The sequence below is a fragment of the Brachyistius frenatus genome, unplaced genomic scaffold (genome assembly GCF_029030835.1).
Source record: "Brachyistius frenatus isolate BFR_SWC_R1_liver_20210118 unplaced genomic scaffold, ASM2903083v1 Contig_313, whole genome shotgun sequence".
Taxonomy (NCBI): domain Eukaryota; kingdom Metazoa; phylum Chordata; class Actinopteri; family Embiotocidae; genus Brachyistius; species Brachyistius frenatus.
The window spans coordinates 18,035-162,213 of record NW_027210912.1 but is presented as its reverse complement, the minus strand read 5'-3'; the positions used below and the strand labels follow the sequence as shown (position 1 = coordinate 162,213).

The 144,179-nt window shown below is 42.5% G+C and overlaps 4 protein-coding genes and 1 long non-coding RNA gene across 8 annotated transcripts in view; 3 read left to right on the top strand and 2 right to left on the bottom strand.

Moving 5' to 3' along the window:
* The window catches only part of atp6v1ba (ATPase, H+ transporting, lysosomal, V1 subunit B, member a), a 42,715-nt gene extending 35,704 nt beyond the window's left edge, over positions 1 to 7,011 (top strand). The window contains exons 9-14 of the mRNA XM_069723012.1: positions 135 to 258; positions 3,761 to 3,911; positions 4,459 to 4,541; positions 5,110 to 5,214; positions 5,339 to 5,468; positions 6,093 to 7,011. Coding sequence (XP_069579113.1) covers positions 135 to 258; positions 3,761 to 3,911; positions 4,459 to 4,541; positions 5,110 to 5,214; positions 5,339 to 5,468; positions 6,093 to 6,235 — 736 coding nt within the window. The 3' untranslated portion in view covers positions 6,236 to 7,011. The remainder of the gene's footprint in view (positions 1 to 134; positions 259 to 3,760; positions 3,912 to 4,458; positions 4,542 to 5,109; positions 5,215 to 5,338; positions 5,469 to 6,092) is intronic.
* Positions 7,012 to 11,008: 3,997 nt separating this feature from the next.
* On the top strand, positions 11,009 to 52,290 carry shtn1 (shootin 1). The gene is made up of 15 exons (XM_069723013.1): positions 11,009 to 11,015; positions 11,461 to 11,521; positions 18,908 to 19,002; positions 24,542 to 24,710; positions 33,784 to 33,881; positions 34,950 to 35,031; positions 35,194 to 35,288; positions 35,412 to 35,558; positions 38,876 to 39,029; positions 39,282 to 39,408; positions 39,810 to 39,892; positions 43,447 to 43,550; positions 45,379 to 45,429; positions 48,963 to 49,083; positions 52,115 to 52,290. Exons 1-15 carry the CDS (start codon positions 11,010 to 11,012, stop codon positions 52,144 to 52,146), a joined length of 1,425 nt encoding a protein of 474 aa, XP_069579114.1. The 5' UTR covers position 11,009; the 3' UTR covers positions 52,147 to 52,290.
* Positions 52,291 to 61,924: 9,634 nt separating this feature from the next.
* On the bottom strand, positions 61,925 to 76,719 carry eno4 (enolase 4). Its single transcript, XM_069723021.1, has 13 exons — positions 76,552 to 76,719; positions 75,353 to 75,481; positions 74,723 to 74,907; positions 73,384 to 73,517; positions 69,482 to 69,651; positions 69,267 to 69,395; positions 68,965 to 69,033; positions 68,290 to 68,454; positions 68,045 to 68,170; positions 67,077 to 67,251; positions 64,075 to 64,136; positions 62,780 to 62,897; positions 61,925 to 62,255 (listed from the first exon to the last, which is right to left on the bottom strand). Exons 1-13 carry the CDS (start codon positions 76,717 to 76,719, stop codon positions 62,164 to 62,166), a joined length of 1,722 nt encoding a protein of 573 aa, XP_069579122.1. The 3' UTR covers positions 61,925 to 62,163.
* Positions 76,720 to 86,241: 9,522 nt separating this feature from the next.
* LOC138635513 (uncharacterized) lies at positions 86,242 to 94,386 on the bottom strand. 2 transcript variants are annotated; one of them, XR_011312144.1, is made up of 4 exons: positions 94,301 to 94,383; positions 90,758 to 90,872; positions 90,188 to 90,223; positions 86,242 to 88,026 (listed from the first exon to the last, which is right to left on the bottom strand). It is a non-coding gene; the product is annotated as an uncharacterized lncRNA (long non-coding RNA). The 2 variants fall into 2 exon arrangements; XR_011312143.1 differs by lacking the exon at positions 90,758 to 90,872 and having other exon boundaries at positions 94,301 to 94,386.
* On the top strand, positions 94,358 to 143,300 carry hspa12a (heat shock protein 12A). Of its 3 annotated transcripts, none has more exons than XM_069723017.1 (12): positions 94,359 to 94,728; positions 115,530 to 115,606; positions 116,743 to 116,867; positions 123,305 to 123,491; positions 124,839 to 124,943; positions 127,002 to 127,118; positions 130,347 to 130,518; positions 137,625 to 137,711; positions 139,127 to 139,231; positions 139,311 to 139,569; positions 140,321 to 140,424; positions 141,547 to 143,300. In XM_069723017.1, exons 1-12 carry the CDS (start codon positions 94,686 to 94,688, stop codon positions 142,176 to 142,178), a joined length of 2,013 nt encoding a protein of 670 aa, XP_069579118.1. In that variant the 5' UTR covers positions 94,359 to 94,685; the 3' UTR covers positions 142,179 to 143,300. The 3 variants fall into 3 exon arrangements, with proteins under 3 accessions (XP_069579119.1, XP_069579118.1, XP_069579117.1); XM_069723016.1 differs by having other exon boundaries at positions 116,740 to 116,867; XM_069723018.1 differs by lacking the exon at positions 137,625 to 137,711 and having other exon boundaries at positions 94,358 to 94,728; positions 116,740 to 116,867.
* The last annotated feature ends 879 nt before the right edge of the window (positions 143,301 to 144,179 follow it).

Here is a 144,179-nt window from a genome sequence, read left to right as displayed (position 1 = left end):
TGTTGACTGATGATTATTTTCTTTGATAACAATATGTAAACTAGTAAACAGGTGGAACTATTCGTGAGTTCAATTTAGACCTCAGGTTTATGTGAACAGTAGAATAACCTAATTTTCTCTCTGTGACCAATCAGCATCGAGCGCATCATCACCCCTCGCCTGGCGCTGACGACAGCGGAGTACCTGGCCTACCAGTGTGAGAAACACGTCCTGGTCATCCTCACCGACATGAGCTCCTACGCTGAGGCGCTGAGAGAGGTAAACTACCATCTCATCTGTCTCACACGTTGGTTTCAGTGTTTCCAAATGAACCATCTGAAATCTCTGTCGATGGTTCTGGCTGGAAAAGGTTTTATTTATATGCAGTGAAGAAATAATTTCAGTTCTCAGTGCAGTTTGGTGCTTGTTACCACGCTCTGAAACCACAGACTGGATATAAAACCACAGACTGTCTGTTTGATTGACAGGCCTGTGGTGCAGTCAGGTTACAGCTATCGGTGGGTGGGACGTAGTATCGTCAGGTTTCCAATCAGATCGGTCAGATCCACCGCTGGCTCCTCCCCCAGCTCGTCCAAATATGGTCACTTCCTGCTCCAAACTGCTCCGAACTAACAAGATGGTGACGGACAGAATCTGAACTGGAGGATTCATAACGTTCACAAACCAATGATGACATCACTGATGGTTGATGACATCACTGATGGATGATGGTTGTGTCAAACCGATAAAAGGAGAGGCAGCAGTTTTTTATTAAATGAGGTGCAGCAGTATTTGTAACAGGTGAATAATGGTTGTAAGTTGATTTACTTGAAGAAGCCTCTGATGAGTCGATGAAATCCGTCTGAGTGTCTTCTGAAGTCCAGCTTCAATGGAGCGATACAAGTCAAGGCAATCTGACCTTTTATAGAAAGGAGTTAACATTCTATTTCTGACCTAGAAATGGAGCAGAATCTGAAATATACAGTCTTTATTTTACACGTCAAAACTCATTGTGTTTAGAAATGTTTCTAAATCCTCGGACTTTCGGATTATTTCCAAGTTTACACAAAAGTACGTCAGACTCTTAGACTTCTGAACGCCACTATATTACCGATATTAGCTTTATTTTGAAATACTTTACGATTACCTCATGTTTTGGGGAAGGTGTAGTACACACTGTGTCCCCTCTGGAGACTCCAGCAGCAGAACATGTGGTGACACGTCAACACAACTCACCGATGTAAAATGTCAGCGTTAGCACCAAGACGATCCACTCACCAAAGTCTTGAGCTCCTCGCTGAAAGGTGGGATAATGTGTCCTTCATTCTTCTAGGAAATACCTTAAGTTCATTATTGTCTGCTTGGCTTTAAAAGAAAATGCCCAACCCCCGCCCACACCCCCGCCTTCCCACCCACCCACTGCCCTTCTTTCTCCTCATGGCGAGGAGTCGGGCCCTCTCAACTCTCTCCTTTGTGTTTCTGTAATAATCCTTTTATGTTGCACAGTTTGCTGTCTCAATATGTTGGCAGCACAATGCAGGTTTTAAATGGTGCACGTGTACATGCGTCTCCCCTTGTTGCATTTGCTGTCCATAACCTTGGCACCTACGTCTGCACCAATAGTCAGCTAAGACTCCGGCAACTTGAAGGGTAATTCAGCACGTACAAAGAGCCAGGACATTAACATTTAACTTCTGTTCCCATTCACGTGTGTGAAGGTTGAGTTTTGCATTGAATCTGCTGTTCACAAGTGTGCTGCCTGCCCATCAACCTTTGAATCCAAGCATGAATGGGATGCTTTTTTTTCCCCCCTCTTGCTCTGAATTCACTTGACTTTCGGAACAAGGATTTGCTTTTGGTCATTTTTTTAGCGGGTCTGAAAACAGAATGGTAACATTTACAACCAGCTGTTTGCCTCTTCTGAGGCATAATGAAGGCGTTAGCATCACTTGACTCTCCAAAAGTAAAGGCTTGTAGTAGAATCTGTTCTTTGTTTATGAGGTAGTGTACGGCAAAAAGGCACCGTGAGATTAAGGCTGTTTGAATGATCCTCCTTCACTCTACGGTCTACTGTAGTGCGTCAGCCGTTTTGTAGTGCTGTTCAAAATCTCAACTGTAAATTTAATTCACTGTATTTTTCGCTACAAAATCTCTGCATGGTACACCGAACCGTCACACAGAAGATGTACATCCGTCCACCATCATGCGCCGTGGCCTGTTTCAGAAAGGAGCCGTCACTAATGATGCTAAGATTAGCTGCTGGCTAACATGATTGTTACCTTTAAGAATAACTAGTGAGCATAAAACTCCTCAGACTCCTTGGAACTGATTTCAGAGACTAGAAATATAATGTCTGCCTGAAACATATTGAGGAAGTTTAGCTGCTCAGTCCAAACTGTAGCTCATCTCCAGAATGTCTGATGTGAGCTATAACAACAATAGCAGGGCTACATCTGCTTTAGAAACACAGGGTATTTTATTCTATTTAATTGCATTGCATGCGTAACATTAATTCACAATTATATTAAAGATGAGTTTAATAGGGGTTATTTGGGTAACTTCTACGCAACTAAAGACCTCTCTCAAACCAGCGGATGTTGACGTTTGTGAGTCCAAAATCAGGAGAATTGAACAACAATGATGTACATGGCAGGGTTACAAGGAGAGAACCTCTTCTCTCCAAAAAGAAAATGGCTGCCCATCTGCAGTTTGGGAAAGAGCACGTGGACAAAATAGAAGGCTGTTAGAAATAAATTTTGAGGACATATGAATCAAAAATATACCTTTTTGGTTTAAATGAGAAGTGTTATGTTTGGAGAAAGAAAAACACTGGATTCCAGATAAGAACTTTATCTGTTCTGTGAAACATGGTGGTGGTGGCACCATCGTTATCTGTTAACATGGTGGTGGTAGTATCATGGTTATCTAACATGGTGGTGGTAGTATCATGGTTATCTGTTAACATGGTGGTGGTAGTATCATGGTTATCTGTTAACATGGTGGTGGTAGTATCGTGGTTATATGTTAACATGGTGGTGGTAGTATCGTGGCTATCTGTTAACATGGTGGTGGTAGTATCGTGGTTATCTGTTAACATGGTGGTGGTAGTATCATGGTTATCTGTTAACATGGTGGTGGTAGTATCGTGGTTATATGTTAACATGGTGGTAGTATCTGGCTATCTGTTAACATGGTGGTGGTAGTATCGTGGTTATATGTTAACATGGTGGTGGTAGTATCATGGTTATATGTTAACATGGTGGTGGTAGTATCGTGGTTATATGTTAACATGGTGGTGGTAGTATCGTGGTTATCTGTTAACATGGTGGTGGTAGTATCGTGGTTATCTGTTAACATGGTGGTGGTAGTATCGTGGTTATATGTTAACATGGTGGTGGTAGTATCATGGTTATATGTTAACATGGTGGTGGTAGTATCATGGTTATATATTAACATGGTGGTAGTAGTATCATGGTTATATGTTAACATGGTGGTGGTAGTATCATGGTTATATGTTAACATGGTGGTGGTAGTATCATGGTCAGATACTGAAAGGTTCATATACATTCACTGATTTGTAATATCGATTCATTTTCCTCAATCTATTCATGACTGGAAATAAAATGTTGGTCTTATTTAGTTTAACTCATCATGTATTCTTTGGACAAAAATCAGATGCTTTTCTGTCATATTTATGCAAAAAAATCATTGTAAAGGGTTCACCAAACTTTGAAGCAGCACTGTGTACAGTTTTAAATGAAAACCTCCCCCTCACCTTTAGGTCTCCGCTGCCCGAGAGGAAGTGCCCGGCCGTCGAGGCTTCCCCGGCTACATGTACACCGATCTGGCCACAATCTACGAGCGCGCTGGCCGAGTGGAGGGCAGAAACGGCTCCATCACCCAGATCCCCATCCTCACCATGCCCAACGACGGTGAGCACAGTTGCACGACAGCCAACAGCTTTACGTTGGACTAACCGTCCATTCTCACCGCGCTCAGCCTCGTAGGCGACGCATGAATCCTGATCTATCTGTTGGATAGAAGTGTACTTGGACTGATGATACGTTTTCTATTTCCTCACTTTAAATATCTCGATAAGTCGATTCACCGTCGTAGGAATCTGAAATGGAATGAGGAGACATTTTTGATGCCCGCAGTTACCATAGCAACTTGTATGAAGAGCCTACTCCTGTTTGGTTGAACAGGAGTCCCCCATTACAGCATCACCGGGAGGTGATTGTGTCAGCTTTTACCTAAACACTGCTGGTGTTCCTAAGAGCTCTCAGAGGAAAGCTCTTTAAACCGGGAGCTCTCTGCTCGTTTCCTACATGTGACATCGTTTAATGCCTGAAAACCAGAGATTTCACATTTATTTTACTGAATGTAACCTCAACTGATGATTGGACTGCTGTATGTACATGTAACCAGTACAGTTATTTGTTGGACATGTTTGATTAAATACCTTCATGTGTCTCTCAGACATCACCCACCCCATCCCGGATCTGACCGGGTACATCACAGAGGGCCAGGTCTACGTGGACAGACAGCTGCACAACAGACAGGTATTCAGCCGTCTGCTTTCAAACAGCGTTTAACACTGAAGACTTCTCATTCATATTTCATTCACATGTTTTATCCCATGTTTTCAGCTTGCATTTCAAGTTTTCTTTGACATGGTCAGAAATACAGAATAGAATTCTTCTTTGTGTATTATTGAGGTTTTCGAGGTTGGTGGTTTACTGACCTACTTTATAATAAAGTGTTCCTAATATATTGTTCACCATATATTCATACATGAGGGGGTCATTAGGAGGAGAGTCAGGGTTGTCTTTCACTCCGCCATATTGCGTATGAAAAACCACGTTGTGTTCCCATTGGTCCGTTAGAGACATTAAACAAATCCGTTTACCACAAAGTTTGTTAGCGAAGTCGTCCTCTTGAAAAACAACAAAATAAAAAACAATCGTTCATCTCATCAGTCCACAGATGTATGACCATCAGTATGTGACTGTAAGTAGGCCTCTTCATTTAGGTTTGCACAGAAAAAAACTTGATTTCATGATGTTTTTTCAAGTCAAATTTCTTATTAAAATTATGTGTAATCTCACAACCTCCTGCTGTGTCTTTCAGATCTACCCGCCCATCAACGTGTTGCCTTCACTGTCCCGTCTGATGAAGTCTGCCATCGGTGAGGGGATGACCAGGAAGGACCACGCTGATGTGTCCAACCAGCTGGTAAGAAGTGTCATTCATTTTACAAAAATGATCAAATATTTATGTCATATTTCCCTCTGAATAATATGTGAACGAAGGTAAACGGAGATCATCAGTGATATGAATGGTGTCTTCCTGTTTGCAGTACGCCTGTTACGCCATTGGTAAGGACGTCCAGGCCATGAAGGCTGTCGTGGGAGAAGAAGCCCTCACCTCCGATGATCTGCTCTACCTGGAGTTCCTGCAGAAGTTTGAGAAGAACTTCATCGCTCAAGGTAAGAAGAAGCTAAAGGAACAATTCACTGATTGTTTTCATTTGTTGGTTATGGAGATACAGAAAGAGAAGAACAGTCACACTGTCAACTCAACAAATACCATCAAACTCCCAAAACCGCTGGAGGTGGTGGTCCTGAGGTGGTGGTCCTGAGGTGGTGTGGTCCTGAGGTGGTGGTCCTGAGGTGGTGGTGGTGTGGTCCTGAGGTGGTGGTCCTGAGGTGGTGTGGTCCTGAGGTGGTGGTGGTGTGGTCCTGAGGTGGTGGTCCTGAGGTGGTGGTCCTGAGGTGGTGGTGGTGTGGTCCTGAGGTGGTGGTCCTGAGGTGGTGGTGGTGTGGTCCTGAGGTGGTGGTCCTGAGGTGGTGGTGGTGTGGTCCTGAGGTGGTGTGGTCCTGAAGTGGTGGTGTTTTTGTTATTGTGACCACCTGTGCACTAATCATCCTGTCAGGTGGAGGTTTATGTTGTTATGTTTATGTGAAGAATCACAAACAGATTTTGAATCGTTTGGGAAGAGAATCAATCTTTGTAGATATACTGTGTTACATGCTTTTATCCCTCTGTGTGTGTGTGTGTGTGTGTGTGGTGTGTGTGTGTGTGTGTGTGTGTGTGTGTGTGTGTGTGTGTAGGTCCGTATGACAACAGGACGGTGTATGAGACTCTGGACATCGGCTGGCAGCTGCTACGAATCTTCCCCAAGGAGATGCTGAAGAGGATTCCTCAGAGCACGCTGGCTGAGTTTTACCCGAGAGAGTCTGCTGCCCGTCACTGAGGCGCTCCTGGTGATGCTCTTACCTGGTGCCCCCCCCCCCCCGACCAGAGAACAGGGCAATAGTCTCCCTCTGTAGATGTACTGTAGCGTATTTGTGTCCAGAAGTCGTTATGGAACGTGTCTGTGGTTGTAATATCTACCTTTGATTGCAAAAAGTGAATATATGGTTCAGATTTAAATCAGTCCTTATTTATTGGGGTGTCACTGCTTGATCTGTCTTTTTTTATTTTATTAAATGCTATGTAATATCCCCCAGCTGAAACAAGAGGAAGACAGATGTGTGTTTATGGGAGGATGTCAAAAATCATAAATACCATAAACAGCAGAAGCCCTGCAGTCAGAGTGATTCATTAAACTCAATAAGTTTCAGTTTTATTAAGATTGTCAGATGTTGACTTAACCTGATTGTCTTTTTCCAAACGAAGACACAAACCGACAGCCTCACACGTGTCAGCATATCAATATTATCTGAGGGGGATTTCCCTGTCAAGTGTTCGGTATTTTCTTCCACTTCTTCTGTTATGTTTAATAACCAGCAAACTGCTGTTTATCTCAGTGGCTTCGTGTTTCAGATCTGCCGTATGTTTCCCTCCTTCTTTGTCTCTTCAGCGGATGTTTACATTATGTGTGTTTTGTTGTTTGATTTGTGTTGCGTACAGACCAGAAAATCAGATTTATGAAACATTCCCATCTGTCTGCAGAAACTAATTATTTCTTGTGCAACAATGATGGTTTTGTGAGTTTGTGTCCATAAATAAATTAAATTATATGAGAAAGTTGTCTGTTCTGCTCTTGATTCTGACTGAATGGACTCATCCTGACAGGCTGGAACATTTGACATGTTTATTTGTTTCATTATTGATGTGTAAATTAAAAGTGTGATGGTTATATGTCCTGTTCTCTATTGCACAGATGTTATTGCTGACCCGGGCTTTAAGGGCTGCGTACCTTAAAATAGTTGAATGAAGAGTTTACTCATTTTTAATTTTTGTTTTTTTATTATTTGCAACACAAAAAGAGAACCCAATAACACAAGGACAACAAGAGCATTCAATACAGGCAAGTTGTGAGCTGAAACCGATCCGGTCTAATCCAACAGTGCTGCAATAAATCCGGCTTCCATGATGGTTCGATTATTTAAATCCACTCTGGTCATTATGGAGGCTGGAGGTGGAGGTGCTGTTAAACTGCTGCATTATTATGGACGGTCCTCTGATAATAAATGTGTCTTCATCTTCACTTAAAAGATTCCTTATTTATTTATTTATTTTAATGTTTAATTATAATGTCAACTTGTACTTGAATATTTGTGACAGTTAAGAAGCCGTCGTGGACTGTTGTATCCGTGGAGCTGTGGGAGGAAGTGCAGCTCGACAGGTGTGTCAGTCTGACAGCACTTCCTCCTTGTTGAACTTTGGACTTTGTATTTTCTCAGGATGTCTGCGGAGGAGCTGCACAGAATCCACATCATTACAGATCTATCAAACCAAGGTAAGTTTCTGCTTTTTAAATCAGGTGTTGTGTCTGTTTCCTTCCCCTCGAAATGATGTTTCCTGGAGTGTCACTTCTGTGATCAGGATTTAAGTCAGAGATATGACCGGCTCACTGTTAGTAAACCATTTCACCAAATGAGTTCCTGCACTAGTTAGAACTAAGTTTAGGTGGTAAAACCTGTTTCTAACCATGTTTTAAAAGTGATTTCATTGTCAGGTAGTCTAATAAAAGGAGCAGGTTTTATGATTGTAAAGGATTTGCTGTCTTCGTCTGTTTGAACAGTAACTTTGATGTCTGTTGGACTTCATAAAAACTGTTCCAAGATAAATGTCCTTCCTGAGGAGAAGCTCCGCCCCTCTGACCACAGGCTGCTGTGATGTCGTTAACCCACGTTTGGTGTTTCACAGCTGTTGTTAACCAACTTCAAGGTGTTTTTCATTAAACTGGTTGTGCCACGAATACCCCCCTACCCCCCAATACTGTGGCAGTATATAAACTACATATAAACTCAGCTTGTGTCTAAGAATTAATTAAAACGTGCAAACAAATGAATTAAAACATGGAAACGAAATGCTATTTTGTGGGCACGATTTAGTAATTCGTTCATTCATTGTTAGTTGATAAGGTAGTGGTGTGAAACTGGCAGGTGTGTCTTAATCCTGCCATCTGCACAAGACACGTACTGAATGAAGTTTAAAAAAACAAAAACAAGAGAGGGTGAAAGATGTTACTCCATCTATCCCTACTTTTAGTTATTTATACTTCATACCGGATGGACAAAGAGGAAATAGTTATCAATCTTCTCATCTGTTATGGTAACAAGCATACTGTATGTCTGAAAATGTCAGACTGTTCCTTTACAGAGCTCCTGATGAAGAGCTTACCGCTCCAAAGAAAGGGCATCCTTATTCATCTTCCTGAATGTCACGGGAAGCAACGAGAGGCTCAATCTGGTTACTGATTATCACGTTGTTCTGGAGGAGAAAATAGCTCCTTCTGTAGAGAAGTCTGCTCTGACTGCGTTGTACCCATTTGAAATCTGCTGTGTTTCAGCAGTGTGAGTTTGTGCTGGAGGGTTCTTCCAGTCAGTCTGCGTTAAGTACTGAGCTGGGTCCGTGGTTTAGTATTAGTAACAGTACCACGAAAAACTTAAGTAACATTGATAGAACCCTTAATTTAGGAGAACATTATTTGTAGAGCAAGTCTTCCTTATATCTCTGTAAGGTACACTTACATGAAATGAATGCACGAATACTTTATGAAAAAGATCAATTTATTACATCTGAGACACACACCCTACATTCCAGTATCCATACTACCGTTATATTTAGTATACCAGAAAATATTAACCCTTCGTTAAAGTATCCATACTACCGTTATATTTAGTATACCAGAAAATATTAACCCTTCGTTAAAGTATCCATACTACCGTTATATTTAGTATGCCAGAAAATATTAACCCTTCGTTAAAGTATCCATACTACCGTTATATTTAGTATGCCAGAAAATATTAACCCTTCGTTAAAGTATCCATACTACCGTTATATTTAGTATACCAGAAAATATTAACCCTTCGTTAAAGTATCCATACTACCATTATATTTAGTATACCAGAAAATATTAACCCTTCGTTAAAGTATCCATACTACCGTTATATTTAGTATGCCAGAAAATATTAACCCTTCGTTAAAGTATCCATACTACCGTTATATTTAGTATACCAGAAAATATTAACCCTTCGTTAAAGTATCCATACTACCGTTATATTTAGTATGCCAGAAAATATTAACCCTTCGTTAAAGTATCCATACTACCGTTATATTTAGTATACCAGAAAATATTAACCCTTCGTTAAAGTATCCATACTACCATTATATTTAGTATGCCAGAAAATATTAACCCTTCGTTAAAGTATCCATACTACCATTATATTTAGTATACCAGAAAATATTAACCCTTCGTTAAAGTATCCATACTACCATATTTAGTACACCAAAAAATATTAACCCTTCGTTAAAGTATCCATACTACCATTATATTTAGTATACCAGAAAATATTAACCCTTTGTTAAAGTATCCATACTACCATATTTAGTACACCAAAAAATATTAACCCTTCGTTAAAGTATCCATATTAACATACTATTTAGCATGCCAAAAAATATTAACCCTTTGTTAAAGTATCCATACTACCATAGTATTTAGTATGCAAAAAAATATTAACCTTTCGTTAAAGTATCCATACTACCATTATATTTAGTGTACCAGAAAATATTAACCTTGTTAAAGTATCCATACTACCATTATATTTAGTGTACCAGAAAATATTAACATTGTTAAAGTATCCATACTACCATTATATTTAGTATACCAGAAAATATTAACCCTTCATTAAAGTATCCATACTACCATTATATTTAGTGTACCAGAAAATATTAACCCCTTGTTAAAGTATCCATACTACCATACTAGTTAGTATGCCAAAAAAAGATTTACCTGCGTAATATGTCCCAATACTTAGTGCTCACCAGGATGTTCTACTACGTCCGGTCCTATTTTGCATTCTGCAGGTCGGCATGATACTCGAGCTGTTCTGACCCACAATCCTTTGCGCAGTGGAAGATACATCAAATCTACTGAGCCTCCAAGAAGGTTGGTGGTGCTAATGCTGCACCCACAAAAAAAAAGTAGAAGAAGAAGAGGCATTAAAAGAATGTGTAATCGTTCCACTCATTTTCCTTTTTACTTGGAATGTTGCGCTACAGATCTCGACGAGTCAAGGTGCAGTTCTAGGAAGTAGTACGTCCCAGTTCTATACATACGACATGCAACAGTACATACGTAGTGAGGGTAGCTGCAGTACGCACTAAAAGAAAAATAAATAGTAACGATTTGGAACGCAGGGTTTGTATATATTGTAATATATATCAATATATTTATATACATATATGAAGTTTTGTGGTTTTGGCTCTTAATTCTAAACCTGTCAGATTATCTGTTAACACAGAAGTTAAATCCTCTTCTGACTGTACTTGGACTCAAACATTGAGACCAACCTGCCGTTCTATATCAGTCCTGTGACATGAGACACAGCGTCACTGAATGAGAAGTCATCACATGTTGGACAACTTTCCACTTGACTTCTTATGAACAGGGACATGTTCATCACTGACATTTACTTCACTGTGATTTACTGATGAAGATGGCTTACTGGCATCCTTTACATCCCACAGCCCTGCAGGAGTATGAGGGTCTTCAGAGGAAGCACGAGACAGCCGCCATGGAGGTAAGTGTGAACATCCGTTGAATGCTGACAGGATGTAGAGGTGATGCGGTTCTGACCGCCTCATCGAGGACCAGTGAGCAGTTACAGTAGCAGGAGCAGAAATAAAAAGCAGAAATAGTTGTTACAGTAGAAGCAGCTTGCTGACAACTTTAAACAGTCACTAGAGAAATAATATTATCAACATAATGGTCAAACTCCAAAGATATCTGTACGCTAACCTGACGAGGACCTCCAGCAGGTCCAATAGTCTGTTTTATTTAACCCTGATCACGATCAACTTGTGTTGGTACAGTATGTAATTCATAATTCAACACCTTTCAGCATATTTTCTTTGTATTAAATAAACCTTCTTTTCAAAGGAGTTGTTGTTGTGCAGGCGGCTGGTGAATGTTTGATGAAGACAGCGCTGGTTGTGTGTTGAAGCTGGTCTGTGTGTCGCTCTCAGTGCAGGAGGCTGGAGGAGGAGAGGGACGAGGCCGTGAAGAAGCTCAAACACTTCCAGGAAGGTACGGTTATTCCTCCGAGGTCGAAGGAACAGAATATTTGAATTGTAACAAGACTGTCTGATAGAAAATATGCTGCAACTCATTTTATGTTTTCTAGATCATCAGAAAACGTTTATTGAGAGTTGAATTATCTTCATTTGTTGGATTACTTTTGTCTATTTGGACTTAATTTGGGACCAACATGATGATGACTGATTGATTACCAGTTCCAGTTAGTTTAAAAGGTGGAAAGATAGATTAGAAACGTATAGATTATGTGTTGGTTTATGTTTCAGCCTCCTCCTGTTTCAATCTGCCTGTTTTACTGAGTTTTAGATTTATGTTGCTTCAACTTTTAGGAACCTGCTGAAGGTTGACTTGATTCTATCAACATTTATTTATTGAGGAAACATGTATGAAACCTTATTCAGAATCCAACACGCACACACGCTTTATTAAGTATCATATGATACTACGTGTTATTTTTTTCAAAAAAATCGGATCGAATGTCAAGAACACACAAACAGCAAATTAAATATAAATTCAGCAAAGTGAGGCAGCTGGTCTAGATTTTTTTTTATTTTTTACGGACTATCCTTAAATATAATTATAGTAGAATAATTAACATATGCTGTTTTTAAGCATACATCCTGAATTTCAATATAAAGTGAATCAGAATTTAATGTTAGTATTTTGCAGCAGCACCAGAATGTTTAGGAGCAGACAGTTGTTAAGAAGGTGTATCAGGTTCAACACATCTGTCTACCCGTACTATGTAATCTCATTTATGACAACATATGCATGATGACAGATGAGTGTTGTGATAAATATATGTTGCTGTGAAGTGATGCAGGCTCTATAGAAGTGAGTACAGACTCAGATATCGGCGTTGGACCAGCCGTGCTGTTGATCCTGCTTTTATCTTGAATCTGTTTCTCCGTGCTGTAAATGCGTTTCAAATGTTTTGGCCCACCATTCAATTTTCCAAAATGATTTTCCTCACAGGTTGAATGCTCTGCTACGACCACTTAAGTGAAGACAGAATGTGAAATGGGGCACCGCATGTCAAAGATGGACCAAATAGTTAGTCTTTGTGATGGTGACAGTTGTGTGGATTTTCATGGGAATAAATCTGGCCTGTGCTCGTGTATTCAGTGAATCTCCAGCCAAAACACATATTGTGTTTGACTTACACGTTAATAGAGGCTGCCTCACTGTGCCAAGCAGCTGCATATTAGGGCCTATTACGTGATTTCATAGCTCTTAGAAAATTGCTCCTATTCACAACGAAACGGCTGGGGGTGGGGCAGCGGGGTTGGTGGTGGTGGTGGTGATGGTGGTGGTGGTGGTGCGGGGTGGCGGGGGGGGGGGGGGAGGGGAGGACGGGAGAAGAAGCCCCCAACACACAATCATGCCTTTTCAATTGGCGATGGCAAGGTTGGTGACAACATGACCATTGTGTTATAATGATAACACCACAAAGGCATCTGCCCCCCTCATCAAGGCTTCACAGCGGCTGCAGATACAATTTAATTCACTGCTCCGTTGGCGGCGCTGATACCATTATGCAGCACGTCGGCACAGGGGTAATCACTGTCTTTTCTGAGAGGAGGATGAAAAAAGACAAGCACAAAAAAAGAGGGGAGAGAAAGATGGAGCGATGATGATGGGGAGGCCCAAACTTACAATTAAGACTGCCAGTTGTGATGTGTCGGAGCCCCCTGTAGACCGGCGCTCATACACTTTCAACACTTCCAGCACTGTTTATTTACCATGGCTACCAGTAATTATAATTAACATGTCATTTAGTTCAAGGCGTCCTTCCGTAGGTTGCCGAGTGTGGCCGCGGCATTATTGAGATGGGCAGACAGGAAGAGAGAGGAGGCTGAGGACGGAAACTGGCAGCTAAGTGCTGCTGAATGACTGATGTGGAGGGCGCCAGAGGAGCGTGAATATTGCCCGGCACTGGTGTTCATCAGTTTCCTAATTAGGTGTCACTGGGGGTAAGGAACTGCCCACAGCAGTGGCACTAATGCTTAATTTCTCTCTCGCTCAACACAATGTTTAATTAGTTAAGTGGCAGGACATTCTTCAGGGCTGGTCTTTTCTCCTCGGCTGTGATTGCAGCTTTAAACAACACTGTCCGTGATTTGGAGTTTTACCTGATTTTATAGGTTTTGTTAAAGCACAGCTAATCAATATTTTTCATATCAACAATGGATCAAATTACTGCGCGTAATGTGAAATAAGTTCACGGAGAATTATCACCAACTATTCAGCCAACTCCAGAAGCTTTTTAACCTTTGCATTTTCACAGCTTTACTCTCATCAACCAGCAGCAGATGAATGTTTTCAGCTTTAATAAAGCTATTGTAGACTTTCTGCTGCAGCAGACAGACAGGTGGAGGCTAACCGGTGAACATGGTGGAGGATTTAGCAGCTAAAGAACCAGATACTTGTATCAGGAGATGGTGGATAAAACCTACACCTGCTAACGAGTCTGCTCCATGTAAACAGGAAGCTATCTGCTAACGGCTCTGATATACGTTTAATTCTGGGTTTCTCTTATAGACGCAGCACATCAGCCATAACAACTCTTTAGGAAAATTAATTTAAATATACTTTGAAGCTTGAAGTTCATTTTTTGACCTTGAAACAGATGGCAAAGAAATTTCAACCTAAAGTCGACTCACTCAGTGGTTTTGGAGCTTTTCACTATAGTTCACATTTTCTTAGTCGTCATTAAACTGGAGATGTTCAAACATTTCATGAGAGTTACTTTTAAAATGCCATCTTTTAGTGACGATTGTCTGATACACTCAAAAAAATCCAGAGCAAACAAGTAAGTTGGACCTCAACTGAGGCTGTTTTGTCAAAATATGTTTCCAGCTTCTTCTTCCCCCTTAAAATCCAAAGAGAGACAGATATCTTTACCTTAGCTTAGCCTCGAGGTATTACCCCTACCCTTCCATGAATCATTCATTATTTATCACTTTTAAGTGTTTTCCCAGATAAAAATTCTCTGTACTGCAAACTATTCCCTTCTTTTCTAGTGCAGCCCGTTCATTGTGCCCGTGACTGTCGTAGACCAAAAAAACGAATATTTCTTTTCAACCAGGGTTAAGTGCATCATACGTGTGAAAAAAGTCCTCATCCACTCCATACATACTCAGTATATACTCAACTTTTGTCCATTGTTGTGCGTGTGCTCTGCATGTATTCAGTTTATACTCGACGCACATTGGCCCTGGCTGATAAATAAAAAGGTAGGGAAATTATCTGAATAAAAGATACATCGGGAAAAACATTTAGTTCACCTCCTTTTAAATTCAAATCCTAATGGTACATGTAGGTCATTCACCATTGAGGCTACTCAGATGGCAGACACAATAGCAAACAGAAATATACTTCAGTGTCAAGTGTTAAGGCACTCTTATCTCAATAATCTGCGTAATAAAATGAAAAGTTACAGGTATGCGCCCGCTCATTTAGAAATCCTAATCATGTTCTTTGTTTCCTCGATGGCATTTTGGCTGAATGGTCATGCGTTGACTTTTTAAGTTCATATTGACGTGAATGCAGGCATTCAGTTGGATTTTACATGCTTCTTTTCATATTTCACTAACATTGTCACATGAATGAAGGCTGAGTGTGTGTGTGTGTGTGTGTGTGTGTGTGTGTGTGTGTGTGTGTGTGTGTGTGTGTGTGTGTGTGTGGGAAGGGGGGGCTTCTTTACTGAAGAATATTAATTGTAAGATGAACATGCATTGCTTTCTTTCTATATTCACTTCTACCTTGTTTTTTCTTGAATAGTATGTATGAACATTTGTCCTTATAACCAAGACAGTATGAGACAGTCAGGAAAAATATATTTGTTCAAGTGCTGTACAGTCTTGAGGTATTTGTACATTACTTGAGTATTTCAGTTTTATTCGGCATAAATGTTTTGCGATTTTTCCACCACTACATCTACTTTGCAGATGTAGTTCTAGTTGATGCATTTTTAATTACATATAAAATATGATAAGCATTTAAGATGGTGCATTTTTAAAGATGAACTTGCCCAACAGATTACAAAGAAGTGAAATTAGTTTTACCCCATCCAACTATCAACAGTATAATGCTACTTATAAACTAGTACAAACAAAATATTTTATCATTCTTCTGACAATACTTTAGTTTACAGAGGAGATCCCAGTAATCTAACAGTTCGTCCATGAGCGGCAGCTGGAAGGAAAAACTCCCCTTTAACAGGAGGAGAACCTCTGACAGAACGAGACTCACACTGGGAGGCCATCAGTGGAGAGCAGAGAGAGAAAAGAACAGCATAGCTATACAAGAGACAATAAAGAGGGTAGCTGGGTAGCTTGGTTGGTGGGACCTGAACGGGTCCTTTCTCCCATTCAGTTTTTTTGGAAACTTAAGGATTCACAAGTAGACCTCTGACAGCAAAGTAGTCTTTTTTTAGATGATGTGGTTCTTATGGATCTCTGATGAAAGATGGAGCTTGGCCATAAAGCACTTTGTAAGTTAGGAGAATAATTAGGAGTGGGAGGGGGGGGGGGGGGAGTGAGGCATGCAACAAAAACAAAACACAATTAGATAGCTGATCACCACATTCTTATACAGAGCGGGCTTGGAGAATGTGAATCAACTGTTGCGATGAACCCGTAATTTAAGTAGGACTCTTGGTGTTTTCTTTTAAATGCAGCTTTCTTTTTGTTGGTGGTGTTGGAGTTCTCTGTTGTTTCATCATTCGGTCTTTCCCCCTTTTCAAGGAACCTCTCCAGAGACGTTTGTTTTTTGCTCATTTTTGTGAGGGTTAACTTGTGGGCTTATCGGTGCATGAAAAAAACTGAGACTGAGACAACTGCGAGAAAGAGGCGTGGACGGAAGTGGTCATTTTTCAAAATAAAATACCATGCAGGTTAATGTAAACAAGATAAAAACAAATAAATAAAAGTTTTTCATTCTTTCTGTATGGCCCAGTACCAAATCATCCACGGCCCGGTACTGGTCCACGGCCCGGTGGTTGGGGACCCCTGATTTAAATCAATCAGTGTAGTTCCTTTAATCCCAACAACATGTTCCAGTTTCCGTAAGAAAATGTTGTGATCAGTGGAGTCAAATGCAGCCCTGAGATCCAGCGGGACAAGTATAGAGATGAGTCCATTATCGCCATTAAGGGATCATTAGTAACTTTCAGTTTCAGTACTGTGATTCACTCTGAATCCACACTGAATATCTTTTAACACCATTCTTGTTCATCTGAAGAATAAACATGAAGGTTTATTAGATTAGTGGGAGGACACGTACTTTTCATTTTTTGCGATGTCTGCTTTAAAGAGTTCATTTGTGAATTGTACTGAAGGATTAACCTCCTTTGACTCATTACTTTCTTATTCAGAGGGACAACTGTATCGTACACAGAGAGGCTGCAGCACTATCAACAGAAGGATCCGCTAGTGTGGGAGTAAAGTCGAGGTAGCTGCCTTCTATTGTATTAACTCATGGCATTGAAGTAGATAATAATGAAATTAATTCCTTATATTTAGTTACAGCATCATCAGATAGACGTCTACTACAATGGATTTTTTTTTCTTCCCACAAATGCTGTGAAATTCATTATTGTAAATTCAAATGTTATTTAAAAATGGTCAGATAAACATTTTTAAGAAATACTATTAAATAATCAGCATCAATGCCATATGTCAGAACAAGAGCAAGGATGTGACTATAACAGTGAGTGCGTTTATTAACGTTGAGAAAAACATTGGAGAATAAAATGGAATTAAATGCATTTAATGTCATTGTCCACATCAACATGAATGTTTAAGTCACACATTATCATCACTTTATCTGTACTGAGTGATGACAGCTCTAAAGAAACTGCAAAGAAGCCTGTACGACTGCAACTCTGTCATGTTTTAGAGTTTCTAATCAACTCTGTCATGTTTTAGAGTTTCTAATCAACTCTGTCATGTTTTAGAGTTTCTAATCAACTCTGTCATGTTTTAGAGTTTCTAATCAACTCTGTCATGTTTTAGAGTTTCTAATAAACTCTGTCATGTTTCTAGATGTGAGCGCCGCACCATCCAAAGCAGGATGGATGCTGTCTGTCCTAACCAGACCAGAAGGAGGACTTCAGTCAATCTTTAATATAGAACTTCAATGTGGAGTGAAATATTCTCCATATAACTTTACTCATTTCATGTCCTACTTTAAAGGATGAGTTTAAAACAATTTGAATTCCCGGTGAGTTGAGCGACGTTGAGCGGCTTAGACGAGACGTTACCGAAGGTTCAGAAAGAAAAGAGAAGTGAAGACTCCATTGAAGCTTTAGCTGTGGTGTTTACGGTTTGTTCTGTTTCCAATGACAGAATATGAGTGTTGGGTTTCTCAAGTAGACTGATTGGTTCATATATTAGGAAGTGGTTGGGGGTTCCCCATGAACTATTCTACCAGAGGAATTTAAGCATGCTAAGGTCGGAGTGGAGTGACAGCTGGCAGGAAGTAAAGATGAGGGAGTGAGGAAGTGGTCACCAGCGCTCCTCCAAACCGTCTTTATATTTCCTATTCAATGTGTTTGTACTACTATATGAATACAGGATCATACCAGTCAGTGTATTTGTTTCGTTGCACGTCCTGTTCAGTTTTTGGACTCTAACAGAAGTCATGTTGCGAGAATGTGATCCTGAATTTCTTTGATGAGTGGATGTGAGATTTAGGATGACCGTTTTGGAGTGACGTCCAAAGGTAACACTACAGTGAATATAAACTACACCAGTGTTTCTCAACTGGTGGGTTGCGACCCATTAGTGGGTCACTGGGCCATTCTGACTAGGCTTCGAATGTGTGCGCAAAAAGTTAAAAGCCTAAAGGGAAAAAGTTGAAGTCTACAGAATTTTTACTGCTGTACTTTTATTTTGAAAGTTCCCATGTGGCAGCACTCATGCAGTAGAGTTGTCATGTAATGCCCAAATCAGTAGTTTGGTCTCATTTAAGCACTGGGCGAGGTTAGGATTAAATAAATCTACCTTTTTATTTAACTCGGGATAAGTCCTCTTTTTAATTTCGTATTTTAATTTAGATTCTTGAAACTTGATGAGCCAGTTTAAACTTGTTTGAAAAGCATATATGCCTGTAACAAAAGGTGAGGTTTTTTTTCACTGAGTTTTCAGCCATAGTTGCACACCTGTTGCAGGTAGGCGTTGTGTTTTACTGCAGTATTAATAATTCATAATTCATAATAAATGAATAATCAAGAAAACGTGGTTCCTGAAGCGAGACCAATTAAGAACTACTTATTTACACAAAATATGTGGGAGCTTATGACACTCAGTGCTGCACACCCTGTTATCAAATGGTGTAACATGTTCTTTGTCTTTTCCTCTCTGTTTCTGTTAGTGTCTCATATGGTCATTGAAGAGGTGAACGCCATTCAGGAGAACCTGGAGGTCGAGAGGATGTGTAGAGAAAGCGCTGAAGCTCTGGCCTCCAAGGTACCGTTTATTCTGCTCTCACTGTTCAAACACAATGGTCTGTTGTAACATCTGTTTCGAAATAAGCTGAGATTCAAGTTGTGATTTAAATCCAATAAAACATGCTTACGACTAAGAAAACCGCATTGTTAAATTAAAAGAAAGACTGGAATAAATACTAGATCCTTAAACGAGCCATAGAAGATGACCGTGTGCACCATATTCCTGTAACCGTCACCTCGACACAGTTTTTTATGTTGCAATCAAAAGCACTCTGTAGTCCTTCAACACTGCTGCTTAGTGTCTAAAATTGCATTGGATTCCTCTGATTCCCACTTTTTTAGAGTCCTTGCTAAAATGTGAGTTGTGGCTGAGAGTGGGGGAGCCTGGCACGTAGTGATTTTGCAGCCCACTGGTGCTGAGCTTATCACTGTAATCATTTCTCATTCAATTTCTGGACAAAAGCCCTCAGAGTCCACCTGGACGGACCAGATTCTGGGCAGTGGGAGAACGAGGGAGAATTATAACGAAGGTCGACTTTTAGGCCTTTTTTCTAACAGTTCCTCGGCCTTCAGTTGTTCCTTTTTCTCTTTGTTCGTTGTTTCATTCTTTCATCGTCCGGAGGTGACGAGTTAGATTTGTTTTTTACTGGCCTGAACACGAGATATTAAGGTTATATAGTTAAACAATATAGGAGATGCTCACTTTAACATTATCTGTTACTCATTGATGTGATTCATTTTACATTCAGGGATGATTAAAACGATTTTTTTTTTTTTTAACCTTTAAATGGGAAAAGCAGCATCCAGCAGAGAAAGTTCACCAAGACCAATAAAAAGTTTGAGCTGGCTGACACTAAAACGTGAGCAGAGATAACAGATCCATTTGAGCAACAGGTGATGATGAGGACGGTGGCAATGAGGCAGAAAGAAAGCATGTACTTTCTCATTCTTACATGCTGTGAACTAAATCAAACTCGTTAAATGATCCCTCATCAGGGCCCGAGCACATTATTGTAATCTAAGGAAGATCTTTGTCTTCTTTTTTTTTATATAAAGGTTGCATTTATCAGATGCCTAACCTAAAACTGTCAAGATGATGTGCATAAATTTGATGTGCCAGTGGACATTAAACCGTCATATTTACTCTTTAATTACCTGTTGGGAATGAATGAAGTTGCAGCTTTGAATTAAATTTGCTTTATAAATTACACTTTCACATGTGTGATCTAGAGTTTCAGGAACTTCATCTTCATTTGGGATTCTTCAAAAATGCAGAAGAGGCACATTAACACATTCAGTCTGCAGTAAAATGTCTGTATGAGTACATGAGGGTAACAGCATAGCTAACTTTAAGTAAAGTGTAAAGTACAACATTAAATTAAAACCACCAGTCAGACGTTTTGGACTATTTTTCAAACATTGAGTGAATTCTCTCGTCGACAGCTCGTCACTCCCAGTAAAGATGCAGCACAGATGTAAATCTGTCTGGCTGAACAATGTGCTTTTTTGACCATTTTCCCAAAATTATTTGGAGATTTCCAGAACCGACCAGATATATATTGTGTTGTAGTACTTTGTCATTGCACTCGATGGTTGAAAATGTATCAGTTCAGAAATGTCAGGGTTTCTCCAAAGTGAATACTTATCAAGCGAATCAGATGTGATGAATTGTCATCGCCTCTTCCGACGGACGGAGATTCCTTCTTTTCCTGCTGACCGTGTGCAAGAATTGTTTTCAGAGAAGACGTAATGCATCAGGCTATGTCCCATAATGAGACGTGTAAAGAGGCAGTGATGAACTGGCCCGTGTCTCGGCTGACAGCTGGCGCAAATTCATTTGTCCTCGGCTAAAAGCTTGCTTCATGGCCGTCTGAGTGACTCCTCTCTTTCACAGCTTTATTTGATGTCTCTGGTCTCTGGTCACTGCCTCTTTCCTCGTCCTCTTCTTTGATACACACCAGTGTTTAGAGCTGGACACTCCCGTTGCCTGCCTGCAGGCTGTATGAGCATCGCTGTGTGGGGCGGATGGTGCTCGATTAGCCATATCGGAGTCGTGTGAATAGAATCTGGTTGGAGCAGGAGACCTTCTTCTTCTTTGGTGTTTACCGTCAGCAGCATCTCACTGTAACATCCTGCATGCTGGAGACGTTACCAGCAGTTTATTACTCATTTACATTTAAATCAAATCCAGGGAGGCGTTTCCAGAGGACGACAAACAAATTAAACTCCGTATTAATTTCTTTGTACCCAATGATGGAAATTTTGCACACCAAATATTCCCAAGGCCGCTCTGGAGGAAGTTCAGAGCAATTCCTTAACTTTTCAACATTTTGAACAAAAAAAGCAACTGGAGTGGGTTAGCAATTTAAAACCAGTCAGATGCAAATGTGTGTGTGGTGTGTAATGTTTTTGTGTTGATGTGTGATCAAGGTAAGATGAAGGGCTGTGACCCTCCACAGTGATGTTATGTCAGCCTTGATCCATCTGAGTATGTAATTTCATTCGTACATCTCTGGTCAATTGTAGATTATTATCAAAAGAATTTGATTCCATGTTATGTATTGTTGATTGCATTTTTTTTTTTTTTTTTAAGAAAAAGATGCAGTCTGAAGGGTGTCATCAAAAGTTGGAATTGCTGCAATCTGCTCCCACCAGGATGCCATTAATAAATGTTTCCTTTATGGCTCGCCTTTCTATTTCCTTTTCTTTCTGCTCCTCTTCAGGCACTTTTCTTCCTCCAGATGGCATCCAGAAGCACAAATAATTGGCATCCATCTCCTTCATTCACGATTTACCCAGTGATGCTCTCCTTAATTGATACATATGGCCGTCCCGATGATTGAACTTTTTAGAAATGAAACAGCCATTGTGGTAGTTTAGTACATATCCTTTATCTAAAACAGTATTTGCAAAGAATTTTCTAAAGAAAAACACCACATAAGAATACGTGTTACAAGTAATAATCACACAGAAAAACATGATACACAGAAATGCAAATACATGTCACGTCAAAAAACTGTGATTGGGTGTAAAAGGAGAAATTCACTGGCTTTCTCTTCGTCTGCTTCAAATGACGTCTTTTTTCACACCTTATCATTGCTTTTGCATATGTCCTGTCATTATAACTGATTGCAGGGCCAAAGAAAAGAGGAAATCAGAACAACATCTCATCAACCCTGTCTGTCGCTCTGTTACCTTTTTTCGTTGGCTGTTTTTCACAAGCTTAATACGAAGCACACCGCTAACTATGCAGATTTGGAAAATGAAGGTTGTGTGAGATGCAGGTTTTGACAGATTTTGTTGGATTCTTGTCATCTTTTTACAGAACATGTGCTGAATATACCATGAGTCGTGCATTCTGCTGCTGCACCATGTAATCTCATACTGTGGTACGGTGGGAGTATTCATCCTGTGAAGTCCTGTTGTCACGGCTGTGTTGTTGAATGACAATAGCTACTGTTGAGCAAATTATCCGTCAAGTTGTATTCCTTTCAAAAAGAGCCAATTTACAATCCCCTACTAATCTGTCCTGCATGTCTTTGGACTGTTGGACGAAGCTGCAGCATCTGCAGAACAGGGAGAACCTTCCTGCTGTGAGGCAAAAGTCTGTACAATTAAGTGTTATTAATATTATTAGTAATATAGCAACAAGTCACAACATCAGTCATCTCAAGGCATTCATCATAGTAAGATCCTTACAACCTTAGAGGGCAGAGAGGAAGATAACAAACTCAGGGAAAGAGAAAACACAAAGTTCATGACTTGCGAGAGAGGCATAAAAAGCATGGAGTGAAGAGAGCAGAGGAAAAGCATCATGGGAGGTCCATCGGTAACCTCTAGGCCTACAGCAGCGTAACTAAGACATGGTCCACGGTCACCTGACACTAAAATAAGGTTCATAAAGGATAGTTTCAAGTCTAATCTGAAAAGTAGAGAAGGTTTTTTCAGCTGAAACCCAAATTCACAAATTTGAAACGGCTGGCTAAGGATGACTGTAAATACAGTAAGATTGTTATTGTCATCTACAGTAATGATACCTGATTGCTGACCAACTCTGGTCATTTGCAACTTCATTTTGAGAAACATGAAGTTGACGACAATAAACAAACATATACGTGAGGCCAGAGCAAGCAACGTTCAATCAGTTTGAAACTGCTGGCTTAGAATAAACCTAAACACAAAAGAACTGTTATTCACGTCAGCATTAAAGATACGTGAGTGTCGTACACAGTGAGGCTGCAGCACTATCAACAGCATAATCAACCTGCTGAGGTAGCTGCCCTCCACCGTGTTGGTATCTGGTATTGAAGTAAATAATATTGGAATCACTTCTTTAAATCGTTTATTTTACGAGATGGACATCTACTGTAATGGATTTTCTTTTGTTCCATTATTGGAAATTCTAACCTTCGAGAAAATGTCAGACAAAATAGGGTTTTTGGAAATACGACTAAATATTCAGCCATATATCAAAACAAGATGAAGGGTGAAATTAACAGTAAATGTGTTTATTGACATTTCAGAACAAACAAATTAAGTCAAATAATGAATTTAATGCACAATATTTCCACAAAGAAACAATAACAGAAGGGTTTTCTGTGTTTTCCAGTTTGGAAGTGAGACGTTAAGAATAAGGGTTTGAAATGAGTTATGACTAAGTGATTGATAACTTTGAGTGGAAGATTGCTGCCACTTTTCCTCCTCGGCCTGTGATCAGAGGAATGCGACCAAGTTAATGTGGATTCGTTCAGAGTGACGACTTCTTCCTGCTGCTACCAGGTTACGGGAAGACAAATATCTGATGCTTCAAATCATCTACAAATACATATTTCAGTTAGAGAGACAACATTTAATAGCATTTTAATAAGAATGTTGAGAACAAGTTTAATAACATTGGTGTCACTAAGTTCCTGCTTTAAGGAAGTTATTTTCTCTCGATTACCGTTTTGATTAGGCAGTAATGAAATGTTAGTGTTTGCTGTTTTGTTTTTTGTTTTTTTAGATCTGACTGGCCTGTTGATAAGGAAAAGGAGACTTATTGTATTTCCTGTTCCATAGAGAACGATGTTTTTTTTGTCCTTGCAGTTGTTCAGTCCCTCCAGAAAATTAAACAGTGAAACAGAGAGATGAGGTCCAGAGGAAATGTGGCTATGAAGTTACACCCTTCATGCACATCACATGTGTTGAATTAGTTTTATTCAAACAGTATTTTCTTTTTCTTTTTTTTTCACAGAAATTGCAGACTTTTGTGACTTTTTTCTACATTTTTGCTACTTTGAGGCCATGACTCTCTAACTTTTTAAATAAAAAAAAAAAAAAAGAAAACTAAAATATTTCCAGCTATTCCTGTGATTTGCATTATGCTTATTTTTACTGGAAGTGATTACATCATGGGACTTTCTTCATTAGGTAGTAGTTACCTAGTAGTTGCAATTTTTGCAGCTTCTCTTAATTTTAGCATAACAAACATCACATCTGTAAACACAATAATCCCAGAAAACTGCTCTTCTCTTCATAATGTTCTTCACTATGTTTCTCTCTGTGACTCCTGACTGTAGTTGAACCGTCAGAACTGCTCTCTGAAGAGGAAGAGCACGATGATGCTGACCCACCTCAGCCCGGAGACCATCACTGAGATCAACCTTGATGACGAAGAGGAGGAGAGTGAAGACCTGCATGCAGCAAGTAAAGTCTGCCTGTCGCAGCAGTGCCACACCACCATCTCAGGTACAAAACTCCTCCAATTATAACGTAGGTCACAACTTACCATATACTTACTTATATATTTTATATATATATATATATATACTATATTCACTGCTCACATGGAAACAGCTTTTATTCATTTATTAAAGAGCCAGCAGCGACAAAATAATTGACTTTACATGATGGGGGGAATTTACTGGTGAGGAGTTCTCAGCCAGTGGAAATTAAACCGTCATATTTACTCTTTAATTACCTGTTGGGAATGAATGAAGTTGCAGCTTTGAATTAAATTTGTTTTATAATTTACACTTTCACATGTGTGATCTAGAGTTTCAGGAACTTCATCTTCATTTGGGATTCTTCAAAAATGCAGAAGAGGCACATTAACACATTCAGTCTGCAGCAAAATGTCTGTATGAGTACATGAGGGTAACAGCATGGCTAACTTTAAGCAACTAAAACACTTGCTCAAAGTAGACATATATGACAATTACTCTAAGTACCAAAATGTATTTTTTTTTTAAATGTTGACAACATTTCAGGGTTAACTTTTTTACTCTGTATCTCAAAAGTCCCCTAAATTTATAGAAGTTTGTCCCCAGAGTTTGTGTTACAGATGCTTATTGAAGGTTTTTTGTTCTTTTTATAATTTTTTTATAAAAGATAATACGGTTTTAGATAGATAGATAGATAGATAGATAGATAGATAGATAGATAGATAGATAGATAGATAGATAGATAGATAGATAGATAGATAGATAGATAGATAGATAGATAGATAGATAGATAGATAGATAGATAGATAGATAGATAGATAGATAGATAGATAGATAGATAGATAGATAGATAGATAGATAGATAGATAGATAGATAGATAGATAGATGGATGGATGGATGGATGAATGGATGGATGGATGGATGGATGGATGGGTAGGTAGGTAGGTAGGTACTTACTTACTTACTTACTTACTTACTTACTTTATGAATCCCCAAAGGGAAATTATTTCGCTACAGCAGCATTTATAGATACAGGAAAGAAATAAAATAACAGTAAAAAAATATTAAATATAAAAATGCACAGTATATACAAAAAATAGAATAAAATAAAATAATTAAATTAAATGAAAACTAACTAAACAATAGTGCAAAGTTTATATATATATAAACTTGTATATATATATATATATATATATATATATATATTTAAACAAACAAGAAAACAGACAACAGTGTTATTGTTGTGTGATGGATTTTGCCAGAGGTGAGTTATTGTACAGTCTTATTGCAGTGGACAGGAATGATCTCCTGTATCTGGAATGATCTCCTGTATCAGGAATGATCTCCTGTATCAGGAATGATCTCCTGTATCAGGAATGATCTCCTGTATCTGGAATGATCTCCTGTATCAGAAATGATCTCCTGTCTCAGGAATGATCTCCTGTATCTGGAATGATCTCCTGTATCAGGAATGATCTCCTGTATCAGGAATGATCTCCTGTATCTGGAATGATCTCCTGTATCAGGAATGATCTCCTGTATCAGGAATGATCTCCTGTATCAGGAATGATCTCCTGTATCAGGAATGATCTCCTGTCTCAGGAATGATCTCCTGTATCTGGAATGATCTCCTGTATCAGGAATGATCTCCTGTATCAGGAATGATCTCCTGTATCAGGAATGATCTCCTGTATCTGGAATGATCTCCTGTATCTGGAATGATCTCCTGTATCAGGAATGATCTCCTGTATCTGGAATGATCTCCTGTATCAGGAATGATCTCCTGTATCTGGAATGATCTCCTGTATCTGGAATGATCTCCTGTATCAGGAATGATCTCCTGTATCTGGAATGATCTCCTGTATCTGGAATGATCTCCTGTATCTGGAATGATCTCCTGTATCAGGAATGATCTCCTGTATCTGGAATGATCTCCTGTATCTGGAATGATCTCCTGTATCTGGAATGATCTCCTGTCTCAGGAATGATCTCCTGTATCAGGAATGATCTCCTGTATCAGCAATGATCTCCTGTATCTGGAATGATCTCCTGTATCAGGAATGATCTCCTGTCTCAGGAATGATCTCCTGTATCAGGAATGATCTCCTGTATCTGGAATGATCTCCTGTATCAGAAATGATCTCCTGTCTCAGGAATGATCTCCTGTATCTGGAATGATCTCCTGTCTCAGGAATGATCTCCTGTGTCTGGAATGATCTCCTGTGTCAGGAATCATCTCCTGTATCTGGAATCATCTCCTGTATCTGGAATGATCTCCTGTATCAGGAATGATCTCCTGTATCAGGAATGATCTCCTGTATCAGAAATGATCTCCTGTCTCAGGAATGATCTCCTGTATCTGGAATGATCTCCTGTCTCAGGAATGATCTCCTGTGTCTGGAATGATCTCCTGTGTCAGGAATCATCTCCTGTATCTGGAATCATCTCCTGTATCTGGAATGATCTCCTGTATCAGGAATGATCTCCTGTATCAGGAATGATCTCCTGTATCTGGAATGATCTCCTGTATCTGGAATGATCTCCTGTATCAGGAATGATCTCCTGTATCTGTCCTTGTGACAGCAGCTGGAGGAGTCTTTTGGAGAACGTCCTCCTCTGTCCCTGCAGCAGGTGGTTGAGAGGGTGGTCAGGATTATCCAATATGGATAATAGTTTGTTCAGCGTCCTCCTCTCCACCACCTTTTCCAGACTGTCCAGTTTGTAGCCGATGATGGAGCCGGCCTTCTTAACCAGTTTGTTAAGTCTGTTGGTGTCACCAGCTCCAATGCTGCTCCCCCTCCCCCTCCACCTCTCCCCCCAGCAGACTACAGCGAAGTACAGTTCACTGACCACAACAGATGGTAGAACATCTCCAACATCTTGCTGCACACATTGAAGGATCGAAGTTACCTCAAGAAAAAGAGTCGACTCATCACCTTCTTGTAGACAGCGTTGATGTTGGTCTTCCAGTTCAGTCTGTTGTCATGGAGACACCAGGTACTTGTACTCCTCCACCATGTCCACCTCCTCTCCCAGAACTCTCAGCGGTTGTGGAGCCGTTGTCTTCCTCCTGAAGTCGACCACCATCTCTCTGGTCTTGGCCACGTTCAGGAGGAGGTGATTTCTACCAGCCCACTCCACAAAGTCCTCCACTACTGCCCTGTACTCCTCCTCCCGTCCATCCCTTATACATCCGACCACTGACTCCTCCTCCCGTCCATCCCTTATACACCGTCCACCGTCCACTGACTCCTCCTCCTGTCCATCCCTTATACAGCGTCCACTGACTCCTCCTCCTGTCCATCCCTTATACACCGTCCACTGACTCCTCCTCCCGTCCATCCCTTATACAGCATCCACTGACTCCTCCTCCTGTCCATCCCTTATACACCGTCCACTGACTCCTCCTCCCGTCCATCCCTTATACATTGACCACTGACTCCTCCTCCTGTCCATCCCTTATACATCCGACCACTGACTCCTCCTCCCGTCCATTCCTTATACACCGTCCACCGTCCACTGACTCCTCCTCCCGTCCATCCCTTATACAGCGTCCACTGACTCACTCCTCCTCCCGTCCATCCCTTATACGCCGACCACTGACTCCTCCCGTCCATCCCTTATACAGCGTCCACTGACTCCTCCTCCCGTCCATCCCTTATACGCCGACCACTGACTCCTCCCGTCCATCCCTTATACACCGTCCACTGACTCCTCCTCCCATCCATCCCTTATACATCCGTCTACTGACTCCTCCTCCCATCCATCCCTTATACACCGACCACTGACTCCTCCTCCCGTCCATCCCTTATACACCAACCACTGACTCCTCCTCCCGTCCATCCCTTATACACCGACCACTGACTCCTCCTCCCGTCCATCCCTTATACACCGTCCACTGACTCCTCCTCCCGTCCATCCCTTATACACCGTCCACTGACTCCTCCTCCCGTCCGTCCCTTATACACCGACCACTGACTCCTCCTCCCGTCCATCCCTTATACACCGACCACTGACTCCTCCTCCCGTCCATCCCTTATACACCAACCACTGACTCCTCCTCCCGTCCATCCCTTATACACCGACCACTGACTCCTCCTCCCGTCCATCCCTTATACACCGTCCACTGACTCCTCCTCCCGTCCATCCCTTATACACCGTCCACTGACTCCTCCTCCCGTCCGTCCCTTATACACCGACCACTGACTCCTCCTCCCGTCCATCCCTTATACACCGACCACTGCAGAGTCATCAGAGAACTTCTGCAGATGTCTTGACTCTGAGTTGTTCTGGAAGTCAGTGGTGTAGAAGGTGAACAGAAAGGGGGACAGAACAGTTCCCTGAGGAGCTCCAGTACCACCGACCACCGTATCAGACAGCACACTGCCCAGACGGACAAACTGTGGTCTGCCTGTCAGGTAGTCAGTGATCCAGGAGACGGTGGACGTGTCCACCCCCCCTCCACCCCCACCACCCGCAGCTTCTCACTCAGCAGCAGTGGTTGGATGGTGTTGAATGCACTGGAGAAATCAAAGAAAGTGATTCTCACAGAGTCACCGGTTCCATCCAGGTGAGACTGAGCTCGTTGCAGCAGGTAGATGATGGCGTCGTCCACTCCCACACGAGGCTGGTACGCAAATTGTAGAGGGTCCAGAGAAGATTTCGTCACAGAGAGAGGGGTGGGGGGTCATGGCGTCGATGGTGGAAAAGCCCTTTGAAGTTGAGAGCTCTGTGTCCATGCAGCTCACCAGGGGGGACAGAGTGGGGAGGGGGGCAGGCAGTGGAGGTGTTTGGGAGGTGTAAGGTGTGGAGGAGACAGATGAGGGTGGTGAACTAAACCTGTTGAAGAAACAGTTTAGCTAATTGTTCCTCTCCAGATTCCCCCTGATTGTTGTTCCTCTCCAGGTTCCTCCTGGTTGTTCCTCTCCAGGTTCCTCCTGGTTGTTCCTCTCCAGGTTCCCCCTAGTTGTTCCTCTCCAGGTTCCTCCTGATTGTTCCTCTCCAGGTTCCTCCTGGTTGTTCCTCTCCAGGTTCCCCCTGGTTGTTCCTCTCCAGGGAGCCACAACAATAGACAAATAGAGAAAAGGAGACAATATATGACATACCAACTCAAGATATGTACAACCCTGTTGCCAAAAAAGTCAGTACGCTGTGTAAAATGTAAATAAAAACAGAATGGAATAATTTGAAAATCACAACAACCCATATTTAATGTAAAATAGACCAAAGACAACATCAAATGTTGAAATGGAGACTTTTTTTTAAAATATAAAATATATGCTTAATTTGAATTTGATTCCAGCAACTTTTTTGGAAACAGAGTTGTATTTGCAACAGGACTGAATAAATAAATAGGATAATAAAGTATACTTTTAGCCATCTATCAAATTGAGTTATGAATATAAACCATTTCTATTGAGTCTGTTTGAGGGGAAGGTTGATATGTGATGAACAATGTCCGTTAAGATCTTCCACAACTGTCATTCCTCATTCGGTAATTCATTGAATGAAAGATTATGCTTACAAAATTTACCAAAGTACGATGTTAAAAAATATCTACAAAAAAAGGGAAATAGTCATTTAAACTGCTGAGCAGTGCATTATGCACAAAGTAAGTAACTAGTATCACCACATGTTCAGTGAGCTTTAAATCGTCTCGAGTTCAGTACTGGTGAATCATTTTCCTTCCATCCAGTTGCATCTGGGAAATGTCACGGTCAGCTCCTTTAGTCAGCCAGTAATTATACCTCCAGTGATAATGGATTCATCCTCCATGTTGCTCCTCCATCAAAAGGCTGTTAGCTTTAAAAAGGGACACATAATCATGTCATATGCAAATGATATAAAAGATGACTCAATGTAGAAATAAGTTGACTTATTCAAAGATTGTGGGTTTATTATATTGGAAATATATAATTGCATGTTAATGGACAGCTAGTCAAAGCACACGCTTGGATACTTTCACTCATGTTTTCCATATGTAGATTTCAGCTGAATATGATCAAAGGGTATTTGTTGTAGATTGTAAACTAAGAACATCAGAGGTGAAGTTCTGTCAGACAAACTGATGTTCCCACATTTTTTTTTTTAATTTCCACAATTGTATTCATCAGAATCCTGACTTAACAAAGGGCATTAAATCTCCCTCCAAAACAATTTGAGGTGTCAGTGACCTTTTTCTGCTTAAGTACCCTCCTAAATGTCTCAGCCAGGTCCTGCTGTGAGTTGCTTTGTATTAACAGACTTAATCTCTTTGTAATTTCAATCATTTCAGCACCGAAGCATTTCTCAGTCGGACTGACATCCCTTCTTTTTACAACACGGCGTGCTGATGCTGCTGTTTGTTCTTTTATTTCACAGTTGATTCATACCCATAACTTTAGTTTTGCAAACACATATCTCCTAGAAATTGATGAATGTCTCATGCAATACATTTCTGGGTTTTCAATTTCTCACTGTAAACACATTTATTAAATATTCACAGGTTAAAACAGTGATCAATAAAACAGTGAAACTACTCAATAGACTGTGAATGGCTGCACCAACAAATACAGGCTGGTGGCCAATAAAGTAAATGTAGCATATGACAACAGCTCATGTGGTAAATTTATTATAATGTCCATTTCTACAAAACTGATTTAATCGGTACAACAACAGATGACTCATGTCAGATCTACTCTGCTGCTCCTAAATGTTTTTTTGTTTTTTTTGCTGTGCTGCTGATTGATGTGAAAAGAAAGAAAAATGCCATTTTTAATGTGAATTTCCAATCAGCGTTGATAAGATACAAATCAATGTGGATGATTGAAGCAGTAAATTCGTCAAAAAATTCTCAGTTTTCTGTGAAACAGCTGAAAAATGTGCTGTTCTTCTGGCACCAGCACCATCATTTGTTGCGTACAGTGACGTAGTTCTGGTCCAGGAAGAACTAACTGAGCTGTCTGGGTAGACAGAAGTTGATGTCTACATGCTGCTCAAAAATAAAACAAAACCTCGCTTAAACTTCCCTTCGATACCGAGAGAAACTGAATCATTCTGCTGCAGTGAATTTAAGCAGGTTTGGTTGGATGCTGTCATGGACACCGACGCTGAGAGCCCGGGTGCATTAACACAATATCGCGGTAAAATGTGAAACAGCAACGCTTTGGGCTGTCTAGCTGTAAAAGTTACACATTTTGAAAGTGTGAAACTTACACGCACATAAATGTCATGTGACTAAGATTCAGCAATAGAGGCAACAAAATACATTTTTGGCAGCATCAGGAGGTGTGACAATTCAACAATTCCCACATAAGCGAGAAGGGAAAAAACTCCTCTTTAAGGGAGAAAAACCTCCAACAGAGGGAAGAAAAACTCCTTTTAACAGGAAGAAACCTCCCACAGAACCAGGATTAGAGGTGGGCGGAGCTTCTGTTAACAGAACCAGGATCAGAGGTGGGCGGAGCATCTGTTAACAGAACCAGGATCAGAGGTGGGAGGAGCTTCTGTTAACAGAACCAGGATCAGAGGTGGGCGGAGCTTCTGTTAACAGAACCAGGATCAGAGGTGGGCGGAGCATCTGTTAACAGAACCAGGATCAGAGGTGGAGAACATCTGTTAACAGAACCAGGATCAGAGGTGGGCGGAGCATCTGTTAACAGAACCAGACTCAGAGGTGGGCGGAGCATCTGTTAACAGAACCAGGATCAGAGGTGGGCGGAGCATCTGTTAACAGAACCAGGATCAGAGGTGGGCGGAGCATCTGCCTCGACCGGTTGGGGTGAGAGGAGAGCAGAGAGAGAAAAGGACAGCATAGAGATAGAAGAGAAGAACTGTTGGTGGAGACGACAATCACAGAGCAGAGACATGCAGCTCCATGACGGGACATCTGGAAAAGAAAGAACAGAAACTACACGAGCGAAGGATCTGAATGGAGACAACAGATAATAAGAAGAAACTATGGGAGAGAAGAAGATGGTGAGGTATGAGTCAGTTAAAGAGTAGGAGGAAAGAAAAGAAGCTCAGCATGTAACGAGGTCCTCCAGCAGCCTCGGCCTATAACAGCATAACTAAGGGTTGGTTCAGGTCTACCTGAGCCAGCCCTAACTGTAGGCTTTATCACAAAGGAACGTTTTGAGTCTAATCTTAAAGCTAGAGAGGGTTTCTGCCCCTCCAACACAAACTGGGAGCTGGTTCCACAGGGGAGGAGCCTGAACACTGAAGCCCCGCCTCCCATTCTACTTCTGGAAACTCTAGGAACCACGAGTAGACCAGCGTACTGAGAGAGAAGTGCTCTGCTAGGATTATATGGTTCTATAAGATCTCTAAGATATGATGGAGCCTGGTCATGTAGAGCTTTGTAAGTCATCAAGAGAACTTTAAATTCTATTCTTGATTTCACAGGAAGCCAGTAAAGAAAAGATAAAACTGGAGAAATATGATCTCTTGTTAAATCCCATCAGTACTCTTGCTGCAGCATTTTGGATCAGCTGCAGGTTTTTAATGAGTAATTTGGACATCCTAACAACAAGGAATTACAATAATCTAGTCTAGAAGTAACAAACACATGAATGAGTTTTTCTGCGTCACGCTGAGGAAGGATTTTCCTGATTTTATTAATATTACGTAAATGAAAGAAGGCAGTTCTGGAGATTTGCTTTATATGGTGTCTAAAGGACAAATCCTTTCCAAACATGTTTTGAACCTACTGTTGTACTCATGTCCAAACAAAGACATCCACTGTTTAACAATTAATGGTAAACATTTTCTGAATAGTACATAGATGCTAGTCACTAGACTAACCAGCCAGCGGTTACTGGCTCCATCCACCTGCCTGTGATTTGTTATTCCTCTATGCTGTTCTTGTCTCTCTGCTCTCACCTCACCTCTGACTCTGGCTTTGTTGGAGGTTTTCTTTTTGTGTAAAAGGCCGTTTTTCCTTCTCTCTTACCACCAGTTCTTGTTCATGTTGAAATTGTTGGGTTCCTCTCTATAATGCTGTAAGGTCCTGACCTTAATATGTTAAGTGCCCTGAGATGACCTATGTTTTGATTTGGTGCTATATAAATGACATCGAATTGAATACTTTTTTACTGTGCCTTGTTTTTTGTTGTTTCAGAGCTACAAAATCAGTTGGAATTGACACTAAAGGAGAAAAATCAAGCGGTCACTGATCTTGAGGTGGTGAGAGAACAACTGAGGGAAACCAGGGAGGAAGTAAGTCTGAGCATTTTATTTTTTATGTTGCCCTGCAACACTGGAGTCAGAGAAGATGTACTGACAACTCATATTTCAACTAATGTTGGTAAATGTAACATTTCTATGACCTGACCTGCATTTAGTTCTCCATCCTTGTGAATTAACGGTGATAATAGTTCATGACAGAAAGGTATCCACACTATCGTTGTGCAGCTGCACTTTGCTCTGGTGCAGGTCTGTTCTGACAGCGTAACATTTCTCTCACATGCAGTCATGTTTTTGTGTTGTCAGTGTTTGTCTCAGACACACAGAGTTTCAGCTGAAAGCCATCTAATCACGAGTGTCACGATTGACCAGGTCATGCACTGAAAGTGTTGCTCAATAAAGATCTTCTTTTTTTTTTATACGAACAACAGTTATAAAAACTCCAGTGTAAGTTTGATGTCCATTAAATATACTGGATGAGTTTTGTTATAAAACCTTTGCAAACATTTTAGATCATTTTAAAAACCTATATTTTTTACTCCATTTTACTTGTGAGCAGTTATATTCTTCCCTGCTTCCCCTACCTCCACCCTACATGTCTATTGTAACCCTTCACTTTGCATCAGTGTTTGCCATTTAAACAGCATACCGTTATTGTCTTTTAGATTTATTTTGGTGTGTATATAAAGCAGCTTAAAGAAACATTTGTTTGATGGTGGTGGTCCATCAGAATGGACATCGTTACCACATTCATGTCTGAGTGTTAATGCAGTGACCGTTATATTACTATCAAACTAATTTCTGGTTAATGGCATGGAGCTAATTCACTTATAAACTAAAATTAAATCCTAAATTAAGAACAGTAGCTGCCCGGAAGGTTCATTTTTTATCGTGTCCCAAGTTACTACTAATGTCTGTGTACCCGTAAATAATAAATCACTGTTGTTTTTGTAGAAATCTGGTGTAAGAAAAGATTAGTAGCTATAGTACACATTTGGTGCCGCCTCTACAGTTACAATAATCACTTTAAAATAGAAATCATAAAACAATCTGTATTTTTTGTATTGTTGAGTCTTACTCTGTCCCTCCTCACATTTGCAGCTGCTGAAAGAGAAACATGATAACACCGTTTTAATCGCTGAGACAGTGCAGCAAAAGAAGCTTCTGGGGAAATACAACAGAGGTCAGAGGGCGATGCATAATGTCTGGTTACTGTGGTCTTCATTTCTAGAAAATTATTATTATTAATATAGTGTGTCAAAAGAGAAAGCAGTGTGTGAGGACAGTATCACAGTTATTGGATAGTTGGTGTCGTGTCCACTACATCCTGCACTTCTCTGTCCAGTGTCTCAGTTTGCTGTGGAGGAATACAAGACTTTACAGGACACTTTGAACCTGGAGCGAGACCTGAGGACAGAGGCGGAGAACTTCGCTAGAGAGGTGAAATGTTTTTTTTAACTTCTTCCAATATGATGATTTTCTTGATGCTTTTTCATTAATTGCAACGTGCCCTGACTCTCCTCATTACATTCGGATATCCATTTTCCATTTTCTGTGTTTCAGATGGTCGTCGAGCAAAAGAAGTTGAAAAGACAGAGTCAGATTGTGATGCCGAGCTGCTCGTCGAGTGAAGCCCTCCAGGATGCTCTCAGCCAGGTCGCCAGACTAACAGAAGATCTGGAGACAGAGAAGCTGGAGCACCGTAAGCAGGTCTGTGTCCACAGCTTCAAAAGTTCAAAATGGATGTGGCATCTGTTGCAAGTTCTTCAAGCATTTAGGAGGCAGGTCTCACCTTGAGACTCCACATTTGATTCTAAAACTACGTCTTTAATGCAGAGTTCAAATTTAGGAAAAACTTTAAACCCAAATTTTACAAAACAGCAGACAGAAGAAACTGTTTTTTTATGAACTTGGGACACTCACTCATTCATCGGTTCCAGCTAAATGAGTGTTGAGCTTGAACACAGCATAATGGGATTTATAAAACCGTCTTTGACATTGTTATAAACATTATCAATCAGCAGGGATCAAGTGATGTTTTTATTGTGAACAAAATTTGTGCATTTTATCCAAAAAAGGCCTCGAATAGAATTATAATATTCTCATGCAAGAAAACTGTGCTGAATTTCCCTGTTTGAAAGTCTGAACTTAATTGAACAAGTCCTCCAACTCATATGATCATGAAGGTCATTTGTTCCTCCCCTCACATACGACCCACAGGAATGTTTTCTAAATTAGCGGCCCTGGTTACGTTCAGGCACAAAAAGATCACGGTTTGGGTTGAAATGATCACTTGAACCATGTTAATGTTAAAACCTCCAAAAATAATTTCAACCTTCGTTGTCATGCCAACAGTAAATGCAGTTTAAAAGAAAATACTTTTTTGCTACCAACATGGAAAACTCTAGTTCCATACATGTTATCTGAACTGCATCAAAAAATGTCCCTATGGTAATTGTCCTGGTTCCTCCTGTCTACATGCTGAAGTGTCCTTGGGCAAGACACTGAACCCCAAGTTGGTCCTGATATCAAACATACCAATTAGAGCAAACTGCTCAAAACAATCTTTGTCTGAAAACATTTTAGACTTTGAATAACTTCTTTGATTTCTGGTTCATCCTGGTTCGCAACACGTTTGTTACAACTAATTTGTGAAGAATTATTGGTTTGATCATGCAAAAAAGAAGCAAAATTACACGTAATAAAAGATAGAACTGAAGCTGTGTTCAGACCAAACGTAAAGCAAATTATTCCCACGCAGCGATTACGTTTGTATGTAAGTCAATGCAAAGACGCGAATGTCCGTGAATTCGCTTAAGTTGAAAAATATATACAAATAACTTGAGTGGCCGTACTCGCAAGAGAAATAATAAGTCTCTCTGTGATTGCAGAAGGATATTGGGGATAAAGACTTAAGATCTTAAGATCAATTCAAGAACAGATTATGTGGACAGTCAACCAAACAAATTCATTAACACTAAACTCCTTAGAAACACAAAAAAAACGTCAAATAGAATGAAAGTATTATGTATGTGTCCCTATGATTTGCACCAGTGATGCTTTTCATATGCAACCAAACTAAATTTACTTAGCTGGTGAATTTCATAGGAGGAAATTCATGGTAAATTATCCCGGGCCATGACAGTCAGACCGAAGGGCCACGACCTGCCATATCAATAATGAAAAGCAGCAGAATACCCTCCAGCTCCCTCCCACCTCCTCCAGCACTGATGGAAAACAATTAAAGCTGAGAGGGATCGCTGATCTCTCGCGGTGCTGGGTGGATGTGAGCCATACCCTTCATTTGAGGAAGCATTAAACACTGGTTAAGGAACTGGGGTTGTGGAATAGATGACTGGATGTCAGCTGGCAGCTGCCCAAAGTTATTTATTAGAAATTATCACCGCAGGAGCTGCAGCCTACACAGCCAACATTAGGCTGCACATCAGCTTTGTGTGTGTGTGTGTGTGTGTGTGTGTGTGTGTGTGTGTGTGTGTGTGTGTGTGTGTGTGTGTGTGTGTGTGTGTGTGTATGTGTGTGTGTGTGTGTGTGTGTGTGTGTGTGTGTGTGTGTGTGTGTGTGTGTGTGTGTGTGTGTGTGTGTGTGTGTGTGTGTGTGTGTGTGTGTGTGTGTGTGTATATGTATATGTATGTGTGTGTGTGTGTGTGTATACAACCCTGTTTCCAAAAAAAGGGAAGCTGTGTAAAATATAAATAAAAGCAGAGTGTGATTATTTGCATGTATACCCATATTTAATTGAAAATAGACCAAAGACAACATATCACATGTTGAAACTGATACATTTGATTGTTTAATGTAAAATATCTGCTTATTTTGAATTTGATGGTAGCTATACATCTCAAAAAAGTTGGGACAGGGTCATGTTTACCACTGGAGTTTTGTAAGTGAAATGCTGTCCCATTCTTGCCTGATATATGATTTCAGCTTCTCTACAGTTCACAGTCCACTCGGTCATTTTTATTGTTTCATCGTGCGCCAGTGTTTTTACTGGCAGACGTTTATCAGCGGACTCTTCTACTAGAGAACCATGCTGTTGGAATACGTGCAGAATGTGGTTGGACGTTGTTCTGCTGAAATAAACAAGACCTTCCCTGAAAGAGACGTTGTCTGGATGGCAGCATATGTTGCTCCAAAACCTGAATATATCATTCAGCATTAATGCTTCCTTCCAGATGTTCAAGCTACCCATGCCATGTGCACTAATGCATCCCTGTACCATCACAGATGCTGGCTTTAGAACTGAGCTGATAACAAGCTGGATGGTCCCTCTCCTCTTTTAATGATATTATGAACCGTAGACGATGAAATCCACTAATTCTTTGTAGTTTTACGTTGAGGAACATTATTCTTAGATTGTTGAACTATTTTCCAACACAGTCTTTCAGAGTGGTGAACCTCTCCCCATCTTCACTGATGAGAGACTCTGCCTCTCTGAAATCATCTTTTTATACCCAATCATGTTACTGATCTGTTGCCATGGTAACATTATTAGTAGTCAGATGTTGTACCAGGTTGTTTTTTTCATCTTTACACAACTTCCATTCTTTTGTTGATCGTCTCCCAACTTTTTTGAGAAATGTTGCTGCCATCAAATTCAAAATGAGCACATATTTTTCCTAAAACAACAAAACTTATTTATCAGATGTTGTCATTGTTCTATGTTCATTTAAATAAGAGTTTATTGAATTTGCAAAGTTTATTTTTAGTACATTGAATTTTATTTTTTGACGTCTTCAGTATTGTTGTACATAGTCGAAGATAGTAAAAATAAAGAAATTCTCGTTAATGTATATATATATATATACATACTGTACACTGTTGACCTGTCTAGTACATGGTCCTGAAAGGTCAGTTAAAGCCTAATGTGTTCGTGAACTTCTGGACTTTACAAGTATATTTTATTAATTTATGTAGTTTGGGCTGATTTATACATCCTTGGTTTCAAAAACAAGCACCTAAAAATATTCTGTGCGAATGAAAGTGTGTGGTGCTCGGCCCGTCCTCAGATGAAGCAGATGGAGGACGAGCTCAGGAGCTGCGAGGCTCAGAGAGAGCTCACGGCGTTGAGGCGGAAACTGGAACTCTTGGAAGAGGAGAGGCAGGAGTGCAGCAACAAATGCTCCAAGGCTGAGGGGGAGGTTAAGGATCTGCGGTTTACAGGTGAGGACACATTTTGAACTGTAATGATGGGATGCACTGTGGGGCGGTGCAGTGGAGGCCAACACCGTAGAGGGAACGCAGTGTGTGTACAGTCGGCTGCAATCCCAACCGGCTCCATTTGATTTAATGTATGACCGTGAGATTCTCTTTTGTCAGCCTGGAAGACCATTCGGTTTTGACTGTAGTTCCATCTTTCTGTCCTTGGTGCTGTTGCTGTTTGTGTACTGTGACTGGATGTGTTCGACTGGCTAGTTGAAGAGCTCCAGAAGAAACTCCAGGCAGCTATCAACCCACCCCCAGCTCCAGCACCTCCTCCTCCACCACCTCCCCCTCCGCCTCCCCCTCCTCCAGGCCGACCTGCAGCTACCAACCCTCTGAGGTTTGATCTCTCACAGTTTGCTCTGTACATACAAGTTATCAGATTCTAAACAGGTTTTATTTTTTCATAATTGGGACATACTACCAACTCTGAAGGAGATTTGTATGTGAGGTAAGCAGCTTACAGTACAGGGCGTATTAAAACATCCTGGTTCTGAGGATCTATAGAGTCCATCATCACTTCCGTCTACGCGCAGTTTGACACTGTGAACACTTGTTCACTGTACATGATTTTGCTTTTTTTTTTTAGCACCTCTAATCTCTTTGTAAAGTTCAAAATGAGAAACAAACTGATGTATGATAATGATGTAATCTTTCATTTGTGCCTGCAGTGATCAGCTGGTTGTTATTTAGACTGCTGCTTCCAGGGGGTCACAGATTTGATTGTGTCTTTCCCAACAGCTCACTGTTGTCACTGATTCGAAAGAGAAGAGACATCAGTACTGACATCCCGCTGGTGGACCAGGACTCTGCCAAGACACCAGGTACACGGCAAACATTAAGGAAAGGTGCATTATATATATATATATATATATACTGTACATATAAACCTGTTTATTAGGTGGTAAAGGACTATTGTCAGTAGGCCTATTTATGTCCATTATTTTTTACAACATGCAGAATAACAGGATGCAGTTTAAAGACAGTTACAGAGAAGGTTATACAGTATAAACAGTAAAGACTTCACTAACAAAAGCTTTTTTGGCCTTCAAATGCTTCAACTCATATTAACAATTTTTTTATGAACGGGACAAGCAGCACAAGCCTCCTACCGCTTTTCAAATACACGTGAATTTTTACATGGATGCTTTTCACCATTTGTCTCTGAGTCTGACTGAAAGTGAAACAGACATTTAGGTTCACGACATTACTACTGTACATCTTGGACAAGGCAAGAACTAGTCACCATGTATAACTACTGTGATAAACCTAACTCGCAATCTCGGCATAATGTGAAATAAATATGCCGATCCACTACAGCAAAACGTGAAATAGCCACACTTTGGCCTATCTAGCTGTGACAGTTTCACGTTTTCCTGTAGTGGAAGAAGATGAAACCTACTGCCTGCATACAGCCATGATTTACAGGGAAATGAAACTTCTAGAAAAAACGCATGATTGGGATTAGGAAATCACCACATGGTTGGGGTTTGTGACAAAAAAACAATGTTGGGGTTATAAAAAAAAATCAACATATTTGTTACTATGATTCATGCCTCCTAATACTGAAGAAAAATGTCCTTTGTACTTGGTCACATAATCCTTTGTTACATTACTTTTGCGTGCCTGTAAGTTTCACACTTACAAAACGTGAAACTGTCACCTAAATATGCCAAAGCGTAGCTATTTCACATTTTGCTGTGATACTGGGTTGCTAGGCTATATGTTTTTTATTTGGGGATTTTTTTGTTTTTGTTTAATTCTGGGGGATAATTATATACCACAATGATGATGTTTTCTCTCAGCTACTGTTGTTATTTGGTTCTAATTTGGTAAAACTATAAGGGATCTAAGGATCTATAAGCAGATACTAGTTGGACAAACATTGTAATCCCTCACTTAGAGTTTTTATGCATTATAAACACATCCATCATACCTTTCCCACTTTTCAAACTGTTAATACTCCATCAGATGCTCCTTCTTAAGCCAGCAGCTTCACTGTCAGAGTTTTCTCTGCAGTTTCTTGACTAATTCTCTAATTCTATGAATACAAAACAGCTCTCAAAAAGCTGAACACTCCACAATGTGTGTCCTTCAACCTGCTCTGTAAGTACATCAGTTTTGACTGTGATGGTGACATTGAGCAAGAAATGTAAAAAATACATGAAGTCATGAAGAAGAAAAGAATAGAACAGAAGAACAGAAGAAGAACTGACTTTACCAAAATAGCGCTAAAATGATAGATAGATAGTTACTTTATTAATCCCACAAGGGAAATTTTTTTTCTCACTACAGCAGCATTATAGGTACAATAATGATGATACAATGATAAACAATGATAAACATACAATGATAAACAGAAGTGTCACATGATCACCGAAAACTATAAAGTTACAAGAATTGCTGTCTCACTGTTCTATGTCAACTTGCAGTTCACATCTATGTCTGTCCAGACTGATATAATATATGTGGGAAACTCTTTCAAGGATTTCTTTTGTAGGTTTTCAGATACTTGGTCAAAAGAGCTCTGATGAAACACAAATGTATAGCTATCACAGTAGACGATGCTTCAAATTAGGAGCTTTCTGCAAAGCTACAAGTTCGAACACATGAATGCTTCACATGAATGCTTCAAAGCCGACAGCACACACGATACAGTCACCACAGTTTCTAGTTGAACACTGAGTTGAATTGATTGAAAGGAATTGATTGATTGAATAATGGACAGTAAAGTGCTTTTACAGAACATTATGATGGATATAAAATGTCATCACCCTATCATTTTATCCAATTAGTCGGTTTTTTTGGTCATTTACACTTGACCTATGACCACAAATGGGTTTTGTGAGGTCACAGTGACCTTTGACCTTTGACCATAAAATATCTGCTCATTTCGTCTGAAAAACAGTGAAGTCAAGACGCACTGAGATTTTGTGTTTAGAAGCGTGGGACGGACGTCTGAACAGACGGACAGAAAACCCCAAAATAAAGCCCTATTTTGAAAATGATTTAGTCAGGATTAAGTTTATGTTTATTTAGATATTCCCCTGCATTTTGTTCCGATGAATGTTTTTCATGACAGCAGGAGAGGAAAAACTGCGTCTTCTGTTCCTCATAGTGTCTCCAAAATCAATCATTTAGTTTTTCTTTTCCTTCTTTATGAGGTGCATGTTCATTTTGTATTTCATTCTCCTCCGGGCGGCTTTGTTCCACATGTTTCAGTGTAGGAGAATCTATCTTCAATGTTGCCTTTCACAATTCAAATTTTTGAGCTCTTCCTTTGCAACTCAAAGTCACTTTTGTGCAGAAGGACAAATGTTGTAGCAAATGTTGCATGAGAAATTCAAATTCAAAAGCTCCATCATTGGCCTATTAGGTCAAGATGTTAAATTCTTCAATTTGTGCAAACAAAAGGAAAGCCTTGACTTCTTGGAGCAGGTAGGACATCCGTGTTGACTGAACAGGCTATATCGCGTCCTCATTTTCATTAATAGTTTTTGAATATGTGAGGCCTGAATTGGGCACTATGCACGGGGTATTTGTTGGAATAGAGGGCTGAATAGGTGCCACCCAAGGATCTTCTCCTCTGACACCTAAATAATAGTCTCTTTTTGAGCATTGGAGGAAAATATTTCACTATTACTTCAACACAAAATAGTTTTTGTGTGATATTTTAAAGGCATCTTAGTGACAATCATTCCATTGTGTCTGCCATTGAATATTCTACGTAAAAAAAAATTATATTCACATTTCTTCATGAATGGGCGGCATTATTGCAGAATTCAATTTTTTGTTCTCCTCTTTGTGAGCTTCCCCTTGTAAAACTTTTGGTTGAATAGTGTGTGTTTTCAGAATAAAAAAATTACAATTTGGTACAGTGTAAGGGGCATCAAGTCTAGAATAATTCTGGTAACCTCACGTATTATGAAGGCTCTGAACTCTACAGGTGTAATAGGAATTCTGCAAAATTAGTGGCCATAACAACTATAATTAATTGTTCTATGTCTACAGACAAATCCACCTGTGGAATTCCCAATAATACAGTAATGCGGTACAATATAATACAGCACAACATACATGGACAGTAAAAAAGAAAAACCTGGAGTTTCTCCAACAGAAACATCGTCAATCACTCCTGGAGGCTTCTGTCATTTTTAAGCTTTTACATTTAAATCAACTTCAACTGCAGAGCTAAACATGCATGTTAATTACACAGTGCCTCATACCACTCAAAATCTTTAAATCGAAATATGACTTTTGGCACTGTTTCCCATTTAATGTTGGTAGAACCAAAAAATGATATGTTGAAAAAGACAACGGAAGTTTCTGGTTTGTAGGTGAGATCTGTCTCTCTAACTTGTGTGTCTGTCACTGTCAGACGTGGATGTCAGGCAGCAGGCAGTGGACGAAATGATGCAAAGGATCAAGAAAGGAGTTCAACTTCGGTCTGTGAGCCAGTCATCCAACAGGACCAGGAGACAGGTGACTTCAGTGATCTTCTTAAATGATATAATACCCTGACATGTGTTTTTTACTTCATGAATGCTGTGTTCTTCGAGTTGCTGTGACGGTTATCGCTCCAATACGGCCGTCACATTTTGAAATGATCAAGTCTGAGTGAATTTGAAGTGATATTGTATTTGTTAAAAGCAATTTGAACACAACCCACATTGAAACGTTATAAACTATCTACATTTGTTTATTGTTTAAGAATAATGTGCTTTAAAAAGTCAGCAAAACAGCCCTGTCTTTATTTACAATTTTCCATTCATTGTGTAATTTTTACTTCTATTTCTTCTCCCATAATTTGATGATTCCCTCTTTGTTGCCAACATTAGCAATTTTTCTTTATTTTCTGTTTGGCAAAGAGAACAACAAAGCACAGCGTTGATGCCCTGTACCCATAATGACATGAGAGAAATATGTCACAAACTTAATGTGCAAGGTCAGAGAGAAGATACAGACAGAATGTCTCACTATGTTAAATTAAAAATATATTTATATACCAAGATAAATGGACTAAAATCAAAAGGGAGATGACAGACAAATAGTATGGAAATATTTTAAGACGTTGTAACATTAGGTCACAACATAATGTGAAGTATGTTAGCTTCAATCTTTCATGTCTCAAGTCACTGTTGGGATATTATTAGAATACATAGTGAAAATAATACTGAAGCCTTTTTTGTTGTTTCAACATTTTTCACATAGTCCTGTTAAATAATATGATATATCCCCTGCTGCTTTTCATTAAATATATTTGACATAATCAATAAAGAATTTCATATTTTGCCTGTTACGCACACAGACTTTACACCAGTTAAATGAACCACTTGAATACAGTGAAATAGAAAGTCAGTGACAGCTCAAGGTAAACTTTAGTTTGTTAGACTGGTGGATTTGAGTGTTGAACTGACGTTTTTGAGAGCTAATCTCTTTGAGATCAGTTTTATGGTTTTAGCACCTGAGATAGCTGAAGGGACAACTCACATTTTGCACAAACAGTTTCTAGGTTTTCCAAAAACACACTGTGAAGCTGGAAGTCTTCTTGTTTGCGGTTGTTAGCCGTCAGTTTGTGGTCAGAGAACACCAAAGTATGTTTTACATTCACTGTTTAATTGGACAAATCAGCAGAAGATTTAGTTATTTGGATCAACAAAGAAAAGCCTGCAGTGAGTCGGAAAAGAAAGAGCTGAGTCCAAACTGCAGAGACAACTCCCCTTGAATATTAAACACAAGACAGACAGAGGACATGAAAACATAAAACTGGAGCGCCACGGATGTACGGGATGGATGGATAATGGATGTGTGTGATTGTGATGGAAAATGTGTTTTTGGTGAAATCGCTGAACTAAACCACCTGCAGCCGACGTCCAGTGTTCTGAGTCCTGAGAGAGTTTTTCATACATTGTTGAGCATATAATGTTCGGGGCTCTTAAATCCATCAGTGTGTGGGATTATCTAAGAGCTTCTTGTTTTGATAAAACATGACATATGGCCAAGACATTTTTAGTCTGCTTGTTCCTCCGCCTCAACAACTCTGCCAAATTAGATAGAATTAGGACCTGCTCTACAAGGTAATTATAAATAATGAGGATGGGAAAATTGATGTGACTCAAAATGATTGTGTGTTGACACATTTGCTTCTTGGAGAAAGCATACGTCCTCATGCTTGCCCACAGTGTCTCGTCTTTGTGGTAAGAGGTGCAGTTTAGCCTCTAAGTGCTGAATGAGGAAAAATAAGTATAATGTGTCAGACTGCTATTTATTTACCAAATCCATCTTTTTCTTCCTATTTTCCTTTCATCAGATGGAGAGGCTGCCCTCTAATTCTGCCATTCAGGAACTTAAAGGAATCATGGTAATGGGACTTTAAAATAATAATCAATGTCCTCATGCGCTATATTTTATTAGAAGAACTTTCACTGGTTTTTTACATCAGGAAAGACTTTGTTTTCTACACTGTACACAGTGCTTAAACCAGAGTTAATGTTAAATATATTTCAACAGCAACAACAAAAGCTGTGAAATAAGTCAAATATTTGACATACTGTAAGAGTAATACTGCAACATATAAAGTCAGTATTTACATACTAGACATAGAAGATGAAGACTGGAAGATTATAACCCTGTTTCCAAAAAAGTTGGGACACTGTGCAAAGTGTAAATAAAAACAGAATGGAATGATTTGCAAATCATGTTAACTCATATTTATTTGCAAATAGACTAAAGACAAAATATCAAATGTTGAAACAGGGACATCTTATTGTTTTGTGAGAAATATATGCTCATTTTGATTTTGATGCCAGGAACACATCTCAAAAAGGTTGGGACAGAAGCATGTTAACTACTTTTTTGCCTCACTCCTTTTTACAACACCGACAACTGAGGAGAACAGTTCCTGGAGTTTTGAAAGTGAAATGTTGTCCCATTCTTGCCAAATATAGGATTTCAGCTGCTCAACAGTTCAGGTTCTCCCTTGTCTTTTTTCCAAAAAGAATCATGTTTCTATCTGGTTTCTTCTTTGGAGAGTTTTAACCTGCATTTGTGGACGCAGCGATGAACTGTGTTCACAGACGATGGTTTTCACAAGTGTTCCTGAGCCCATGCAGTGATTTCCACTCCAGAATAGTGTGTTTTTAATGCAGTGCTGCCTGAGGGCCCGAAGATCACCACCATCCAATATTGGTTTCCAGCCTTGTCCCTTGTGTTCAGAGATTTCTCCAGATTCTCTGAATCTTTTAATGATATTATGAACCGTAGACGATGAAATCCAATAATTCTTTGTAGTTTTACGTTGAGGAACATTATTCTTAGATTGTTGAACTATTTTCCAACACAGTCCTTCAGAGAGGTGAACCTCTCCCCATCTTCACTGCTGAGAGACTCTGCCTCTCTGAAATCATCTTTTATACCCAATCATGTTACTGATCTGTTGCCATGGTAACCTCATTAGTTGTCAGATGTTCCACCAGGTTTATTTTTTAGCGTTACACAACTTTTCCAGTCTTTTGTTGAGTCTGTCCCAACTCTTTTGAGATGTATTGGTTCCATCCATCCATTTTCCTCCGCTTATCCGGGATCGGGTCGCGCTAGCAGCAGGCAAAGCAAGTTAGCCTACACTTCTCTCTCCCCGGCAACATTTTCCAGCTCATCCTGGGGGATCCCAAGGCGTTCTCAGGCCAGATGGGATATGTAATCTCTCCAGCGTGTTCTGGGTCTTCCCCGAGGTCTCCTGCCAGTTGGGCGTGCCTGGAAAACCTCCAGAGGGAGGCGCCCAGGAGGATCCTGATCAGATGCTGGACCACCTCAGCTGACTCTTTTCAATGCGAAGGAGTAGCACCTCAACTCTGAGCTCCCTCCTGATGTCCGAGCTCCTTCCCCGATCTCTAAGGCTGAGCCCGGCCACCTACAGAGGAAACTCATTTCAGGCGCTTGTAGCTGCGACCTCGTTCTTTTGGTCACGACCCCCAGAGTTGGTGACCATCGGTGAGAGTCGGAACATAGATCGACCGGTAAATCAAAAGCTTTGCCTTCTGACTCAGCTCCTCTTTACCAACACCGGTGCAGTGCCTGTTTTACTGCTGCCGCCCTGATCCACCTGTTGATCTCCCGCTCCATCCTCCCCTCACTCGTGAACAAGACCCCGAGATACTTAAACTACTTCGCTTGAGGTAGGCACTCCGTCCCCAACTGGAGGGAGCAATCCACCGGTTTCCAGCAGAGAACGAACCATGGCCTCAGATTTGGAGGTGTTGATTCTCGTCCCCGCCGCTTCACGCTCGGCTGCGAAACGCCCCAGTGAGTGCTGAAGGTCCGAAGAGGCCAACAGGACCACATCATCTGCAAACAGCAGAGAGACGATCCCGAGGCCCCCAAACCTGATGTTCTCCTCCCCCTGGCTGCTCCTAGATATCCTGTCCATGAAGGTCACAAACAGGACCGGTGACAAAGGACAGCCCTGGCGGAGGCCACGCCCACCGGAAACGAGTCTGACTTATTGCCGAGAATACGAACACAGCTTCTACTGCGGTTGTACAGAGACCGGATGGGCCATTGCAACGGCTCAGACACCCTGTACTCCCGCAGCACCTCCCACAAAAATCCCAGAGCGACACATTTGAAAGACTTCTCCAAGTCCACAAAGCACATGTAGACTGGATGGTTAAACTCCCAGGACCCTCCAGTAGTCCTGCGAGGGTAAAGATCTGGTCCACTGTTCCACGACCGGGACGGAATCTGCACTGATCCTCTTCAATCTGAGGTTCCACAATCGGTTGGAGTCATTTCCAGCAGCCTGATATAAGCTTTGCCCGGGAGGCTGAGTAGTGTGTTGCCCCGATAGTTGGAGCAACTCAAATGGGAACCACCAACCCGGTCTGCCAGTCCATGGGTACTCAAAAGTACCAGTAAACGACCCTCTTGTTCCCCAGGGAGAACTCCATTATGGCGGCGCTCAGACGGGGGCTCGTGAGTATCTCCACTCCCGCCCGGCACCTCTCACCCTGGGTAACTCCAGAAAAGGACATAGTCCAGCCCCTCTCCAGGAGCTTGGATCCAGAACCAGTGCTGTGCGTGGAGGTGAGCCCAACCATATCTAGCTGCTACCGCTCCACCTCCTGCACCAGCTACGGCTCTTTCCCTGCTAGCGAGGTGACATTTCCACATCCCTAGAGCTAGTCTGTGCTGCCGGCGAGCCTCCGGCCCAGCCCGGCCTGCTGCCCGGTCTGCATCGCACCCGACTTCGATGCTTGTCCCTGCAGGTGGTGGGTCCACAGGGGAGTGGTTTCATCAGGCTGAGCACAACTGGGCCGCATGGGCGAAGGACCGGCTACCAGTCGCTCGCGGGCGAGCTCCCCTCCCAGGTCTGGCTCCGGGCGGGTGTCCCGGTTTGCCTGATCTAGGTGAGGTGGCTACATTCAGTGGGCTGCTGTTCATCTGGCGTCTTGGTCTGGACTCTCCCCTGGGACCAGTTTGCCTTGGGAGACCCGACCAGGGGCTGATGCCCCAGACAACATAGCTCCCGGGATCACGGAGCCACTCAAACCCCTCCACCATGTTAAGTTGGCGATTCTCGGACGAGTGTTGCTGCCATCAAATTCAAAATAAGCACATATTTTTCATAAAACATGTGATTTGCAAATCATTGCATTCTGTTTTTATTTGTTTTACACAGCGTCCCAACTGTTTTGGAAACATAAATGAGCATATATTGTGTTCCTTTTGTATTGTTAATTAAAGTCAGATGTAGAGAAGTAACAGTAAAAACACAAAGTTAAAAGTATATGTTTTTCTTCACAATTGACTCATTTTAAAATGCGATGGCTACTTTGCAGCTGTTTTTCCCGACTAGGCCATCTGTATGTGTAAATGTGTTTTTGTGGAACCGTCCAGGAAAATTTCAATAGAAGCTCTCCACAACCAAAGGCAGTGACCCCATCGAGAAAGCACGATGAGGAGCTTCAGAAAATCCTGCTAAGACGGCGGGATGTGCTGGACTCTCAACACAACGCTAGTAAGTTCCGTATTACCGGGTCGAAGACGTGGTGATTGTTGCATCATCCTGATGAGTTTTTTGCTCATTCAATCAGTACTTTCTGGTCTTATGTGTTCCTTTCATCAGATTTCTTCCAGCAGGTCGCAGAACTGCCTCATTAGCTCCAAAAAAGAGAAAAATAAAACGTTCTTTTTAAAAAAAAAAGTCAAACATCAGTTAAAATTGTGTTATGGGCTCATTCAAATGTTTGTGACAGATCCTGAAGGGAATATAATCAACTCATACAGAAACCAAACTGTACTTATCTCATGATCTAAATCTCTTTAACGCTTACCTCTACGTGTACGGTACAGATCCCCTCTGCTATAATTACCGCTAGTTTCAACATGTCACCAGTAACAAATCTTAAAATGCTGTATCTTTCTGCAGACAGATGCTGCCTGAGTTCTGGTGACGAAAGGCTCTTTTTTTTTCATCAATCTAGATTTTTTTTTTAAAGTAGGTCTAAGTTCTCTGTGTTGGGAGTGGATGTAGGTCGACTGTTTCGGTAATTTGGTCAACATAAATGCAAGCACATCTGTGGTGCAGTGGATTGCAGTGGTAAATAGAAAAAATGGAAAATTAAAAGATATGTCAGCTGACTTTGATCTTGGCCAATCAAATCACCTTGTCTCATCCCCTTTAAAACTGACTTCTGCAAAGGATGCAGCAGCCTCAACAGTCTCAGTATTGAGCCTCAAGGGTTTTGTGAGCGTCAAAGGGAAAAATAAAATAAAGGGAACACTTAAACACCTCAATGTACCTCCAATCAATCCCACTTCTGTGAAATCAAGCTGTCCAGTTCGGATCAACACTGATTGAGGATCAGTTTCACCTGCTGTTGTACAAATGGAACAAACAACAGGTGGAAATGAGGCAATTATCAAGACAACCCTATAAAGGAACGGTTCTGCAGGTGGTGACCACAGACCGTTTCTCTGTCCTCGTCCTTTCTGGATGATCGTTGGTCCCTTTTGCATTTTGCCAGTGTCCTCACCACTAGAGGGAGCATGAGGTGTCTCCAACCCACAGAAGTTGTTCAGGTAGTGCAGCTCATCCAGGATGGCACATCAATGCACACTGTGGCAAGAAGGTTTGCTGCGTCTGTCAGCACAGTGTCAAGAGGACGGAGGACATACCGGGAGACGGGCCGGTCCACCAGGAGACGTGGAGGGGGACGTAGGAGGACAACAACCCGGCAGCGGGACCGCTATCTGCTCCTTTGTGCAAGGAGGAGCAGGAGGAGCGCTGCCAGAGCCCTACAAAATGACCTCCAGCAGGCCACTAATGTGCATGTTTCTGCTCAAACTGTCAGAAACAGACTCCATGAGGGCGGTACGAGGGCCCGACGTCCACAAGTGCAGTCTGTGCTTACAGCCCGACACCGTGCGGGGCCACCGGACTTTACCGGAGAACACCGAGATCGGCAGCTTCTCCGTCGGCGCCCTGCGGTCTTCACGGATGAGAGCAGGTTCACACTGAGCACATGTGACAGACGTGACGGAGTCTGGAGACGCCGTGGAGAACGTTCTGCTGCCTGCAACATCCTCCAGCGGGACCGGTTCGGCGGCGGGTCAGCGACGGTCTGGGGAGGCGTTTCTTCGGAGGGCAGCGCAGCCCTCCGTGTGCTAGCCAGAGGTACCCTGACTGCCATTAGGTCCCGGGATGAGATCCTCAGACCCGTTGAAGACCATCTGCTGGTGCAGTGGGTCCCGGGTTCTTCTGATGCAGGACAATGCTCGGCCTCATGTGGCTGGAGTGTGTCAGCAGTTCCTCCACGATGAAGGCGTCGACGCTCCGGACCGGCCCGCCCGTTCCCCAGACCCGAATCCAATCCGGCACATCCGGGACATCGCGTCTCGTTCCGTCCGCCGACGCCACGTCCACCGCAGACTGTCCGGGAGTGGACCGATGCTTTGATCCGGGTCTGGGAGGAGATCCCTCAGGAGAACATCCGTGGTCTCATCAGGATCATGCCCAGGCGTTGTAGGGAGTGATACAGGCACGTGGAGGACACACACTACTGAGACTCATTTGGACTTGTCTTCAGGAATCTCCACAGAAGTTGGATCAGCCTGTGATCTGATCTTTCCACTTTTATTTGGAGTATGATTTTGAATCCAGACCTCCATGGATAATGATTCTGATTTCCATTGATCATTCTGATGTTATTTTGTTCTCAACACATTCCACTATGTAATGAATCAAGATTTGAATTGGAATATTTCATTCATTGAGATCTAGGATGTGTTGTTTAAGTGTTCCCTTTATTTTTTGGAGCAGTGTATTATAAGCTGAGATTGGCTGCTGTCATGACTGCCTGATTCACATCAAATTTCATACACAAGAGTCGGCATAATTTCTTATTATTGACTAAATCAGAAGTTTGCATTAAAAAAAATGTGTTTTGTTATTTTTGTAAGTGGGATTAAATATGTAGGACATCCACCAAACCTGTCAGTGGGTTTTTGGATAGGTCTGTTCATGTGCACTTTTACAGCCATGAAAATAGCCTTGCGTTGCACTTAGACCTGGTTTGAGCTGGCAGAAGCACAAATTCACTTTAAAATTGACACCAAAATTACACTGCACGAGTCCATCTTTACCGACACACCTCTTGTTGTGCTGTTCTTCACATCTCGGCGCTGCCAGGTTCATGTTGAGCTATGAAAATAACAGCAGTGCAAGTGTTGGAAAAAAGCCCTTTCACCAAATTGCAAACACGCCTGGGTACGTGCTTAGAACAGATTTGCAATGGTGTGAAAATAGGGCACTAAATTTCATCATTAAAAAAAATAATGTAAGAAAAAGTGATCGTGAACCGTTTTTGAGCAATTTTCAACCATTTTATGACTTTTTGTGTTACCGTGTTATAAATAGAAAAAACTAATTATGTCAACATCATGTCAGTGTGGCCTCATCAGCAGAATCCCAGCAGATTCATTCTTACCTGTGGTAGTGTGACTGAAGAGGAACAACACTGTTTTAATGAGAGTGTGTCTTTGTGCAGGTCTCCATCCCCTCCTGTCTCCTGCAGTGTGACCGGAGCCACCGGGCCGAGCTCAGCCTGCACACCAGAACCACACACAGCCTGGATGTGGGTCGCATGACATCACAATTCAACATGTCTGCTTTCATTTTATTGTATGTATGTATAGTACTTTTTTTTTTTAAAACATTTGATTGTGTTATGATCAGTCAGTAAAACGCTGAAATGAGTTCTCATCAGAAAAATCTAATCAGTTCTTGGGGCTGTGATTTACATTGAGCCTGTTTAAATTCTGAAATAAAAGAGCCCACGCCACCTTTTCAGGTTTCATTCAGCTTCTAAAAGCCCAATTTATTGTTTGCACTGCGAGGAATAGTGGAGCTGGTTTTGCAGCCTTGAGCTTCAGCCAGAGTATGTCTCTGAATTGTTCTGTCGAGACCAGCGTTACCCTTGTAGCTTCTCAGTGAACAATTACAAGCCACAGTGGTAGATGTAGTTGCTACTGTTCCCCTTACTCATTGGCAACCGTCTCAGGCCAACAATGTATGTTGAATGCTGCCTCATTTCTGCTGCATCCACCCTGCAGATTGTTGTGCCAAATTTAAGATGTTTGGATATTTAAAACAAAAAATGTTTAAATTATTTTCTCGGTGAACATCAAACTAAAAATAGACCTGCTTAAAAAGAATGCAGGGGGCTGCAGTGTTATGTTGTGGTCATGTCACTGTAAAACATGGATCTCTGAAACGTTTAACACTTTGGAATAACAGTAATTCTAACACAACTTCATCAGACAAAAGGTAAAAAAACAAAACGTCTTAAGCTTTGAAGAACAACATAATTATAGTCTTGAAATAAAGTTGTTCTGTAATACAAGTTGACAAAAGTTTGGACACCACTACTCAGTCAAGTATTTTTCATTATTTTTTTACTCTTAGTTGGAACCAAAAATCTCATACGGCCACTCATCTGACCAAAGTCCACATTTCCTCTGGTCTTATGTCCATTCCTTGTGTTTCCTGGTCCAAGCAGTTCTCTTCTCATTGGTCTCTCAGTCGTGTTTCTTTGCAGCAGTTCAACCATGACAGCCGGAGTCACACAGTCTCCTCAGTGTGAATCAGGCTACCTGAACTCTTGGAAGCTCTAATCTGAGCTGCTGTTAGTTGTTGTTACACTGGCAAGTATGGAAACATGCAGTGCACTGAGTACCTGGAAGGTATCCTCAAAACTAAACTGAACACTCAACAGTCTCCGTCTCGGCTACAGAGCAGAAAGGGAGGGGCCATCAACCTAAAGTATTAGGAAGCTGCAGCTGTCCCTGAACGCCACACAAACGTACCCCAATACTCCTACTGGATTGAATCCATCAGTATGTTTATTGTGTGCGTTAAACAGAGGACACAAAAACATGTTCAATTCTGGTTAAAACAATTAATGTTGGCGCATGATGCCTTCAAATACTCTGGTCATTTCTGGAAAGAGCAGGACATCAGTGTGTATCAGCACTATGTGAGTGTAGTGAGAGAAGTGGAACACAGCCTTGGTCTTTTCCTCACGATGCTCCTCACGAGAGACAGTTTCACTTTCAAACCTCTTGAATTTTTCTAGTCTGACTGACCTTAATGTCTTTAAGTGATGACTGACTGGTTGGAGTTGAGTGTTTCTTACCATAATAAAGATTACTAAAGTAGGTGAATAGAGTTGTTCACACTACCTCGACACAATACAACTGATGGTTTCAAACGTATCACGAAGTAATTCCGTTAACTTTTAACAAGCACACCTCTTAACTAACAACCGTTCAGGTAGTTCAGGCTGGTTAAGATATTGCTAACTGTTTTAAAGCTGAAGTGCAAACAGTGGGTACCTTTAGAAATCTAAAATATGAAACATACATTGTATTTTGGTGCAAAGAGCAGCTACAGCAACACAAAGCACCTGATTTTCAGATTCTCCGAGAGCTATCTCAGAGTTTATTAGAACTGCTGGTCAGTCGGCGGAGGACAGGAGGCAAACCACAGCTCTCCGGACTTCTCTGCTCAACCTGCTCACAGCATAAGAAGAGGAGGTGAATCTGAAAGTCTAGAGGACTTTTAGAGGAAATCACGGTTGTATGAATCACCAGCAGCAGATCGCAGAAAAACCTAATTAATCTTTGCAGGGCAGAGACAATCCAGAGAACCCAGAGAGAGAAGCGTCGACAGAGGAAAGCCTTTTTTAACAACTCCTTCCAGTTCACAGCTGACCTCCTCGAAGAGGCCAAAAACAGGAGGCTGATGTGTTCTAAGGAAGAAGTGGAGGACAGTGTGGCAGCAGAGACATTCCACTGGGGGACGACCCTTTCAGCACGGCAGACTTCTCCCTTGATGAACTAAGGGAAGTAGTGGAAAAAGCTCGAGCAGGATCTGCTCCAGGCGCCACTTATAAGATCCACAAAAACTGAATTTGTTTTCACTACAGCAGCATACAGAAGCAATAAGATAATAATAGAATAATAGAAAAGCAATAAAATAGCAGTAAAATAGCAGTAAAAAACATTAAATATAAAATATAAAATGCACAGTATATACAGTACAGTATATATATTATATACAAACAACCAAGAAACACAGTCAACAGTGTTATTGTTATGTGATGGATTTTGCCAGAGGTGAGTTATTGTACAGTCTTATTGTAGTCGGCAGGAATGATCTCCTGTATCAGGAATGATCTCCTGTATCAGGAATGATCTCCTGTATCAGGAATTATCTCCTGTATCAGGAATGATCTCCTGTATCTGGAATGATCTTCTGTATCAGGAATGATCTCCTGTATCAGGAATGATCTTCTGTATCTGGAATGATCTCCTGTATCAGGAATGATCTCCTGTATCTGGAATGATCTTCTGTATCAGGAATGATCTCCTGTATCAGGAATGATCTCCTGTATCTGGAATGATCTCCTGTATCAGGAATGATCTCCTGTATCAGGAATGATCTCCTGTATCTGGAATGATCTTCTGTATCAGGAATGATCTCCTGTATCAGGAATGATCTTCTGTATCTGGAATGATCTCCTGTATCTGGAATGATCTCCTGTATCAGGAATGATCTTCTGTATCTGGAATGATCTCCTGTATCAGGAATGATCTTCTGTATCTGGAATGATCTCCTGTATCAGGAATGATCTTCTGTATCTGGAATGATCTCCTGTATCAGGAATGATCTCCTGTATCAGGAATGATCTCCTGTATCTGGAATGATCTTCTGTATCTGGAATGATCTCCTGTATCTGGAATGATCTCCTGTATCTGTCCTTGTGACAGCGGAGTTGGAGGAGTCTTTTGGAGAACATCCTCCTCTGTCCCTGCAGCAGGTGGAGAGGGTGGTCAGGATGATCCAATATGGATAATAGTTTGTTCAGCGTCCTCCTCTCCACCACCTTTTCCAGACTGTCCAGTTTGCAGCCGATGATGGAGCCGGCCTTCTTAACCAGTTTGTTAAGTCTGTTGGTGTCACCAGCTCCAATGCTGCTCCCCCAGCAGACTACAGCGAAGTACAGTTCACTGACCACAACAGATGGTAGAACATCTCCAACATCTCGCTGCACACATTGAAGGATCGAAGTTACCTCAAGAAAAAGAGTCGACTCATCACCTTCTTGTAGACAGCGTTGATGTTGGTCTTCCAGTTCAGTCTGTTGTCATGGAGACACCAGGTACTTGTACTCCTCCACCATGTCCACCTCCTCTCCCAGAACTCTCAGCGGTTGTGGAGCCGTCGTCTTCCTCCTGAAGTCGACCACCATCTCTCTGGTCTTGGCCACGTTCAGGAGGAGGTGATTTCTACCAGCCCACTCCACAAAGTCCTCCACTACTGCCCTGCACTCCTCCTCCCGTCCATCCCTTATACACCGACCACTGACTCCTCCTCCCGTCCATCCCTTATACACCGTCCACTGACTCCTCCTCCCGTCCATCCCTTATACATCCGACCACTGACTCCTCCTCCCGTCCATCCCTTATACACCGTCCACTGCAGAGTCATCAGAGAACTTCTGCAGATGTCTTGACTCTGAGTTGTTCTGGAAGTCAGTTGTGTAGAAGGTGAACAGGAAGGAGACAGAACAGTTCCCTGAGGAGCTCCAGTACCACTGACCACCGTATCAGACAGCACACTGCCCAGACGGACAAACTGTGGTCTGCCTGTCAGGTAGTCAGTGATCCAGGAGACGGTGGACGTGTCCACCCCCCCTCCACCCCCACCACCTGCAGCTTCTCACTCAGCAGCAGTGGTTGGATGGTGTTGAATGCACTGGAGAAATCAAAGAAAGTGATTCTCACAGAGTCACCGGTTCCATCCAGGTGAGACTGAGCTCGTTGCAGCAGGTAGATGATGGCGTCGTCCACTCCCACATGAGGCTGGTACGCAAATTGCAGAGGGTCCAGAGAAGATTGCACCAGCGGCCTGAGGTGGGCCAAGACCAGCCTCTCCAGCACCTTCATCACATGAGATGTGAGGGCAACCGGACGGTAGTCGTTGAGGCCAGATGGAGTCTTCTTCTTGGGGACAGGAACCAGGCAGGACGTCTTCCACAGCAAATGTCGAAGGGAGAAGATTCTGGTCCATCATTGCGAAATGACTAACATCGTATCTACTCGCCAACGAGTACATCGATGCAAGTATCCAAAAAGGAGGAATCCCGGGATACTCTGGATGTCTGGAACATACATCAGTGATCAGCCAGCTCATCATGGAAACCAAGAGTAATGACAACATGCTCTCAGTGGGATGGCCAGACCTCGCCAAAGCCTGCCCAAGTGTACCTCACCAGCTGACCTGAACTGCATTGGAGCACTACCCAGTACCACCAGAAGTAACGAACCTGGTGATGTCACATGGATTCGCTGAAGATGAGGTTCACTGTGGGAAACTTCACCACAAAATGGCAAAGGCTCGAGATGTCCTGTTCATTGCTGCCATGAATCTACTTCTAAAGGCAGGAGGAATGCAGTGTAGAGGGCCAAAAGCAGACGGCGATACAGGACATTGGGCCTGTAGAGCTTTCATGGATGATATAACGGTGATGTGTCCATCGATCCGAGGAACCCGATGGATCCTAAGTTCACTGGAGAAGATGGCTATGTGGGCACGGATGCAACTCAAACCAGGAAAATGTAGGAGCCTAACTATCCTGACAGGAAAGCTGACACTAAACATCTTCAGCATTCAAGGTTCTGAGACTCCAACGATTCAAGAACGAGGGATCCGACGCCTTGGAAAACATTATGAGGGCACCCTGAAGAACAGCGGCAACCTCAAAGACACCGAGGCTCAACTAAACATCTGGCCCGAGGCAAGTGACATCAGCCAGCTGCTTGGGAGGGTTCAGGTGTGCCCAGGACTGTTTGGGGGCTCTGAACTGTTCTTAAAGCCAAAGCAGGACTCAAACTTCTCTCTGTTCTTAGTTATAAACTCTGTTTACTCAGAAACATACTACGATGGTTTGGAGCAAAATCCATGCAGCATGTATGTTCTCCTCGCAACACAGGTGGCAAACAAATTCCCTATAGTGTATAAATATCATCTGTAGGACAGGGATTGTAATCAGAATGTCCATTAAAGACAGATAGTCTCTGAATATAATGGACACTCCTTTCTCTGGAAATATTGTTTACAGATGCGTCTAATTTACTAAATTTATGATTCTTGCTGGCTTTCTGCCTGTTAAATCTTTGGGTAGAAACTAAAACCTCATGTTTACAGTTAGCTGGAGATTTGTAGTCATCGGATTCTGCAGTATCCATGTTGCCAAAATCATAATCACATGACAAATGAAGTTCCACCAGTGAAGAGCAACACTTTAAAACATTTCGTTGAGTCCAGGCGTGCAGACCGCTTCCTCACTGTCTGTTTTGTAACAGTGTTAAAGTGTGTTAGGCTGGATTTTCCCGTAAAGCCTCAGTCAGGGCTGGGTGTGTGTCAGGTATGGAGCAAGGATCAGCCTGTGCCCTTTGAAAATCACAATGACTGCGCTGCTGATTTAACCACAATGGTGGGCTGCTCTCACGCTGTTTTGTTTTCCCCGACACCTGCCTGCATTTCCCAGGCACTTCCTTGAGTGAGGGAGTGAAACATGAGAGCTGTGAACTGTGGCCAATGTCCGTCACCTATTGTGTGCTGCTGTTAATTAAAGCTTTATGCTTCATTTAGCAGTGAGGTGCAATTTCCAGCTCTCAATCCCCCCCTCACACAGCGTGGAGGAAATGTCATTGTGGCTCAAAGTCTCCTCTCTAACCAGATTCATCAGCAGCACACTTCAAAGAGTCCCCTCCATCTTCCTCATTCAGTCACTCCTCACTCCACTGAAGCAAACGCTGCCGAGGAAGTCACACTTTAATTTGATTTAACAGCAGATTTAGTCTCAACACTGGACCTCATAGAAACAGGAAATGGTCTGTGAGGAGATTCAGAAAACTAATCACTTGTGCCGAGAGCACGTTAGTCGTCGCCTCCTCCGTTTTCTCATGACTGAAGTAGCATGAGGACGTGTGGATTATCCTGGATGACGTGTCGGAGGCTAGCGTGTCCGTAAGCGGCCGACCTGCTGGAGCGACAGTGGAATGGAAAGAAGAGAAGGCCTTTGTATTGATCGAGTCTCTGCCTCCTCATCTCCTCCATGTCTAATGAGGTTGTTCTGGTGGAAGCTCGATAATATACCGATGTATAACATCGTCTTTGAGTCAGAGGAGTGACGGCGGTGTTCCTCGGAGCTGCTGCCTCCCTCTCCCTTTGCCGAGCAGAAACAAAGTCAATGACCGACTCGATTCTTTCCTCCGCCATCTGCTCGAGCCGCCGGACTGGCTGACGTTGATTGACGGACGGTACGCACGTCGCCGATTGAGGCAAAACATGCAATTACACGAGTCATGCTGAGTTCTTTTCTTCCCTCGGCCTCTTCGCCGCCGCGGCCCATTCTCACCACTCCGTCTTCCTCGTCATCGGGCCAATACAATATCATGTTTTGTTGTTTTTGTGTTTTTGTCCCTTCAGGGACCAGCAATTAGGGAGGTCCTTTTAGTGCGTCTGGGAAACACTTAATTTGACCTGTTTTGTTAGTCATTTAATTTATTTCCCAAACACAGCGATCGCCTGCCGGGAACCTCGGCGGAGACGTTACTCTGTCCAGTTTGTGTCTTCACGTTTCATTGATTAGAGGTTGTCTTCACTCGCTGACATTTACAGCAACACTGCGGGTGAGCCGCCAAGACGCCGAAGAAACACAACTGGAAGAATTAGCAAAGGGGGAACATTTTTTATTTCATCTATTTTGCTTGACATTAAAGTACACATGACATATGTAGAATTAAGCATTTGTATAACTGTAAGTCATCTAAGAATAGAAGGATCATTAAATCGTGATGAGTTAAATGATGCTGGTGTTGAAAAGAAAAACGAAATAATTATTTCAAGCACGGCCGGACCAACCTGAAGACACACGAGACACAGCTGAGAAACACTGAGTCCATTATTCACTGTGTTTCATTATGTCCCCAAAAACAGAAATAAACCAGAACTGTAGCGAAAGAAAACAATTAGGCAACAACTGATTAAATACTAAAACGGTCTGACAGCAGCTCCTTCTATGTGAACATTTGATGGTTTCAGCTTATGAATGCTGGTCAGAAAAAAAAATAACATTTGGAAAAATAATTAAAATATGTTGTCTTTTGACTATTTCTTGACATTTCCTTCCTTATTTAATTGCTTATTTCAGAAAATATTTTGTAGCCATAGATATTGAATGTAGTTGGTGGTTACAGCTTAATAGTTCTTTAATGTTGGATCAATACGACCTTACTTGGGTTTTTCGTGTGTTATTTACCTAACGCATAACTATTATAATGATTTAATGAAGCACAACTTTACAACAAATCACCACAATATAAACTAGATCATCCAAGTGGATGTTGACACAGAGACCCTCTGCAGAACGGGCCACCAGATGATATTCTACTCACTCCTACAAATTTATAATTCAGTTCAGTTTGATTTATATACTCCTAAATAACAACATATGTCATGTCAGGGTCCTCAACGTAGAAAGGTTGAGATCTTACATTGTAGAGAGAAACCATGAGCAACAGTGGGAAGAAAAAAGTCCACTTTAACAAGACGAAAGCTCTGAAGGAGGCAGACTCAGAGTCTCAGAACCAGAACATCTGGACCGGTCCGAGAGACAACAGCAGCATAGCGATACAACACAACACAAATGGAGAGGTTGCTGGTCCTTTTATTAATATGCATGCTGACGTATCACAACACAGAGATCAAGCAAACAAAGGTTCATGTTGACACCTGTTCAGTAGTCACACCTCACACAGCATCACACCTCGTATACCTGAAGGAGCAACGAGTGGAGGGGCAACGAGAGGAGGGGCAACGAGAGGAGGGGCACGAGAGGAGGGGCAACGAGAGGAGGGGCAACGAGAGGAGGGGCACGAGAGGAGGGGCAACGAGAGGAGGGGCAACGAGAGGAGGGGCAACGAGAGGAGGGGAAACAAGTGGAGGGGCAACGAGAGGACGGGCAACGAGAGGAGGGGAAACGAGTGGAGGGGCAACGAGAGGAGGGGCAACGAGAGGAGGGGCACGAGAGGAGGGGCAACGAGAGGAGGGGCAACGAGAGGAGGGGCAACGAGAGGACGGGCAACGAGAGGAGGGGCAACGAGTGGAGGGGCAACGAGAGGAGGGGAAACGAGAGGACGGGCAACGAGAGGAGGGGCAACGAGAGGAGGGGAAACGAGTGGAGGGGCAACGAGAGGAGGGGAAACGAGTGGAGGGGCACGAGAGGAGGGGCAACGAGAGGAGGGGCAACGAGAGGAGGGGCACGAGAGGAGGGGCAACGAGAGGAGGGGCAACGAGAGGAGGGGAAACGAGAGGACGGGCAACGAGAGGAGGGGCAACGAGAGGAGGGGAAACGAGTGGAGGGGCAACGAGAGGAGGGGAAACGAGTGGAGGGGCACGAGAGGAGGGGCAACGAGAGGAGGGGCAACGAGAGGAGGGGCACGAGAGGAGGGGCAACGAGAGGAGGGGCAACGAGAGGAGGGGCAACGAGTGGAGGGGCAACGAGAGGAGGGGCAACGAGAGGAGGGGCAACGAGTGGAGGGGCAACGAGAGGAGGGGCAACGAGAGGAGGGGAAACGAGTGGAGGGGCAACGAGAGGACGGGCAACGAGAGGAGGGGAAACGAGTGGAGGGGCAACGAGAGGAGGGGAAACGAGAGGACGGGCAACGAGAGGAGGGGCAACGAGAGGAGGGGAAACGAGTGGAGGGGCAACGAGAGGAGGGGAAACGAGTGGAGGGGCACGAGAGGAGGGGCAACGAGAGGAGGGGCAACGAGAGGAGGGGCAACGAGTGGAGGGGCAACGAGAGGAGGGGCAACGAGAGGAGGGGAAACGAGTGGAGGGGCAACGAGAGGAGGGGCAACGAGAGGAGGGGCAACGAGAGGAGGGGCACGAGAGGAGGGGCACGAGAGGAGGGGCAACGAGAGGAGGGGCAACGAGAGGAGGGGCAACGAGAGGAGGGGAAACGAGTGGAGGGGCAACGAGAGGACGGGCAACGAGAGGAGGGGAAACGAGAGGAGGGGCAACGAGAGGAGGGGAAACGAGAGGACGGGCAACGAGAGGAGGGGCAACGAGAGGAGGGGAAACGAGTGGAGGGGCAACGAGAGGAGGGGAAATGAGTGGAGGGGCACAAGAGGAGGGGCAACGAGTGGAGGGGCAACGAGAGGAGGGGAAACGAGTGGAGGGGCAACGAGAGGACGGGCAACGAGAGGAGGGGAAACGAGTGGAGGGGCAACGAGAGGAGGGGCAACGAGTGGAGGGGCAACGAGTGGAGGGGCAACGAGAGGAGGGGCAACGAGAGGAGGGGAAACGAGTGGAGGGGCAACGAGAGGAAACAAATGGGAAAACTACATTCATGCAGGTTTTTTAAGGTAAAGTAAGCGATAACAGCAGAATGGAAATCCAACGTTGGAGCGGTGACACACATTTGAAGGCTTGTTTAAACCCGACCGGCTGCGAGCCGCCCTCCTTCAGGCCACGTCAGACTCACTTCTCTCTGCAGCGGCCGACTGCTCCTGTGGTTTCTCAGGGAACAGAGGAGGGGGGTGCTTCTCTTTACAGACTGTGGACGACACAGAATAATGACAAAAATTGAACGCACAAAAGCTGGACTGCAGACACTTGTGATGACGCTGCTGAAATCCCATTTGTGCAGCACACTGAGCCTTTCACTTCATCTGTGTTTCAGCATGTTTATCGCTGTTTGAGGTCTGTGTTGATACCACATGCTGAATAAAACCGGCTGATGACACACAGATACGTACTCATCTCTCATTAACCCTCTGGTGTCCCTGTGTGGTTTTTGGAAACGTTGGAAGGGAAAGTATTTGTCCTTGAAGTAATTAGGCAGCTAATTAACAGATTGAAGGCATGAGGTTTTCATTCTTCCACTCACACACACAAATACACATTTGTATGATTCCTCACACACAGTTTCCTTTCACATCCATCACTGAGAGAGATGTGAGCTCTCGAGCCCAGACATTACTGCCTCTTTCTGTCTCTCTCTGGCTTTGTCATGTCTCCTTTTTCTCTGTCCAACTGAAAAAAAAGAAGAGAGACAAGGGAGGGAGTATAAAAACGTACCCAGGATTCCCTGTTGGGACAGTTCCTCTTCTATAGAAATAAGCCGGTTGTATTTAGTCATCCTCTCAGCACCGCTGAGACCTCCCAGTTTGACATAGTCCAGGCCCAGACCGACAGCCTAAAGGGGGAGGAGAGCAGCAGCAGCATGTGAGACACAAACTGGTGCTGAGGAGACATACGGAGTTCATTTCCTGCCAAAACAAACAAAACATGTTTTACAAATGTCCTGCGATTCAGTGAGAAACACTTTGGATGCCAAATCCAGAACACCATTACAATACTAATGCATTTGGTTTTGAAAATAAAAAATGTAAAACAAAGACACAACATGTTTCTAAAACATTGGGCCTCATTCACCAAAATCTTCTTAAGAATTTTCTTAAATTTGTTCTTAAAAAATGTCCAAAGAAAGAGTCTCCGTCAGATTCACGACGCGTTCTTAAACCCCGGATTTGTTCGCACCTGCTTTCTTATCTCGATGAATCCCGCGGTCCTCGTGAATTGAAAGCGCGTGCCACTTGTTCCTAATTAGCATAAGTAAACGCCCTTCAATGCCCATAAAAGGACATGAGACTGCAGTGCCGTGTGCACACGGAGTCACAGGAAGTGAGACAGAAGAGAGAAGTTGAGAGAAACATAAATAATGGCGGTGGATCAGCGGAATATAACAGGAAGAACAACTACAGCCGTTCAGAAACGGAGGTGCTGCTGCAGGAAGTCAACAGAAACAGATGTCATATTTAATAGCGTATATATAATACAGAGAAGTACTCCATATAAAATTTAAAACAAAATAAAATGCATGTGATTATTGCTTTCAGTGAACGGAGCAAAACCAATTCTATAAAACTAACCAGCAGCGGGCAGACTAAACTGTCCTGAAGTAACACCTCCACACCTCCACCCACATCCTGTTCACCTCCACCCACATCCTGTTCACCTCCACCCAGACCGGGTAGAGGACAGAGAGAGGGACAGAGGGACATGCAGTGTGTTCCCTCTCCAGGTCTGTAAACCGTGGTTTTGTGGTCACTGTGATGGCGGTGTTAGCTGGTAACTAGTGTTTCCTATCTAGACCAAGTCTGCAGCGATGAGGAGACGGACACTGAAGGACGAATGGAAACTTGGTTACCGAAGACTTTTATCATTGACTAACGCTTAGTTGACAATTACAACACATCGTTACTGCAGATGGCTGCTGCTCTGACATGAGGCCGTTGAACAGAAAGACTGCAGAGATGCAGAGATGGTCTCTGACAGGAGATGGAAACAGGAGGAAAGAGATGAAGACTTACGATATCTGAGAAAGAGTCTTCACCGCAGGGCTCGCTGCATGTTGCTCCCATCAGCACTGCCCCTGAAGTTAACAAGTAAACACATGATACGTAATCCTCCATTAAATCAATGTCTTCACAGGTTCTCAGTTATGTTTCTGTTGGAGGTAAATGCAGAGCAGCACCGTGACATTAGTGTGACAGCATGTTTTTGTGACCGCTCTTCCAGATCTGCATCTGAGATCACAGCATGGACTTTTCAAAGCACTGTGAGCAGCTGTACTGTTACGTTGGACAACCCAACAGAAAACAGAAATTCAAGTCGTCTCAACCAAATATTTGAAGTTTCACAACATCACATCACAACATCACAACATCACAACATCACAACATCACATCACATCACATCACATCACATCACAACATCACAACACAACATCACAACATCACAACATCACATCACAACATCACATCACATCACAACATCACAACACAACATCACAACATCACATCACAACATCACATCACAACATCACATCACAACATCACAACACAACATCACAACATCACAACATCACAACACAACATCACAACACAACACAACATCACAACACAACATCACATCACAACATCACATCACAACATCACATCACAACATCACATCACAACATCACATCACAACACAACATCACAACACAACATCACAACACAACATCACAACACAACATCACATCACAACATCACATCACAACATCACATCACAACATCACATCACAACATCACAACACAACATCACAACATCACATCACAACATCACATCACAACATCACATCACAACATCACATCACAACATCACATCACAACATCACAACCCAACATCACAACATCACAACATCACATCACAACCCAACATCACAACATCACAACATCACAACATCACAACCCAACATCACAACATCAAATCACAACCCAACATCACAACATCACATCACAACCCAACATCACAACCCAACATCACAACCCAACATCACAACATCACATCACAACATCACATCACATCACAACATCACATCGTATCACAACATCACATCACAACATCACATCACATCACAACATCACAACCCAACATCACAACATCACATCACAACATCACAACATCACAACCCAACATCACATCACAACATCACAACATCACATCACAACATCACATCACATCACAACATCACAACACATCACAACATCACAACCCAACATCACATCACATCACATCACAACATCACAACCCAACATCACAACATCACATCACAACATCACAACATCACAACACAACATCACAACATCACATCACAACATCACAACATCACAACCCAACATCACATCACAACATCACAACATCACAACATCACATCACAACATCACATCACATCACAACATCACAACCCAACATCACAACATCACATCACAACATCACAACATCACAACCCAACATCACAACATCACATCACAACATCACAACATCACATCACATCACATCACAACATCACAACATCACATCACATCACAACCCAACATCACAACATCACATCACAACATCACAACACAACATCACAACACAACATCACAACATCACAACACAACATCACATCACAACATCACAACATCACATCACAACATCACATCACATCACAACATCACAACCCAACATCACAACATCACATCACAACATCACAACATCACAACCCAACATCACAACCCAACATCACAACATCACATCACAACATCACATCACATCACATCACATCACATCACATCACATCACATCACATCACATCACATCACATCACATCACATCACATCACATCACATCACAACATCACAACATCACATCACAACATCACAACATCACAACATCACAACATCACAACATCACAACATCACATCACAACATCACATCACATCACATCACATCACATCACATCACATCACATCACATCACATCACATCATCACAACATCACATCACATCACATCACATCACATCACATCACAACATCACATCACATCACATCACATCACACATCACAACATCACATCACATCACATCACATCACATCACATCACATCACATCACATCATCACATCACATCACATCACATCACATCACATCACATCACATCACATCACATCACATCACATCACATCACATCACATCACATCACATCACATCACATCACATCACAACATCACAACATCACAACCCAACATCACAACATCACATCACAACATCACATCACATCACAACATCACATCACATCACATCACATCACATCACATCACATCACATCACATCACATCACATCACATCACATCACATCACATCACATCACATCACAACATCACATCACATCACATCACATCACATCACATCACAACATCACATCACATCACATCACAACATCACAACATCACAACCCAACATCACAACATCACAACCCAACATCACAACACAACATCACAACATCACGACACAACATCACAACATCACAACACAACATCACAACATCACAACATCACAACCCAACATCACAACATCACAACACAACATCACAACATCACAACATCACAACATCACAACATCACAACCCAACTCCTCTGAAATGCTGAAGTCCCTTTTTTTACTGCTGTCGGTGTTCTGAAGCATTTTAAGGGTCTTTGCTGATGATTCCTTGAGTTTGAGCCAAAACCTGATGTGCTCTCTCTGCTCAAGTCCATGGTGACATCACAGGTGTGCCCAGATAAATAGTCATAAAAACATGTGTGACTCTGGAGCTGACGTTGATCGAGCAACGTAACTTTCCATCACAGCTCCATGCACACAGCAGGAGAAGGCTCAGAGCGTTTTGTTGCCTCACTCCTTTTTTTATGCAACTTGTAACTAAACAAACAGGTTTCGACAGGAGTTGAGACGATCAACTCTCCTTGCCAGCACTGATTCAGCCTCCTCTTCTCAACTCCACCAATTACCTTGTTGCTCTGAGGCGATGCGGATCAAGTCACTGACTGTTGTGTTGTGGCCGTGTTTCATTATATGACCTCTGACTCCAGGAAGGGGCGGAGCTTGTGACTTGTAGGTGATGTCAGAGAGCAACGAACATGAATCTCCAATTGCATTGCTTAGCTTCTCCCACTGGTCTGTGTCCTTCCAGAGCAAGAACACACACATAAAGGAAGAGGAGCACAGGTGTAAGAGATGAAGAAATGATCATCCATACTTATATGAACCAACTGTTATCCACATAAACACTTGAACACAAAGAAACATTACTTCTAAAACCAAGTGACTGATGAAGTTCTGCATGGAGCCCTGCAGGTAAATAAAAAGTTTGTGAGCTGCTCATGACTAGAAGAACAAAATCTGTGACACTAATAAGTCAGATGTTGTGTTGAATGAAGGTGTTTACAGTAAACCAGGGTGAACTCCAGAAAGGAGCATCAGCAAGTCTGCACTTGTAACTATGGCAACGGATGCCTTATAACTAACCTGTTCCACAGTTTCATCAGAAAAATGTTTATTAACTGGTGGCTGAAAATAGTCATTTGTTGCAGTAAACTGCTATTTTTAATCACATGTCTGAGTACTTATTAAAAATAAAACTTTATTTATAGGGCTTTTCTCTGTGCTTCTTCAGTAGGGACCACAGGGCTTGGAGCTGGAAGCCACATGGAGTCAGAAAGAACTGAGAGATGGAATTAACACATTGTTGGTTTTGGTATTTTCCTTTGGTTTGCCAGTAAAAAGATCACAAATGCCATAACCCTCATCCTTTAACATCAAGTTTAAAGCTATCTCTGTATTCGGATTGGATGAATAACATGAACAGATATTCAGGAATTTTCTTTTGTCCTCAGTGTCAGGTGCAGAAACTACAGAGAAATCAACGTATAAAAATGTATAAAATGTTGATGACAGAATGAACATGTTTTCAACTGACCTCTCTCCTAAATGGATCGATTATTGCCACCACCGCTGGGTATTTGCTGATGAGGGTTTGGTACACATCCACGAGTTCATCTGGAGACTTCAGAACTCCTGTTGTAATTTCATACTTCCCTTTAGACTGAGGAAGAGAAGAAGACAAACTCTCCACAACTTGTTTCTTTATCTGCTGTGACTAAACTGTGTTTGCCTGTATAGAAGGACTCCCATGAGCCCTTTGACTACCTTTTGTCAACTTACATAGTCCATTAGCTCAGGGGCAGCACAGTTCAGCGCTAAATGGATCTCTGTTCCTAGTGCAAGGTCGAGGTTACAACAGGCCTCAGTGACCAGATCCAGAGGCTGTTCGGGTCGCTCAAAGTTCCCAGCCAGCGCTCCACAGTTACACACAACGGCCTGGTTGGCCTCGGGGAAAACACATCGATCACCACGTCAACAATCTCTGTGTCTTGTCTTTTTACATATCCAACTGAATTCATACAGTCACATGCATTGTTCTTTACATCTCTGGTCCCTGAATACGTCTGCTGAAAAGTAGGTTAGCTGAAGCTACATGTGAATGACAATAGATGAGTATATATTCATTCTGTAGGTTTAAATAAGACTGTTGTCGCTGCAAGGTTATTAGAAGCTGAGTGTCCCACTCACATTCTGCACTGTTCACATTATGAATGAAAGTTCTGGGGGTCACTGAACAATGCCGGAGATATTTCTATACAGTACCAAAGCAGTATTAAGAAGGTAAATAGAGGAAATATTCAATACTTTAATAAGCAATTTCAACATACTTTTAGGCCTGCATACCAATATTTAAAGATTACCCATGAAATTCCAATAGAACTCTCCCTTTATGTACATATCCTCTGCTCTCGTGAACTCTGTTTCTTAGAGAGAATAAATAGCGATGTCCCTCACCCCAGCTTTTGTGGAAGTGTTGATAATTCTCATCATCTCCTTTTGTAACTGGAGGGTCATTGTGATGATCTGTTGAAGAAGTTCACAGTTCAGTGCATTTCAGAAACGATGTAGTGGGGGAAAAAAAGCATATATACGAACCAAGGTGTTTTACCAATAATATACCAGATCATAAAAACCAAAGAGGAAGCAAAGAACTTTAAAAAGAGTGAACGTATCCACACCAACGGCCACCTCAGAGACGTGGGCCACAGACAGAAAGCGTACCGACTGCACAGAAATATGGCGGGACAGTTAAATACTTGTTTGACTCGGTGTCCCACTTTGGGGATCAGGACGACCTCCTCCAGTAAACTGAGTTTTCCAGGAGAAGTCTTCCCACAGCTCAGCAATGTCACCAAAGACACAGGGATGTGAAACTGTGTTGGACCCTGAACAGAAGAGTTTCCTTAAATATTATTATATGTTGCCTCCAGTGTTTGTGGGATTTTAAGCGTTAGAGCTTGTGTGGTCAAACCTCTCGATTCTTCAGCTCTGCTGTGTATTTGTAGAGCGGGATGTCCTTTATTTGTGCCCCAGTTTTGGCCACAGCCAGCGACACTGTGCCGACGGCCAAGCTCCCACTCAGGACCACTTCTGGAGGTTCTGCTGGAGGGAAAGGCTTCTCCACAACAATGCTCTTTTTTCCTATAATGAAAGAAAAATTACAAACTAGAACACATATTCATGTGACAGAAGCAGTTTGAAGGCACGTTTGGGGCTCTGATATGAAAAGCGTGTCGATTGAAGGAACAGCAACCAGCCATTGGTTGTTATTCTGCATCCTGGTCGAGACGGTCAGGGGGTTTCGGTCAGTTAAAACATGATCCAAATATGCAGTCATCATCAGGTGCTGGAACGTAGATGGGGCGTCCCGCAACCCAAAAGGCATGACTTCATTAAAATAATCCCCCAAGTGAATTGAAACTGGTGATTTCTTTTGCCCTTTGTGTCAGTGGCACCTGCCAGTAACCTTTCAGAGGATCCAGTTTCATAAGGAATCTTGCACCACCTACCTGATCAATGCAATCTTTGGTATTGGGTAACAGTCAGGCATTGGTACCGCATCAACCTTCCTGAAATCTGTGCAGAATCAGATCCATTATACTTAGGAGCAAGCAAACATGGTGAAGCCATGCTAAGCTTCCTGTGGGCCATTTACAATTGGAGACGAAAACCCTTCACTTGTGTGTCAAGGATATTTACAGGAGGATCAATTATTTTCCATCGGTCACTCCAAAGTGCCAAAGGTACACATAATGAATGCTCAAAAACCAGCTCACTGGGGCAGCACTACATTAAAATCTATCCATATTCTCCATAAACAAGCTCTAAAAACACTTGATAAATTTTTTTTAAAAAGTCACCATCATTGCAATATCCTCATCAAACACCATATCTTGAGTTGGGAGAACCTCATTAAATTCACTGATGTGTGTCTGGTTTTTAAATTTGTACATGGCATGGCCCCGCCTCCGCTTAGTGATTTTATTAAACAGCGCACTCCAAGTATCAGACACACTAGATCTGCTTCAAGAGGTGATTGTGTCATTTCACCATAGGTCAAACTCTTTTAGCAAATCTGCATTATCTGTGAATTCAGCACACTCGTTGAATGCTCTGCCATCACACATACACACAAAAAACACGTACAAAACATTCAAACGTAGCCTTAATGAATGGCTTGTTGCCACTCAGGTGTGCAAGCATTAATGTACTGTCTGTCCTGCCTGCTTGGTTCACCTATATGTGCATTTGTCTTGTTCAGTGTTGATGTATGTTCTGTGCCTCAGTGTTATATATGTGTTTGTACTGTAGGTACACTTTTCTTTTTCTTATATGTGAATTGGTTTTGTCTATACGTTACTGTCTGTTTATCGATTATTTGAAATTTAGTCATTTTAGGCTGCCTTCAAACATCTGGCCGGGGACAGCAGATGAAAATTAGCCTCTCTGGCTAACTATGGCTCACTTACAGTTTTACTGTTGATTGGTGTGCATTGTCCCTGCAAAACAAACAATAAAATAAAAACATTTAAAAAATGTAACTAAAAACCAGCTCACTGGGGCTATAGGTCCTCTACTCTCCTGACAAACGTCCTGCACAACAAGTAACAGCCAAGCCAGAACTTCTTCTCAGTCCTGGGAAAACTCAGTCAGAGTTCAACATTGACTTTAAAGTTTGGTGAAAGCGCTGCAGAGCTCCTGAGGCTCTTGCATCACCCTCAGAAAAAACAAAAGTGGATATAAAGCAAGTTAGAGCGTCCAGTGCTGCTAACACAACTTAACATAAAACGTAAAGGAAAAGCAGCCGGGTTCTTGGTATTCTGACACATAACAGTCAACATGCTCCTGTTTTACTCACTGCTGCTGCCCTTGTTTGTTGGGAGCCCTCCACATCAGCGTTTTGCTGTCTTTTAACATCAAGATTTTTAACATTTGTCTCTTCTTCCATCAGTTCTGTCTCTGTCTGCTCACATCTGCAGGTTTAGGCTCATCGGTCTCATTCATCATATCTGTTCACTGGAATATGGAAGTTAAGGCGAACAGATAGTTACAACTATTCATATTGGATTATAAATTATGCTTCTGCTTAGAATATGACGTCGTCATCCGGGATCATTTCATGTTAATATTGTACAAAAGAATAACCTTTTTTCTGCTGCACATTTCTTGATTATTTTTCAACCCTCAACTCTTTCCTGCTCTTAGTTCTGATCTTTGGGTTTCCAGGTTAACTGTCCTCCATCGGTAGCGTGTTCATCAGGAACGTTTTCCATCACGTGACCCTCACTGCCACAACCAAAGCACATAACAAGAACACGATGCTACAAGTCTTCATGTTCACTTCAAAGCCAGATTCAGTTTCTCGTGTCTCTTTTTCAGCATCTTGCTCACTTGTCATCTTGAAGACACAACAGCTCAGAAGAGGTGCGTTCTGATTGGGTAAACTATATCTCTTCATGTCTCCATAACTCTGATAGACAGATCATCACTAACAAAGGGCAGGATATTGGATATGAAGATCCTCTTAGCTGCTGTAGTCAGAAGCAAACTCGCGTAAACGTATCATTACCACGACATCTCTCTCAACTACTTTACTTTCCTTTTCAACCTGATCAACGGATGTCACAACAGCGGCAGAGAGAGAGAGAAAGAGATAAATCAAAGATTTAAAAAACAGCCTGAAAATAAACCTACATGTTCTGATGCCATTACAGGTGTCTCTTTGTCTTCTTTTCTAAAGGCAGTTCATACTGAAGATTACAACGCTTAGATACCAAATTAGAAAGCCGTCCTTTTCACTTCCTGTGAATGCTGCCTAATGATGACTGTAGGGTTGTCTAATAATGAGGGAAAAGCTGCCTAATAGATTGGAGCACAAATGAAGGCTCTTTGCACCTGTTATTGTCATGAAGATGGATGTAAATCACATTACACTGAGTGTTTTCACCACATATCATACATCTTTCGGCAGATTTGTAGCGCTTCCCGCAACGAAACATTCTCCAAGTTCTCTGATTGTCTTCAGTTTGCAAATAGCCAAACCTGCACGTTTTTGATAAATATGAATTTTTTTTGAAGTTCCAGAGGTGTCAAGGATTGCAAAAAGTGCCATTTTAAACACTAGCTGGATGGTCCCTCTCCACTACTAGGAGGTGCTGCGAATACAAACAGCAAAAGGCATGAGAACCTATTTAGTTCTGGAGGAAACTCTCTGGAGGGAAGTTGTTGGTGGTGGGGGTGGGGGAGTGGTGGTGCGGGGGGGGGGGGCTGTTTATCAGTCACACATTAGATAACATACCTGATCTTTATGCTCCATGGTATATGGGTGCTTCATGACTTTTCTTGTGTTTGTTTGTTTGTTTGTTTGTTCATGTAGTTTTACTTTCCCATGTGTTGTCCTTGAGATATAATTGTTGGAAAAGAGACATGACAACCACCTAATAGAAATTGATATTCCTGTGTTACACGTACTTCGTGTATCTCATGTCTCTATCTGTGTGCTCCTATTTGTTGTTGCACTCTTTGCTCATTGTTTCAGCTGCTTTTCGACTCCTCCTCCATTTGTCTACCTGCCTCACCCTTCATGTGCCTTTTGTCTTGGCTGCATTTGGGTCCAGTAACCATTTTACACTTTGATCCTGAAATCAAATCAGTTCATTCTCGGACCAAGTGAAGAAAGTCCCTGGAAGGCGTTCTTGAAATAATTTGCTCACCAGACAAACTCCATTAAAGACATAATTCCTGTGGCTTTGGCTGCTGCCGGTGCAGAGGCATAACAACACATTGTGAGCTCAGTATTTGGCTGCCGGTGTAAGATGTCTTATTGGTACCGAACATGAGGCAGTGCTGTTGCGCGACTAGCCTCGAGCCTACTTTTATCAGTGCTCTTCTTCTCTTTAGTCTTCATAGGTGGTGGAGAAGGAAGCGCCGCCTCTGGTTTGCTTGGAGGATGACTCTCCTGCTTCTGGAGGTCTTTCTCCTCCAGGAAGCGGGCCGTGAAGAAATTGCTGTGCAAATACAGAGAACAAAATGAATAAGTTAGTGTCATGAAAACAGTCTTTAGGCAAAGATCCAATGACACGCAACAGGAATTGTGTGTAAGTTTGTAGGTACTGAGCTGCGAGGTATTTATGGCACCGGTGATCTCTACTGACCGGTAAAACAAAGTTCTGTACTTGGTGCATTATTAGCAATCTAAACAAACAATATTATTAGTTCAGCAGACTTATGATAACCCTTTTCATGCACATGACACAGTCTTTGTGTGCATGCAGCTTATCTCCAACTGTCCCCTCTAATGTGCTTCAGGCATCTCTGCAAAACGCCAGTCTTACTTTGAAACCTCAAAGGAAAACAACTGTCACAAAATCAAATGCAATTAAAAGATTAAGATGAGAACATTTTTATTTTTCTCTTCAGGAAAAAGAAACAATTGTGAAATCAACCAGTCGGTGCTTCAATATGAAGATATGCTGGACTTCCATGCTGCTAATTCCACATTAATCACTGTACACTTTATGAAATAGTAGGCTGGTCCAACAAAACAACGGCATCCTACCAGTTTACTTTCCCCTAAAGCTGTCTGAATATATAACAACCTTTCTCATTCGGCCTTTCAGCAATTTGCCCCATAAACTACTGGAAGATGAACTGGATATTATCTAGCTGTCATTCATATCAAACATTCCCACTGCTTGTATTCAAATCCATTACAAGACAGGCAGTCATCATTGTCCACCCTTTAACTGGATCCAACTGGATCCTAATTCACCAAAGAAGCACTACTTATTCATTTATTTGTTTGTTTGTTTACCTTTTACATTATGTTTACTTTATAATGCAGTAGATTCAATGTGATAACTATCAGATGGAGTTGTTAGGTTCCAACATTTCTGAATTTCACTGTTTCTACTGTACATTATTAAAGCGATGGTAAAATAATGGAAGGGTCCTAAATATCTCAAATTAGAATAAATGTAACTCTTCCTCAATAATAAATAATAAATAAATAAATGCCGTCCCTCCAGCAGTATTTACAGCAAATACACTAAAACTTTCCCCTGAAGGTGAATTTAGGGAAAATGAAAATGAAAAATACTGAATAAACAATAATAGGTATAAATAAAATCAACCCAAAAATCTCAATTTGATTTTTGGAGTATGATGTGTGTTTTATTATTTTGATGTTCCTCCAGAGAAGCCCAAACACTACCTGAGTATGTGGTCCACCTGCAGCTGGTCACAGGGGCTTTGGTCTTTGAGCAGGCTGGTCAGAGGTTGATTGATCCACTGGACAGCAGTCATCACATGATCAGCCCTCTCCTCACTCGCAGGTCTGCCGTCCGCTGGCGTGTTCTCAGGTGTCAAGTGTGCAGAGATGGCAGCTGAGGAGGTGCTCTGACAGCAGGAGAGAAGAACCAGATATTCACCAGCGATTGGTGTTGTGAATGTCATGTCTGATGAGCAGAAGGCCCCACGACGCCCACAACACTTCCTGACACATTCACCTCCTCCTCAACCACGTTCACCTCCTCCTCAACCACATCATCTCTCCACCTCCTCCTCCTCAACCATATCATCTCTCCACCTCCACCTCCTCCTCCTCCACCACATCATCTCTCCACCTCCTCGACCAATCACTGATCACCGTGTGTGGTGACGTGAGATGACGTTAAAATCAAGTGTTTTCTCTGAAGGAGGCCGATTGGTTAAAGTCTGCTCCAATAGTTTCTAAGTTAACCTGAAGGAGGACACAACGACCAGAAGGAGAAGGACCAGGCCCATTTTTAATGCAGTGGATATTTTCACGACATCTTTGCTAAATGTGAAAAATGAGTTTTACCTTTTCCTTGTTGTGGATGATACAGAAGAGCTCGGCCTCAATGGAGAGTTCTCCTCTGGCATCATAAACCTCTCGTCCCTTCAGTCTGCTGATCCGTGGGGCTGCAGAGAGGTTTGTGAAGTAATCTGCCTGAAGTGACAGTTCATAAGAAAAGTATTACGTCATTGTGATTCTCTGCTTTGAGCAGGATAGTTTTCACTTCTCCTTCACCGAGGACGTCCACACATGTACACTGTTTACTCCAGTACTCTCGAACCGTCATTGTTTTATAGCACTGGACCAAAACAGCAAGATGTGTCCACAGCATGTATTTAAATCACGTGTTACACCACTTGTAGAAGCTGTTGTGTTTTCTAAGGATGAGTTTTGACTACTGCTGAATAACGACACCTAAACTCTGCAAAGTTCTTCTCAACACACGAACATGTTTGCACACAGAGTGAAAATTACACTTCGTGGTTGCAGTTTGATCACAAAGGAAGAAAATCCTCTTCTCTGCCTACAAACATGTAAGAAGACACACATTCACCTCACCTGAATGACACGAGGTGAAAAGAGAAGCCTCGGAAATAGTTATAACGTTGACTTTTTATAACAAAATCTAACATTGAAAACACGATGTAAAAACCTCCAGAGCTAACAGTGCAAAAAAATATTGACAATGTGAATGTCCTTCCTCAAAAATGAAGAAAACTTATTCATAATGTGACATGTATTAATGCCCAGCTAGCATTTTGTAAGGCTGCATTATATTTAGTTATTACAGGTCAGCGCATCTATAAATGTCTCCTGGAGTTGAGTTTCAATGGACAAAGTTTCTCTACTTTCTACCTCACTTTCTTGCTTTCTGCCTCTTCCTTCCAGAAGACCAGTAATGGTGAGGGAGGACAGGAAATTAAATCAGGCAGTGATGTCCTGGTTATGTTGAGGGAGGTGGTGCTTTAGTTCTTAACTACAAACGTATTGTCTTTAACCATTCAGTGAAATAACAGAGAACTCCTGTTGTGTTAGTTTTCCATTTAAAACAGCAGATTTACTGTTTGTGGCGCTTTTTGCTGCAATGCATTTTATTTGTATGAAACCACCCTGATCCATCTCTGGCTGGTTAACATGAAGTCAATATCTGAGCAGAGTATGATGTAAACAAGGCTGCGCGCACACGAGGTCCAGCAGCAGGTGAGCAGGTGAGCAGGTCCTACCAGGTAACCGTGCAGGTCCGCGGGCTGCAGGAGGAACAGCTCGTTCAGAACTCTCTCCACCTCCTCACGAACTCTGTGAACGCGGTAAAACTCCGCCGCCGCGTTTCTCATGTCGTACATGTCCCGGTAGTCTCCGGACAGACATCTGGGAGGTCCTGGATGAGACATGGCGCAGGCGGCGTCGCTGTAGCCGTCGTTTTCTGTGTTGTGTGTTGCCATGGGAACAGCGTGTCCACGTGAACCCTGGAAATAAGCGACGCCACGCGCAGATTCCGTATTTTCTTTGAATACGTACAATAAATGCATATAATACAAAACATATCTACAACAAAAAGTATCACAAAAATAAAGACATATTTATGAAATATAGAGAAACACACTCAACTTCAAATGACTGTTTTTCAATGAAATGGTATTTATGGGATGTAACTCCAGTTGTGAGCCCGTTGCTCTCTGACAGTCCTCCAACCTATGGTTGGTCCTTGTAAGGAGGGACCAGCCCGGCCTTCATACACCACCACCTCCTCTCTGACAGTCCCCCAACCTATGGTTGGTCCTTGTAAGGAGGGACCAGGCCAGCCTTCATACACCACCACCTCCTCTCTGACAGTCCCCCAACCTATGGTTGGTCCTTGTAAGGAGGGACCAGGCCAGCCTTCATACACCACCACCTCCTCTCTGACAGTCCCCCAACCTATGGTTGGTCCTTGTAAGGAGGGACCAGGCCGGCCTTCATACACCACCACCTCCTCTCTGACAGTCCCCCAACCTATCGGTTGGTCCCTGTGAGGACGGACCAGGCCAGCCTTCATACACCAACACCTCCTCTCTGACAGTCCTCCAACCTATCGGTTGGTCCCTGTGAGGACGGACCAGGCCACCAGACAGCCAACCTTCATACACCAGGCCAGCCTTCATACACCAACACCTCCTCTCTGACAGTCCTCCAACCTATCGGTTGGTCCCTGTAAGGACGGACCAGGCCAACCTTCATACACCACCACCTCCTCTCTGACAGTCCCCCAACCTATGGTTGGTCCCTGTAAGGACGGACCAGGCCAACCTTCATACACCACCACCTCCTCTCTGACAGTCCCCCAACCTATGGTTGGTCCCTGTAAGGACGGACCAGGCCAACCTTCATATAACACCACCACCTCCTCTCTGACAGTCCCCCAACCTATCGGTTGGTCCCTGTGAGGACGGACCAGGCCAACCTTCATACACCACCACCTCCTCTCTGACAGTCCCCCAACCTATGGTTGGTCCCTGTAAGGACGGACCAGGCCAACCTTCATACACCACCACCTCCTCTCTGACAGTCCCCCAACCTATGGTTGGTCCCTGTAAGGACGGACCAGGCCAGCCTTCATACAACACCACCACCTCCTCTCTGACAGTCCTCCAACCTATGGTTGGTCCCTGTAAGGACGGACCAGGCCAACCTTCATACAACACCACCACCTCTCTGACAGTCCTCCAACCTATGGTTGGTCCCTGTAAGGACGGACCAGGCCAGCCTTCATACAACACCACCACCTCCTCTCTGACAGTCCTCCAACCTATGGTTGGTCCCTGTCAGGACGGACCAGGCCAACCTTCATACACCACCACCTCCTCTCTGACAGTCCCCCAACCTATGGTTGGTCCCTGTAAGGAGGGACCAGGCCAGCCTTCATACAACACCACCACCTCCTCTCTGACAGTCCTCCAACCTATGGTTGGTCCCTGTGAGGACGGACCAGGCCAGCCTTCATACAACACCACCTCCTCTCTGACAGTCCCCCAACCTATGGTTGGTCCCTGTAAGGACGGACCAGGCCAGCCTTCATACAACACCACCACCTCCTCTCTGACAGTCCCCCAACCTATTGGTTGGTCCCTGTAAGGACGGACCAGGCCAGCCTTCATACAACACCACCACCTCCTCTCTGACAGTCCCCCAACCTATCGGTTGGTCCCTGTAAGGAGGGACCAGGCCAGCCTTCATACAACACCACCACCTCTCTGACAGTCCTCCAACCTATGGTTGGTCCCTGTAAGGAGGGATCAGGCCAGCCTTCATACACCACCACCTCCTCTCTGACAGTCCCCCAACCTATTGGTTGGTCCCTGTAAGGACGGACCAGGCCAGCCTTCATACAACACCACCACCTCCTCTCTGACAGTCCCCCAACCTATCGGTTGGTCCCTGTAAGGAGGGACCAGGCCACCTTCATACTACAACACCACCACCTCTCTGACAGTCCTCCAACCTATGGTTGGTCCCTGTAAGGAGGGACCAGGCCAGCCTTCATACACCACCACCTCCTCTCTGACAGTCCCCCAACCTATTGGTTGGTCCCTGTAAGGACAGACCAGGCCAGCCTTCATACAACACCACCACCTCCTCTCTGACAGTCCCCCAACCTATCGGTTGGTCCCTGTAAGGAGGGACCAGGCCAGCCTTCATACAACACCACCACCTCTCTGACAGTCCTCCAACCTATGGTTGGTCCCTGTAAGGAGGGATCAGGCCAGCCTTCATACACCACCACCTCCTCTCTGACAGTCCCCCAACCTATGGTTGGTCGTTGTAAGGAGGGACCAGGCCAGCCTTCATACACCACCACCTCCTCTCTGACAGTCCCCCAACCTATGGTTGGTCCCTGTAAGGAGGGACCAGGCCAGCCTTCATACAACACCACAACCTCCTCTCTGACAGTCCCCCAACCTATCGGTTGGTCCCTGTAAGGAGGGACCAGGCCAGCCTTCATACAACACCACCACCTCCTCTCTGACAGTCCCCCAACCTAACGAAGATCAGGAACTGGAACGACCCACCGTGGAACCTGACGAGGATCAGGAACTGGAATGACCCACCGTGGAACCTGACGAGGATCAGGAACTGGAACGACCCACCGTGGAACCTGACGAGGATCAGAAACTGGAACGACCCCCCGTGGAACCTGACGAGGATCAGGAACTGGAACGACCCACCGTGGAACCTGACGAGGATCAGGAACTGGAACGACCCACCGTGGAACAGGAACAGGATTAGAAGTCCCAGCGTGGAACAGGAACAGGCAGCATCGATCCAACCAGAGACTGGTGGCATGACACCAATGGCCCGCCTGGAGGTGGGGACTCGATGGGGGTGGCGGCGTTGACCCACCAAGATATATTTATTTTGAACAATGAGAGAAAGGCTCTTTAATGCTGAGATACTATTTCACTCTACAAAAACAATACTTGTCAGATGGAGTTACTGAATAAAATGTAAAAGTATTGTTTTTGTTTCCTTCTCATTCTTTATTTCACATTTCCTCTTTACTTTGGTAACTCACCACGTCTCGAGTTTCAGGGGTCTTTACTTCCCGCCTGTGTCATCACCTACTTTTTACTTTCAGCACAGACAGAGTATGTACTGTAGTATGCACGACACAATAAAACAATAGTACTACAATACTACTTCATTATAAAACTGCACCTTGAACTTTGACCTCCCGGTTTATTCATCATGATGCTACATTTGAAGTAAATGAAACAGGATGTGATTTTGAACCAGTAAGGTTATGTTTCCTTTTAATGCCTTTTCTTCTTTTTCATTTGGTAAATTGCAGCTGGATGTGTCGTGTCTTCGGCTGCCCGGAGGACGGTGGGTCAGAACCACCAGAGCAGCACGGCGGCCACATCCTGCAAAATAAGACGGATGTCATTGGACATCCTGGTATTTGAGGCACAGTGACATTTCTCCTTGTATGTATTCGGACATAAGTTGTTCTCAATCGTTGTGCGTACTAAATGGTCGTGAGGGTATCGGAGCGTTGGTTGTGTGCTCCTGTGTTCGATTATCTCCACACCCTCATGTGTATTTAGTCTGCTGCTTCCTGCTTCCTGCTTCTTTTTTTCCTGCTTCCTGCTCCGGTTGCTTGTTGCACTCTGCTGCTCCTACCAGACATCCAGCCTGCTGATCCCAGTTGTTGCTTCTCTTGGGAGTTTTTGATCTCCGCTTGTTCCTGGTTTTGTGTTTTTGTACCTCTGACTTTTCTTTGCTTCTGCATTTGAGATTTTGAACAAATGTTTGCTAAACTTTTACTCTGTGTAGAGTTGTGCTTTTGACTTCAAACTCTACAGTCCCTTGTTACAAGTCATCCCCTTTAAAAGCATCATGTATGACATCTATGTACAAGGTTAAAGTTATCTGCCTCAGAATTCTGTATCTTTACAATAAGATCTGAGCTCCGGATGAAAAAAAAACTTAACAAACAAGATTTAATATATATAATATCACCCAAAGAACAAAGTGCTACTACATAGTAGCACTTTGATTTTCATGACATTGTATATTATAATTTGTGTCTGTTATTGTTTTGTGTGTTTGTTTAATTGACCATTAAAACCAAAAAATGAATTGTGTCACATTGCGATAGCTGAGAGGTGATATTTAGGCCTTAAACTGTGAATTGTGAACTTCTTGTATATTTGCTTCATTATTAACACAAGACACTGGATATATGTTGTGTCACTCTTTTCATTAACACACGTTTTACTGGATATTTTTACTTTTCTGTGATGATGTGTTCAGGTACAGCAGCCACACAAAACAGATTTACATGCTCTATAATGGAAATGGTTAAAATTTGACCTACTTTTCAACAACCGCTCTGAGCAACTTCAGGGAAACCATCAATAGAAGTATTGGCAATCAAACACTATTGACTGTTCAAGAATGAGGCTTCACACAGCAGAGGAGTCCCCCCCCCTCCTCCAGAGAGAACATTATCTGGAAGGCCTTAACCCAGGCGCGTTTCATTACGTCCAGTGTCAAATTATTATCAGGCTGTGAATTGAACTCACAAACATTCAATCTCACCACTGATACCCACAAGGTCACAGGGTCTGCACAACTCCTTACATTAGCCTGTAAGTATGAGCCTAACAAAGACACAGTCAATGAAAGAACATGTCTCCCCTTGTAATTCAAGATGTTACTGAAGGAGCTCAAACTTTATTTTAAATAGGATCATTATAATAATAATAATAACCATCCAATTTATCATTATAATTTTATAACAGATGGCCGATATATGTGTTAACATGATGCCCTCCGTCTTCCTAGAAACGCTGAACCCTTGACTTGATCGTGACCTCCATCACCCTCACCACTCGGGGCAGACCGTCACCCTCCCACAATGAACTCTTGACTTTACAATCCTGTTGGCGAGATAATGGCCACCTCTCTCACTCCGACCCGTGAAACACCGGCAGCAGCGGGAAGGCCGAGTCCGTTTGGATTCAGAACAAATGACGGCCACTCCGTAGTGTTTCATCTTGCTCTCTTTTCCCATCTTTTAATGTGAAAAAAATGTCCAGTTATTGTCGCAGAGAGTTTTTATTTTGAAACATCGTCTTCCACGTTTGGCTTAATTTTGTTTGTAAAACGGAGTTTTATGTATTTATTAATTTGCTGATGATGCTATTTATTTAAATTTGTTATTTCATCCCGATAAGATATGTGTGTGTGTGTGTGTGTGTGTGTGTGTGTGTGTGTGTGTGTGTGTGTGTGTGTGTGTGTGTGTGTGTGTGTGTGTGTGTGTGTGTGTGTGTGTGTGTGTGTGTATATATATATATTATATATCCAATATAATGTGCTGCAGCTCGGAGCAGATCATCTCCCGGCCCATAAACACACATCAGTGAGTCAAGAGCTCCTTCATGGAGAACAAAATGAGGACTACGGTTGAACTCTGCAGGTTCTAAACACAAAAACACATCTGTTGCTGCCTTTTATGTGTTTGTAGCCTTCCTGCTCTCTGACTGTAAACTCTTTCGATTTTGTCCTCATGGTTCGTCCCTTCGTAAATAACCAATCTGTCGTATATTCAGTTTGTTCCCAGTACAATTCTAATATGGCAATTCTTGAAATATGAATTTACTCACCTCACGGTTTATAAGCCTGACAGGAAATAACCTCATGTATAATTAATGTCAAAGAAAAGTTGAATCGCACCAAATATGTTGTGTGTGTGTGTGTGTGTGTGTGTGTGTGTGTGTGTGTGTGTGTGTGTGTGTGTGTGCGTATATATATAATGTGTGTGTGTTAGTGGTTGTGTATATACAAGAAATTATATATATATGTATAGGCCTATATATATATATATATATATATATATATATATATATGTGCTTTTGCCTAAACGGTCCCTAATTATTATCATTTAGCGGGTGTCATTCAGACAATCACTTAAACATGATTACAGACTGTAAAAATGAAGGAAGACCTTTTGAGTGGAATTAACATGGAGCGCGCAAAAAAACGTCCATTGTATATTTTTAACTATAATAGAGTCAAATAATAGTTATAGCCGCCTTTTCACTTAAGATCTGCCTTTGATGGTAATCATAAAAATAATAGTAATTATTATTATTGTTATATTTTTTTGTAAATATTTTTTATAAGGTTTTTTTATGTTAATTTTTCGTAAGAGCTTTATTATTTTTTTAATGATAAAAAGGAAGCTGAAGGATGCTTTATTTGGTCTTGTTAAAACTACAACGGAAGTCATTGAATAAGTTGCGTCTTCATAATAAACTAAATGAATCAGGCCCTCGGCGCTCAGGCCGCAGCCCCTCGGCGCTCAGGCCGCCCCACGGGCCGCCTCTCGGGCCGCAGCCCCTCGGAGTTCAGGCCGCCTCTCGGGCCGCAGCCCCTCGGAGTTCAGGCCGCCTCTCGGGCCGCAGCCCCTCGGAGTTCAGGCCGCCTCTCGGGCCGCAGCCCCTCGGCGCTCAGGCCGCCCCACGGGCCGCAGCCCCTCGGAGTTCAGGCCGCCTCTCGGGCCGCAGCCCCTCGGAGCTCAGGCCGCCTCTCGGGCCGCAGCCCCTCGGTGCTCAGGCCGCCTCTCGGGCCGCAGCCCCTCGGTGCTCAGGCCGCCCCACGGGCCGCCCCACGGGCCGCAGCCCCTCGGTGCTCAGGACGTTCCTCCAGCAGCCTCAGTCCGAGCGCGGCCACATGGCTCCGATCCAGCCGGTTTGTACAAATGGAAGTTGCCACATGGAGGAGTGAGCAGCGTGGGGAAAGGTCCCCCTTCATGGTGCAGGTCCACCACTGTCTGATGTCACCTCACGTTATTTGTCCTCATCACTACGTGTCCGTCCTCGGCGGGGACATCACGGACGGCCCGTCTGAAACCATCTGAAGACATTTAAATCTGCACATATTCATATTTCACGTTTCTGTTAACAGAGATGTGAAAACCTGAAAATGTAACCTCTGTAGAGTTTTAATAGTCAGATACTGCATCACCTAAACAGCAGCTCTTTCCATTTGACATAAAACCAATTGGAAGACTCAATTTTCGCTCTTCAAACTACATAACAAAATTATAAATTATATTAAGATCATATCTAAAACAAAACAAATAAATAAGTAACCGTGACAGCAAGCCTTATTGTGCCTGATAAAATAAATAAATAGTCTTGGACACTTCTTGATTTTTTTTTCCCATTTGAGAACCTGTATGATATCATATCTGCTAAATATGTATGCTTTAATTGTGCATTCATTGTCTCCATCTTACCATTTCTCCAGATGAGGTCAGGTCACTCTGAAAGTTGCTGCCGCCACCACCTGGATGCCGAAGAGAAGAACGGTCCCTTTGTGGTCTGGAGCTCCTTCCTGTTGCAGCTCAACTTCATCCTCACAACGTCACCAACTTTTCTCCCACACAGAAAAAACAACTATAAGCAATAAATTCCCATGAATCCTACACATCAGAGGCCTTACCCAGCGGGCCGGGAGCCACAGTTTGAGCCCCTCAAAGAAAGTAGAAGCATTCAGGCCTGTTAAAAACGGACACATTTTAAGATCCCGATCCTGAAAAGGTGTAGCTTTCAGCCGAGCCCCGGCCTCGTCCCGGACACTCTCCCCTCACATCTGAGGCTGTAATAGGGCGGTCATTCCTCCCTTTGTTTTCTTCTCCTCCAGAGGATGGCAGGCTGCAGCAGCAGGGTGCCTGCAGGCTTTTAAAAAACATGCAGCAGCTGCCAAGAAAGGATTCACCTATGACGGATAGTTTTCTCTAAGTGACATAAATGGCATATGAAATGGGGCTCCACGAAGGGTGGTGTTGTCTTCTTCCTGTGACAAATTAGTCAGAGGAAGAAGAAGTCTGAATGTCTTTTTTAAAGTGTTGGTGCCCATTGTGGGGGTCCGTGAAGGAGCTACAGACCCCCTTTGTTGGTCCCCTGGCAAAAAAATGTATAGTTTAATTTAACTGTTATATTCTTTCGCAAGATGTTTGGACAAAGAATAGAAGTTTTGCCTAAATAATATTTGGAAGAAAAAAAAAAGAAGCCAGATCCTGGTGTGTTTTTGAACTTAAAAGGCCAAAGCAGCATAAAATACCTGCAAGTTCACTGCTGTGACAGAAGAATGTGCCTCGTAAACGGCTGCCTGGCTTATTATTTCTGTATATAAGAACTGTGGATGGACTGACGCTCCATAGCTGCAAAGTGCCTCCATGCACCTCTGCTGCTGATCACCTGTTGCTGCTCTCCTTTCACGGAAGCCATTCAGGGCTCAGAGACACGTCGTCCTGCCCTGAATGAGACGCTGTCTGTTTATGTCAACACGCACGGCTCATTCAAATCAATTCCCGTTTGAATCGTCGGAGCGCTGACGTTCAGCAGCTTGCACGGGGTCTCCACAGGTCACATGAAGAAAAGTAGTCTCCGGCCTAATTAGTACATCTTTTTTTTTCCAGTCTAAAAAGCAGGAGGCGCACACAGCTCTCTGCATGGCCGCCATCTCTAATTGCGTCTAATTAAAATCCCCTAGTCATGTTTTCAAACTTGACCAGGTGTGGTTTGAATGGGAGCGTTGGTGGGCTTTAAGTCTGGTATCTGATGGTGATACAGAGTGTTGCTGCTGGTGTGTGTGTGTGTGTGTGTGTGTGTGTGTGTGTGTGTGTGTGTGTGTGTGTGTGTGTGTGTGTGTGTGTGTGTGTGTGTGTGTGTGTGTGTGTGTGTGTCCTGGAAACACAAAGTTTTACTGATTAACTGAATGAACAAAACACTAGCAGTGACATACGCATTAAAAATAACCATTAAAAGCCAAAGTTGTGTCTTTACTTACATTTTGGTCTCCGATTGTTTATTTCCTTCCTTTTCTTCCTGATCAGTCTGCAGCGACCACATTCACCCAAAATGTCAACGTCTCATGAGCTAAGAATTTACGTCCTATTTTATTACTGTTAGACCATCTGGTGGTTTATTTCAATACATATTTATGATTAGAAACTAAACTTTGTAGGTATCTGAGCCCATAAAGAAACATTTAGTTTCATTTTAATCTTAACATTTTGGAGTAAAAAGGCAAAAACACATCTTTGAGTTGATGGATTATGTAAAACCAACATTATCAGGATAGAAAAACACCAGCGAGGCCTCTCACTCAATAAATTACCTGTGTAATATTGTTCCTCATGAATCAATCCAGTGCAAACTATTTCATGAATACTGAAGATTAGCAAATCACGTAAATGCTCAGAGGATATCGGAGGAATATTCTTAGAGATACCAGATGAAATATGACCAAAGATGCCGTAAAGTTGGGACTACATTTGTTGAAGCCTGCAGGCGGTGATGCAGGTAAAAGTAAAAAGAAGACATCATTTCAATGAATGTGCAACTTGTTTTATTATATCCAGCGTCTCTGTTTTCTGCAGATTGATGCCCTCCTGCTTTGTCTTCATGTGCTTCAGCAGAAACAAAATCACCCTAATGGAGGATCCTGAAATCTTCTGAATGCAGTTGACGGTCTGCATCTCGAACACTCGACGGGTTGATGCTGCTTGGTGAGATGCAGAAGGAGATAAAACCATGATGATGTTGATCAGCTGCTCGTTTTCACATCTGCCTGTGAAGAAATGCTGCGGCTGTAGTTCCCTGGTATAAAGGTTGAGGTCGCTCAGCAGCGTTCGGAGTCAGGCGCAGCCCTTTGTTCAAAGCCTGCTGCTGAACCCTCTCCCAGCATGCTTCAGGAGGAAGACTCAATCAAGACGTCAGAGTGGAAGTTTCAGCAAAAAACACAAGTCCTGTTTTATACGAGCCGACAAATAAAGTCGTTACTGTAATCTTCTTTTCCACAAAATACACATTTACATTCATGTTCTGGATCAAACTGTGATTTTAACATGTTTCTGTGTCAGAAAAAACCCTCCGCAGTCTATAATGACCTCATACAGACAGACAGATAGATAGATATTAAATATATATAAATGTATATACAGTCTGTCAGGATCTCTTTGTCCAAGTCGTACTCTCAAAGGTCCATGATGGAAACCTGCAGGCCGACTGCCTGCCTCTGGTTTCTACACTTGTACTGCCCTCTAGAGACACTTATACAGTACTGCACTCTGATTTCCATCGTCCCAGTATCCTGAACATCAGCAGGCGGTTTGAGCTCTCATTAAAGTTGAGTAAAAGTCTACCACAGAACCAAAATGTAACACATCATATTATTAGAATATGAAAACTCGCTGGAATGAAGCTTCATTTATTTAAACTGAACTAAATAATAAGACACTTTTTTAAGGATGATCTAATATTTATGTTGGTCTCGCAACAACTTTTACAGATCACTCATTAGTGTTGAAAACATGGATAAAATTGTGTGCTCATGGAAAACTTTTGGAGCTGCCACTGACGAGAAAAACGGGACTGAAATGAATATAAACTCTTTCCTTGATCTAACATGCAGTTCTGCTCAGAAGACGCACCACAGAAATCTTTATCTGCGCATCAAGATGTCAAATAAACTGCTTTCTTCTATTCTGTGAGATTAAAAAGTCAAATTTGAAGAAAGTTAGATATTACTAATAACACTGTGTTTCTCTGCCTTTAAGGCTCAGATCACACCCATCAAAGAGTTCCCCAGCCTTTTACACATATCTTTTACAAATATTGGTATATTTTTTGCTTGTAAGTGTAATGAAAGGCTTTTGGTTGTGGAAGGGATTCAGAATATAATCTGTCTGATCTCTCATGATGCTCCTGTACAACTGAGACAAACATCTTAAGTTTGATCAAATACAGAACCTTTTTCCAACTAAAGAAAACAATATGAGTTTGTACATAAAAATAGGTGAAATGTACATGTGCATTTATTTTAATTTTCAAATATAATTTGTAACGGTTCACCTCAATTACATTTTATTTAAATTGTGCCAAATCATACCATGTGATTCGAGGCCACTTTACATAGTAAAGTGAAGAGCTGACCGTGTTGGACGGAGAAACAGTTCTGCTGTGTGGAATCACTGAGCAACAGAGAGGAGAAACAGGAGCTCCGACCGAAGACGAGTCCGGAGGTTTCTGCCTCCGGCGCTCGGATGAGCGACCAGATGAGTCCTGAGCAACAACAGCCAATAAACACCGAGCCGGTCGGTCGGTCGGTCGGTGAACACGGATCAGAAACACCCAGCTCTGACATACCTGCAGACAGAGGATATTACTTGTGTTTAATTTATGTTATTTCATTTATTCACTCATATTTTTTTTTGTTTTTTTAATGGAATTTGTTATGCATTTGTTTTAGTTCTGCTGTGTGGTATTACACTGCAATGTTCTGTACTATCTGTATTTTGGATGTATTTCTGTAAATTAAATGAAAAATAGAAAATATACTACACCAATTTAGAATTGCACCTAATAGAGATCGAAAAACCAAAAGGAAAAAAAGGGCTAAAATTGTGGCAGCAGATGGCAGAATATCCTGATATTTGATTTCTAATAATGTAACTTATCATGACATCATGATGACATCGTCAGTACTTGCAGATGATGACCCTGTATTTATGAATAAGCAGTAACAACAGCTTCGATTTAGAATTAGATTCATTTACAAATCTATTTTCTCCAAACATTACAACGGAAATCTCAATTTCATAAAAACTCAAGCTCACAATCAAACAATCACCAAAACTGCACCGAGCCCAATCAAATAAGTGATCTGCTATCAATGAGCATGCAGCAGCGTGTCCATGTGCAGGCTGTGTTGGATGTTCACCAGTTAACAATTGAAAAAGTATGAAATATTGTAAATGAAGCTTTGGCTGCAGTTTAATTGTTATAAATAAATATTAATCACACGAATGATCAAAACAACACAAACTCACTTCACCTTGCGATCAGTGATTTGATGGTTTAGAGAGGTCTGTCTGACCTTTGACCCGTCTTTACGCTGAGCACTCAAAACAAACTAGTTCAGACTTTTAACAGGAAAGTTTGGTCTTCACTGTGGATAAGTAGAAAAGTTTCACTGGGAATATGTTTATGTTTGGTGGAGATAAAAATAATGAACATTACGTTTCTCTCATCGATCCGCCACAAAGTGTGTTTCTGTTGGATTACAGACCGGCAGCAGAGGAAGGCCTGACACTGACTGACCACTAGATGGGGTAAGATGCTGATCATTGAGGTAGAAATGACCAAATGACGTCACTACATGCCAACATCAAACTCCTCCTCCAAACTACAAACCCCAGCTGTTGTTTTGTTGTTGTTGTGTAGTTTCTACTGACCTACTGTCAGTGGTGAAAGAAGCACTCAGATCCCGAATTAAAGCACAAGTATAGCAATACTGCAATGTAAAAATCAGTTCAGCCTCTCAGAGTATTGTGTTAAAATCAGAAACCATTCTTCTGCTCGGAGCTCATTTTTATCAGGTGGTTTTATTTATCAAAGAAAAACTTGAGACTTGAAACTTGCTTCTGAGATGACATCACAGCTCAGAAGATGAAACTGACACCAAACATTTAATGAAGCTTTCAGTCACCAGATTTAACCTCAACTCAAACCTCTGACAGACTTCGCAGCAGTTGTTTAATATGTTTATTATTATTAGTGTTTATTGTTAGATAATAATGTTATTGTTAATGATATTAATCATCAAAAACAGCAGCTAAGGGAATAAAGAAAGCTGCTGTGATAAACCTGAAGCTGTTCTGGAGACTCGGAGTAGAAGACGATCTGATCTTCCTGTCGCACTTCCTGTCAACGTACTTATTTCTATTTACCAAGCAACTATAACTGACAAATATATGTAATTAAAAGTATCATATCTACTTTTGAAATGTTGTAAAGCAGCATAAACATGGAAATAGTTCAAACAACACTGAAGTACAGTATTTGAGGAAATGTATCTTTAGGGTTTTCTGATTTAGGAATATAAACATAAAAACGTAATAGTGAAGGTTTGTGAAGGTTTTATCCCTCGTGTTGTCCTCTGGTCAACATGACCCGCAGCTGTGTTCAACCAAGTTCTATTTTATTTTCATCTTTTTGGGGATCATTGGTGACAAAGAGGCTGTGAGGGTTTCTTTAAAGAATGATGAGCAACGATCCCAAAAAAATATAAAAATATAGAAATAAAATAGAACTTGGTTGAACACAGCTGCGGGTCATTTTGACCCGAGGACAACACGAGGGTTAAAACTAAATTAAACACATATTTCCTCACAATAAACCTCCAGATGAGGTAATAAAACTGAACCCACAACCTCTGATATTGTGCTTTCAAGTTTCATCTTTCCATCCAACATTTCTGTGAAATCACTGAAGCACAAACTTAACACTCGATGACGCTGGAGCTCACCGCGTGGCTGGATCAGGTCCGGCTGCTTCAACTAACCTGGGAGACCACCGGGAAAAGGAAATTGTGTCAGTTATAATTTATTTCTATCAATTTCAATATTTTCAATTTAGCATCACATTACCACATAAATAATCTCAGGGCGCTTTACACAGTAAAGTCGAGACCTTACGACATCGTAGAGAGAAATCTAACAATTCAACAATTACCACGAGTATGTTGTGATTTTATATCAACAAAACTGAACATTCAATAGATAAAGAACTTTCAGCCCTAAAGTTGTCCTGTGATAAAATTCCCTGTCCAGAATATTTTTTGAGTCGAATTAACTGACACACGAAAACTGGAAGCAATTTCATAAAACACACTTTAAAGCAAATGAGCTCAAATAAAATAAAACAACTTTTAAAACTGGACGTTCACACAGAGCCCCCCAAAAAACCAGGGACCGGATGGAGGACTGGGTACACAGGGTTTGATATTGTACTTAAGTCATGACAAATTTTGATAATTTGTGATTCATCAAATTCCTGTGCATAGAGCCGGATGATATGGAGTTTACCAGGAAGTCACCTGAGAGCACGTGTGCAGACTCAGATCAGGACTGAACTACTGCGCTTGAAATGGGCAAAGGGTGCGAGCCCCATACGTCACAGCTGGGGTCCAGAGCCATGGACTGGAACCGGTTCTGATGTTGAAGTGAAAAAAAGTTCAAGTTAAACTGCGTATGTAAAACCATTTGCAGGACCGGGGGCTGAAACTGTCAATCAAAATATCCAAGCTGAAGAAAGAAGTGTAAAATATCCATCAGGCCATGAGTATATAGTCCAGAGAGCTGGTCGGGGATGGACTGGGATGTAAAAGCCATTGAGGTTGTTAGTGGAACATCTATTGGATCATTTATATCACATTTATCTTATTTCAGTAGTCTGCCTTTGTGGGCTAAAACCATTCTGAAAATATTTCATCCTGGTTTTTGAAGACCTAAAAAAAAAAATCATTTTATCTACACTAAAAAAACGGATTCAGATTCAGATCATTTATTTATCCCAGAAAGGCAACTCAGTTTTACGATCTACCGAGACCATCTGAAACTGACCGACAAGCAGCACCCAGCAGAGTCAGACAGACGGGTCAGGACACGGCAGGAGACCCGGCGAAGAATCAAAAATAAATGAATAAAATAAATAAGTAGATAAATAAATAAAGCATTCTAAGATGCATCATTACATGACTACATTCAATGAATGTAAAGGTGTAGTTCGAGGACAAGTTTAAGGCAATCCTTCATAAAGACTGCTGTCGACGTTCGAAAGAATTCAAAGTATTTGCCAGATCAGCGTCTTCCACTCCACTGATAAGATGTTTGGCCTGTAAATGGGTTGATGGAGGTCTTAGATTTGACTGGTCAGCAGGCTGCTCCACGTTCACCACCGCTATACTGCATTTCTATTTCATTCCTACTTCAGTTTGGCCTCAGCTATTTCATTCTTCACTTCCCTGGAGACAAACTTTTTTCTTGAGAGGATCACCTGCATAGAAGATCCTTTTCTTTTTTTTTAATAATTGATTTCAGCCCTTTAGTTACCCAAGGTTTGTTATTTGGGTAGACAACAGCCTTTTTAGTAGGGATGTTAAACTGGCTTGTGAAGAGGTGTAACATCATATGTTTCTCTTCCCCTGGTATTATAAGAACTGCTGTGTAGGAGGCGGTTTTTGGGGATGCATCGAACTCGTAACTTTCTTTTCTACGTCAAAGTGAACAAAGAGCACTTATCGGATACTTCTGACATCCACCAACCCGGCCGGTGGGATTGTGGATGGTCCGTTGGTGTAGGCTCCGCCCGCTGAAGCGCTGAGTAGCTCTCCATCAGCTGCGCTGCACTTGGAAGCACAAGTGCAATTCTACCTCATTATTGACACCAAAATTTCACTGCACAGGCGCATCTTCACCAACGAAGCCCTCACTGAGCCGTTCCACCCATCTCAAACATGAAACTAGAGCTCCAGCTTTTCTTATGATCATCTTTACTTCCAACCAGGTAGGCCATGAAATGAGGCTTCTTTGCGTGTGGACGGAGACAGAGTCTGAACCATTGTGTTCATGGCATCCGTTGGTGAAATATTGTGCAACTCTGAGATGTGTCGGCTGCAGGTGGTTTTGGATCCCTCAGTTGCGGAGTGTGTCGGTATCACACAGGATTCTTATGGACACGCTGCACGGAAGAACAGATCTCTGCAGTCAGTGGGAACCGAACCAGCTGCAGGTACGACGTGCTGCCTTCTGCTTCAGGACCTCCTCTTCAACGCTGCTGCAGATGATGGAGCCACAGAACAAGACAACAGTGGGACGTCTCAACATGCTGGAGCAGCCGGAATAAATACGACGGGTCCAGGTGAGACAAAATGTCCTCTGATTAACAGCAGCAGATGAACACATTCAGGGTGTGTCATTAGTGTCCATGATCAGGATTCAGATGCAGTCCAACGTTTCTTTATCCATCAGTCCTTTGCGACTTTCACATCTTTCCCTGATTTTAGAGTTTGTTTCTCACTAAATCAGTCAGCGGTCAGAATGGACTGACCACGGCAGCGTAGGTCCACAGCAGCACAACAGAGGGATGACTCAGGGTCATCTGAGCCGGCCCGAACTACAAGGTTTATGAAAGACAAAAGTTGCACGTGTCAAAACAGCTGTTCCTGTTATGTACTGTATGTGGAGAAGGATTCTGAATGCTAGTCTTGATTTCACTGAGATCCAATCATCAGCAGCACATCAGGGACAAACATGATCTCTGTGGCTAAATACTATCTGTACTCTTCCTGCAGCATTGCAGCCGGGAAACAAATGCATTGAGTATATATATATATATATATATATATATATAAAACACTTGTGAAAACCATCGTCTGTGAACACAGTTCATCGCTGCGTCCACAAATGATGTTAAAACTCTCCAAAGAAGAAACCAGATAGAAACATGATCCAGAAACACCGCCGCCTTCTCTGGACTGAGATCATTGAAGATGGACTGAGGTGAAGTGGACAACTGTCCTGAGGTCTGATGGATCACAATCTGAGATTCTGTTTGGAAATCATGGACGCTGCATCCTCCAGGTTAAAGAGGAGAGGGACCATCCAGCTTGTTATCAGCTCAGTTCTAAAGCCAGCATCTGTGATGGTACAGGGATGCATTAGTGCACGTGGCATGGGTAGCTTGAACATCTGGAAGGAAGCATTAATGCTGAATGATATATTCAGGTTTTGGAGCAACATATGCTGCCATCCAGACAACGTCTCTTTCAGGGAAGGTCTTGTTTATTTCAGCAGAACAACGTCCAACCACATTCTGCACGTATTCCAACAGCATGGTTCTCTAGTAGAAGAGTCCGCTGATAAACTGGCCTCCTGCAGTCCAGACCTGTCAATCATTGGAAACATCTGGAGCATCAGGACATGAACAATACAACAAAGGAGACCCTGAACTGTTGAGCAGCTGAAATCCTCTATCAGGCAAGAATGGGACCACATTTCACTTTCAAAACTCCATAAAAAAGTGTCAGGTAAACAAGTCATCGTTGACATAAAATATATTTGATAAATAAATATTATTTAAAGTGATATGCTCTCGTCTGTAGTAAATAGTGATCAGTGGTGCTAATATCCAGCAGGACAAGCATGCAGTCCGTATCTATATATAGTCTATATACATATAGTCTATATATAGATACACATGTATTTATACTCATGCCTACTGTTACTTGTTAGTTTTTGTTGATGAATCCCTTGTACGTGAAAACTTGGCAGTAAATCTGACTATGAAGCTCATTTCCTGCCGAAAGCTCTCAAACAAACAAAACATGTTCTACAACTCAAACGGTTCACTTGCAAACAATGTGGTTTGTAGATAAAAACAAAACAAACAAAAAAAACACTAATTTGCAAAACAAATGCATTCGTTTATTAATGGCGTTTTTCCAAATTTGCAAACCACGTTTGATTTGTGGAACATGTTTTGTTTGTTTGACAGCTTTCAGCAGGACATTGGCTGCATCCTGATTGTGTGGACGGACTGCGGCTCCGTCCCTGAGCGCTCTGCAGCACAGCATCCCTACCGGCGGTCCCGAGCAGAGCCGGCAGGCTGCACAGACCGGGCAGCAGCAGCATTCCTGGCCCGGACAGCAGAGTTGGATGGGAGGGGCGGACCGAGCAGCGGCAATAACAGCACGAGTCTGGGGTTTAACATCGTCTCTGCCTCCGACCGCACTGACCTTCGGATCCCAAACCTTCTCCACGTGTTTCCCAGCGTTTTGTCCGCTGACCGGGGAGCCGCCGTGAAGCTGCGGGTGTCGCAGGTCGGAGCTAGCGGCGCGGCGCGGAGCGGAGCTCGTTTCCGTGGATGCTGGTTGTTGCGTGGCCCGGTGCTCCCAGTCAACCAGGAAGATTGCTTGGTGTAGCTGTGTGAGAGAGACGGCTCGGGAGGAGGTGCAACTGCGGGACATGATGACTGAGAAAGACACGGCGGCGGACAAGCTCATATCAGGTGAGTGGGCTGATTGATCATCGGTACGTGTGTAGTTCTCAGGAGTGGTCACCTCTGATTGCTATTAAATGCGCGCGCACGCACACACTTCGTGGACGGCTTCACGTGCACGCTAGTGCATTTTGGGGGGATTTTGCGGTGGAAGTGAAGGCTGTGCACGCAGCGTATTACGGTGATGAGTGTACAAAGTCTTTACGACACCATTGCTGCAGTGCAGGGAGGCTGCACGAGCTCTCCAAGGGGGGGCTGCACGAGCTCTCCAAGGGCAGCCGCAGCGGGCAGGACGCCGCCTCCCCTCCCGGCCTGCTCGACGCCGCCTCCCCTCCCGGCCTGCTCGACGCCGCCTCCCCTCCCGGCCTCCGCCTCCCCTCCCGGCCTCCGCCTCCCCTCCCGGCCTGCTCGACGCACGGACAGACGGACGAATTAAAAGTTCATCTCTGCCTTTTGTTTGGAGAAGCTGGGTCGGTGTGGCAGAGCTTTCTCAGCCGGACGGGGAGCAGAGGCAGCTCGGTCATCCATAACGGTGCAGCCTGGTCACATGGTCCGTCCCACCGGAGTTGTGACTCAATGCAGCAAAAGAGTCTGCAGCATGTCCTCAGGTAACGCAGTGATCATCACCCGCCCAGACAGACAGACAGACAGACAGACAGGAGCCCGAGCTGAGGTCCAGACCAACGACAGTTTTAATAGTCCAGTGCTTTCTATTTCTTCATCTTTACCTCCTCCAGGAGATGAGTGAGTCCTCATCACTCTTCTACCAGGACATCCTGTACTGTGATGACAGTCGGAGGAACTTCATTGGAAATTCTCTCATTTTATTCTGGCCCACCGTCTCAGGGCTCCAACATACAGTAATGTGGAACCATTTTACAAACTCTTTTGGGACGTCTCATACGTACAGTTTGGCTTTTAATGCACCGAGCATCATTTATTCAGTTTGAACTCTGTAGTTTCTGTATAATCAGAGATGAGGGCAGGGTGCGCCACTACTACAGGGCAGGAAGTTGAAATGCTGCCTGGTGACTCACTGTAATCACACCTAGTTTGTATGACGTCATACGTTCTCTCCAGCAGACTTTGAAAGATGCAAAAATGAAATGCAGTTTGGTTGGTTTGAAGAGCTGCTGGGAACCCTCCCGGGGCTCTGCAGGGCTCCAGCGTTATATAATCCAACCGACATCATGGCTGCAGCCTGATCACTCCTGCACAGATCACAGATAAATCACACGTTGGGAAACTTCAACTCATGGAACCAAAAATAGTTGCTTGTGTTAATAAAAGACCATCTTCTAACTTCTGGATCAGTAAAGTCCTACTAGAAAAAAGCAGTTGTACATGGTGCAAGTTAAGAAATGATTATGCTGCAGTGTGCCCGAGAGGTTGCCGTGGACAACCGTACAGTCTTTAGATAAATGTTGGAAAGAAGCACTTTAACTAACGTGTGATTTGCTCCTACAGCTCGGTTCTGTTTGTTCTTCAACATCCAGTTTGAACTAGAAACCCGGTCGGTTCCCTGAAGGAAACAGGTTGGGGATAAATACAGTGTCCTCCCTTCTAAAGGTGTGACTTTTAGAAGTCAAATCACTTCTGTGACATTTTGTCTCCAACGGTGACGATATGAGGGCAGGACAGAATTTGACGCTTTAAGAGACGGACACACCGAGGGGACGTTTAAAGAGACGGACACACCGAGGGGACGTTTAAAGAGACAGACACACCGACTTCCCTGTAGTCCTCCTTCTTCTTCCCTGTAGTCCTCCTTCTTCTACCCTGTAGTCCTCCTTCTTCTACCCTGTAGTCCTCCTTCTTCTACCCTGTAGTCCTCCTTCTACCCTGTAGTCCTCCTTCTTCTACCCTGTAGTCCTCCTTCTTCTTCCCTGTAGTCCTCCTTCTTCTACCCTGTAGTCCTCCTTCTTCTACCCTGTAGTCCTCCTTCTACCCTGTAGTCCTCCTTCTTCTTCCCTCTAGTCCTCCTTCTTCTTCCCTGTAGTCCTCCTTCTACCCTGTAGTCCTCCTCCTTCTACCCTGTAGTCCTCCTTCTTCTTCCCTGTAGTCCTCCTTCTTCTACCCTGTAGTCCTCCTTCTTCTTCCCTGTAGTCCTCCTTCTACCCTGTAGTCCTCCTCCTTCTACCCTGTAGTCCTCCTTCTTCTTCCCTGTAGTCCTCCTTCTTCTACCCTGTAGTCCTCCTTCTTCTACCCTGTAGTCCTCCTTCTACCCTGTAGTCCTCCTCCTTCTACCCTGTAGTCCTCCTTCTTCCCTGTGGTCCTCCTTCTTCTTCCCTGTAGTTCTCCTTCTTCTTCCCTGTAGTCCTCCTTCTTCCCTGTAGTCCTCCTCCTTCTTCCCTGTAGTTCTCCTTCTACCCTGTAGTCCTCCTTCTTCTACCCTGTAGTCCTCCTTCTACCCTGTAGTCCTCCTCCTTCTACCCTGTAGTCCTCCTCCTTCTACCCTGTAGTCCTCCTTCTTCTACCCTGTAGTCCTCCTTCTACCCTGTAGTCCTCCTTCTACCCTGTAGTCCTCCTCCTTCTACCCTGTAGTCCTCCTTCTTCTACCCTGTAGTCCTCCTTCTTCTACCCTGTAGTCCTCCTTCTACCCTGTAGTCCTCCTCCTTCTACCCTGTAGTCCTCCTTCTTCTACCCTGTAGTCCTCCTTCTTCTACCCTGTAGTCCTCCTTCTTCTTCCCTGTACCCTGTACCCTGTAGTCCTCCTTCTTCTACCCTGTAGTCCTCCTTCTTCTACCCTGTAGTCCTCCTTCTTCTTCCCTGTAGTCCTCCTTCTTCTACCCTGTAGTCCTCCTTCTACCCTGTAGTCCTCCTCTTCTACCCTGTAGTCCTCCTTCTTCTGTAGTCCCCTGTAGTCCTCCTTCTTCTTTCCCCTGTAGTCCTCCTTCTTCTGTAGTCCCCTGTAGTCCTCCTTCTTCTACCCTGTAGTCCTCCTTCTACCCTGTAGTCCTCCTTCTTCTACCCTGTAGTCCTCCTTCTACCCTGTAGTCCTCCTTCTTCTACCCTGTAGTCCTCCTTCTTCTTCCCTGTAGTCCTCCTTCTTCTACCCTGTAGTCCTTCTTCTTCTTCCCTGTAGTCCTCCTTCTTCTACCCTGTAGTCCTCCTTCTACCCTGTAGTCCTCCTTCTACCCTGTAGTCCTCCTTCTACCCTGTAGTCCTCCTTCTTCTTCCCTGTAGTCCTCCTTCTTCTTCCCTGTAGTCCTCCTTCTTCTACCCTGTAGTCCTTCTTCTTCTTCCCTGTAGTCCTCCTTCTTCTACCCTGTAGTCCTCCTTCTACCCTGTAGTCCTCCTTCTACCCTGTAGTCCTCCTCCTTCTCAGTGAAACCAAACTCCATTACTGAGAGCAGGATGCTTCACCATCATGAGACGTCATCACTCAGCCAGATTTCATATTCAGGTGAAACTGATCCTCGCTGGTTATTTCTCTCTGGCATCAGGTGGTAGATTTGCATCACGTTTTAGATTTCATAAAGTCGTTCCTAACATCTCAGCCTGATTTGTGTATATCTTGTGTTTTTTACAGAAGCACTTGGGGGATAAAAGAGGCTTTTTATTCACGTTGAACCTCTGTTGGTTTAAACAGCTCAGAATCAGAGATGTTGTTAGATGCCAAACAAGCAAATATCAGTCTTTTTTTCATGTCCCACTTCCCACTAGAGAGCTCAGTGCCACCTGGTCTGGGCGGTCGGAGTCCTACAGCATTGTATGGACTTTAATTTCCCTTTTACACCAAACCCCACCAGTAGAGGCGTTGCAGAGGCGGGTTTACTTCCTCTTTGGCAGCCAAAAGGGATCGAAGCCCGTCTTTCTGTGCTGTAACCTTCACATCCTCACCGCTGTCTCTGGAGTCAGGCTGGATGCAGTTAACAAACGCTGATGTTCGGGGCCAATGTCTCTATTCATAGATTAATATAATTGACTTTTATTGCGCTCTCAACTAATGAAATAAGTGTAGTTGTTGTCAACTGGAGCCACACATACTGTGAGACACGTGTCATGCCTTGCTGCTGCAGTGCGTCATGCTACACGTCATGCTTGCAGTTCCCAGCAAAAATACCCAGAAAACACCTGTGATCACGTGTACTATATGATGATAGCAGGAACCCCATGAAGGCTGTAATAATGTCACGTCCTTGATTTAACAGGTGAAACAGTATTTTTCCGTGGGTCAAGTACACCCGAGAGTTCACTAAAATCACATGACTGCTTTTTTGTTTCAACTCTACACTTGTTGGACCTGAAAAATGTGATTACTGATGCCCATAGTTCAAAAGAAACTCAATGTAGAAAGGTCGGCCTGGCAGCAGCGGCACCGCAGAAACACTGGCAGTGTACGCACACACACACACACACACACACACACACACACACACACACACACACACACACACACACACACACACACACACACACACACACACACACACACACACACACACCCCGAGGCAGCTGGCATGCACACACCATGCAGGCCGCCTTCGCTCTTACTCAGCAGAATCGTGTCTTCTTCAACCTGCTGCACCATCGTTTTAAACAGCGGTGCTGAAGGTCCAGTGAGCAGGAACCAGTTGTAGTTTCATTAATCACCAGAGACGGTTGTTTCCTCGCTGCTCTCAGTACACTGAACCGTGTTCAAACAGCGTTTTCCCTTCAGTCAGCAGCCCTTCTCAGATTGTGATTCATGGCTTCTCTTGTTCCTTTCGGTCAGGGGTCTCCGACTTGTTTTCCTCTGAGAGCCACTTCGACAAAATGAAAGTGACCGAGAGCTCCTCATGTTTAATAACGTTTATTCACATACCTGAGCTCCACCCAAACCAGCTGAATCAGCTTCTTTTATGTGAATGATAACAAACTGAGACTCTTCACACACATTTAGTATCTCAACAGCTACATTTCAACAGCATGTGGAGGATTTTTTTCTGCATGCATCCAAGTTACTCACATCTGTCATAGAAAACTAAACTATGTTTATTACGTACTTCTTATTTTCTGTCTTTCCACATATCACTATCACATCACTTTAAATGAAAGCGCTGTAGAGTCTCAACCCACCTGATGCTGGTGTGGAGAAGGAGATCCATGCTCAGCAGAACTTTCCTCCAGAACAGCTGGAAGCTCCTGTGTTGCTTCGCCTTTTACTCGTCTGCAGCTGATTATCTTAACATCAGGTGTCACGACATGATCCCATAACCTTCATGCATGTAGTCTGTCGATGAACGATACAATCATAGTTCAGAAATTTAGGAAAGTCAGAGTCCGCTTTGCTGTGATCAATAAATCCGGAGCGCCCCCGTCATAGCTGACGCTCCGTCAGCTGTGATCCGATCTGGCCAGGAGGTGTTTTGTTGCCGGGGGAAACTGGCCACTCGGAGAGTTTCAGGGAGAAGTTGCATCCAAGTCAGCTTTAACTGTTTGACCAGAGCCCCACATGTAGGGACCTGTGTTCAACTGTCTGAACATCATCCTCCACATGTTTTATAGAGCAAACGCTGAATCCTTTTTCTGCTTTGACATATATTTGTGTTTGGCCGTGACTCCAGTGAAGCTCTTGAAGAATCTGAGCTAGAATGACACAGACATTCTCTGAGATCACAAATCCCAGCGGCACAGATTCACAGTGTTTGAATGAATGAACAGAATAAGAACCGAGAAACAACTGATGATGATTCAGGAGGAAGCTGGTGGAGCGGAGACGACTTTCAGACCTAGGAGACGTTACATCAAGAGCAATAACAGTGTACTAAAAGCCAATAAAGTTAATTTATTAATGGCAAGCTGTCCACTACAGACCATATGGAGCCCATTTATGGAACACACGGACTCCTCGTTCTCAATGTGTTGGTGTTAATGCTGAGAGCTGGTTGGTAATCTTTGACTGAAAAGTCCTCTAATAAATGCAAAATTCTTCAGCTTTATCCAGCAAGCAGATGTCTGAACTGTTCTTTCCGCTTCCCTCTGGACAGGTGCTGCTGACAGCAGTGCAGAGAAATCCATTTCAACACACGGTGCCTACAATAGAAAATAATAAGTATAAAGTTATTCTATTTTATCAATTCATAATTTGACAATCAAACAAAATGTTTATGAGGAAAGGAACCTTTCAAACCTGCATATTGGGTTTGTGTTGGAAGATGAGTGAAAAGTTGGTATAAACTGACATACCAACGTTTGATTTGGTGCTTAAAACCAAAGTTTTCAACTCCAACAATTATTACTTGATGCTCCTGGATGATGAGGAGAACGGGGGTGGTCCTTCTCAAGTCAGCCCATTGCTACTTTTTTACCTTAAAACTTTTGAGGGCACCAGGATTGGTTTGCAGCTGGATGAGTATTGCCTGAGCTGGATGTCATTGCTCATATTGAGAAAGTCACCACATCAGTGGTGTTCAGTCACAAAACTGTTTCTGGTGTCACCAGACAGCAAGAAGGAGGAGGTGAGGAAACAACTGACATTTACTACGTGGTCCAGATGTCAGGTGCTTCTTTATGTCACCGAAGGGGAGAAAGATAATTTATTTAAGTATGAAGACGGATAAGTCAAGTTCATACCTACACACCTACTGGAGTTCTTGCAGTATTGACCAAGTCGTCCCTTGTGGTTTGAACAGCCTGCAAGCGTTAGTAAAGGAAGATGGTTTGAAGTAAGTGTGATAGAGAGGTCTGGTGCAGAACTCCACCATCCAAGGCTCTACACTGAACTCCACCATCCAAGGCTCTACACTGAACTCCACCATCCAAGGCTCTACACTGAACTCCACCATCCAAAGCTCTCCACTGAACTCCACCATCCAAGGCTCTACACTGAACTCCACCATCCAAGGCTCTACACTGAACTCCACCATCCAAAGCTCTACACTGAACTCCACCATCCAAGGCTCTACACTGAACTCCACCATCCAAGGCTCTACACTGAACTCCACCATCCAAGGCTCTACACTGAACTCCACCATCCAAAGCTCTACACTGAACTCCACCATCCAAAGCTCTACACTGAACTCCACCATCCAAGGCTCTACACTGAACTCCACCATCCAAAGCTCTACACTGAACTCCACCATCCAAGGCTCTACACTGAACTCCACCATCCAAGGCTCTACACTGAACTCCACCATCCGATGTTAAGATGTCTGCGTCTGCCTCGCATTTTACTTTTGGAAACTCTAGGAACCAGAAGTAAGCCTGCTCTCTGAGACCGAAGCACCCTGTTTGAAGAGTAGAGCGTGACGAGTTCTTTAAGATGTGATGCTGCTTGGTCATTAAAAACTTGAATATAAAGAGAAGGATTTAAAATTCAATTCCCAATGGAGGTCAGTGAAGAGAAGTTAATATGATAGAAATATAATTTCCCTTAATCCCGTCAGTACTCTAACTGCAGCATTTGGAGGCTTTTCAGGGAGTTACTGGGCCATCCTGATAATGAGTTATTATAGTAGAATAATAGTCCTGCTCAGAGGGAACAAATGCAGGGACTACTTTTTCAGCATTGCTGGATGTTTCTAATTTTGACAATACTGTTCAGGGTACAGAAGGCAGTCCTAGAGACTTGCTTTATGTGTGAGTTGAAGGACATATTGTGGTCAAAAATAACTCCAAGGTTCCCCATAGTAGCGCTGGAGGCCAACACAAGGTCGTTCAGAGTAATGGTATTGTTAAATAACGGGTTCTTGAGGTTTAGGCCAAATACCATAGCGTCAGTTTTGTTTGAATTTAGAAGTAGAAGTCTTTATGTCTTCAAGACATGCTTGAAGTTTAACTAACTGACTGACTATGGCTTCACAGATAAAAAAAAAAAAATAGCTGGGAGTCATCTGCATAGCAATGAAAATGTGATAAAATAACTAAAGGGAACCATGTATACGGTGAACGGTGTTGCTTTTATAGAAACCTGTGAAACTCCATGACTAACTTTTGTTTGCATGGAAAAGCCATCTTTGATATGAACAAATCAGAATCTCTAATAATTTGATTGAACCCTCTCTGGTTCACTTTATTGAAGCCCAATGACATGTTCCAGTATCTAAATTGTATGATCTAAATTGAGGTTTAATTAACGCAACTTTGAAAGACTGCGGTACAGTCTGTTACTGTAGGTCGAAATGCAACATCCTTCAGCAGTCTGGATGGGATCGGTCCTAAAAGACATGTTCATGGTTTTGTTGAAGTTAAATATTTAATTTACATTTAGGTCTTACAGATGTTTTTAAAGCTGCAGTGTGTCGACATACATCTATGACAGCTGTAGAAAGGATGCAGTTTATTTTTTTTAAATGTAAATACGCTCATGAAGTCATTACTACTGTGAGCTGAAGAAATACACGGCTCAACAGAGCCAACACTCTTCGTCAGCCGAGCCACAGGAGTCTAAGGGCTGTTCTTGTTTTCCCTATTAATGATCAATAATATGCGGTTGTGACATCATGGAGGGCTTCCTTATATGTTAATATAATAATGTTAATAATATAGTAATAAAATGTTAACATGAATACATTAATATGCCTCAAAAGCCGTGTTTTGGGGGAGTGTCTGTTTAATTGACACGCCTGCGGTGCAGTCGGATTATAACATTTTTGTACAGCATGATTAATGGAGATCTACTGAAAGGTCAGACAAAACACTGTTTTGCGGATAAATATTTAACTTTTCTAGCACTATAGAAGAGGACACAGTCAGCTATGTTGGTCAACTATGGGTTTCAATGACAGTTTATTACTGCGTGCTAATCTCGACCCACCTCTGCTACCTGCTACTTTAATTAGTTTAACAGCATCATGTACAGTTGCATAGCGAAGAGAAAACGGGGAGAAGCGTCGGGACGCAGGTTCTTGAGCTCCTGTCAGAATGTTGCCGTGGTGACGAGGAATCTGGCTGTGATGAGGGAAAACGGGGAGCGCCGATAGATCGCCCTGGAACTGCAGTAGCCAGGAATCTGGGGTGAGTCGTGGTGTCAGTGGCGTCTACAGAGGGCTTGGACCAGAACCTGCACGAGGGTGGCTGGGGCCACGGAAACTGGGTTTTCCAGAGCTTGAAATGTGAGAGTCACTTATGAGCAGGAAGGACTGAATGTTGCTGAGAAGGAACAGGGTGGACATCTGGAGGAGGGTGGGAGGCCTTTTTAAGAGCTGAAACAGCTGGAGTTTTTCTGGAGGGCCTGCAGTGAAGCCAGTGGATCAAAGGGATGGGTCGGGTCACGGGCAGGAGACGCCGGATATTTCCTGATGTGAATATTGAGCTGGACTGAGGCATTGATCTCAAGTTGCCAAAAAGAAGTTTGACTCGGTTTGGGTGTTGAATTAAAGAGCTTTTCCAGAATTATGGAAGTTGTTTTCCTAATCATGGATCTTCATAATCCATATCATCGTTGGTTTGTGAACGTTATGAATCCTCCAGTTCAGATTCTGTCCGTCACCATCTTGTTAGTTCGGAGCGGTTTGGAGCAGGAAGTGACCATATTTGGACGAGCTGGGGGAGGACGATACCTAACGATACTACGTCCCGCCCACCGATAGCTGTAACCTGACTGCACCACAGGCCTGTCAATCAAACAGACACGCCCCCAAAAACAGGTCTTCTTGAATCTTCTTTTCTAATGAATGAGGGATTATTTTCAGATGGACCTCCAGAAAACTAATAAGAAGGAGTGACTTTAGCTAACAACACCGAGATAACTGATGGACACATTTTATTCACTTTGGATTTGATGAGAGAAGTTGAATGGGAGTCTATGGAGCCGGAGGCTTTTTGGAGCCGACCTCTAGTGGCACTCGCTGGTATTGCAGCTGAAGACACTTCTGGATCAGAACCATTTTACAGACCTGAAGCTACGAACTCTTTTAGAAACAGTCTGTGGTTTTATATCCAGTCTGCGGGTTTATATCCAGTCTGTGTTTTATATCCAGTCTGTGGTTTTATATCCAGTCTGTAGTTTTACATCCAGTCTGTGGTTTTATATCCAGTCTGTAGTTTAATATCCAGTCTGTGGTTTTATAACCAGTCTGTGGTTTTACATCCAGTCTGTAGTTTTATATCCAGTCTGTGGGTTTTCACCAGCAGACAGGTCCTCTGGGGGACGCTGGAGTTGAAGGACGTCAGTTTCTGCAGCAGGAAGGCCTCATTAGTTATCTCAAATGCAGTCCTCCTCTGAAGGTAAACCAGGATGCTCAGATATGATCAAGAGGCAGGAGATAACCATGAATGCCTAAATACTGAATCTTATAACATACATGAGTATGACATAGCCACAAATCTGCTGATGTAGGAGCGACGTGGTGAGAACAGAACAAACAGAATACATGAACGCTGCCTCGGTTATGAAGCGTGCTTGTTTGTGTTGGACACAAAGAACTGACTGTTTCCTAGAAGCAGAATGAAGCAGCTTGGTCCTGTTGTAAATGGTGAGTGCTGAGATAACCTGAATCGTGCACATGGTTCACATATGTGGGTCGTTGGATGTCGGTTCACTTGGACCTGTTCCTCGGGTGCCAGCGGTGCAGTTGTAGATGTGACCCAGTCTTTTTAGATAAGGACAGATTAACCCTTCAGTTACTGGAGGCGACTCTGCCTTGGATCAGAGTCTTTGGTCGGACGTTTCTGATTGGTCAGACTGGAGCCATTGAAATATTTTGTGTGTGATTTGAGCTGCACAGGTGAGGGATTGCTTTCATGGAAATTGATGGATTTATTCATAATGTTTAAGTATGATTCTTTTTCAGGCTGTCCATCCCATTTCCTGAATGTAGCACCTCACAAACACCTTGAGGGAAATTCTTTAAATTTGGCATAAAAATTCACTTCTTGTCAAGGATGAACTGAAAATATGTTTGTGGCCAAAGGTCAAGGTCACTGTGACCTTTCAGCATCCCATTCCTTTTAATGTGAAACGATACGTCTCAGAAATGCTTTGACCGCTCAATGCATTTAAATCTAACACAAAGGACTTGAACTAAAGGATGAACTGATTCGATTTTAGGGGTTAAAGGTCAACGTCATTGTGACCTCACGACTTCATGTTTGTCTGTTCTTCAAAGTTACATTTACTTGGACTAACTAATATGATTATGTTAAACTGATTAGAATATGATCGAAGGTTAAAACCGCTGTGAGCTCGTGTCCACCCTGCTGTTGGGAAAGTGATGTCAGGAATTTATTCAGATGTGTCAGAAACCTTCAGTTGGCCTCTAGGATGAAGTGATCAGAGTTTGGGGGTTAAACCTGAAGGTCGCTGTGACATCATGCATGTTTGTGGCCTTAACTCAGGAAAATTCTGTGACTAAATTTTGACAGTCAAATAGGACAAAATAATGACAAAGTCAACATTGTTGTTCAGAAATACTTTTCTGGCCTTGGTTTACTCTTAAATGTGCAGCCAAAATATATATCTATATTAATAAAAACAGTTTTCACCACTCCTCTTTTCATATAAAAGACAGGATGGGATGAGTGACCTAATCGTGGCTCTCCTGTTCAAAACCAACTGCAGCTGGAGAAAATAATCATCCCACCCCCAGAATGATGTCACTGCTCAGACGGTTGTAAAGAAAATGGGAGCAGGAGGCCATTTTCAGGATTGTGTCATGTCTCTGACATGAGCCATTTGGAGTGTGTGTGTGTGTGTGTGTGTGTGTGTGTGTGTGTGTGTGTGTGTGTGGGGGGGGGGGGGGGTTACAGGATGGGGGAGGGGCTCCTCACATGCCATCAGATACGAAGTGGGGAAGAGGGACGGAGGAAACGGGACTCATTTGGATTACAGAACATTGTTAGGAAGTCTGCAGTGGGACACGTCTTTCTCTGATGACCCGTTAAACACTCGCTCAGTTTGAAATCTGGAAGATGGAGATCGGCTTCATGTGTTTGCTCAAATTGTACATGACTGTTAATGACTGAGATCCCGAAGTATGGTCTCCTCAACACCATCATCAGAACATTCAACCTGCTGCTGGTCAACTATATTTGCAGTTGATGTAAAAGACAGTGAGGTGTGAGTGACCTTTACATGTCCTTATTAGCTACAACCTAACAGGCTCAAAGTTCCAAAGTTACGTGGCTTTGCAAACAGTTTGTGATGACATTATAGACTAAATAAGCTTCTGTAAAAACCAGTCCGAATTATAATGAATTCAACCCACAATGTCAGCAGAGAAATGCAGTTCTGTCTCCTACAGCTGTAATAAGAGACGTACTGTTTAACCGCGTCGTCGCTGGTTGGCCAGTATTTCCCGTCAACAAGCATGTTTATTTTTAATGGTGAGAGAAGAGGTTGAAATCCTTGCTGAAAGTAAATGAGTTCATTTTATTAATAAAAGTACCTTAATGACTTTGACAGAACTTCTATTGAGAACCTTTAATTCAAGGTAAACTTGGGAATTTCACAAAGCTCCCACAAATTCTCCAAAGATTGGTTGAATTTGTATTAAATATTGCGATGACGCATATCAACACTGGAGTGGCTGATTATTGAGGTGTGTAAGAAACATGACGTTGAGCTGTAACATGTCTCATGGCTGAGATTCTTGATTTGGTGTCTGAACTGGTTCCACGACTCAGGACGAAGGTCTGTGGACTAATTTCATTTGGTCAGTTAGAAATCCGAATGGTTGTTCGTTCCTATGATGTTGGTCTGACGGAAAAACACGAACACGTCCGGTGTTTGTTAACAGAACGGATCAGCAGCCTCCTGATGACTTTTTATTGAATGAAATCATGTTTTCTTGGGCGAACTGCACACCAACTGCATGCGTGTGTAAAACCTGAAGCTGCACTGCTGATCTGTGAATACTTCCTCACTGCTGAATAATTCATAGACTGTTTAAAGATGCACACGCCCTATAAAACATGTCTGCAGAGTCTGATCTGAAACATGAGCCCATGTGCTCCAATCAGAAAACACTGGAACTGCCAGCAGTGGCTTCATACGTGTTGTTGATGTGGTTCAACACTGTAGTGATCTATTTCTGTCCAGAGAGGCTGAAGGATATTGTTTCAGTCATAAGTCGGTATCTGAGAGGACTTTCTGTTATCAGTTCTTCCATTTCAGACGGGCAGGAAGGAAATCTATTGTTCAGATGAGCGTTTCAAGGCGTTTCCTGTGACCTCTTCAGGAACCTGAACCGCTCCGTCTCTCCACCATACGCTCATTGTTCCACATAAAACGCTCTGTTTCTTTGTGCTCATGAACAACGCAGCATTTGGATCTTTTAAACATATGTTTCTCTTTCCGGATACTTTAATGTGGACACGCAAGGCAACGTTGTTCAAATATTGAAGCTGGCATAAAGAAATGAACGAGTTAAAGGTCATTAATCAAACTGTCTTCTGAACAGGTGGCTGGACTTAAATCTTCCTGACAAAGAAAAAACTCTGGTTCAAATCAGGGATAAATCACAGATTTAAAATATTCAAATATTCATGTTAATCTCCAAAATCGATTAGTACATGTGACTTTCGTTCTTCCTTATTTCACCTGTTTTTACCGGCGCAAATATTTGAAGAAAAATCGAATATATAGTATGTATATGTATGTGTGTATGTATGTATGTGTATATATATATATATTACACACTGTGTATATATACAGCGCCTTGCAAAAGTATTGACCCCCCTTGGCGTATTTCTTTTTTTGTTGCCTTACAACCTGGAATTAAAATTGATTTTTTTTTTGGGGGGGGGTTGTATCATTTGATTTACACAACATGCCGACCACTTTGAAGATGCAAAATATGTTTTATTGTGAAACAAACAAGAAATAAGACAAAAAAACAGAAAACTTGAGCGTGCATCACTATTCACCCCCCCAAAGTCAATACTTTGTAGAGCCCCCTTTTGCAGCAATTACAGCTGCAAGTCTCTTGGGGTATGTATCTATAAGCTTGGCACATCTAGCCTCTGGGATTTTTGCCGATTCTTCAAGGCAAAACCGCTCCAGCTCCTTCAAGTTGGATGGGTTCCGCTGGTGTACAGCAATCTTTAAGTCATACCACAGATTCTCAATTGGATTGAGGTCTGGGCTTTGACTAGGCCATTCCAAGACATTTAAATGTTTCCCCTTAAACCACTCGAGTGTTGCTTTAGCAGTATGCTTAGGGTCATTGTCCTGCTGGAAGGTGAACCTCTGTCCCAGTCTCAAATCTCTGGAAGACTGAAACAGGTTTCCCTCAAGAATTTCCCTGTATTTAGCGCCATCCATCATTCCTTCAATTCTGACCAGTTTCCCAGTCCCTGCCGATGAAAAACATCCCCACAGCATGATGCTGCCACCACCATGCTTCACTGTGGGGATGGTGCTCTCGGGGTGATGAGAGGTGTTGGGTTTGCGCCAGACATAGCGTTTTCCTTGATGGCCAAAAAGCTCAATTTTAGTCTCATCTGACCAGAGTACCTTCTTCCATATGTTTGGGAGTCTCCCACATGCCTTTTGGCGAACACCAAACGTGTTTGCTTATGTTTTTTCTTTAAGCAATGGCTTTTTTCTGGCCACTCTTCCGTAAAGCCCAGCTCTGTGGAGTGTACGGCTTAAAGTGGTCCTATGGACAGAAACTCCAATCTCCGCTGTGGAGCTTTGCAGCTCCTTCAGGGTTATCTTTGGTCTCCTTGTTGCCTCTCTGATTAATGCCCTCCTTGCCTGGTCCGTGAGTTTTGGTGGTCTCTTGCCAGGTTTGTTGTGGTGCCATATTCTTTCCATTTTTTAATAATGGCTTTAATGGTGCTCCGTGGGATGTTCAAAGTTTTGGATATTTTTTTATATTATTATTATATATATATATATTATTATTATTATTATTATTATTATATATATTATATTTTTTTTTAACCCAACCCTGATCTGTACTTCTCCACAACTTTGTCCCTGAGCTGTTTGGAGAGCTCCTTGGTCTTCATGGTGCCGCTTGCTTAGTGGTGTTGTAGACTCTGGGGCCTTTCAGAACAGGTGTATATATATACTGAGATCATGTGACACTTAGATTGCACACAGGTGGACTTTATTTAACTAATTACGTGACTTCTGAAGGTAATTGGTTGCACCAGATCTTATTTAGAGGCTTAATAGCAAAGGGGGTGAATACATATGCACGCACCACTCTTCCGTTGTTTATTTTTTAGAATTTTTTGAAACAAGTTATTTTTTTAATTTCACTTCACCAATTTGGATTATTTTGTGTATGTCCATTACATGAAATCCAAATAAAGATCAATTTCAATTCCAAGTTGTAAGGCAACAAAATAGGAAAAACGCCAAGGGGGTCAATACTTTTGCAAGGCACTGTGTATATATCTATATATATACAAATATATATAGATATATACACTGTGTATATATATATACAGTATAAATTTGAATTGATTTAAGGTCTAAAATGTTATTTTATAAACTCTGTCTGTGACTGTGCAGCAGTTTATTGTTGCAGATCTGTGTGTTGTAGAAGCGGCCCAGCGTGTGTGTGTGTGTGTGTGTGTGTGTGTGTGTGTGTGTGTGTGTGTGTGTGTGTGTGTGTGTGTGTGTGTGTGTGTGTGTGTGTGTGTGTGTGTGTGTGTGTGTGTCTCTCTCTCTCTGAATGAATGGGACCTCAGATGGAAAAAGAAGCAGCACATTCTCTCGTCCGCCTCGTTTCTCTGCCGCCGTATGAATGTGTCTCTTTGATAGCTAATTTTTTGTGTTTGTGCTCCAGTGAGTTTAATGAGGTTCCCCTCCTTCTACTGTCGGTACCAGCGGGGGGGCCTCGCTTTGTATCTGACTCTGTTCCTTCAGTCTGAGACGCCACTAACAGGCTGATATTCTCTATCAGGATCATCTGCAGATTTATTAAAGTTTATGAGCACGTTGGATATTAAATATTTAAACTAAATACAGTGTGCACCATGAATTATGTCCATATAGTTGCACTTTGAGACTAACATGTAAAATGTGGGTTTAGAGTTGATGAACGGGCAAGATGTAGAATAAAACATGGGATACAATATAGAAATCATCTCCAAATGAAAGGACAGATGTGTTGACGTGAGAGAGCTGATCTGATTGGCTGCTGCCTGTGAAGCTCGCTCACATCAAACACAGCTCTCATTCTTTCATTTCCTTTAAGGGGATGCTCGTTTTAAAAAAGATATTTTGGGACTTAGGACACAGTTCACAAACGTCCTGATTTATATTATTATTTATATTATTATTATTAGACACAAACCGTGAGCTCCTGTCTCTTTAAATCCCTCCTCCTTTAAATCCTTCTTCTTTCTGACTGGCCGACCTTGAGGACGTCTATGAGGGTCGGCTCCAGTCCTGGTGACCTCCGTCTGATCCTGCTGCTGATGTGGAGGCTCTGAAAGGAAGCTGTTAACCTACTAAATTACATAATCTGTCATTCTAACGGCATCTTCTCAATTCATTCATGTTTGAGCCTCACTGTGATCCGTAGTAGGAGAGTGGACGTCACGAACAACAAAGACTACAGCTGGATCTCTCTGTTTGGTGAATGTTAGGTTTGATTTGTAATGACAACAACCATGATGCCATAACTGAGCAAAGTGACAGATTAATGAATAGTCTGCCCCAAAAAGGCCCGTAGACTCCCATTCACGCAACACAGCGTCTGGTTCAGTCTGGTTCCTGCTGAGGTGGGCAGGTTTAGTGACCTCGTGCTACCAATCAGATTGGTCAGATCACCCGCTGGCTCCTCCCCCAGCTCGTCCAAATATGGTCACTTCTGGCTTTAAAATAACAAGATGGCGACGGCCAAAATACCTAACTCAAGGTTTCAGAGCTGCAGTTTACATTCACACAAACCAAACTTTATACAAACTGCTGTACATCAGTGTGAAGGATCAAATTCACTCTTCTATATTTTAATGGATTGTTCAGGAATTTCAAGGCCAAACACAGAAATGTCAGCATGTATGAAGATACCGCGAAAGACCCAGAGCTCATAGCACCTCACACAGTCACGAGTGGTAACTATGGTAACCCTTCTTATGTTTTGTATTAATTAAAACGAGAGTAAGACTTAATGTTGTCAATAAACGGTTGGTATTTTTTTAGTTTTCTGAGTTTAGAAAACTAATTTCCCATTACAACTTATTACATGTTGGTAAACAAACGATAATAAAAACGGGCTGAACCAAACCGTAGTCATACAGATTTTAATTCATTGTTCGTTACATGCTTACAATCACTTCACTTCTCCAGCTGTGATGAGGTTTTGATGGCCTTTGTTGGGAGTAAACGTCCAGGTTGGGGGGGGGGGCCTTCCGGGGTCGCAGAGAGACGAGCTGGATGGCGGCGAGATGGAGTCGAGCCACAGGTGGTCTGTAATTCTGCACCGTAATTGCCTGGCAAAGTGTATTATGGGTCTTCAAAGCACTCATCCACTCTGTAGGGGTGGACGAGAGAAAAGGCTGCGCGAGGCGGGAAAATAGGGTGGATAACATGATGTCCTGTTGTGAGACAATTCTGCCCGACACTTACAGCACGTCGAGGGAGTATTATTATTGCTGGCGTTCAAAGAACATTTTCAGTGAAGGCTGCTAAGCCAGACTAATGAAAATGATGGTAGTAAATGGGGAGACAATCTCCAATTCAACTGAAATGTCACCGTGTTTTAAAGACGGGTGTAACAGACGTGTTCTGCTCTCTGAATGGAGAAGATGTCCGTCGGCAGCTGTGTCTCATCTCTCGCTCACTTACAGCCGGAGAGCTGTCAGAGGTCAGAGGTCAGGGGTCAGCAGCAGGACAGAGTCTCCGGAGTCATCTGGTGTTCAGTGGCGGCGGTTTCTGAGACTCCTCTCTTCCCTGACTCACCTGGTTTGATCGGAAAGGTTTGTAAGAACAAGCCTCGTCCTCTGACATCAACCCGAGGACATCTTCAGCCAATCAGCATCGAGACCTGTTTCACTCATACGAGTGCAGCATTTCAACTCAAAGTTTGTCACCGCTTCAGCCACATTTTTTGTGCTCATCTTGTAATAATGTTCTTTGAATGAGGCGCCGCCTCGTTGGACCGACAGCAGCGTGCACCCAACGGAGATCAAACATTCATAACATATTTACCTCCATAAACTCATCATTGTTCCACTGAAGGGAATCTCCAGGCAGGTTGGAGCTTTGTGGCATTTTAGTGTCATCAGTTCACTTGAACTCCCCCGTTGGGAGAGTGGAGCAGTGAAGACGTGAGATTCAATCTCACTTCTCTAAATGTAAATGAAATAAACACGTCAATAAATACACGAACACAAGAGAGGAGTCGAAGCGACAGGCGTTCAACGAGAGAGCAGCCAGAGAGCTGCGTGCTGATTGGTGCAGAGCTGGGTGAGCAGCAGCCAGGGAGCTGCGTGCTGATTGGTGCAGAGCTGGGTGAGTAAATGATGCAGTCCTTATAGCAGAGTTCTTCCATTTTGTGGAGATATATTTTACTGCTTGTAGTGACACGAATGAGCTGTGATTGATTCCAAGGAGCATTCAGCCGTGTGTCCACCAAAACATTTGTTATTATCTGAAAATGCCAGAAAACCGAGAGACACTTCTGAAAACGCCCAGCTGGTGGCGCTTGTGAGCGCTCTGTAGGCGCAGCATGTTTTCAGCTGTGACGCTTCGGTAGCTTTATTAGCGAATATCCAGTGAAGTAGCGGTTCATTGAGGTGCTTCACAGATAGTTTGTGTTGTCAACACACACTGAGTGTGAAAGACTCTGAATCTGGTCATGAGACGAGAAGAGATTTGTTTTTCACCATCGTTTGGTTCCAGAGCTGAAGGTCGAGGTGTTCGGTTCGAGGATCAGGACACCGTTGGAAGTGTTGCTCTGTTATTTAATAGAAGACAGAATTTCCTGGGAGGCCATCAGGTCAGAGGAATGTCTCCATGTCTGAGGTGTGTGCACAGGTAAAAAACAATATGACGATAGGTGGTAGTGTCATTTGCCCCGCCCCTCCTTCACTGTGATTGGATGGTAAAAAGTCAGCGTTTTACCCAAACTGGAACATTTTTCTACCTTAAAAAAAAAGGAGGGATGTTCAGCACACATTTGTTTTGCTAAACATCGTCCTTCCCTTCCAATTCATTCATGAATCATCATTTCATCCGGACACATGATTCCAGGTGTATGGATCACCTGTCTGTTTTTGCATTGGACGTGAAGGTTCTCCTTAATCGACTGACCCCTGCTCTGTGACCTTTGACCTCTGTGGCTGGTTTTGGGCTGCTGTTCATGTCAAACGAGTGTTTCTGAGCTTTTACGTTCAAAAGGAGAAACTACGAGTCTCGTGTGATCCCTGTACAAAGCTGACGGGATCGTTTGATGGCGGTGAAAAACATGAATGAAATTAAATAACATTTTCAGTTTGGTTAAAAAAATAAAAGAAACGTGTAAGTAGGAACATGAGAGAACCTAAATTTTAATATTCTCCAGCTGTTTCTGGTCTTTTTTCTGCTGTCGTTTTACAGGTCATTGGATCCTCAGTTCATTTATGCAGAAAGAAATCTTGCTTTCACTTTTGGAGAAGTTATTTCCTCTGCGACAGTAAAACACACGTGGACCACATCTGCAGTTTGTTTATATGTGAAGTTATTTATTAACCAGAATTGAGTTCTGTGTCACACTGAAGGAGGTCTCCACGTTTCTATAAACTTATAAACTCCAATTATATGAAATTACAGGTTTATAAGTGCTCCTGTCATTTTGTATAGAAATGTATATTTCAAGTCCTATTATTATTAACTGAATGTAAAAACAAAACAACCCAAAAAAGCCATCATATATAAAGGTGGAGTGTTTGATTCTGGAGGAAGATTGTTCGTATTTGAGTTGAGCAGCAGATGTTCCAGTGATGTCGGTTGTCAGAACCAGGAACATTAACTCCAACACTACAGGCAACAAATAATCCAGGGAAATGAATGTGTTTCTGGAGTGAAAATAAATCAGTCTTTAAAAATAAAACGATACTGGGCAAAAAAAAAGAAAGACAATCAACTTTTTATAGTGGCAAGCTTTTCCAAAATAATAGTAACAAATAAATCAAATGATAAGTAAAACGCAGCCACAAGAATTTACCATATTTACATTACTGAGAATTTGATAGAAAATTTGATCCAAATAATGATATTGTGTGATGAGGAGCAGTTCTGCTCACATCAGTGCAACGAGTCAGATGCATGAAGAGAAGCAGACATTTCAGTCATCAGGTGAAGTTAATGAAAAACAGCCCAGTGTGCACACATGGCCTCTTCTGGGCCTCGACAGGCTAAATGATGACGGTAGCCACTGATGTTATGAGCCGCAGCACCTCCTTCACGTCATAAGATATCATCACTTTAATTAACCAATGTTTGCCTTTGTGAACGCGTGTAAATCAGACGGATCACAAACAACGTCAACATTTCAGGATGTGAACATTGTGACGACCTGTTGTTGAAATAATGAATAAAAAATACCCAGAACTGGAGCAACAACAATTTCAAATATTACTAAACATGTAAGACACCCCCCCCCCCCGGTTTTAGAAAGTAAAGTCGCCAACTCAGAGCTTTAAAGCCAAACAACTGTTTCATTCTGCCATCGTCAGAGCAGCAAAACATTTCTGGCTTTTGAGCAGATTTCATTCAACATAAATATTCAAATGTTTTTGTTATGAGGACAAAAAAGAAAATGTGGTTCATTTTCAACTTCTCCTAAATCACATAATTCATCCAACTCGTTGTCCTATTGGATGTTTTCAGTGACTTCATGAGCAGGAGAATTCTACAACTAAAATCGTTGACAACATAAACAATGAATGAAAAATAAAAGTACAAGGTGAGATCAGATATCTCTGTTTGTCTTCCTCTACAGATGCGATGGCCAATCCTTCTCCAGCTAAGAGCATGGGAGACCCCGGGATCACCCCCCTGTCTCCGTCACACACTCAGGTGACCAACGCTCCTCCACATCTGCTCCTTCATGGAACGCTTGTTACTCCAGACGATGTAGAAACCAGTTTCTCCAGGGGTTTGCAGTTGTTTTGTGATTGTTGCAATCACAAATTCTTGATTTTGCTAAACTGCAGCTTTTCTTAAAATTTTTGATATAATTTGTGGAGTTTTAAGCCATTTTTTGTGGTAAAATTGGAGGAAAATGTGAGTTTTTCAACAACTCCATGTTTTTAAAATGGTACTTTATAATCACTTCCTATGATAACAAGCATAGAAATACAGGTATTTATTTTTGTAACTTAAAGAACAAAAAGATCATAAAAGTGATGTTGTGACTGTGATATAGAATATATGTGCTACATCTGCTGTAAAAATATGCCTTTAAATACTTTATAATTAATATTCATTATTTAACACATAGACCTACTGTTCGCACAAAACCACTTACAAATGGAAGTTAAAGTAATTTAACATATTACTCATTCCCACTAAACGACATCACAACAAACTCCGTCAGCTGCGATTGTTCCGGTTCATCAGTTTGTTGTGATGCTGAGGAGAGAAAGCAGCGACCATGTGGCTCCAACCCACCAATAGAAACTCCCGTCGGCCGAAGTCCCGCCCACTATGGACAACTAAACTCTCAACCAAAATTTGTTGAGGTCTGATTCACAATCCAGACATTTTGTGACCCAACAAAGAATCGGGTTTCATAAACTAAATTCTCGAGTCTGTGACCAAAACAAACTAAACTGTGAAGGAGAATTTGTTTGTAAGCAAAATTATTTCCTTTTCACTTCATATATTTTTACCTACAAACTTGATGTTTGACAGCAGTGCAAGAAATTGCTCCCAAAACTGTTTTCATACCTGCATAAAAAAAGACAAAACTACCTTCATAATAGGGTGCAATGCACAAACCAGAGAAAGAAAATATTTGCTGAATCGGCGTCTCCTCAAGCGTCGTCCTATTCTGTAAAATATTATGATTACTTCAAGAATAGAGTTCCAACGATTCTATAAATATTCTATGCGATTTTCTGAAAAGACATGTTTCTGTTATTGATAATGATCCACTGTTTTGAACCCCTCCTCCCCTCCCCCGGTCCAACTGTGTTGTGTGTGTGCAGCAGAACGACCCGGAGCAGGTTCCGTCCGGCCCGTCCTTCGTGGTGGTGGTAGCCATTGATTTTGGCACCACGTCCAGCGGTTATGCTTACGCCTTCACGAAGGAGCCAGAGTGCATTCACACCATGAGGTAGGCCGGTACTGCAATGCAGACACTCACTGAGGAGGGGGAGGGGGGGGGCACAGCGTTACTCAGCTGATATCTGCTTTACACACTATAAAACTGCTGCTTCACATGTGCAGAAATATCATTGAAGATGAAATCAACTTTTTTACATCCTTATTTTTGGTCAAATTAAAAAACAACAGACTTCTTACTCGGCTGAAAACCTGTTTTTTCAGTGAACGTCTCACGGTCGGGTTGGACTCTTTATTTCTGCCAAAGTTAGAAGGTTTATTTTTATGTTACACGGTTGAAAAAACTTGAAATCTTTAGCAACATTTCCTTCAACATCTGATGACAGATGATGTTTTTGATCAAACCAAACTCACAGCGTCCCGATGCGTCCAGATCAGCTGGTTGTTTGGTGTTAAAGTCTTCATAATAATATGGATGGATGAAAGTATAAAGTGGGATCATGGATATTTAATGCCATAGAGAATGTTTCGAGTCGGACGGGTTTTGGCTGCAGTTTGTCTTCAGCTCAGAGAGCAGAAGCTCGGAGGTTTGATCCATACTGGTCTAGTAGCTGTGAAGTAAAACCAGGTGACCACTCGCATCTTAAAACTAAACCAGGTTCAAATCCTAAAGGAACTGTTGAACATTATCTGAAATGTGCCGATTATCTTCTGGTCAGAGTGTGATTGCTGGTTTATTGCTTGTTTATCAGTGAAGCAACAAGTTGAAAGCTTGAAAGCAGGTTGAAAGAATCAAAAAGATGAATTATAAAGGAATATTGTTATGTTTTTGTTTTAATATCGTATAACAGGAATATCAACAATTTCCAACAAAAAGGAGCCCACATGGAGCTGGTTGCAGTGATGGTACCGTTTAAAATAATCTTAATAATCAGTATATGTTTTTAAGCCATGCTAACGATGTGTCTTCACCAACATGCAGGCTGCGACTACTAGTTTGTTTTCACCTTATCACATCTAAAGGACATATTCAGGTGCAGCAATTTCAGATTAGAGACTTCAAATGGTGGATTTAGATTCAGCGTGGAAGAGATGCACCGAGTGTGTTGTGTGAAATGTGGTGAGAGCGTAATGAAGATTGTTGTTAGTCACGCTGACTTTGAAGCACAACGAACTGTATTCGGTCGTAATGATATTAGATTCCTGGTCTTTCAGTGGAGTCTTCGTTCCTCCGTGTAACGCAGCTTTTATCAATCTGTTTATATGTGTGGATTTTATATGTACGTACGCTTTTATTATAAATCCTACAGGCTGTGTTTAGATGGCCCAGTGGGTCCACACCTTAGCTCTCTGGATATCTATGAATCAAATGGGTTTATCAGCACATACTTACCATGTACATATTGTTTTTAGACAGTTTGAATTTCATGCATTTCATAATGACCCAAACTGAAATAATAGATTTCTGAATAATAACACATGGACCATTTCCAACTGAGAGGAATCAAATGGTTTTATCAGAACATGTTTTATTTGATCAACTTTGACAGAGTGCAGATTAGACACCACTGTTTTCATTTAAAAACTTTTTAGTATAGCTATCTGAAATCCTAATCACACTTAAAAACAAACAAACAAACACGTTATCGTGACATAATCAGTAATAATATCGTATGAATACTGAGATTAATCAAGAAAACCTTGTAAATTTCAGACCAATTGTATCGTGACAGCATCTCAAATCTGAACATAAAACAATCAGCTAGTGTCCTGTCTTCACTTTTTAAACTCAACCTCTGAACAGTTATTGTGGTTTTGTCTGAGGATCCTCTTTTCAATATGATTAATAACACCGCTCTACTATTTAGCAGTGAGAAAAATACTTTCACCCCCCACACCACCACCTCCTCCACCCATCCCACCACCACCCCGACATTCCTTCAGAGGGCAGCGTCTCAGAGCACATCCAGTTATCATATAATAGTCAAACCTTTTTTCTCTTGGATTCTCTGAGGGAGGAACTTTAACCATCAGATAAAATGACATCAGATATTTTCACTCGTTGGTGTTTGAGTTGCAGTGAAAACAGCACATCTCCTTTATTTTTATTTTTTCATCCCATCTTCCACCCCCTCCCTCCTCCTTCTCCTCCTCCTCCTCCCTCCCCAAGCGAGTGGGAGGGGTCTGTATTTATAGCAGGGAATCCTTGAATAGCTGTATTAGACGGAGGGGAGTGTGCTGGTGTGCTAGTTGGAGACATTCCCCGGCCGATGGACATTCGTTAGCATTCATCAGCTGTCCTCACGTGTTGTGGGAGAAACAAATGAAGTAGGAAACTAATTGGCGTCAGAACGGACCCACAAACAAAGACAACTGTCCGGGGTGCTGACAGGTTCTCAGAGAGGAAGCTACATCCTCATTTCATCAAATTAAAAGGCCTCAACAAAGATGCAGCGTCTCTATATTCTCATTCGGAAATCTTTTCTACTGCAGCTGCCCTCCTCTCATTGAAATCCATCTATTATTAATAGTCGTACAGGATTCAGTGTGGCTGAGTGTTCAGGGTGATGTGAGGCCAGGCTGAATAATATAATGTTATCCTGGTGAGGACAGGCTTGTTGTTGGTGTTGTGACTTCAAGGATGAGACTGCTGTTAATATATATTTATGTTGTTATCAACACGTGCTTTAATGAGACCAAATCCAAGCAGTCTGACTCGCTGCACTGTGTCCTGTGTGAGGGCTGCTTTACTACATCTGTGCAGCTCAATCAAATCTGAAGACTGTTGAGTCATTCTGCAGTGAAACGGGCTTCCCAACAGGAAGTGGACCTCAAACACGCTCAGATCACCTGAGAAAGCCTTCAACTATTCTGAATTGGCTTTCTATGAGTTCGTACCACCAGGTGAAGGGTCCCATCAGTTTTGTCGTTGCCATTTTCATTTATTTTATTTAAAATATTTAATTGAATCAAACATCAAAAGCAAAGTCTGACTTTTACATGTTCTGGTTAATAAAAGGTTTTTATCTGTGGGCTGACTCTCCAACTACAGTGAGTTCATATTGTTTGTTCACGTGGTCGCTGAACTGTCAGTCAAATTATCAAAAAACAAGCAGACACATGATTTAAATACCCCGTCACTTACAAACATGTGACTAATACTCCTCTCTGATTAAAAAACAAAGAGGTGATGTATTATTTCATCATAAATGTTTGGATACTTGGAATCTAAATAAACTAAAAAAGTAATGAAATAAGATGGAATTAAAAACTATTTTCTAATTACCAGTTTGTTATTATTAAATTGTAGGCTTTAGCTGTCTTTTTCTTTTGGGGGGAATTTCATCATTTCTGGAGCTGAAAGTTCAGGAGTTTAATCTGAGTTATTTTAATGGCCCTTCAAATGTTAATGTTAGGCACCACTGATTTAGTGAGGAAACTAAAAAGTTGCATTCAAATGGAATAAAAACTGCAAAAATGAAGGAAGAATTAACAGTTATAGACAAACATGGTGGCAAAATCAATAAACCATACATTTTGTTGGATTTCACTTCTCAAACAGTCAAATAAAAAACAAGCAGTCATGACAACAGCTGCACAAAAAAAAAAAAACAGGACTTGATTTTCAGACAAAAACCTCAACCTCATATCTGTTATCAGCTAAAAGCTGTTCTGCCCCAAATTAGTTCCTCCTTACATCAGGTGCTCTTGGTGAGACGGCCTCCATAATCCCATCATGCACTTCTCCCAAGGAACACAGGTAACACTAATAATAGCTGTCCTCCATTTGTCCAGAAATACTGTGGTCACTCAATTAGCGGGAGGACTTGGTTCATACGGCTTTTCACACCAAATTTAATGACTCATTTTAATCTCAGAAGCAGTGCTGGGTGGTCTGAATAAAAATTAGTGTCACAGTATTTTCTGAGATTCTGGCAGTTTCACAGTGTATGTTATTATTTTTGTTTCATCTCGAGGCCTTTTTATAGGTTTATGTTGGCTTCTGTTGGAGGAACATAGAATATAATAATATAACGCACTTCAATAAATACTCTGTTTGATGGGTTATTCGTCTTCCTTTACTTGCTATTCTGCAAAATACAGACATGATAATACTTTGTTACAGAAGCACTCACTGAAGGGTTTACTGCCCCTTGTGGTCGAGGCAGGCAACAACTCTTGTCCTCATACAGCGTTCTACGGATGACCCGATAGTCTGCCACACTCCATTGTGCCGTGTTTTCAGTCTTTGCATCATAAATTTAGACCTCGAGTTAATTTGGAAGCTACTGAGCAGCCTTTAAAGGGCCAATACGTGAGATATTTAGAAACGCTATAGCTTTATAGCTTCTTATGTTGTTGGTGTTCAGCTCTGTAAACCTGTCGGAAAGGAAGAGGAAGTGCTTCTATTCTGTTGCTGAAATGCAACAAGTATTTTGTGTATTTTTTATTGTATTGATCATGTCCCCGTTCAGTGTCCGATGGAGACGACATCCTAAGTCGTTTTAAAAATATCTAATTTCATGGCCTTCATGTTTTCATAGTTCTACTTTTCAGACTGAATGATTTTGTCAGAAAGGTGCTGTTGTTTTTCTTTTATGCACTAAGAAATATATAAAGATGAGCATTTGGAGGTGAAATGAACGTGTTGTCTTGGACTGCGTTGTGTATCGAGAGCCATTAGACAGATGGAGATTCAGCAGATCACCTGGCAGCAGGAAGGAGTGGAGTTATAGAAGGTTAGGGGCAAAACATTGTTGGGCTTCATTTCTTTTGCAATTTGGTGGAGTTGCAGTTTAGATGTTTTATAACATGTTATATAGCGTCAGTGTTGACTGAGTCATTGTTGAATGGCTTTTATTTACTCTGTAACTCATAATCAGTTTTTGCTGAGAGTTTCTTAAAACACACTCTGACCTGCTGATGGGAACACGAAGACTGACTGTATTTCAATATTCAACCGTCTCCACAGAGTCCTAGGTGCTTCATTTTGGCCTTAAGGAGGTGGAGATATTACTGATTGAATTTGCCGATGTTACTTTTCAGATGGACATTTTTTTTAAATGGTCGAAGGGTTAACTGTTAGTAAAAAGGGTACACGGGTAATAACGGTGCTCTCACAGCGATGCGTAGCTCTCTGCATTAACATGACAGTTACCTGATGTCACTTCAGTTCTGTTAACTGTTAATATTACCAAACTTGCTTAACAGATTTTCACCTGAGGAATTATTGCTTAGCTGAAATCTTCAAAAGTGCCAACAGTCTGTGGTCGATCAAATCAAAAGCAGACATACAGATTTATTGTAAACCTGCTGCAGGGACAGCAGAGCACGTTCTCCAATAGACTCCTCCAGTTGCTGTCACAAGGACAGATACAGGAGATCATTCCAGATACAGGAGATCATTCCAGATACAGGAGATCATTCCTGATACAGGAGATCATTCCAGATACAGGAGATCATTCCTGATACAGGAGATCATTCCAGATACAGGAGATCATTCCTGATGCAGGAGATCATTCCTGATAAAGGAGATCATTCCAGATACAGGAGATCATTCCTGATACAGGAGATCATTCCAGATGCAGGAGATCATTCCTGATGCAGGAGATCATTCCTGATAAAGGAGATCATTCCTGATACAGGAGATCATTCCTGATACAGGAGATCATTCCTGATGCAGGAGATCATTCCAGATGCAGGAGATCATTCCAGATACAGGAGATCATTCCTGATGCAGGAGATCATTCCAGATACAGGAGATCATTCCTGATACAGGAGATCATTCCAGATACAGGAGATCATTCCAGATACAGGAGATCATTCCTGATGCAGGAGATCATTCCAGATACAGGAGATCATTCCTGATACAGGAGATCATTCCAGATGCAGGAGATCATTCCTGATACAGGAGATCATTCCAGATACAGGAGATCATTCCAGATACAGGAGATCATTCCAGATACAGGAGATCATTCCTGATACAGGAGATCATTCCAGATACAGGAGATCATTCCAGATGCAGGAGATCGTTCCAGATACAGGAGATCGTTCCACATGCAGGAGATCATTCCTGATACAGGAGATCGTTCCAGATACAGGAGATCATTCCAGATACAGGAGATCATTCCTGATGCAGGAGATCATTCCAGATACAGGAGATCATTCCTGATACAGGAGATCATTCCTGATGCAGGAGATCATTCCAGATACAGGAGATCATTCCTGATACAGGAGATCATTCCTGATACAGGAGATCATTCCTGATACAGGAGATCGTTCCTGATACAGGAGATCATTCCAGATACAGGAGATCATTCCTGATACAGGAGATCATTCCTGATGCAGGAGATCATTCTTTTTCATTCTGTTATTTTTATTGCTTTACCTGTGTCTATAATGCTGCTGTTGCGAAAAAATGTTCCCTTGTGGGATTAATAAAGTATCTATCTAGCTATCTAAACATGTTGATAACTTGTCTCTTCCCAGGCGTTGGGAGGGCGGAGACCCCGGTGTGTCCAATCAGAAGACTCCAACCACCATCCTACTGACTCCAGACAGGAAGTTCCACAGTTTTGGCTACGCGGCTCGCGACTTCTATCACGACCTGGACCCCAGCGAGTCCAAACAATGGCTCTACCTGGAAAAATTCAAAATGAAGCTCCACACCACTGCAGTAAGATACTCACATACTGTGTACACGCTGTCTTCAACTACAGCTCTTCACAACGCAGCAGTAGCACCATGGATGTTTTTACTGGAACTTCAAAGGGGAAATATGTAAGATAATTAGTTTAAAACATAAAAAAATGAACTGACATTTCACACAGAATGGATAAAAACAGCAGCTTTGATGTTTTGTCAAAGAAGTATTGAGTTATAATAATTCATACGTATATTCGTACGTATATGTACATACTCATTTGTATATGTTCACTGACTGTTAATATGCTGAGTTTACTGTTAGTTGATTTGTGGTTTAGAGCAGATAGAACAGATAGTAATTCATACAGACAGAGAGAAGTGATCACACTTCTAGACAGGTGATTAAACAAGGTGTGAACAGAGTGAAGGGATGAAAGTTACTCAAATTGTAGAGAAACCAAAGTAATCGATTGGTTCAGCAAACCAGTTGTAGAGGAGGACGTGTCAGATCGTGTGGTTCAACCAGCTGTCAGATCCCAACCACCCCACAACAAACCCAGACTGTCCCCTGGCAGACTGGAGTTCAATCTCCAGCTCAAACGTTATCCGGGAACCTGACTCATTATAACAGAGATACGGAGATTAAAGTTAACGTGACCCAACAAGCCACAGTCACCACTTCAATATGAAACACGACAGATACAAATGAACAGGAATCGGATCATTTAAGTGCAGATTGGCCTCCTAATATAAAACCTCTGGAGACTCCATGTTCATTACTACTGACAGCATGTTGACTGCACACACTCATTATATAAATGTTTGGAGTTGCTGGGAGATTGAATCTTCTGACAGTTGCTTTATGAAAGAGTCAGCAAAGTTGACACGGAGAATAAAGCTGATGATACATTTTTCATCTTCTAAACTAATCTCATCCTCTAAACATGTCGTCTGTGCATCAAAGCCCGATTCATCCTATTTCAGCCTCAGAGCTCCATTTATTATTTCCGAACCACATCTCTGACTCTGTGAAACTGGGTGAAATGTTACTTCACCACCATGAACACACGCTGTCCTGCTTCCCAAAATATCCGCTGCTGAAAATAGTCCCCATCAAAATAACACTTGATACAAACTACAGTGTTCAGTATTTGGGATTTGTTAACAACAATAAAGATATACAATTAGAAGTCAAGACCAAAGCTTAGTGACGGACCAATCAAAAGCTCAGGATTCCTCCTCTGGTGACCATGAGCTCACTGACAGTCTGTCTGCTGGCTGAGGAGGTACGTGGATGTGATGGTTGGTTGAAGGAGTCCTGAATGTCCGGCTCTCCTTTCATGTACCTCTAACTCTGACATCTTTGTTCTGCGACCAGAATCTCTCCATCGACACCGACCTCCACGCAGCCAATGGGAAACGAGTGAAAGCTCTGGACATCTTTGCGTATGCGTTGGCCTTCTTTAAGGAGCAAGCACTAAAGGTAAAACATGTCTGTTTTCCTTTGGTTGATATTCTATTCTCAATATGTGAGTTATAAGAAACAAATGTTTCTGAGCAGAGAAGATGGTTCTTTGTGACATTATGAATCGCTCAGTAATTCAATTCAATGCAACTTTATTTATGTAGCGCCAAATCACAACACAGGTTATTTCATGGCAGTTAACACATTAAAGTCCTTCCAGCAAGACTTTACAATATTATACAGAGAAACCAACAATTCAACAATTCAATAATTCCCACATAAGCTAGGAGGAAAAAACTCCTCTTTAAGGGAGAAAAACCTCCAACAGAGGGAAGAAAAACTCCCTTTAACAGGAAGAAACCTCTGACAGAACCAGGATCAGAGGTGGGCGGAGCATCTGTTAACAGAACCAGGATCAGAGGTGGGCGGGGCATCTGTTAACAGAACCAGGATCAGAGGTGGGAGGAGCATCTGTTAACAGAACCAGGATCAGAGGTGGGCGGAGCATCTGTTAACAGAACCAGGATCAGAGGTGGGCGGAGCCTCTGTTAACAGAACCAGGATCAGAGGTGGGCGGAGCTTCTGTTAACAGAACCAGGATCAGAGGTGGGCGGCCATCTGCCTCGACTGGTTGGGGTGAGAGGAGAGCAGAGAGAGAAAAGGACAGCATAGAGATACAAGACATGAACTGTTGGTGGACAATCACAGAGCAGAGACATGCAGCTCCATGATGGGACATCTGCAAAAGAAAGAACAGAAACTACACAAGCGAAGGAACTGAATGGAGACAACAGATAATAAGAAGAAACTATGGGAGAGAAGAAGCATGAAGTTAATGAGATGTGATGATGAGATACGAGTTATAGAGCGTGAAAGAAGCTAAGTGTAATACGAGGTCCCTCAGCAGCCTCGGTCTATAACAGCAGAACTGCAGGATGGTTCAGGTTCACCTGAGCAGCTCCAACTATAAACGTTATCAAAAAGAAAAGTTTTGAGTGGAACCTTAAAACACGAGAGGGTTTCTGCTCCTGAACACAAACTGGGAGCCTGAAAACTGAAGCTCTGCCTCCCATTCTACTTTTGGAAACTGGGAACCACAAGCAGGCTGAGAGAGAAGATCTGTCAGGATGATGTGGTTCTATAAGATCTATCAGGATGATGTGGTTCTATAAGATCTGTCAGGATGATGTGGTTCTATAAGATCTGCCAGGATGATGTGGTTCTATAAGATCTGTCAGTATGATGTGGTTCTATAAGATCTGTCAGGATGATGTGGTTCTATAAGATCTGTCAGGATGATGTGGTTCTATAAGATCTGTCAGGATGATGTAGTTCTATTAGATCTGTCAGGATGATGTGGCTCTATTAGATCTGTCAGGATGATGTGGTTCTATAAGATCTATCAGGATGATGTGGTTTTATTAGATCTGTCAGGATGATGTGGTTCTATAAGATCTATCAGGATGATGTGGTTCTATTAGATCTGTCAGGATGATGTGGTTCTATAAGATCTATCAGGATGATGTGGTTCTATTAGATATGTCAGGATGATGTGGTTCTATTAGATCTGTCAGGATGATTTGGTTGTATAAGATCTATCAGGATGATGTGGTTCTATAAGATCTATCAGGATGATGTGGTTCTATTAGATCTGTCAGGATGATGTGGTTCTATAAGATCTATCAGGATGATGTGGTTCTATTAGATATGTTAGGATAATGTGGTTCTATTGGATATGTCAGGATGATGTGGTTCTATTAGATCTGTCAGGATGATGTGGTTCGATAAGATTTATCTAGATGTTCTTTCTAGATGAAAGAAGTCAGTTCTGGAGACTTGTTTCATCAGGTGTCTAAAGGACAAATCCTCCTCAAAGAGGACTCCAAGGTTCCTCACAGTGGTGCTGGAGACCAAGACAACATTATCTCGAGGAACTAAGTGATTACAGAAAGAGTTTCGATCATAAGACCAAGCAGTGATGTCATCTGAACCCAGAAACATGCAACCATGGTGGTCTGAGCGCACCGTGTGACACTAAGCACTAACTAATGGTGTGTTTCAATCCTCCTCTAACAGGAGCTGAGTGACCAGACAGGTGGAGAGTTTGACAACAACGACGTGAGATGGGTGATCACCGTTCCTGCCATCTGGAAAATGCCTGCAAAGCAGTTCATGAGGGAAGCGGCCTACAAGGTAGGAAGAGGAGCTGCGGTCACATCTTCACACTCACTGTGGTTTCTGGACTCCAGCTTTGAACTGTAGTTATGATGTTTATGTGGTGAGAGAAGGTGATCTGATCTACTGCATAGACTACAGAACCACATATAGAGACCTGCAGCTGTGGTGGAGGAAACGTGTGTGTGTGTGTGTGTGTGTGTGTGTGTGTGTGTGTGTGTGTGTGTGTGTGTGTGTGTGTGTGTGTGTGTGTGTGTGTGTGTGTGTGTGTGTGTGTGTGTGTGTGTGTGTGTGTGTGTGTGTGTGTGTGTGTGTGTGTGTGTGTGTTTCTGCAGAGCGTCAGTGTAAGTGACGGAGGAAACGTGTGTGTGTGTGTATGTGTGTGTGTGTGTGTGTGTGTGTGTGTGTGTGTGTGTGTGTGTGTGTGTGTGTGTGTGTGTGTGTGTGTGTGTGTGTGTGTGTGTGTGTGTGTGTGTGTGTGTGTGTGTGTGTGTGTGTGTGTGTGTGTGTGTGTGTGTGTGTGTGTGTGTGTGTGTGTGTGTGTGTGTGTGTGTGTGTGTGTGTGTGTGTTTCTGCAGAGCGTCAGTGTAAGTGACGGAGGAAACGTGTGTGTGTGTGTGTGTGTGTGTGTGTGTGTGTGTGTGTGTGTGTGTGTGTGTGTGTGTGTGTGTGTGTGTGTGTGTGTGTGTGTGTGTGTGTGTGTGTGTGTGTGTGTGTGTGTGTGTGTGTGTATGTGTGTTTCTGCAGAGCGTCAGTGTAAGTGACGGAGGAAACGTGTGTGTGTGTGTGTGTGTGTGTGTGTGTGTGTGTGTGTGTGTGTGTGTGTGTGTGTGTGTGTGTGTGTGTGTGTGTGTTTCTACAGAGCATCAGTGTAAGTGATGGGTGTGTCTGCAGGGAAGACGGAGGCATGAGACCAGAGATAGGGAGGGGGAGGAGGGGGGCTATAAAGATGAGGAAGACACGAGGGGGTAAAGATGAGGGCAGGAGCAGTAAAAAAGGAGGACGGCTGTTAGCTGCTGTCTGCAGTGGTGCTGGAGGCAGGGAGGAGCAGGAAGGAGGAGCAGGGAGCTGACGGTGAGAGGTCATGATCAAAACTCAGTGAGGGAGGAGGAGAGCAGAACTGAGGATGTACAGTGACTCAGCATCAGGCAGGATTCATCTGATTGGCTGCTCTTGGAGGAGAGAGGGAGAGGTGGTGATGAAATGAGTGAGGGATACTGTAACTCCTCCTGCTCCTCCTCCTCCTCCTCTGATCACATAATCCCTTACAGCTCTCCAGGGGTGATGACACAATCCCAGTCCTCTTTGTTCAACCACCCTGAGCACCAACCTCTGGTTCTACTCTGGTCCTCAAACAATAAAAACAGGATTTCTTCAAGCAAAGTTCACTTTGAAAGGAGCCGAGAAGGAAAGTAAGGAAAAGAAGAAACTGAAATAAATCTAAAAAAAAAAAAAAAACAGCTCTCTCTGAGATAATGTCACTGCTGAGACTGGATATTCAAATTATTTATAGTAGCTGTAGTTTCCTGTTGGAATCTGTAGAAACACAGATTTCAGTTTGCTTATATCAACTGAGATGCTTATTGTTCATTCATTGCTCTTTGTATCTTCATCAAACTATTCAGCTTTACTGGAGATGACAACACAAAATCCACGTTACGGATTCATTTTTCATAACACACAACTCTAAACATGATAGTTTTTACTACAGACTGTATATAAAACTACAGACTGGATATAAAACAGACTGGATATAAAACTACAGACTGGACATAAAACTACAGACTGGATATAAAACTACAGACTGGATATAAAACCACAGACTGGATATAAAACCACAGACTGGATATAAAACCACAGACTGGATATAAAACTACAGACTGGATATAAAACACAGACTGGATATAAAACAGACTGGATATAAAACTACAGACTGGACATAAAACTACAGACTGGATATAAAACTACAGACTGGATATAAAACTACAGACTGGATATAAAACCACAGACTGGATATAAAACAGACTGGATATAAAACTACAGACTGGATATAAAACACAGACTGGATATAAAACAGACTGGATATAAAACTACAGACTGGACATAAAACTACAGACTGGATATAAAACTACAGACTGGATATAAAACCACAGACTGGATATAAAACCACAGACTGGATATAAAACTACAGACTGGATATAAAACACAGACTGGATATAAAACAGACTGGATATAAAACTACAGACTGGACATAAAACTACAGACTGGATATAAAACTACAGACTGGATATAAAACTACAGACTGGATATAAAACCACAGACTGGATATAAAACCACAGACTGGATATTAAACTACAGACTGGATATAAAATACAGACTGGATATAAAACAGACTGGATATAAAACTACAGACTGGATATAAAACACAGACTGGATATAAAACAGACTGGATATAAAACTACAGACTGGACATAAAACTACAGACTGGATATAAAACTACAGACTTGATATAAAACTACAGACTGGATATAAAACCACAGACTGGATATAAAACTACAGACTGGATATAAAACACAGACTGGATATAAAACAGACTGGATATAAAACTACAGACTGGACATAAAACTACAGACTGGATATAAAACTACAGACTTGATATAAAACTACAGACTGGATATAAAACCACAGACTGGATATAAAACTACAGACTAGATATAAAACCACAGACTGGATATAAAACCACAGACTGGATATTAAACTACAGGCTGGATATAAAAGAGTTCGTAGCTTCAGGTCTGTAAAATGGTTCCGATCCAGAAGTGTCTTCAGCTGCAATACCAGCGAGTGCCACTAGAGGTCGTCTCCAAAAAGCCTCCGGCTCCATAGACTCCCATTCAACTTCTCTCATCAAATCCAAAGTGAATAAAATGTGTCCATCAGTTATCTCGGTGTTGTTAGCTAAAGTCACTCCTTCTTCTTAGTTTTCTGGAGGTCCATCTGAAAATAATCCCTCATTCATTAGAAAAGAAGATTCAAGAAGTTGTTTGATTGACAGGCCAGTGGTGCAGTCAGGTTACAGCTATCGATGGGCGGGACGTAGTATCCCGCCCTGTTTTGAGTCAGCGACTCCAAAACAAAGTCATCTCAGCTTCAGACATGAAGCTGGTTAAAGACTGATTTAAAATCAGTTCCATGTTCTGTTGGAGCAGATGCAGATTATCCTGTTTGTTTTCTACCTTTGTGTAGTCTGGTCTGGTTCCCCGGGAAAACCCAGAGCAGCTGATCATCGCCTTAGAGCCCGAGGCAGCTTCGATCTATTGCCGTAAGCTCCGTCTCCACCAGATGGTGGACCTGGACACCCTGACCACCCAGAACGGCTTCAGCCCCACCGACAACGTGGGCAGCGGAATGACCCAAGGTACGTCCCATCAGCGCTGACATCAGTGGTGCTGATTGGTCTAATTCCAAGATGATGATTTCATACAGTGACTGACAGATGATAAGCTGACTTATCATCTGTGACTGTTTTATGTATCAGTAATCAAACACAGGTCTCTGCTTTTATTCTGATTTATCTGTGGCTGTTTATAGTTTCTCATTCATGACTCCAAATGGCAACATTGTATCATTGTAACACTGTTTCTCCTCCTGTTAAATGTTGCTGTTTTCCATAGAGTCCCCAGGCCACGGTAACAAGGTTTACTTTTCAAATTCAGACACCAAATGCATGAAGGTTCAAAAACACATTTCATTTTTTTTTTTAAACTGTTACATTTCAATTTGCTTTTGCTTCTTTTTTTAGCTTTATACAAAAAAACACGATTCATAATGTGCGATTCAATCATTGATTATTACTGTGAAAACAAGCATTATAGTAGTGTGCATTCATTAATGTACTAAATTGGCTAACAATTTGTGCATTCATTAATGTACTAAATTGGCTAACAATTAGACTATGTGAAGATGGACGGTGCGTCAGCGCTTCCTTTCACTGTACAGAAGAGAAGCTGAAATACAGCTGAGCTTGGTGTTGCTATAATTAGTGCTGGTGACATGAGAGTCGGTGTAGCTGTGACTGACACGTGGAGACGCCTCCTGCCGGGCTCAAAGGTTCAGCTCATTACCTGGTTATTAATAAACCATAAATGACATTTGACCAAAGGGAATCTGCTACATTCTTAGTCTTAACATTGTTGTCATTATTCAGTCACTTCTGTTATTTTTCTGCCACTGGAAACTAAAACTGGAAACATTTTAACAATGCAGAAACATACAGATACATTTGAAAGCTGAAACTAAATTGACACTTTAAAGCAGCAACAGTGAAAACCACCTTCACTTTGGTTTGTTGTCAGGTTTTCGTTCATCACCACCAAAAATGAGAATTTACAAGGTTTACTTTATATTTCATCTTATTTTTGGTGACAAACACAGTTTTTAATCACCTGCATGCAAACAAAATAAATTAGTTTTGTTGTCTAAAGCAGACAGAAATGTTAATAGAAAATGACCCTTACTTAATGTTTTCATTTGTTTATTGGTTCTTTTTGGTTGTTAGCTGTGAATATGCTTTCTCATGTTTTCAGTTGTTAAAGAGGTTTTCTGGAACACCAGCGACACACATGTTCGTACCAACAAACTAAATGGATGTTTAGAAGTTCACCTCTAATCATTTTAGTGTGGAGAAACGTACATGAACATTAAAAAAATACACTTTTTTAGTATTTTCCCTCCTAAAATGAAGGATTGTCAAAACATTTTACTGAATAACTTCAGTTGAAAACCATGTTTTTAAACTGTGTTGGGAGGAAACTGCAAATGATGATGGCAGCATGTTGGACTGATGTAATGATGGACTGATGTAATGATGGAGCTGGATGATGGACTGATGTAATGATGGAGCTGGATGATGGGCTGATGTAATGATGGAGCTGGATGATGGACTGATGTAATGATGGAGCTGGATGTTGGACTGATGTAATGATGGAGCTGGATGATGGACTGATGTAATGATGGAGCTGGATGATGGACTGATGTAATGATGGAGCTGGATGTTGGACTGATGTAATGATGGAGCTGGATGTTGGACTGATGTAATGATGGAGCTGGATGATGGGCTGAATGATGGAGTAATGATGGAGCTGGATGATGGACTGATGTAATGATGGAGCTGGATGTTGGACTGATGTAATGATGGAGCTGGATGATGGACTGATGATGGAATGATGGGAGCTGGATGTAATGATGGACTGATGTGGACTGATGTATGATGGAGCTGGATGACTGGTAATGATGGAGCTGATGTAATGATGATGAGCTGGATGATGGGACTGATGTAATGATGGAGCTGGATGTTGGACTGATGTAATGATGGAGCTGGATGTTGGACTGATGTAATGATGGAGCTGATGTAATGATGTAATGATGGAGCTGGATGTTGGACTGATGTAATGATGGAGCTGGATGTTGGACTGATGTAATGATGGAGCTGGATGATGGACTGATGTAATGATGGAGCTGGATGATGGACTGATGTAATGATGGAGCTGGATGTTGGACTGATGTAATGATGGAGCTGAATGTTGGAATGTAATGATGGAGCTGATGTTGGACTGATGTAATGATGGAGCTGATGTGATGTATGATGGAGCTGGATGATGGACTGATGTAATGATGGAGCTGGATGATGGACTGATGTAATGATGATGTAATGATGGACTGATGGTTGGACTGATGTAATGATGGACTGATGTAATGATGGAGCTGGATGTTGGACTGATGTAATGATGGAGCTGGATGATGGACTGATGTAATGATGGAGCTGGATGATGTAATGATGGACTGATGTAATGATGGAGCTGGATGTTGGACTGATGTAATGATGGAGCTGGATGATGGACTGATGTAATGATGGAGCTGGATGTTGGACTGATGTAATGATGGAGCTGGATGTTGGACTGATGTAATGATGGAGCTGGATGTTGGACTGATGTAATGATGGAGCTGGATGTTGGACTGATGTAATGATGGAGCTGAATGTTGGACTGATGTAATGATGGAGCTGATGTAATGATGGAGCTGGATGTTGGACTGATGTAAGATGGAGCTGGATGATGGACTGATGATGGAGCTGGATGTTGGACTGATGTAATGATGGAGCTGGATGATGGACTGATGTAATGATGGAGCTGGATGTTGGACTGATGTAGCTGATGGAGCTGATGATGGACTGATGTTGGAATGTAATGATGGAGCTGGATGATGGACTGAATGATGGAGCTGGATGATGGACTGATGTAATGATGGAGCTGAATGTTGGACTGATGTAATGATGGAGCTGAATGTTGGACTGATGTAATGATGGAGCTGAATGTTGGACTGATGTTGGACTGATGTAATGATGGAATGATGATGTAATGATGGAGCTGAGTTGGATGATGGACTGATGTAATGATGGACTGATGTAATGATGGAGCTGGATGATGGACTGATGTAATGATGGAGCTGGATGGAGGACTGATGTAATGATGGAGCTGATGTTGGACTGATGTAATGATGGAGCTGAATGTTGGACTGATGTAATGATGGAGCTGAATGTTGGACTGATGTAATGATGGAGCTGGATGTTGGACTGATGGACTGATGTAATGATGGAGCTGGATGATGGACTGATGTAATGATGGAGCTGATGATGGACTGATGTAATGATGGAGCTGGATGTGGAATGTAATGATGGAGCTGGATGTTGGACTGATGTAATGATGGAGCTGGATGTTGGACTGATGTAATGATGGAGCTGGATGTTGGACTGATGTAATGATGGAGCTGGATGTTGTTGGACTGATGTAATGATGGAGCTGAATGTTGGACTGATGTAATGATGGAGCTGTAATGATGGAGCTGGATGGACTGATGTAATGATGGAGCTGAATGTTGGACTGATGTAATGATGGAGCTGGATGTTGGACTGATGTAATGATGGAGCTGAATTTTGAGCTGATGTAATGATGGAGCTGGATGTTGGGCTGATGTAATGATGGAGCTGAATGTTGGACTGATGTAATGATGGAGCTGGATGATGGACTGATGTAATGATGGAGCTGAATGTTGGACTGATGTAATGATGGAGCTGAATGTTGGACTGATGTAATGATGGACTGATGTAATGATGGAGCTGAATGTTGGACTGATGTAATGATGGAGCTGAATGTTGGACTGATGTAATGATGGGCTGATGTAATGATGGAGCTGAATGTTGGACTGATGTAATGATGGAGCTGGATGATGGACTGATGTAATGATGGAGCTGAATGTTGGACTGATGTAATGATGGAGCTGAATGTTGGGCTGATGTAATGATGGAGCTGAATGTTGGGCTGATGTAATGATGGAGCTGAATGTTGGACTGATGTAATGATGGAGCTACATGATGGACTGATGTAATGATGGAGCTGAATGTTGGACTGATGTAATGATGGACTGATGTAATGATGGAGCTGGATGATGGACTGATGTAATGATGGAGCTGAATGTTGGGCTGATGTAATGATGGAGCTGAATGTTGGACTGATGTAATGATGGAGCTGAATTTTGGGCTGATGTAATGATGGAGCTGAATGTTGGACTGATGTAATGATGGAGCTGGATGTTGGACTGATGTAATGATGGAGCTAGATGATGGACTGATGTAATGATGGAGCTGAATGTTGGACTGATGTAATGATGGACTGATGTAATGATGGAGCTGAATGTTGGACTGATGTAATGATGGAGCTGAATGTTGGACTGATGTAATGATGGAGCTAGATGATGGACTGATGTAATGATGGACTGATGTAATGATGGAGCTAGATGATGGACTGATGTAATGATGGAGCTGAATGTTGGACTGATGTAATGATGGAGCTAGATGATGGACTGATGTAATGATGGAGCTGAATGTTGGACTGATGTAATGATGGAGCTGAATGTTGGGCTGATGTAATGATGGAGCTGAATGTTGGGCTGATGTAATGATGGAGCTGGATGTTGGACTGATGTAATGATGGAGCTAGATGATGGACTGATGTAATGATGGAGCTGAATGTTGGACTGATGTAATGATGGACTGATGTAATGATGGAGCTGAATGTTGGACTGATGTAATGATGGACTGATGTAATGATGGAGCTGGATGTTGGACTGATGTAATGATGGAGCTGGATGATGGACTGATGTAATGATGGAGCTGAATGTTGGACTGATGTAATGATGGACTGATGTAATGATGGAGCTGAATGTTGGACTGATGTAATGATGGACTGATGTAATGATGGAGCTGGATGATGGACTGATGTAATGATGGAGCTGGATGTTGGACTGATGTAATGATGGAGCTGGATGTTGGGCTGATGTAATGATGGAGCTGAATGTTGGACTGATGTAATGATCGACTGATGTCATGATGGACTGATGTCATGGTACCGGTAGACCTCTCTCATGCCTTCTGCCCCACTAATGAGAGTTGGAGAGTCGCCCTTCCTTCTCTGTATTGTTTCCTTTGTTTCAGAGGAAATGTCCCTCTTACAGGCCTTCCTCTGCTCACATGACTCCACTGCCCTCCGGGTTAAACAGGAGTGGTAGACTGTGGTTGTAAAAACATTGGGAGAGATTTTTGATGAACAGTTTTTGTAATCTAAACCACCTTCGACTGACTCCTCAAGCTTTAAACTGAAGTTAACTTCCTGTTAGGTTTGTGTCAGTTAATGAAGCAGCATGCCGAGATGATGATGGATGAGTTGTGTTGAGCAGATGCAGTTGATTCACTTTTAGCATCTTCCAGTGTTCACTGCATGTTCACACAGTAAGCAACATGATTGGTGGGTCATAATTTGTGGCAGATTATCCTGGAGGCTTCGTCTGCATCCTTGTATTGATGTTTACTTGCTTCAGGACACGTTCAGAACACTTATTGTGTTGTAATTTTCATTTCAAATGTAGAAAATTATCTTCTTGTTTTTTTTATCTCATTGGTCTATCATTAATAACCAATAACAAAGAGAAAAGTTGGTCTTATAAATGTTTACCAGTTTATCACACAAATCAAACACCAACATTTTTCATTTACAAAAGTATTCAGACACTTAATTCAGGACTTTGTCGGACCGTCTTTGGCAACCGGTTCATCATTGATTCTTATTGGATAAATCTCTGCAACCTCTGCACACCTAGATTTGGGTTTATCTCAGTCTTCCTGCTGATCCAGTGTCTGTGAACTGCCATCTGCAGGTCTCTCCACAGATGTTGTGTTGGGTTTAAGTCTGAGCTTTAGCTGCGACACACAAGGACAGTCAGAGACTCGTCCACAATCTACTCTGGCATTGTCTGGACGCTTCAGTCCACTGTTGTGTTGAAAGATGAACTGTCGCTCCCGTTTCAGGTTGCGTGCACTCTGGAGCAGTTTTCTTCAACGACTTCTTTGTATTTGATTTCAGAGATTCTTCCCTCAGTTCTGACCAGTTTCTCCGTTCAGTCTGCTGAGAAACATCCACATAGAGTAGTGCTGCCACCACCGTGCTGTAGGGAGGATACCCGCCAGCTGATGAGCGGTCCGAGGTGTTTGCCAGACGTACTGCTTGGAGCCAAAAGAGTTTAAGTTTTGTTTAATCAGATGAGAGAAACTTTTTCCTCATGCTATCAGAGTCCTTTCAATTCTATTCGACAAAGTCCAACTGGCCCGTCATACCTCGTACCTTTTTAAAGTGGCGTCTGCGAAGTTCCCCCACCATAAGGCCTGATTAATGGAGGGCTGCTGAGGTCGGGAGAACCTTCCAGCAGGTTCTCTGAAGCTCTAATCGGAAGATCATCTGGTTCTTGGTCACCTCCCTGATCGAGGGACGTTTTACTCTACTGACCTGGGTTGTACGGCCAACTTGAAGAAAAGTCCTGGTGGTCTTTGAGTTGATAACTATGGAGGTCACTGAGCTCCTGGGAACACGCCAAGCATTGCAGATAGTTTTATACCTTATTGATGCTTCACTAAGTTTCATCATGGTGTTTTACAGAGTTCTTTGAATTTCTTGACTTGAGTTTTTACTTATTTGTGGGTTATGTGTGCTTTTGTAAACGGTGTCCAGTCAATGGACTTTGGCAGAGACTCCGATCCAGCTGTAGATACACCTGAAGCATTATTATAACAGGATGCAGCTGAACACAGCCGGCACCGCAGCAAAAGGTCTGAATACTGTGGATGGAAGATTTCGGCTTTGGATTTTTTAATTCATTTTAAAAACTTCTGATAGTGTTTTCAAATAAACCGGCTAATGATCCAATTAATGCTTATTTTAATTAAGCTGTTCTTGGAAATATCTATTACAAATTGACTTCATAGGAAGGAGACTTGCTCACAGTGTACTGGAGATACATGTGCACCTCAGCCTGTTGCTTGCTTAACTCACCGCTGTATATGAGCCACACAGCTTCACACAGCAGAGCCTCACGCCTTCATCCCACTCACCACAACATTCTCTCTCTGTTAACAAGCAGCTAAGGAACATGTTCGGCGCAACCGGCAGAGCCGCACCTTTTTGGTGGAAAATGTCGTAGGGGAGCTTTGGTCGGAGCTGGAAGAAGGTAGAGTCTTTCTCTTCTTTTACTCATCTGTTTTGACTTCCTTTTCCTTTTCTTTAGGGTCACTGCTCCTGCTGTTTTCTATGCTCTCAGTCTGTCACATTAGATGCTAGATTTAAATGCACCAGTTTTATAGAAATAGAGCTTTAACACCGTCAAGTCTCAACCTTACTCTGTCAAGTGCCCTGAGATGACTCATGATGTGATTTGGCAGTTTAATGTAACTGAAACTGAAGTGAACTGAAATTGAAGAAACATCAATATTTACAGAAAAGCATGAATGGTTATATTTTTTTCATTCATTTAGTCTTTTTTCGAATTTCCATGTTGTATTTCATTGTGTTCAGTTGTTCTACTGATCTTTAAATACAATCTACTGAGGTCATGCGTGTCCCTACGACATCCATCTCCCGCTTCTTCAGTCCTTAAAGAAAAACATCAATATTTTATAATGGTTTTAGTTTCAGAGTGTTTTCCATCAGTCCCTCCAGGGAACTGCCATCTAGCGATCGCAATAATCAAAGTGAATTCAAGCAATCTCCACAATATTTGCGAGGCCTTGCAATTTTGCAAAATTACCATGATTTTTATGCATAAATGTTGTCAACAGAAGCTCTGCTGAAAGTATTCTTTCCAAACAAACCTCACTTTATTAACAAAAATAACTCCTCATTAACAATCAGCACACCTCTGCTCCCTTTTCTCTCATCAGCAAAAAAACCTCCTTGATAGCTACCTGAAAAAAAAAGAACAAGCTAAAGAATCAGAAGTGACCAGACACTGTGGGAAATGTGGTCTTATCACTGGAATGAGGAATATTGTGTGTTAAATTATGAGTATACACACTTCTAGTTGTAAGAGACTGCACTTTGTTTACTTTGTGCATACAGTCGGCCCATGTGTTGAATTGACCACCACCATATCTGTGGTGGGCCAATCAGGAGAGAGTGTCTTTGATATCAATGCACCTTTATGACACAGACACACACAGCCTGTTCCTGGTGGAGCTCCAGAGGGATGTAAAACTACACAAATATATTTTAATGGATATCAAGAAGACAAATAAAACACCAAAAAACAGCATAATAACGGTGGCTTTGAGTGTGTTTTCGCTGTGTGAATAATCTGAGGTTTAAACTCCGCTGCTGTCCACCATGTTTACCTCATTAACATCCTCTGCTGTCTTCACCTCAGCGCTGGTCCAGATGTAGGTCAGCTGTCTGTCTGTCTGTGTTCTGGTTCTAGAAGCTGTCACAGAGTCATGTTTAGGGTCTCTAGAGAATCTAGCCGGAAACAGCAGTGAGTTTCCACAGGAGACATTATCAGAGCAACGAGTGCTGTCGGCTAGAATTCATTTTTAATGCCTTGAGCCTGACATGCTGCACACTGGGTCCATGTTGGTGTACTTCTTTGTGCAGGTGACCGTTATGTGGTGGTGGACTGTGGAGGAGGAACAGTGGACCTGACTGTCCATCAAATCCGTCTCCCAGAGGGACATCTAAAAGAGCTCTACAAGGCCTCAGGTACAGGACTGTGAAACATCACTCCTTGTATTGCTGATATTTGTATTTGATTCACAATCACAACACCTTCTTGTACCAGGCGGCCCGTACGGGTCCATCGGGATCGACTATGAATTTGAGAAGCTGCTGTGTAAGATCTTCGGCCAGGATTTCATCGACCAGTTTAAGATAAAAAGGCCGGCCGCCTGGGTGGACCTGATGATCGCGTTCGAGTCTCGGAAGAGAGCAGCGACTCCCGACAGAACCAATCCCCTCAATATCAACCTGCCCTTCTCCTTCATCGACTACTACAAGAAGTTCAGGGGCCACAGCGTGGAGCACGCCCTGCGCAAGAGCAAGTGAGTGCAGACGGAGAAGGAGAGGTGAAACCCTGACCGGACATGTTGACGAGCGTCTGTAGGAATCGGAGCTGGTAGAGCTGCACTGCTTTGATTTCAACATTCAGTTGTATTATAATCACATAAATACAGAAACAGAATAAGAGATACTGACAAACAAGAACATTGAAAAAAGGTAAGCTGTAAAAACTAAAATTACATTAACATGGTGACTTTTTCAACCCTTTTCCTATTGACACTAACAGCTACAGATTTATTTCTTAGAACTTGAAATGTAACGCTGCAGTCAGGACGTGGTTAGCTGAGCTCCCTGATCACGATGGTTACCTGCAGACTTTCATAGGCTCTTATATATACTACAATCAGGGGTATGTGTAGACCATTTACTGGATATTAAAGTGTTCGTAGCTTCAGGTCTGTAAAATGGTTCTGATCCAGAAGTGTCTTCAGCTGCAATACCAGCGAGTGCCACTAGAGGTCGGCTCCAAAAAGCCTCCGGCTCCATAGACTCCCATTCAACTTCTCTCATCAAATCCAAAGTGAATAAAATGTGTCCATCAGTTATCTCGGTGTTGTTAGCTAAAGTCACTCCTTCTTATTAGTTTTCTGGAGGCTTTTGTTGATGTTTTTATCGTGGTATCCGAACATTAATCTGTAGTCTGTGCAATCAGCTGCCTGAAGGAGTTGTTGGAAGTACAGTTGAATTGAATAGAATTGCTGCTGGTAACGTATTTCCTTTTCTCCGCTCCAGTGTGGACTTCGTTAAGTGGTCGTCTCAGGGGATGCTGAGGATGAATCCAGACGCCATGAATTCCCTCTTTAAGCCCACCATAGACCACATCATCCAGCATCTCAGTAAGACACATTTAAAACACCATCACCTCAACACACACAGACACACACAGTGTCCTTCAGCTTTAAGGTCAACCGAGTCCTGTAGCTGCTGAAGTGGAACCAGTCGTGATGACATGACTGCAGGTTTTGGTGAAATGACAGAAAACAATCGCTACACAGCTGTAAAGATGAATCTGGTAGTCATTATGTCATCACTCTTAACTTGTGCAAGTAACTAATGAAAAACAATAGTTTGAACTTGATTGAGCTCATTAACAGTTTAATAGGTTCTAATTAATGTGCTTTTGTTGCTCAGTCTTTGAAAGAAGAGGACTGGTCTCCTACTAAACCCAGTTAACCTGCAGAAATCTCAGATTCCAAAAACCAGAGGATTCTACTTTGGCATCTTTTTTCATTGTTTTTTTTCATGTTTGTGTCTTGTTTTGTTTTCCTTTATAAAGAAGTCACTGAAAAACACACAAAATCTTTTCTGTTAAAGAAATTCCGACAAAGATTCTGACTAAATTGTAAATATAGAAGATTTCAGTTCAAGAAGAGCATTTATTTACAGCCTGACATGAACTACAACCTTTTACATTTACTAACCCGTTTCCAAAATAGTTAGGACGCTGTGTAAAATGTAAATAAAAACAGATTGTGGTGATTTGTAAATCATGTAAACTCATATTTAATGGAAAATAGAACAAAGACATCATATCAAATTTTGAAACTTAAAATTGTATTATTTTATGAAAAACATATGTTAGCTTACCTTTGAGCATTTCAAATATCTGTTGAGCCAACAAAAGGACGAGACACTGATCACCAACATCTCAAACTTCCTTACAGAAGTTAACGTGAGAAACCTCTTGTTACACGTTTCATTGTTTTCTCCGTCAGATGAAACCAGCTGCAGCCAACGAGTGACAAGTAGAAGAGCAGAAACTGTTTCAGATATTCAGACTCTATTCTGTGATAACACCAGCAGGTGGTCGTAATGTCTTTGTTCATTAGAGTGAACGCTGCCATTTGCTGTTTACCTGTAAACAACAACAACAACAACCTGAATACGCCAGGAGGTTCACGTTAGTATCTGAATGCTCTGCTTCCATCAAACATGTTAATTCTGTTCTCGTCCTCCAGCCGAGCTCTTTGACAAGCCGGAAGTCTGCAACATCAAGTTCCTGTTCTTAGTGGGAGGTTTTGCTGAGTCACCGCTGCTGCAGCAGGCCGTCCAGAACATGCTGCAGGGCCGCAGCCGCATCATCATCCCCCACGACGTGGGCCTGACCATCCTGAAAGGAGCCGTGCTGTTCGGCCTGGACCCCAGCGTCATCAAGGTCCGCCGCTCCCCCCTCACATACGGCGTGGGCGTCCTCAATCGCTTCGTGGAGGGGAAACACCCGGCGGAGAAGCTGCTGGTGAAGGACGGCACGCGCTGGTGCACCGACGTCTTCGACACCTTCATCGCCGCCGACCAGTCGGTGGCGCTGGGCGAGATGGTGAAGCGGAGCTACACGCCGGCCAAGCCCTCCCAGCAGGTCATCGTCATCCACGTCTACTGCTCGGAGAAGGAGAGCGTGGGCTTCATCAGCGAGCCGGGCGTCAGGAAGTGTGGGACGCTTCGTTTGGATGTGAGCGGAACGGAGAGCACGGCGCCGCGCCGCGAGATCCAGACGCTCATGCAGTTCGGTGACACGGAGATCCGGGCGATGGCCGTGGACGTGTCCACCGGACGCACCGTCAAAGCTAGCATCGACTTTTTAAGCCATTAAGTAGGCAATGATGGAGTTAATGTTCCCATCGTCATGGAAACATACAGCTTACACACACACACACACACACACACACACACACACACACACACACACACACACACACACACAGCCGGGTGTCCACTGGAGAGCGGTTCATGTTAATGAATCTCAGTCGGGTTTAAAGTGGGAATCAAACTGTTCAACCGTTGAACTCATGTTGTGGTAAAAAGCAGAAGTTCAGTCGGTGTGTTTTAGGTCTTTAACTTCACTTTATGTCACCAGTTCATTTCCTGAGCAGCTCGACAGAGTTCACACTCACCGACACATCCAACCTGCTGACTCAGCTTCAACACCACCTGACTGCTTCATTCACTGCTGACGCTTCATCACTCCTCAGACATAATATTTAATGGGCAGATTTTGAAGGGCTGTCCGCGGCAGAAATACAGAGTAATATTCTACGGAGAGAAATTAGACTCAAAATGATCAAATCTCTATGAAATAATCTACAAATGAAAAATAAGATGTGTGTGCAACTATTTGTGCAGAATTTCGGGTCGTCACAAATGCATTTTTCAATCCACACAGATATCAATCACTTCGAACACATGTTGGTATTGATATTTATTTACAGATTGTTAAATGCGTCCGATATGACGTTGACTTTTCAGACTCTTTCGTGGTCTTCAGATCTACAAACGAATGCTTTTCTTTTTGTCTGTCCCCCTTCAATCAGAACACAAACAATAGACTCCACACAGCATCCTAGAAATGGAAATATATCGATAAATCAGATGCCAGTCAAGGTTTTATTCATATTTGTGACCATTTGGAGTCTCGTTTCTCTCCATAATATTTAATCATAATACATCTTAACCTGCTTCACTTTATCTAATATCACAGCAGATTATTGTATATCGTTAATGATGCTGAGTTATGCAGTGTCTAGATTCTCCATAAAAGTATAGAAAGTGCTCAGATGAAGTATAATGATATGTTCTCCAGTAAGTCTGCGGTGATTCTGAGGACCAGACCAGTCGTTCTGCTCAATTCAGCCCTTTACGTAAACCGCTCTCTGAACTTCCTCCTGCATTCATTTCATGTTTGATATGAAGTTTTCATTCACCACCATATTGGTGCAAAACATTTGCTGTAACAGTTGAAAGGGAAACACGTTTAGTGAAGTTACAGATCTTCTCTCCATCCAGGTGACCGTGCACCTTTCTTACTAACTGGTGTTATAACTTTATAACGCAGTCATTATTAACCCACAACTAACTTTCTTTAACAGCATTGCACACAACTGTTCGTGACACAAACAATGTTTCAACACTAATAATTGTACATTTACAGAATCACACCACCCACTGATGTGCCGCTACACTCGCTAGCTAGCCAGGTAGCATAACAGTGTTTTCAAAAATGGAGAATAAAGAAAAAGAGAGATGCACTAGAAGAACTAATGGAGGAGCTTTGTCTGCTGTTTGGAAGATGTTTGGTTTTCAAAAATCCGTCCTTAACCAAAAGACTGTATTTCAAAGTTAGCAGAGCCACTGTTGTTACCAGGCGTGGAAACTTCCTCGTGTTCCATCCGCTCATCAGGAAACGTGTGATTGAGGCGGTCGGAGGCATCGACCAGCAGCAGGGGAACAGTGGACATCACTTGAAGAGGCGTTTGGTTGATGTAGTTGGTTTCAGGGCTGATGAGTTTGAAGGTAAAGGAACAGTTAGGCTGAACAGTTACTTCATGTTATCTTCCAGTTAATATATGAGACCAACAGCCGAACGGAGTCCAGACTGTGAACCGCCACGGAGAGACCGACAGTTCCTACACTTCATGCTTTTTACAGTTTACGTTCACATCCAGCAAACGCAGCAACGTCGGCTTTTATATCAAGTAATGTTGAATGCAACTCATTTTCCTTTGAGCTCTGGTTTGGTGCTCCACCGTGTTGACTGGCTGCTTTCTAACCCGTCTGTCTGCTGTTGGGTGCTTCACATTTCATTCAGCTTATCGGC

Excerpts from the sequence above, each read along its gene's own strand:
- eno4 (XM_069723021.1), bottom strand. The coding sequence starts at position 76,719 with ATGTCTCATCCAGGACCTCCCAGATGTCTGTCCGGAGACTACCGGGAC. Across the intron at positions 75,482-76,551 it reads CGGACCTGCACGGTTACCTG|GCAGATTACTTCACAAACCT; the intron begins GTAGGACCTGCT and ends CTGTCACTTCAG. Across the intron at positions 73,518-74,722 it reads CAGGTGGACCACATACTCAG|CAATTTCTTCACGGCCCGCT; the intron begins GTAGTGTTTGGG and ends GTATTTGCACAG.
- hspa12a (XM_069723016.1), top strand. The coding sequence starts at position 94,686 with ATGATGACTGAGAAAGACACGGCGGCGGACAAGCTCATATCAG. Across the intron at positions 124,944-127,001 it reads TTAAGGAGCAAGCACTAAAG|GAGCTGAGTGACCAGACAGG; the intron begins GTAAAACATGTC and ends CTCCTCTAACAG. Across the intron at positions 127,119-130,346 it reads TGAGGGAAGCGGCCTACAAG|TCTGGTCTGGTTCCCCGGGA; the intron begins GTAGGAAGAGGA and ends ACCTTTGTGTAG.
- shtn1 (XM_069723013.1), top strand. Across the intron at positions 19,003-24,541 it reads CTGAAGCTCTGGCCTCCAAG|TTGAACCGTCAGAACTGCTC; the intron begins GTACCGTTTATT and ends TCCTGACTGTAG. Across the intron at positions 45,430-48,962 it reads AGGAACTTAAAGGAATCATG|GAAAATTTCAATAGAAGCTC; the intron begins GTAATGGGACTT and ends GGAACCGTCCAG.